The following is a 141,086-nucleotide window of genomic DNA, read 5'->3' as shown; positions in this document are numbered from 1 at the left end:
CCCTCGGCTCCTCTGTCATCATGGCTGTGGATTATGGCAGCTGAATCTGAAAGTGAAACTGACATGACCCATACTCAGAATTCGTGCTCTGCATTTAACCCATCCAAAGTGCACACACACACACCGTGAACACACACCTGGAGCAGTGGGGATCATTTATGCTGCGGTGCTTGGGGAGCAGTTAGGGGCTCAGTGCCTTACTCAAGGGCACCTCAGTCGTGGTATTGAAGGTGTAGAGAAACTCACAACCTTTCAATTACAAGTCAAACTCTCTAACCATTAGCACACAACTTCCTCATCTGGGAAATCTGAGTGATCCTGTCTGTCAAAAAGATTTACAAAACAGGAAAGCCCCAAAACTCCCCATTTCCAGAAAACCTGCAGAGAGTTTTGATCTGACAGAATAGGTTGTTTGCACAAGAAGTCACTGCTGTGGCACGAAATGCAGCTGGAGGGCATGAAGTGTTTTTTCTCCATAGGAATCACTAGGAGAAACTGAAAATGCCTGTTTTGCATTGTTTATGGATGCTCAAATCGGTCAAACCAAGAAGAGATGAAAAGCTTTTATTGTGTACCAAAAGTTGCCCAGCAGACCAATCACAACACACGCTGGCCCAGCTGACCTATCAAAGCACACGCTGGCCCAGGTGACCAATCACAGCACACGCTGGCCCAGCTGATCAATCAGAGCACACACCGGCCCAGCTGACCAGGAACTTTTTGAGCTGTTCATGCCAGACTGGGGAGAGATGTATTGTAATAATGTGAAATATGAGAAAAAGAATGTTTTTCAAACAACCTAGTATAAGAGCCTGTTCTGGTACAACCCCAAAACAAAACAAGCCCTTGAAAAAGAGCATATAAGACCCCTTTAAGAAAATATGACTGTCTGTAAAAGGAAATTATTAAATGAGTTTTTAAATGATTATTTAATTCACATGGGTTTGAATCAGATTGGTTCAGATGGCCATTTTACCCCAGATGGTTAATCTAACCCCCTGACTCGAGCCGGGTCAACTTACCCCAAACCACACTGAGTCATGCGAACACTTTTATAAGAAGCCATATTTTTAGAGCCCTTTGTCATAGATACATTCTGATCATTTCACTGTACTTCTGCATCATTTCATTTATCTTGAGGAGCACATTAAAATAGTCAAAGTGTGCCAACAACAGCAAATGTTGTGTTATCTATATAAGATCTGATCAGGTAGTAATTTGATTAGACATTCTAAATCTAAGAACATGGATATTGTGTAACACTTTTAGAAGGAGGAGTTATTACCGGCAAAAACAAGCAAATTACAAACGAATTACTAATTCAGCGGATCATCCACTGAGTGTAATGTGGATTGTAATGCATCTACCTGTTAATGAACGAGTTTCAGGGACTGTGGTCTCTCTCCAGAGAGCGGCACACAGATTGACTGATGCTGCTAAGCGAGAAACAAGGAGAGGATCGGTGGAATCGTGTCCTGTGTCCCAAACTGAAGTGTGTGGACTCATATGTGGAGCATACATGTCAACATCTGGACACCGAAATCCGGGAGACTCCGGGGGGATTTGGGGACGGGACTCGACAGATGGGGGTTGGGTTTGGGGCGGGGCAGAGCACATAAAAAACACATAAGTAAATACATAATAAGAATTATTGTGATAATGAGACTTCTTCATGTTTCTTTTTTATTTATCTGTATTATAACATTTTATTTTACATAAAAGGAAACACTTTGGTGCATGTAGAACATGTAACAAAAATGTAATGTACTTGAAGTACATGGAAACACCATATTAAATACATGAAGTACAGTACTTCCTGTATTTAACATGAAGGTGTTTCCTAGTGTTTCTGAAATCCAAAATTATAATTGTATGTAGCAGAATTTGCTGCTATAAGTCCCCCTCTGATAGGGACTGTACTTGTGTGCAGGTTTTGTGTAGTTGATTTTGCATCACAAGAGAGCACAGAGTGTGCTATTATTCATGCTCATTCGATTTTCTGTCACAATCTTTCTGACCATGCTAAAGGTTCTCTCTGAGGATTCATTACTATGTGGAATGCAAAGTAGTGCCTTCATCAGACTAGCCAACTGACTAAACCTGGTCTCAGTCGCACTTTTCCCTACAAGGCCCCAGAATCTGTTCAATCTCTCTTCCTGGATTAACTCCTTGCTGTCTGTGACCTGGTAGTCTGTGAACTCCTCTCTCAGTTTATCTGGATCAAGCCTCAGTTGTGGAAACATGCAACCTAGCCTTGTCATTGTGTGGCATGGACAGATTTCCACGTTGGAAATTCAAACACATTATCAGCTAGGTTAAATACTTCATAGTTAAATGTACAGAGATAATATTTTTACAATAATAAGATAATTTGAGGGGGTAGGTAAATCACAAACAAGAGAGGCTGGGGCTAACACCTTCAGGTCTAAGTCTAAGGGAAAGACCTTCAGCATCTTCCCAATGACTTCCACATAGAAAGCCCTCGCTGTTCTAAGAGCACAATTATGACAGAATCACATATTAACAAGAAATCATAAAAAGAAGACAAATGAAGCACACAGGCATTATTATTGCTGAAGTTATAACTTACTGATATATTTTGGTCATTAACACGGAGGTAGGTCCTTCATTTTCAAGGAATGCTCTGGCCTCAGCCCCAATGAAGAGATCCTCATTCGCCAGTGGGTGTTCATGTCCATATGATACTTTACTGATTGGAATATCCACAATTAATCTATCTATGTAGCCCAAGTATCTCTTGACCAGTCTTGTCATCTCACGGTGTAGCTTATGGATCATCACTCCCTCTTCCTATTGGGCAAACATGGGTAAAAGCAAATAAGACAAACATTTTTTATGTATATATAATGCTTGGTGTTCACCATTCATTCTACTTACCTGGAAGGCAGTGTTGAATGCAACCAATGGCTTAAGAGCGGCACTCAGAAACAGAAAATAGAACTTGATCTCAGGATGATTGTATAGTAGCCTTTTAGGTTCCTGATTTTAGCACTCCTCTCATCCTCATGACTACTCAAGTAAGCCCGCAGAGCAGCCCATTGATTGAGCACTCTTTCTATGCATGTGTGGAGGCCAAGCCATCGTGTACTGCAGTATCTGAGATGATTTAGCTTGTCTGTCTCTGTGAACTCCACAAACTCTTTATACACCTCACTTCTCTTGGCACTACAGGAAACACAAGCAACAAAACTAAGCACAAGATGATTTACATGAATAGTGGATAAACTGAGTCGCTATACCCTAATTTTACCAAGAACAGACTGACAAAATGGTTTTTTTTTATACTGACCTTTTATGGAAGTGGCTATACACATACCACCCAGTAAATCCTCCACTGGGGCCTTGATGGGCTTCATGCCACAGCCTGTGACAAGTTAAGCAAGGTGGCATATGCAACCCACATCCTGAACATAAGGTTGACTAGCTCTTAGTTTGGTGATGACTGAATGGTTCTTTCCATTCATCACGCTGCAGTTGTCAGAGTTGAAGGCCACCAGTATCCCATGGGATTCCTCCATTTCTCTCATAAATCAGACAAATAATTTTTTTTAAGCATTCATGCCATTGAATTCAAACGAACCTTAAGTGGGGTGGTGTTGGCGCAGTGGATAAGACACATGCCTTTGGTGTGAGAGACCAGGGTTTGAATCCACTGTGAGACACCAATGTGTCCCTGAGCAAGACACTTAACCCCTAGTTGCTCCAGAGGCATGCGACCTTTGACATATACAGCAAAAAGTGTTCAAGTCTATGCAAACGCAGCACTAAGATCCAATAAAACTAATAGAGAGATACACCCACGATCAGATGATAAGAGCAGATCATTCAGATCATTAATAACTACAATCATATCTCAAAGATACTAAAATAACACTGAGCCAAATGAAGACATTTTAAAGGCATTGTTTGCGGCATCCAATCGCCACATAGTGTCATGATCTTGTTTCTTTCTCTGTCTTCCTCTGCTGGTAACTCTTCTCCTTTTCCCATCACTCTCCGTTTCTTTACTAACAGCTGTTTCCACTTCCCACTAGGCTTATTTCCCTCCACCTGTTTCTCATCCTGTCTCATTATCTTGGCTACTTCTATTCACTCTCTTTCCTGTCTCATTGTCAGATTGTTTGATGTCACTGATGTGTATTTACTATTGGCGTCTTCACGTTAGTTCAGTCCTGTCCTGTCCTGTCCTGTCTTGTCGAAACGGGGTTTGGGTAGTAGTTTATCTACCACTGCTGGAGTTACACTGTGCTTACCATTTGCACCCACAGAACCTTACCTGCTGAAAGCTGCTCTGCGAGCACCGACCGCCGGCCCCTTCGTGAGTCTCATAAGCCTCCGCCTCACCAGTCTGCTGGTCACCCCTGCCACAAAGGTCTTCTCAGTTCATTTGTGCTACCCAGTATACGGGTCATCTTCTGTTAGTCTTTTGCTTCCTTGCTTTTGTTGGTATACCTGTGGCCAGACTTTGTTTCATTAAAAGACATTCATCATTGCACTCGCATTTGAGTTCTCTCTCTTATCCATTATCATCACACATAGAGGCTAGGTAGTGGGTTTGTGACTCGTTCACACTCGGTCATTCTCATCAAAGGAAAACTTACGATCTTAACGTGCTTTCGATTTTATTAAAGCATATATTACAAGATCAGACCAATGCGATATGGTCAACAGAAAGTTGGCTCCCGCTCCATGCCCTTTCCAACCTGCCAAACAATCCGACAAAGGAAATAATAAAGAAAACGGAAGTGATCACCTGTGCCAACGTGACCATGAATAGCCAATAAAGAATAACAAACAATGAATGCTCTTACATTCTGGCCCCATGATTATTACAAAAAAGAAAGATAATAAACATAATAAGCAATTAACAACAACAAATCATCCATGTATCCTAATGATCTAGAAGCTCTAACACCCAATCATCTGCTTCTCCTTAAAACTCAACCCTTTTATCTGGAATAGTATCAACCATCGTTGAAAACAAGTACAACATCTCCCACTTGAAAATTTCTTCTTTTTACAAGCCATTTCTGCCGTTCCTGTAGCTGAGGTAAATATCCCTTTAGCCTTCCTTCCTTTCCTTCCTTTCCTTTCTCCAAAACAGGTCGGCCATGTACTGTACTTGTCGCCATCTACGACACACATATATGTCCTCCTTCTGAAATAACCCAGGGGGTAAGGATGGTTGAGTTTTAAGTTGAAGCAGATGATTGGGTGTTAGAGCTTCTAGATCATTAGGATACATGGATGATCTGGTTATAGGACGGCCATTGAGAATTGACTCTACTTCACATAAAAGTGTATGAAGACCCTCTTCATCTATACTCTGCCCTCTCAAGTTTGAATTTATAATCTTCCTCACTTATCGAATCATCCTCTCCCAAACACCTCCGTGATGGGATGCTGTAGGAGGATTAAATATCCGTTTGATACTCTTCTGAATTAGAACATGACTGATCTCATCATGATTCCAGTTTTTTATGGCTTCTGTCAATTCTCGTTCTGCTCCAACAAAGTTGGTTCTCTGATACTTGACCACGTCGTGCCATGAACCGTCTTAAAGCATGAATGAAGGAATCTGTATCCAACGATGCAACCACTTCAATGTGTATGGCTCTTATTGACAAACAAGTGAAAATGACTCCATATCACTTCACAATACTTCGTCCACGTTTTATCTCAAATGAGCCGAAACAATCAACTCCAACTTGAGTAAATGGTGGTTCATCTGGTGATACTCTACTTGCTCCTGGTATCCAATATCGTTGACGTAGCCTAGCCAACATGTAATTTTGTCCACTGTGTCCAACCTCATTGTGAATATGCCTTAGGAGTAGCTCAGAAATATGCCGATCCTTTGACAGTATCATTGGATGCCTTGATTCTTTGAAGCTTATTCATGAGACCTTCTGTACAGAATGTTGACGAACTGCCTAGATCTAGGAAGGCATAAGTTTCCACAATCTTAGTTCCATTCTTTAACACATACCGGAAGAATGGACAAAGCACAAACATCCTCACCGGCCCCAGTTAGACCACTTGACTGAATCGAGATCAAAGCATTACCCACTGCTTGCTTTGGCTCCTCAGCTCTGTCTTGCCGGAAGACATGAAGAACACTAGGGTGGTTTAAGCCACACAATCTGCATATAATTCGCTTCTTACAATCTCTACTAATATGGCCTGTGCATAAACAGCCAAAACAGATTCCTTTTCTCTTCAGAAAGTCTCTCTTTTCTTTATGTTTTTTTTTTTGGTAAGCACAGTACAGGAATTCAAGAAATGTTCTTCGCCACAACAAAGACATGATACACCTTTATTAGTTTTCCCAATGTTTTCCATCTCTGTTACAGTGACAGTAGTGGTGAAACTACTTCCCTTAGGCTTAGAACGAATCAAGCTTCGACCATCTAGAGGAGCCTCAACAATATTTCCAAACACAGGATGAGTAGAATTTTTACTTTATTTTCTACAAAATCCACGATGTCTTTAAATATTGCTGGTTCATTATGGTTTTCCTGCAAATCACACACTACTGTTCTCCATTTTTCTCTGAGCTTAAAAGGCAATTTAGAAAGAATAATTTGCATGTTAGTTACCAAGTTTAACTCTTTCATATAACGAACATCCTCCATAGCATTACAGCAAGCTCTAAGGAAAAGAAGATTCCAAAGCCTTTGAGTCCTCAGGACTTATAGACTTCCAAGAGAGCACTTTGTCCATGTATGCTGAAGATATTTTTACTTCATTTCCAAAGTGTTCCTTAAGTATGGCCTTGGCTTTCAAATAACCCTGCTTAGAAGCCATATGTTGACAACTTCTGATGAGTTCTTTTGGTTGACCTCGAGTATACTGCTCAAGAAAATAGAAACAGTCACCATAATTGTTTGCTCTTTTTTCCACAACCTCCTCAAATTATTGTATGAAGCATTGATATTGCAAAGGATCTCCATCAAAGGATACAATATCTCTGTGAGGAAGTAATGAAATATTGTGCTGTTGTACCAACATAGTAGTGATTTCATTTTGTTTTTCCATAAGACGCAATATATTTCCTTGTTTTCCAAAAAACAGGTGCATCGCTAATATGGTTACGGGGTAGCTGCGCATTAATTGATGCAGTTGATTGTAATTGTGTTATGCACCTTGGTTGTAGCATGGGGTAAAGCTGAGAATTACTCTCCTTATTTCTTGCACCTCTTGTCGAATTTTTAATAGGCAATGACTTTAACTCAACATGGGTGTCAACTTGAACTGATTCAACTTCTATCGAATTGGAGATCATTCCATCATTTTCCATTCTTGATCTTCTTACTTCCAAATGTGAACTGTGTTCTGATGCAGCAGACCCGTACACATTACCTTTAGCCATAGACAAAGCTATTTTAGTTTGAAGATCAATTTTTTCCTTCTTTTATCTTAAGCGCTCCTCTTTCACAGCATGGTTCTGTTGCAGCATTTGCTGACTAGCTAATAAAGCTGCCATTTCAGCTTCAGCTTGAAGACGAGCAGATGTAGATGATCTACTAGAGCGTGAACCAGAAGAAAAGCTCCTTTTACCTGATTTTTCACTGTATGCATTTGAGATACTATCAGTTGGCTTGATGTCGTCCGCAAAGTCATCGCAAGGCAATGCATTACATTCCTTACTTTGATTCAGAATCCTTTGTGGATTTGCACATCAGAGGATGTAACAGCAGGCAATTGTTCATTTAAAAATGGATTTTCAAAAGTCTTTTTCTCTGTTGCATCTATAGTTGACTTAGGTGACACCAAACATTCGTTACTCTGTTCAGACACTGCTGCTGCGGCTGGAGCCGACAGAGTTTTCTTAAAGAATGCAAGATCATGCAACCATTTCTCCACATCTTCAATAAACCCTTTGTTGAACCGTAAAATTTAGCCATACCATTCATTTTGCTTTTGCTTTTGCTTTTGCCTTGGGCGGCAGTGGCTCAGTGGTTCATGTAGGTTGTCTACAAACTGGAAGGTTGGTGGTTCAATCCCCGGCTCCACCTGACCAAGTGTTGAAGTGTCCTTGAGCAAGACATCTAACCCCAGCTGATCCTGACGAGCTGGATGGCGCCTTGAATGGCTGACACCGCAGTCGGTGTATGAATAAATGGGTGAATGTGAGGCAACTTGTAAAGCGCTTTGGATGGCCATGGGGTCTGTTGAAAGCGCTATATAAATGCAGTTTATTTACCATTTGTTTGTTCCTCAGTGGGAAGTAAAGGCAGTTCATTTACCATTTGTTTGTTCCTCAGTGGGAAGTAAAGGAATCACACTCTCATGCAACAAAGTGACGTCATCTCTTAAAAGCTTCAGTGCTTCAAATAAAGAATAAACTTTTGATGAATTTTCATCATCTTGCATAAGCTCTTTCATTGAAGCAATCATATTTTTAATTATATTCACTTTGGATTTACGGTCCCTTTGTGAAGTGACATTCAGCCAAGTATGGTGACCCATACTCAGAATTTGTGCTCTGCATTTAACCCATCCAAAGTGCACACACACAGAGCAGTGAACACACACACACACCCGGAGCAGTGGGCAGCCATTTATGCTGCAGCACCCGGGGAGCAGTTGGGGGTTCAATGCCTTGCTCAAGGGCATCTATGTCATGGTATTAAGGGTGGAGAGAGCACTGTACATGCACTCACCTCACCCACAATTCCTGCCGGCCCGGGACTCGAACTCACCACCTTTCGGTTGCCAGTCCGACTCTCTAACCATTAGGCCACGACTTCCCTCTTTCGTTCCCTTTGTAACGATTCAATCTTCAACTCCCAAGCCTTAGCATACACTCCCTTTTACTCTCCATAACCGCATCAGCCTCATCTTCATCCATTTTTTCCATCAAACTTCAGCGGCACATAAAATTTCACAATGATCCATTTAAATCACATGCAATAAACTGCGCATATCCCAGCGCTGCATATAACACACTCCAAACTCCGTATGTCCGATAGACCTCAATTGATCCGAGCATAAGCAGCGCTACACAGCCAGCACAACCAACATAGCGTCTCCAATAGAAAAGCCAGCAAGCAGATAAATAATAATCTTATTCACATACCATTCCTGTGCTGCGTCTCGTGTCCGTTGCCTCTTACAATCCACAACTGCATTCCAATGCAGTGCATGAATGAAATATCTTTAAACAAGCGCCATTTCTGTTGACTAATGTTTGCGGCATCCAATCGCCACATAGAGGCTAGGTAGCGGGTTTGCTCCTTGCCCTTTCCAACCTGCCAAACAATCCGACAAAGGAAATAATAAAGAAAACTGAAGTGATCACCTGTGCCCACGTGACCGTGAATAGCCAATAAAGAATAACAAACAATTAATGCTCTTACAGACATTATCATATCAGATCGTGCAGAAAGTATTGGACAGATATTGGAAGTGGCTTGATAAGTTTATTGATAAGTTTATAACATTTTGTAACCTATTCAATTGAATCTATTCTATATCTATTTTGGCTCCTGCGATGGGTAGGGGGGCATCACATCCCTGTGCGTTAAATCATACCCTATTTATTGCATCAAAGTTTGTTAATACTTTACTATATTTATGGGGTGGATAATTTTATCAGTTGTTTATTATTCATGCAACCATACATATTGCTGTTATCGTTTTTATTTATAACTATTATATAGCTGAAAACGTTGTCTAGTGCTCTTATGAATGTTTATAGCATGATTTGTGGAAGTTTCTAATTCTGTTTTGTCTCTTGTTTTTTCCTTTCTAAAAAATCCTACAGCTGATTCTAGTTTTGTGGACCTGCACACACACAGCTCACTATAATTACACAGGTCATATATATATATATATATATTGTGACGAGTCAGCTGCCTCCTCCATGATTGTCACCGGCACCCCGTCCTAAATTGCCACCCTTCACTAGGCTCCCGACTGGAGTGGGTGTGTGAGAGGAGGGGCGCTGGACGAGTCAGGGCTGGCGGCGTGTGATGGGGCACACCTGAAGGAAATGGAGCCTCATCACCGCCGCTGTTTAAAAACCCAACGCACCTCTCCTTGGGAGTCCGGTCTCTTCCCCTTGCATGCACACTGGTGTCCTCGTGGGTCCAGGAAGGGTGCGTTGAGGGACTCCCGCGCCACTAGAGACGTGAGCTGCCGGACCCACGATCCGGATGAGAACCGCACCCGTTTACACGGCCGACGTGCCAGGATGCTGGGCCGTCCATCCCCTGCCAGCGCCGCGGCCAACGAGAGTGATGCGGCCACTAGAGGAAGCCGCCGACCCTCACGCCCCGGACCGAAGAGGGGAGCGCGGGCGGCCGCCGGACTCCGCCCCTTACGTGGACCCTTCTTCCATGAACACTGCCCGACCCACACGAACCCCGTAGCACGACGAGGACACCAGGTTCCCTGTTTATTTTGGACACTCTTCCCCTTTGGCCACTTTTATCCCGTTTTATTTGATTTTCTGTTAATAAAAGCCTTTCCGAGGCCTGACGCCATGCCCACTGTGTCTGTCTTGTGCTCCTCCCGTCACAGTGGTGGAGAATGCAGGCAAGGCGGAGCCTAGACAGCAGAGTTGGGGAAACATCTGGTGACGTCACTCCCTCTCGCTTGCAAACGTTCGTGAGAAACCCGGACTGGGACGGAGGAGAACCAGGGACAGCCTCCCAGCCACAAAAGGGGTAAATGACTTCTCTGTTATTGTCATTTTACCCTGTGGTTGGTTGAGGCTGTCACTAAAACCCGGTTTCTCTGTCCCTATTCCGGCGCGCTGCGAGAGGGAGGACCGCCCGGAGAGGAATTCCCGCCCACTCCGACCGTGTGGAGCCTGGTTGAGGATGGTAGCACTCCCGTGTGGGCGGCGGCCTGATGACGGGGATGTCGCTTGGGAGGGGGAATGTGACGAGTCAGCTGCCTCCTCCCTGATTGTCACCAGCACCCCGTCCTAAATCGCTGCCCTTCACCAGGCTCCCGACTGGAGTGGGTGTGTGAGAGGAGGGGAGCTGGACGAGTCAGGGCTGGCAGCGTGTGATGGGGCACACCTGAAGGAAATGGAGCCTCATCACCGCCACTGTTTAAAAACCCAACGCGCCTCTCCTCGGGAGACCGGTCTCTTCCCCATGCATGCTGCCGGACCCGTGATCCGGATGAGAAACGCACCCGTTTACACAGCCGACGGGCCAGGATGCCGGGCCGTCCATCCCCTGCCAGCGCCGCGGCCAACAAAGAGTGATGCGCCCCGGACCGAAGAGGGGAGCGCGTGCGACCGCCGGACTCCGCCCCTTACCTGGACCCTTCCTCCATGAACACTGCCCAACCTACACAAACCCCGCAGCACGACGAGGACACCAGGTTCCTGTTTATTATGGACACTCTTCCCCTTTGGCCACTTTTATCCTCTGTTTTATTTGATTTTCTGTTAATAAAAGCCTCTCCGAGGCCTGACGCCACGCACACTGTGTCTGTCTTGTGCTCCTCCTGTCACAATATATATATATATATATATATATATATATATATAAATACTGTTATGATGCATTTTTAGTCCCTTTTTTGTAGCTCAGCAGCATTTGAACAAAAGAACAATTCACTAAAGCTTCTGTAAAGTATAAATAAAACGTAAAAAGTAAAAATACTTTCATTACCAACTATTCCTTTAAAATATTTATTTGATGGTGAATGTTTATTTAATGCACAATATTTAATCTTTAAAATTCACTAAATTGCGATATGAATATGACCATTCGGAACATGACATTTCTAGAATATCTTATAATTACAAGTTGAATGCATATCAGTGCCTCCACAAAATTCTAATCATGTGGATTTGCTTTAAAATCTGATTTTTAGAGTTGAGAGCATGTCAGTGATAAAATATATTGTGTAAATATTTACAGTAAATCTGTTAAAACTAATAAATTGAACATGAAAAAAAAGTTGCATGTACAAAATAGCACAGTATTGTACAATTACCACTGAATATATAACGATTCAATGTACAGAACCTTTGTAAAATATATTAAAATGTTAAAAAGCAAAAATCACCAATCCATGTTCTTTATTTTTTTAAAAAGAAGAAACTTTCTGAAGTAAATTCAACACACCTGATATTGTCATGACTTCCCAATTCCCAACCCATAAATATGAACTTCCTGGGAAGGCTTCAATGCACTTTTTTACTGTCATGTCTGCTTATCCTCTTTGACTACACACAACTCTTATAATTACTAATTTTTTAAACATAGAATGCCTTGCAAAAGTCCAGCTCATATGTGACCCTGGATGACAAAACCAGTCATAACCAGGTCACGCATAATATGAAAACTGAATAAATGATCTTTCCATTGATGTATGGTTTGTTAGGAGGACAATATTTGTCAGAGATACAACTAAAAAAGTACAAATTGTGAGTAAAAAAGGAATGGAATAATTTACAAATCTCATAAATGTATTTTTTATTCACAATAGAATATAGATAACATATCAAATGTTGAGAGTGAGACATTTTGAAATGTCATGCCAAATATTGGCTCATTTTGGATTTCATAAGAGCTGCACAATAAAAGTTGGGACAGGTAGCAATAAGAGGCAGGAAAAGTTAAATGTACATATAAGGAACAGCTGGAGGACCAATTTGTAACTTATTAGGACAATTGGGAACATGATTGGGTATAAAAAGAGAGTGACAGTGTCTCTCAGAAGTCAAGATGGCAGAGGATCACCAATTCCCCCAATGCTGTGGCAAAAAATAGTGGAGTAATATCAGAAAGGAGTTTCTCAGAGAAAAATTGCAATGAGTTTGAAGTTACCATCATCTACAGTTCATAATATCATCCAAAGATTCAGAGAATCTGGAACAATCTCTGTGCGTAAGGATCAAGGCCGGAAAACCATACTGGATGCCTGTGATCTTCGGGCCCTTAGACAGCACTGCATCACATACAGGAATGATACTGTAATGGAAATCCCAACATGGGCTCAGGAATACTTCCATCCGGACTAAAGAGGACAAGGACAACCCAAGTTGTTATCAGCGCTCAGTTCAGAAGCCTGCATCTCTGATGGTATGGGGTTGCATGAGTGCGTGTGGCATGGGCAGCTTACACATCTGGAAAGGCTCCATCAATGCTGAAAGGTATATATCTAAGTTCTAGAACAACATATGCTCCCATCCAGACGTCGTCTCTTTCAGGGAAGACCTTGCATTTTCCAACATGACAATGCCAGACCACATATTGCATCAATTACAACATTATGGCTGCGTAGAAGAAGCAGGGCTTGAAAAAAAAATTAAAAAAATTAAATCGGTTCACTCCGAGCAGAATCGATATTTTAACGTTTCTGTTCCTGCGTTCCTGATATTCTGAGTTCTGATATTATTACCATTCCGAAACTGCTTCAGGTGGAAGAAATACCGGATAATAACGTTATTATTTAGAAACTATATTATGTGTCTATAATTTGCATAATAATAATGTAACGCACGTCGTTTCTATATGCAGGCTTTACAGTTCTTACCGTGTACTAGCTCGTTGGCTTTGTTGGAAATTAGGGCACCGACAGGGAGCTCAGCAGATCATAACACTTGATTTATTAAACAATATAGAGGTGTACATCAGGAATTAGCCACATTTGATTACACAGTGTGCGTCATCTCTCTCTCTCTACCTCTCATAACTGCGCGCAGACTATTCTCTCCCGCGATTCTAATCGCAGGTCTCTGTTCTCATGATATTGCCTTTAGATCTTATTTAAAATTATAGAACATTAATTATAAACTTAAATTGCACTCCCTACAATAATAGTAATGTAATAATAATAAAGTACAGTGTTTTCTGTACTCAAAAAGAAAAAGAAAAAATAGAGATATAACGTTAGTTTATAACCCGCCGCGGTTAGTCACAACCAAAGCATCATCTTTTCTAGATTTTGGCAAAATGTAGACTACTAAAAATAAATAAATAAATCTATCAACACTTTAAAGACATCAAAGTTTTGTTTGCACAAAGTTTACACTTGTATAAGATTGCGTTTTGAAAGTGAAAATAAAATACTTAAGACGCAACTCAAGCTGCATCTAATTAGCCCTAATACTTTCCGAAATAATGAAGGCTAAAATGCCTGCAGTCTAAAGCAAAGTGTTTACAAACATTATAAAAACAGCTATTAGTTTTTCTCCGAAACAAAACAAGTTTAGGCTATAAAAACATAAATCCAAAAACAAATTAATTTAAGCTGAAGCTGATGCCTACATCTTTCATTCGGCACAAAGTATCTGGATGCTAAAATATCATTTATTATATAGTGTTTGTACTTTCATCGACATACATCATCCTTCAATTTGGCTTTATTAACACAGTGAGGCGCGGTCACGCTGAACACAACATGTTGTACAACGGAGCAGTGTACCTTTTTATTTTTCTTTAACTGTAGCTATTTTATTTTGTTAATGTACATGCTTTAAAATAGCAAAATGATGTTGTGTCAGAGCGATGGTCATACCAAAGCTTATTGGTTATACAGAAGCAAGCCATTATTCAAAGCTCTCAAGCTTTTGCAAAATAATTAAAACTGTAAAACTTTTGCAAAATAAAGAAAACTTCTGCATATACCGTAGGCTACTACTGGAATTCATGATTCGTTGACAGCAGATTTCAAATATTCAATGGAACGATAAAATAACGTTATTAACCAGTTAATGGCCATTTCAAATTTTCAATTCTGTTCAGAACTATAAAGCTTGATTTCGTTTCTATTTGTGGTTCTGTTCCTGCAGTGGCGCCGGACTGGGGGTAAAACCAGTACTGATTACCAGGGCCCCAAAGGAAGAGAGGGCCCTTGAAAAGTCTGAAAATCTGGGGGGGGGGGTGCATTAGGACGGCCCGGGATCTTGTGCAGCGCCCCTGTGTTCCTGTAGAACTGCAGGGTTCTCTACTCCAGATGGGGATTTAACCCGATGGGACCCTGCGGCTCATTCAGCAGGCTGAAGGTACAGATGTTCCCAGGTAAAAGTAAAGTGTACTTGAACGTACTAAAAATACCTCAATGCAAGAAAGTACATTTGTAGTACATTCTTATTATTTTGTGCTAAACAAAAATTGTTATACACTATAAATACATTAATTAAAACTATATTTATTCTTCAGTAGTACTTCCGTGAAATCGAAAAAGTATACTACATACCACTGATATTTAAATCGATTTTTAGTGCATTTAAAAAAAAGTACACTACTGCAAAAAATATATAGAGGACTTTTGTAAGCGTGCTTTGAATTATTTATATAAATTATAAAAAATAGTTCATTGTTAGTACACTTTTGTATAATTATCCTTTAATTTAAATTAAATAGTTAGTATTCAATAATAGTTAAGTACATTTTCCCAACTGTGCTACTAAAGTAGACTTAAAGGGTTAATTCACCCAAAAATGAAAATTCTGTAATTAATTTCTCACCCTCATGAGGTTCCAAACCCATTCATCTTCAGAACACAAATTAAGACAAAATATCTGTGTGGTGCGGCTGACACAGAACAACATATGCTTACACTGCGATGTACCTGAAAGAAAACGGAGTTGACATCTGATTTTCACCAGTAAGAAAAAAAGTATTTTAAAGTTTGTTGTTTTACAGAACATTACAGTTGTATATGACATGAGAATAAGCCCTGAAGTTAGAAAGTACATTTTAAGGAAAATATAATTAAATTTTCATAATGATTTTTTGTGGTCTGTGGTCTAAACAACCCTGGCCAAACGCCCCCAGATGGCATCACTTCCCACTTTGATAATTACTGTAGTTACCATGTTCTGAACATCACAGCCTATCTTTCCACCAGATGTAATCTATCTAGGTGGTTGGATAAAAATATTTATTATATCTAAATAGTACCTTAACTTGGCAACAGCAAGCTTGTTAGCTAGACAGTTAGCATCAACAAACAATATTTACTTATTTTCAGTATGGTTATGAATTAAAAATGATATCTGTCTAACTACAATATAAAAGAATATAAAAAAAGACGTTACATAGGGCTAAATGCGAATCATTTTAATAAAAATGTTAACATTACGGCATCGGGGAATATGAAGCTGCATGAGTCATTTTATTTAATCTGTGTTATTTTAATATTTTGATGTTTTTTTTTTACCTAAAATAGAGACACTGATGTTGATGTGTCTGCATTCAAGCAATTCGGTGGGCTTCAATAGATCACCCTTTACAGCAGATTTAGTTCACAAACAACTGACAGTTTTTACCTCAATTAGATTTTCAGTTACAAAAATTAATCCTAAAATTCAACATTAGTAACTTACTTTTCGCAGCATCAATGCACACAAGCTTACAAGATCTCTCGGTTCTTACTTGTGAATTCAGTTCACTGGAGACTCTAACTAAACGGTTCATTTGAATCAGTGAGTTGTTGACTCAAGGCAGTCTGCAATAGTTTCATTCTAATTTGTGAATAAATCGTTTGGTGCGATTTGAGAACCAGTTTAAACGTTTATTGAATCATTTCATTCATGAATCAGACAGTGCTTCTGCGGGTTGAAGCATGTGATATAAGGAGTCACGATATGTTTTTTTATGAAATGAAGTGAATAAAAGGTACGATCTTATGCTTTGGAATGTAGTGAAGTAAAAGTAAAAGTCACTTAAAATAAAACTATTCCAGTACAGTACAGAAGTACAGATACTTGAAAATTCTACTTAAGTACACTAACAAAGTAATGCTACTCCGTTACTGTCCACAACTGGATGTCACATGGATTATTTTACAGATCTCCTTGCTACGTTTCTGGACCTTGATCCTGTAAGGAAAAGGTTCTGTGGGAAGCTGTCTATGGGAGGGTCACTCCCACTCCTGAGAGCTGTCAGAATGCATCAAAAATATCTGAATTTGTGTTCCGAAGATGAACGGAGGTCTTACAGGTTTGAAACGACATGAGGGTGAAAAAATTTATAGTGCCTTTCACACCACAGGAACGTTTTCATAGTACCAGAAATAATTCTGGAACTACCCACTTTTGGGCGTTTTCGCACCACAGGAAATGGGTGAGATTTTAGATTTTAAAGAACCAAATTAACTCCTACTCCAACCTAGCAGGGTCTAACCAGCACAACTGGTACTAACCGTGATGTAAGTAGATTACATTGATTGGCCAGACACGTCCAAAAATGCCCTCAAGTGCCATGATTTAAAACACTGTGTTACATACCATAAACATTGTATCAACTTATTTCACAAGTATGATGAACTGTGATTAATATACAGATGCCAAAGTGCAGGCTCTTGTAGCAAATGTAGCACTGCAAGTTGTCATTGGAAATTCTTAGTCATCCTTTCCGTTCTTTCAATCGATTTACGTATATGTCAACATTCCATTTACATTATTGTGAAACCTGCGAGATACAACAAAAACACAGGTCCGATCACAGTGTCCTCCATCCTCCTGTTGTTAATGTTGTTCTTCTTTACCTAGTTGTGTCACGTACGGGAACACAGGAGACGGAAGATCCAAGTGCAGTGTGGGTTTTATTGGGTAATCCAAATCAGAGTCAAAAACAAGCCGGGGTCGTAACCAAACATCAATCCAAACAGAAACAAACAGGAACAAGAACAGGAACTCGAAAACTAGGAATGCGAGGGAACTAGGTGACGGAAAGTAAGGACTCCATGCAGACAAACAGAAAAGGACTGGTTAATATAGGGAGGTTAATGACTAACAAGTGAAGACACCTGAGTGCAATTAACAGGAGTGCAATTACTGTGATGAAGGGACAAGGCTAGTGGGAATAGTAGTGCCTACGGTGAGGTGCCTATGGGGAAGTGAGACCACTAGTGGACACCCAGGGAAACAGAGACCAGACAGCGTGACAAGTTGTTGTTGTTGTAACGTTGTCGAACATTGTGCACAAATGACATCGCTGTCGACTGGCTTGCATCACATCCTAGTACACACTGTCGTTTCGAATGCAACCCTTTAAATGATACTGGGAAATAGTTCGCGCAAGATCGTACCAGTACTTTAGTACTGTACATTTATTTCTGGAACTAAAGCTGGGCAAGAGGCCCTAATGACAGAATTAAAATTTTTGGGTGAACTGTCCCTTTAACATAAACACACTAATTAATTGAAGTGGTTCAAAAATAATTTAATAAAGACTTCTCCTTTTGTCATCTTTTATTTGTTTATTAACCCGACTGGGAGGGCTCTCGCAGCATCCGATGGGAGATCAGGACTCAGGAAATCAAACGGGTAAGCATTGCCAGGTGGGGGGAAAAGATGTGAAGTTAGCTGAGAGAGCTCGGACAGCATTCGGCGGGAGGTCAAGACTCATGGCATCAGACGGCTGAGCCTCGACATTGGTCGAACGGAAAAGGTGAGGTTGCCTGGCTGGGAGGTTCTCGTGGCATATGACATCAGAGGGGATGCCTCGCCAAACGTAGGATGGAAAAGATAAAGGATGGGAAGACCATAGGATGGAAATGTAAGATTGCTGGGCCAGGCTTGCAGCGTCTGATGGGAATTTGATAATTGCAGTGTCAGATGGCTAAGCCTCGCTGGCAGTCGGATGGATCTTTTATCTGCTGCTTGGAGAGGCCTTTTTGGGCTGCTTATGTTGCTGCCCTGATGCAAAAACAGTGCCTAGAGACATTTTTGTGAGTGACATGTTTTTTGGAGTTGTCTAAGAATTGTGATTTGTTGGGGGTATTTAGTCTGAGAATTATCGAGGATAGGGATAATCACATTTTTATGATTATATCGATTATTCTGCATTTATTCATTTCACAAAGTTATGAATGTATAAATTCACATGGAAACTCTTTAGATATTAAAGTGTTATATATTGCTGCCTTATGAAACAGAAATAACACAGTAACCAATAATACAGCACAAAATAATAATAAAGACAAACAAAAGTACATCTGTCCAATTGGAATTAAAAAGGTGACCTCTGCTCTGTAAACATCCATGTCAGTATTTCCCTTTTGAAAATAACTAATGAACACATGAATGATCACAAAAGTATTTAGAGTTTTAGTTTGTAGATTTTTTACATTTCTTTTGGACCTGAGGAAGAGAACTGGAAAAATGGTGAAAAAAAAAATCTTATTGGTTTTTGATGTATAATAGTTTAAAAGGGATAATAAATAACAGTGTTAATGAAGTATTATTAATATAACATATTAATATATTAACTTTATCTCACAGGGGAAACTATTAAGCTGAACTATCATTGTAATCAAATGTCATTTTAATAATTTTTATAATAATTCATAGGATTTTACGTGTGGCCTGAGAAAATCATTTCTATTATTATGGTTTGTGAGATTGGAAATCATGCTGCGCACACATACCAAACATTCAGGAGGACTCAAACTTGTTGTGGACCCTGCCACATGACTTTTATTTATAAAAAAGCTTAGATACTGAATTGCTATATTATATTCATCAGCAACAAGGGGGTAAAATCACTATTTAAGTAACTAAACTCATGTTTGTATAGAGACGCATGGGTGCAGGATCACACACACACACACACACACTTCTCTCTCTCTGAAATGCCCCCTCCATATGACAATGCGAGCATGGCTATGATTGATAAGTAATCATTGAGTTTGCGTCACTTATGTGGGGAAGGCTGAACAAATGATCTCTGCGAACTGACTGAATGCAATAGTGAACTCAGAAAAAGAATGTAGTCGTCGATGAATGGAGACTTGGGTTTTTTAAAGTGACTGAGAAATCCCACCAGTCTATTTTACAGTTTGAGGGAAAGAAATGAAAAAAGATTGACATCCACACCTGCTAATATTTGCACTCGGTTCTGAGCCACTTGGGGAGGTTCTGAGGCAATGGCGTATGGTGGGGCGGGAATTGGTGTAGTGGCGAAGAGCAAGTATTGTGATTTCACTTGGAGGAAAGAGCTGAAGGGAACTTGGGGCAGTGTTGTGTTTGACAGTGCAGCCAAGCGCTTGCTTGGGCTGTTGGCCCAGAACTGGCAGTGGCTGGCGGCGGGGCTGTGATTAACAGTGGAGGCAACCTAGCTATTGCTAGCATCTTTGGGGTTTAGAGTTGGGGTAGACTCGGGAGAGAAGTTAGTTGTAGATTTGTGTACAAGTCATATAATTCTGCTTTGTTTAAAGGCTGGAAATCGGATTTGGTCAGCCCTTGCCTCAGACTCAACATGCTCCACTTCCCTATGGGCGGATTCGTTGTCCTGGCCGAGCGGTAGGAGGACACTGTGGAGTCAGCTGGGGTTCTCGCCGGAGGTGGTGAGGGTAGGCCTAGGCATCTTGGGTTGCGAATGGCTGCTCGAGCCATACAGCGCCCGCGAGATGGGGCCTGGGGCTCGATTGCGGTGCTACACAGGGGAGGAATAGTCCTAGGGCTGGCTGGTTGTGGTGATGTGACCTGAGGAGAGTCTGTATCATATCGTAGAGGGGGTTTGTCTTTGAGACACAGTAGCAGACGCGCAAACCAAAATGCTGATAATGGATAGAAGTCAGCTGTATTTATACATATTGGTGTTGATTAACTGAAGTGCGCTCCACTTGTGTTAATTAGGCTAAGTAGTGATGCGCTCCTCCCGAAATTTGTTAATAAAACATAATGTAGTGAAAATATATGAAGAGATTATATCACTTCTCACTGTTACAGATTTATCATGCAGCTCATGGCATTATGTGTAGAATCTCTCGTCAGTCTATTCTGCTTCATCAACACAGTTTCACTGATCCAGGCCAAAGAATAAACAATCCACTATTAAACCCAAACCCAGGATAGAGCGGCTGAGTGAATGTGGTCTGGACTGTGTGGATGAGGCTCATTGTGTCAGAGATGCTGTAGAAGGACAGAGTTCCTGCACTGTGATCCACAAACACTCCTATTTTACTGCTGATGGACTCTAGAGGGAGAACAGTCTCTTTGTTATTGTGTATTAATGAGTAACTGTCAGGAGAACAGATCAAACACCAGGATTGATCATTAGATCCAAATAAACATTCATTACCCCGTCCCTTCCTGCTGATGCTCTTATATGACACTGATAAACGCAAATAATCTCCACTCCACTGCAGCTCCCAGTAACAGCGTCCACACACACTCTCTCTACACAACACCTGCTGAAAATAATCAAATCTGTCAGGATGATCAGGATAGAACTGAACTGTTTTAGTGGTAGTAATCACTCTGTTGCTCTCAGACAGACTGAGGTATTTATTCACTGTGTTCAGATCCAGAGTGAGCTGATGGGAATCTGATGGAGATAAAACACATACAAATCAGAAATTATGACTCTGTTTGATCTTTTCATGTATCTGAACTCTTCATGTTCAGTGTATCATCAGTGTCTCAGTACAGATGAACAGATATCTGTGAACATCATCATCTACATCATCAGTTATAAAACTCTTCTTTCACCATCTACAGGAAAAACATGAACACACTCAGTGAGTTTTGCTGGTTTTCATACTGACTTACATTGTAGGAAGTCCTCCCTGGTTCTGGGAACAATGTTGGTGAATGTGACTGTGGAAATCAACAAACATGAACAGTGTGATTCTCATGATCATGTATCTCTTCCAAAGACAATTCTTATATGAAGTTCTCCCTGATATGAGATGTTGATGGACTAGTTTCTAAGAGTAGATAAATCTCCAGGACTTTACCTCTGTCTGAGATCTTCTTGAGCTCCTCTTTGCAGAAATTCTCCAGTTTGTCTCTCAGCTGATGGACAGATTTTCTTAGACCATCAAAAGAGACGAGAGAACTGAAGATATCATCATTTACGGCTGTAGATTCCGGAGGTGCTGAGAGAGACTGGAAACTCTAGAGAAAGCAGAAATCAAACTCATCAGCTCCACACTTCACTCAGTAACCTGCAGGAACATCAGATATGTCTTCACTGATCTTTAGGCCCAATCCCACAGCTGTTCCCCTTTTGCCAACCCCTCCATTTTGCGCGTTCACGTGAAGGGGTAGGGATGTCTCGATTCTCTTTTGGTTGGTGGGGCAGGGGAAGGGCTAGACAGCCATTCAAACAAAGATTTTTCGGGACCACACTTCAAACAAAGGGGTATGAAATAACTTGGCAACATGGCTGCCTAATCGAATAAAAAGACACATAAATGTAAGCTTTTTTTGCAATAATAAAGATGTTGTCCCACTTTATATTAAGTGTCCCTGATATCTGTGTACTTGCATAGTAACTTAATGTGTACATAGTATGTAACCACAGTGTAAGTACACATTGGAACATAGTATCTATAGCTGTAATGTTTGTGTAACTACACATATGTAAAAACAAACGGAATGGTATGGGTAAGTACAAATGTGTAAGGAAACATTAGTAACAACACTTTTTGGTAATGGAAGTACAAATATGTAACAGGACTAACAGCACTTTCTGATATTGGTATTACTGGTATTACAGTCGTGCACCAACTCCAACTCGAGATCCAACTCCTCCCACTTTACATACACCTAAATCTATCCATCTCCACCCCCTGGATCCTATTCCCACCCCTAAACCGACCCATCTCCACCCTCTGGATCCTATTCCCACCCCTAAACCTACCCATCTCCACCCTCTGGATCCTATTCCCACCCCTAAACCTACCCATCTCCACCCTCTGGATCCTATTCCCACCCCTAAACCTACCCATCTCCACCCTCTGGATCCTATTCCCACCCCTAAACCTACCCATCTCCACCCTCTGGATCCTTTTCCCACCCCTAAACCTACCCATCTCCACCCTCTGGATCCTATTCCCACCCCTAAACCTACCCATCTCCACCCTCTGGATCCTATTCCCACCCCTAAACCTACCCATCTCCACCCCCTGGATCCTATTCCCACCCCTAAACCTACCCATCTCCACCCCTGGATCAAATGGTTCCAATTACTCTTATATTGTTGGTACAAAATGGAGTTATCTGATTTCTGTTACACAAGTACATAGTGAAGTGAAAAATAGTTGTAACCAATGTCCTGTTACACATTTCTACTTACACAAATTATCCTTAGGGTTGTTACATGTGTGTAGTTAAAGAAATATCGTAGTTGTAGATACTATGTACCAATGTGTACCTAATATTTGTTAATGACATATCATTTTAGACTGCACGTTAGAACCACAACATATGTTATGTCTGATCAGGGTGATAACCACTGTAGACATTGAGGGGGCTTAGTCCCCCCAATAATTAGAAATTGCTAAACCCTTTTCTAAAATATTGCCAATGAGAGAGAGAGAGAGAGAGAGAGAGAGAGAGAGAAAGAGAGAGAGAAAGAGAGAGAGACTTTTACTTTGACTGTTAAAACACTTTAATACCAATAAAGCTCAAAATAAAACATATAATATCACAAACAACATAAAACAGATCACATCACCAATCAAATTATATAATTCCCTCTTCACAAAATATAAATAAACCTTCATTTACTCACCATTTAAATTCAAATTCAAGTAAATTACCTATTTCAAATGACACAAATTCTTCCTATTTTCAATCTTCTCCAGATTAAAAAAAGAAAGATGTTAGAGCATCCATGTTGTTAAAAGATAGAAACTTAGTATGGACAAGTGCCTCTTGGGCCCTTTCTTCTAGAAGATTCCGTAAAAGAAACCTTTTCTGTTCCAACATTTCAGCGGCATCAGCACCATCTTCCTCAACATCAATGTGAAGAAAGTCCTGTTCAAACTGTCTCATCTTACTGCCTAGAATGCTTTTATTGAAGGCAGTATAATTCTGACAAAAAAGTTTAACTTGCACCTTGCCAAAAAAAACTTGCTCTCCTAAAAAAGTGTAAAAGAGTTCACAAAATTGTGATCTTGTAAAAGTTTGCTACTACATTTATAAATAAAGTACTTAGTAGTGCTCTGTGCAGTGGCAACCTCAACAGACATATACAAGTGATCAGATAAGGGAGTAGGAGAAATACAACCATTAAGAAATTTAGCTCTGACATTTTTCTGCACATAAATTATATCAAGCCTGGCTCCAGATACCATATTAGAATTAACTTAAACCCAAGTATACAGTTTAGTTTGGGGGAAAGTTTCTCTCCAAGTATCCACAAGGTTATGATAATTTATCAATGTTTTAAGTACATCTGCAGATTGACTGTGGGGCTCCTCATGGTTCCTATCTAATGTGTGATCTATGCTACAATTAAAATCCCCAGCCAAAACAATAATCCTATCTTGAGAAATGTCACTAAGAGCAACTATAAGTTTTCTGAAAAAATTAATTCGTTCTGAACCATTATTGGGAGCATAAATATTTAAAAGTGAAAAGCCATGAATAGTAACATCAACACACATTCGACCCGGAACTAATTCAAAAACACTTAATGGTAATCCTTTATATTCAGGCCTGAGAGGGATCGCAACACCGCTACTGACATTACAACCATGACTCAGAATGACCTGTCCCTTCCAATCACTTTGCCATTTTACTTGATTTTCCAAATCTGAGTGGGTCTCTTGAAGAAAGACTATACTAGACTTCTTTATCATAACATAGTCAAATATGTTTTGGTCTGTCAAGCTCATCAAATGTAGCCTTCCTCATAGACACAGTACAAGAAACCAAAAACAACTTTAGATCAGGGGAAAACCGCTCAATATTAGGCTTACGAACCCTTCAGTTTTGTCAAGAAAGCTACTGATCTGCTGAACTGAATATAATAATTTATTCCTACCTTCAGACACATGTACCGCATCCGTCTCGTCATCTTCAGCACACAAATCTTCGCAGTCTCTATCAAAATCCTCATTCTGTGACTTTGAATCCACCACCTCTTGCGAAGCTGTATCTTTTGGAGTTTCTTCATTGCTGAAAGTTTCAATCTCAGTTACAGCAGAGCTTGCCTGCTTTCCTTGTTCAGGGGTAACAGCCTCAAGCAAAGGCTCTGGATGCACCTGTTCATCGCTCACCCCCGGCTGTATAGCCTCGGTAGCTTCAGGTACATCCGCTGGATCATTGCTCACGTTAGCCGACACCGGTCTCTACTCGGTGCAGCTTGCACCATGGCCTGCGAGAGTTGAAGCGGCACCGCGTCCTCAGTAGTATCAGTCTCTCTTGCCCTATTACTCTCCACATCGACCGCCAATTCCCCATTAACAGCATTACAATTTGGGCAAGTCTGTCTGAAATGCCCTAAATCGCCGCAAATAAAACATTTAATAGATTCTGAACTGATAAAGATGGTGTAATCTTTATTCTCAATTGTAAACTTCACCGACAAATTTAGAGGCTCACTCTGAGTGTTCATAATCATGAAAACTTGATGCCGAAAAGACACTACATGCTTTAATTCCGGATTTTTACATCCAAGCGAAATCAACTCAATCGGACCTACTAATTTACTGAATCTCCTTAATATTTCCTCCAACTTTTCATTTTTTACATACGGAGGCACGTTCTACAAAATGATCTTCTTTGATGGGCTTTGACAGAGGCAAAACGGGCACAAACATATCCCTAATTATTAATCCACTCTCAACCAACCCATCTGCCATTTGGCTTTCACTTAGAAAAATAACTATGGTCTTATTCATACGAGAAGCGGACCTGATGTTAACGCTGCCAACTACCGCACTCATGGCCATCAGACAATCTTCCACATTTACAGCCATGCCTGATGGTCAGAAGCGAGAAATCACCCGCGTTTGTCTCCATTCTTGCACTCGCTGACCGAAGTCAACTTAAACAACTCTACCGCCAAAAGCAAAAAAATTTAGAAAAATTATCCACTCAAACTCAGAGCCACTCACACCCACGCCAAACTCCATCCACTCGCTCCCAGCATGCAACGTGCACAGAGAGAGAGAGAGAGAGAGAGATGTGCATCTGTGTGTTTCTCTTTTAGAGTGAGTCTACTTAAAAACAGAGATTTTATCCTGTCGTTTCTGGAAAATATAATGTAGCGATTCAGTATTTAAATTGTATTTAATAAAAGTTGTGGGGCATCACTGACAAGTTTCTATTCTCCTGGATGTGTGAGCTGCGCGATTTCTGATATGTGTTTGTGTGTAATACAGAACGATAATTAATGCACACCAGAATATGTGTGTATTGTAGGAGCTAGACTACATATGATGATTTGTGATGCCATAGTAGTGTTGTCCCAATCCATAGGGGAATATTTTCACACCTACCCCTTGATATTCTGTATCAAGGGACAAGGGGAAGGGGTAGGCAGAGGCGGTAAGGGAAAGGGTATAAAAAAGATTTGGGATTGGGCCTTAGTATCTCAATCCAGCATTTTCACAGCATCAACATTCTCATATTCATTAAATAACAACATAGTTACAGATTGTAGTATTTGCCACTTACTCTCTACTGTATGTGAACTTTCTAGGAATCCATTTGGATGATAAAACATCTGCGATTGTAGTGGGACGTATATAGCCCACTGTAATTAGATTAATGTGCGTGGGGTAGTGTGAGTCCAATCACAGGCTGGGTAGTGCCGTATAAAAGAGAACCTGTAGTCACTCTTGTGTGTGTGTGTGTTTGCCGGTTTGGTGTCGCGTCATTGCCCGTGGGACCGCCCCTCTTTCTCCTAGCGCTTCTGCTTTCAGGTAGGCACTGTTTTGAACTAGGTGGTTAACACTGACGTGGGATTTTGTGTAAATTGTTTTATTCACTACTTCAGGATTCTTCGCGGCCGTTGGCAGCTCCGGCTCTCCTGTTACATGCCTTTACTTCAGTCCCGTGTTTCATGATACTTTGAGGTAGCCTTATGTGTGTGCGTTGGCTGATCAGTCAGTACACGGGTAACGTTATGCAACTGGTGGTAATGACTATGTGATTTAGAGTTGCGGGGATCGTTCGCTGTATGAGCCTTAAGTGGCGGCTGCTCTTCTTCGCCTGCCTCTCTGGCATTCCCGTGCTTCGGAGGGATGTTGTGTCCCGTGTCCTCTATACGCCGAGTTTGTGAATGAAAGGTATGTGGAACGCCCACTTTGTACAGCGCTCCTTATTTATATATTGTAAATTGCTGATGTTTTTATTCTTAGGACGAATATAGATGTTCTGTGACGCCTGGTGAGCAACGCTGACTTGACGCTGCTGCTTTAAATATAAGTTAGCCCACGTTCCTTACAACAACTCTCTCTCCAACACACGTGTGTGTGCGTGTATGTGTGTGCGCACTGCGCAGCCTAACGTGACGCCCGTTCTCCAGTATTAACCACTCTAAACGATGCGTGTCTTCCACACTATGTACATTCAAATTTTGCAGTATTTTCATTTATAATGGTTTGTGTGTATTGAGTGATTTGATTTGTTTATTTTGAGTGTTTTGCAGTGTTGTATTTATTTTGATTCGTGCGTTCCTTCAAGAGGTGCTGGTAGAAGGTCAGTGAGAGTAATACCCAATGCCAGCACCAAATTTAGTTTTTTTCATATTTTCATTTTCTGTAGTATTTTCTTGTTTGTTGATCTAAATGTTTATTATTTGTGCATGTTTGAGTGAGCGTGTTTATTGAGACCATAAATACTTTTACACTCTTATTACAGGAGCTGAGGCTTTGGGGGCAGACCACTAGTAGGCCCGTACGTGGTGGTAGAGAGCTCATTACAGAGTGCTGTGTGATTATTTCTTGAGTTTATTGCAGTGTGGGTGCTGTTACTTGTACACGGGGTGTGGAGACTGATATTGAAGCCTTGGGCGTGTGTCTGCCATCAAGCCTCGGCCTCCTTTGGATTATGGTCTCCTTTGCATGTGTCTGTTGATGATTCTCAGCTTTTATATATTTTACAAATGATTGTATTTAAATAAAAACTTTTGTATTAGTGGTATCCACGTCTCTAGCCCATTCTGCCCCCCCCCCACACTTGGATCGTCGCCCCGACGATCCTCACATCGCGGCTACTTAATCCCACGGTCTGAAGAGGCCAGTTATACCTTGTATTTGCTGAAGAGAGACGCCACTTCTCTCACTCACTGCCCGGGGAAGGTGATATCGGTTTGGGTGCAGCCCTGCAGTTGTACGTCTCGTTCTAGGCACCCCAACCTCAACAGCCTCGGGAAGGCCCCCAAGCTGGGGCCCAGGGGAAGTGGCCCTACCTCCCTCTGGACCCAGGTGTCCTGGCCCAATAACAGGACCCGGTTCCAGAGTATACACCCACTCCTGTGGACCAGGTTCCATCCCCGGCGCCAGCGCTGTTGGTTCTGAGTCAGCAGCAGAACGATCCCGCTCCTGTATCACAGCCACCAAATCCACCTCATCCTCATCTTCAACCAATGAGGGTGTGTCCACAACTGGGTCATGCAAGGGGCTACCATGGTCTACCCCCACAGTGTCCTTACCGACTCTGCTCTTTATCAGTGAACGGTGCACGTTCCTGGTCTTGGAAAGGTCATCTACAGGCGCAATCGTGTATACTACACCACCCTCTTTGGGTGCCCTTGTCACTTGATAAACCACCGGGCTCCACAGGTCCTGGATTTTATGACGGCCCCTTACCCCATAATCACGGAGGTACACCAGCTGACCCTCCACCAGTGGTTCATCTCGGACCTGCTGATCGTGGTGGGCCTTGCGCCTGTCGGCCATTACCTGCAACCGTTCCCGTGCACCGGCGAAGGCTACCTGCAGCTTGGTTTGATGCTCCACGACCCAGTCATGCACACTACCCTCTCTTGGCTGGGGGTCCCTACCCAACAGGAAATCCACGGGTAATCGCGGCTCTTGACCGAACATCAAGAAATGTGGCGATTCTCCAGTGGCCTGATGGGGAGTGCTATTATAGCTGAACACAACCTGGGGGAGACAAGTGCGATTAAAACGTTCACACTGACCGTTTCCAGCCGGATGATACGGGGTTGTACGAGACTTCTCCACACCATATAAGTCACACAGCTGGTGGATCAGTGAGGATTCAAAATTTCGACCCTGGTCAGAATGGAGACGGCCCAGAACACCGAACCGATAAAACCATTCTGTCACCAGGACTTGGGCCACCGTCTCGGCTCTCTGATCCCTGGTTGAAACGGCCAAGGTATACTTACTAAAAACGTCGGTCATAACCAAGACGTTCTCAATACCAGAGCGTGTGGGCTCCAAAACAGTGAAATCCACCGCAAGGATGTCATTTGGCCTAGATGACAGTAGCCGCCCCATAAACCCCTGAGCCAGTGGTCGGGTGTCCTTGGCTGCCTGGCACCGATCACATTCTTGACACCAACTTGCCACATCAGCGGATAATCCCGGCCAATAGCACCTCTGTCTCACCAACTCAAGGGTGCGCTCTCTGCCCTGATGTCCGTGTTGCTGATGTAACAGTCTTAGCACCTCGGACTTCAGGGCCGCGGGCAATACTAATTGCAACATCTCTTCCTTACCCTCAGGGCAGTGAACCCGGCGATGAAGTATACCATCTTGCTCAACCAGACGGTCCCATTGCTTGAGCAATGTTAGGGCTGCCCTGGAAAGTCGACGCCGTTCATCCGACCGTGGGCGTGTACCTCGCCTCCAGAATGGCAACACCTCCTGAATAACAGAATCAACTGCCTGCAACGAACCCAACTCGCCAACAGAGTACCCAGGAAGTGTAGACACAACACATTGGGTCACTACTTGAGCTGGATCTGACCTGACCAATGACCGCAGTGACTCAGGGATTTCCAAGCCTGGAGCCAACCCATCCAACACACCTGGGTCCGAAAGGTCCCGCCGGGATAGTGCATCTGCATTTCTATTACTCTTACCTGAACGATACTTAATGTCAAAATCAAAAGCCGCCAGTTGAGAGGCCCAACGCTGCTCGGTTGCACCAAGCTTTGCGGAGGCCAGGTGGCTAAGGGGGTTATTATCTGTAAATACCATACACTTACTACCCAACAAGTACTCGCGGAATTTCTCGGTCATGGCCCACTTGAGCGCAACAAACTCCAGCTTCATAGAGCTATAGTTGGACAGGTTGCGCTCAGTGGGCCGTAGACTACAGCTGGCATATGCCACCGGTCTCACCTTACCTTCATATTCCTGGGAGAGGACAGCCCCCAGACCTTGGTAGCTAGCGTCCACCTCCAAAATGAAGGGCTTGGAAAAATCTGCATATGCAAGGACTGGAGTGGTTGTAAGCTTCTCTTTTAACCCCTCAAAGCTCACCTGACACCCTTCACTCCAGGCGTTCTCAAAGTTCCTTGCTGTCTGCTTACCCTTTAAACCGGCAAACTCCCCGACCAGCTTATGCAGAGGGGCCGCCAACTTGGCAAACCCCTCTACAAACCGCCGGTAATAACTGGAGAACCCCAGGAAGGACCGCAACTCTGTTACACTAGAGGGACAGGGCCACCGGGCTACAGCCTCTATCTTACCTGGGTCAGTTGCTACTCCCCTAGAGGAAATAACATGACCCAAATAGTTCACCTCCTGCTTGAGAAAAGCACACTTCCCCAGCTTAGCCTTTAAGCCTTCTCGCTCCAGCCAGTCTAAAACTACCTCCAACCTCTCTAAATGTTGAGCAATAGAGGTGGAGAACACCACAATATCGTCCAGATATAGAAGTAACGACTGGCACTGCTGGTCTCCGAATATCCTCTCCATAAGTCGCTGGAAGGTTGAGGGGGCATTGCACAAACCAAATGGCATACGGTTCCATTCGAACAAGCCAAATGGTGTGCAAAAAGCGGTCTTAGGCTTGTCCCCCTCTGTGACCGGGACCTGGTTGTACCCACTAGCTAAATCCATAGTAGAGAACCAACAGGCCCCGGTCAACGCATCCAGCGACTCATCAATACGGGGTAAGGGAAATGCGTCTCGTCTAGTCTTGGCATTTAACTGACGATAGTCCACGCACAGACGAAGACTACCGTCCTTTTTTTTACCAACACAATTGGAGAGGCATACGGGCTACAACTCTCCCTGATTACCTGAGACTCCAACAGCTGATTAATGTGGGATCTAACAACCTCATACTCTGAAGGAGGTACACGGCGATGTCGCTGCCGTACGGGGATGTCATCTAACAGTGGGATATCATGCGAGATAAGACTGGTACAACCCAAATAACCATCGTGCTCAGAAAACACTGTCTGATACTTATTAAGCAAGGTCCTAACCTTGTCCTGTTCTGACTCTGGCAATGCGGAACAAATTCAATGCTGCAATCTGCTCCGAAACAGTGGAACGGGCCACTTGAGTACCTTGGGAATAGGCGCTAACTGTAATGGGTCTAACTACAGTTATACCCGTAGGTAAACTGACAACATGTACTCTAACCAGGGTACCCAGTACTCGGCGGCGGAAAAGCAGGACATCGGAAGTGCCTATATTGATCACCGGCACATAAACTGAGCCTCCAATCACTCTCACTAAGGCGGGGGAAGCTAACAGCCCCTCAGGCAACCCCGATTCAGAGGGCTCAAACAGCACTGTACTAGCTAGCTGTTCTGCACAAGTTGCCGCAACAAACTTAATGGTACCGCCGGTAACGCGACATGCCCGGGGACCCCGCACCCTTACCCTAGTCATGTCGACGGATGCCCGCTCGCTGCCTTGGTGGCTTGAAGTTGTAAGGCTTGAAGAACTGAAAGTGGTGCACTAGAAACAGGAGGGAAATTAAACAAAGCAGGGCCATGGTGTCCAAAGAGCTCCTGGTAGCATCGCCCGAGTACGTTCATCCCCAACACACCAGGGACTCGAGAGCGCAAGCCACCAGGAGGATCCCTGACCACCAGCACCCCACATCGTGTCACCATCCTACCACAGAGCTCGACGTCCAACTCCATATAACCAATATACGGGATGGAAAGACCGTTGGCGGCCCTCAGCTGCAACCATGAACATGACCTCAACTGCTCTTGACCCCGCGACTCAAAATACTTAACCAAACAACTTTCCGTAATGGTTGATACCATCGAACCCGTATCGATTAGACAAGGGACTAACACACCCCCAATTGAAACATCCAAATGTGGACAAGGGGACATTAAATTTGGACTAGAATCAAACGTCTTACCGTCGGAGCCAAACTTTTCCCCAACCGAGCTGTGACTCTTCCGCACGGTGGGAATTAGTTTCCCGACGCATCAGATCGAAGTTGCCTACCCTTCCCAACGGCCGGATCAGCGCGAGAACGCAACGGCGATCTGGACGTAACACGTTCCCCCTCGCATTCCCGTGCAAAGTGTCCTGGCTTTTGACACCGCCTACAGATAACGGGCCCACCACGGAAAGGCTGGTTGCGAGAATTGGGGCCCTGCAACCGGGCAAAACTCTGGGTGAGCTGATTTAACTGCTCCTGTTGTAACTTTAACATTTCTCTCAGCTCTCTCATTTCGGAGTTTCTAGGCGAGCTATTACCTCCTTGCACTTCGTACTGAAACCCGTGTGCCACAGGGACGGAAAGACTTCGACCCCTTGCCCCCCCCCCGGCATTCCCTCCCGCTCCCATCGGATTGCTTCCCCTCACACTTCTAAGAGCGTGGAGTGGGGCTGGCGGCGAACTAACTGTTTCAGTTCACGGCGAAGGGAAACGTCGCACACATATTCTACAAATTGATCTCTCAATAGAATTTCCGCATTTGACATGACAGTAGGGGACTTCTGCTTGACTTTTTCTAGGAGACCCATCAGGGCCAGGGAAAATTCCAGCAAAGTTTCCCCATCCCGCTGTCTCCTAGAGAAAAAGGCCTCCTGTAGGGCAACATAAGACTGGGAGCAACCGTACAGCTCTTGCAAAATTAAATAAATTTTCTCGGGGTCTGCACGCTCAGCTACAGGGCGATGCCGAATCTCGTCACTCGCCTCTCCTGCTAGATGATCAAACAGAAAAAACGCTTGATCAGCCACAGACAGATGACGTGTTCTTATACAGGCTTTCGCCTCCTCTATCCAATCATTTATGCCGATACCCGGCCTACCGTCAAATATTGGACATTTTCGATCCCTTGGGATAAACACAAGCCGCTCAGTTAATGTGGCACTACCACTTACTGGTTGATCAGCAGAGGGCACTGAAGATTCCCTAGAAGGGCCAGCTATTGGACTCGAAGGGGCAGCTCGGCTCTGATCTTGACGCAATTTCTCATTATCTGCCCTAAGCTGAGCAACTAGATCCCTCAATTCCCGCATTTCCTCCTCCATTTATATAATTATTATTATTTTTTTTTAATGAGACTTACCAGAGCAACCTCTGTAAGTAAATGACACAGAGACGGAAAAATCACTGTTGAACCGCTCCAAATCCTCTGAAATGACGCTGCTGCTTTGTCTTCAACACTAAACTTAAACAAAAAGAAAGAAAAACAAAAAAAAAAAAAAAAACTCATACACAATCACACAGTGTACACGTTCACACAATTACAATAAGCATCCACGTCTTCAGCCCAAGAGAAACTAACCCTGCCGACTACGTCAGGATGTAGCGAGACCTTGGCCCTTCACACTTGGGGTAAATATAGAAACACTGCCTCTAGCGTCACATGACTACGCCACCCTATTTAATAGGGAACTATAGATGTTACTAAGAATTGGTAAAAGATACACAGGAACATAATTAGCAAGAATGGGCTAGAGACGTGGATACCAATAAGAAAAAAGTTTTTATTTAAATACAATCATTTGTAAAATATATAAAAGCTGAGAATCATCAACAGACACATGCAAAGGAGACCATAATCCAAAGGAGGCCGAGACTTGATGGCAGACACATGCCCAAGGCTTCAATATCACTCTCCACACCCCGTGTACAAGTAACAGCACCCACACTGCAATAAACTCAAGAAATAATCACACAGCACTCTGTAATGAGCTCTCTACCACCTCGTACGGGCCTACTAGTGGTCTGCCCCCAAAGCCTCAGCTCCTGTAATAAGAGTGTAAAAGTATTTATGGTCTCAATAAACACGCTCACTCAAACATGCACAAATAATAAACATTTAGATCAACAAACAAGAAAATACTACAGAAAATGAAAATATGAAAAAAAACAAAATTTGCTGCTGGCATTGGGTATTACTCTCACTGACCTTCTACCAGCACCTCTTGAAGGAACGCACGAATCAAAATAAATACAACAATGCAAAACACTCAAAATAAACAAATCAAATCACTCAATACACACAAACCATTATAAATGAAAATACTGCAAAATTTGAATGTACATAGTGTGGAAGACACGCATCGTTTAGAGTGGTTAATACTGGAGAACGGGCGTCACGTTAGGCTGCGCAGTGCACACACACATACACGCACACACACGTGTGTTGGAGAGAGAGTTGTTGTAAGGAACGTGGGCTAACTTATATTTAAAGCAGCAGCGTCAAGTCAGCGTTGCTCACCAGGCGTCACAGAACATCTATTCGTCCTAAGAATAAAAACATCAGCAATTTACAATATATAAAGTAAGGAGCGCTGTACAAAGTGGGCGTTCCACATACCTTTCATTCACAAACTCGGCGTATAGAGGACACGGGACACAACATCCCTCCGATGCACGGGAATGCCAGAGAGGCAGGCGAAGAAGAGCAGCCGCCACTTAAGGCTCATACAGCGAACGATCCCCGCAACTCTAAATCACATAGTCATTACCACCAGTTGCATAACGTTACCCGTGTACTGACTGATCAGCCAACGCACACACATAAGGCTACCTCAAAGTAACACGGGACTGCAGTAAAAGCATGTAACAGGAGAGCCGGAGCTGCCAACGGCCGCGAAGAATCCTGAAGTAGTGAATAAAACAATTTACACACAATCCCACGTCAGTGTTCACCACCTAGTTCAAAACAGTGCCTACCTGAAAGCGGAAGCGCTAGGAGAAAGAGGGGCGGTCCCACGGGCAATGACGCGACACCAAACCGGCAAACACACACACAAAAGAGTGACTACAGGTTCTCTTTTATACGGCACTACCCAGCCTGTGATTGGACTCGCACTACCCCACGCACATTAATCTAATTACAGTGGGCTATATACGTCCCTCTACACTAAGAACATAAATGTCCATCTAATAACTCAAGCACATCAATTGAGTTTTATTGTAGAGTTGAGTAGATTTGTTCAGGAAAAACAGCTCAAAGGTATGATAAGATCGACCATTATTGATATCTTTCACTCAGGTCCACTCAGACACTGTTCTTGTAGATCTGTGTTACCTGCAGGAACTGGATGTGATCCTGTGTGTGTGAAAGGTGCTCCAGCTCAGCGTCTCTCCTCCTCAGATCATTGATCTCCTGCTCCAGTCGCTTCAGTCGTCCTTCAGCTCGACTCACTGCAGTCTTTTCCTGATCTCTGATCAGTCGTATCAGCTCAGAGCGGCTTCTCTCAATGGAGCGGATGAGCTCAGTAAAGATCCTCTCACTGTCCTCCACTGCTGTCTGTGCAGAGCGCTGTTAGGACACACAGTGATTCAGCTTCAGTGAGTCTGAACTGAGACGGAGACAAACTTCTCTTCTTCTCCAGACTCACCTTATGAGACTCCACAGTCTCTCTCAGCTGCTGGAGATCTTTCTCTCTCTGCTGGATTCTCTGCTGGAGCGTCTTCTGTGTCTCCTTCAGCTGCTTCTGCAGGACAAACAGATGATAGTCAATCTCAAAGAAAACGGTTCTAGATTAAAACTCCAGAAGAATTTATCTAACATTTACCACCATCATACATTAATTAACATGAAGGTTAAGGCCTATTTCACACAGTAAGTGTAATTTTACACTTTCATAAAAGTGAAACTGACACCGATGTAGAGCTTCACACCGACTTCTCTGTTCGGTGTAATTAAGCTGAAGCTTTAGAAAGAAAATAAATGACTAAAGTGAAGCTAAAAATGGCTAAAAGCTGTTGTTCATTTCTGCTGTTTTGAACAGTATGAATGTTGTATGCTGTTAATATGGTGCTGGTATAAACACAAATGAAACGAGTGTCAGCAATATTTCATCAGTGTCTAGTGTTAAATACCTGTTTCTCTGTCCTCTGTGCTGCAGCTGATACAGTGTAGTGGTTTTTATGTTCATCCATCGTACACAGCACACATATAAACTTCTGATCACTGTGACAGAAAACCTCAAGAAGCTTCTCGTGTTTCTGGCAGAACATCTCCTGCAGTCGTCCAGTGGCTTCAATCAAACTGTGTCTCTTTCCTTTAAACCAATTCTCATGTTGTTCGAGGTGATTCTGACAGTAAGACTCCAGACACATCAGACACGACTTGACGGCTTTGTATTTTCTTCCAGTACAGACGTCACACTGAACATCTCCAGCTCCAGCAGGAACCACACTTTGAAGTTTAGTCTTCTTCAGTTTCTCCATCATTTCAGCAAACACCACGTTCTTAAATAAAGCAGGTCTTGGACTGAAGGTCTGTCTGCACTGAGGACAGCTGTAGACTCTCTTCTCATCCTCTTCATCCCAGCAGTCTGTAATGCAGCTCATACAGTAACTGTGTCCACACTGGATGGTCACTGGATCCTTCAGGAGATCCAGACACACTGAACACAAGAACTCATCCTGAGAAAATCTGGCTTCTGCCATTTTACTGCAGAAATACAGAGTCGCAAACACACAGCAGCTCAGCTACACTTTCACTTTCTCTTTCCCTGAATTCCTGTTTCCTGGTTCTGTGTTTGAGAGACGTGTGCAAAACAGCTTCCTCATTCCTGAGTTTAGTTGCGACACATCTCTTAACACACACACACACACACACACACACACATTTACTGTTATAACCTGGGCTCAGGGAAGCAACACACAAATGACACAAAATCTCTGCTCAAAATAAGGTTTATTAGATTACAAAAGGAAAAAAAGGTGACTGTGATGAACAGGAAAAGAGAGAGAATGAGCTTGTGTCCAGCAGGGACGGTTCTAGGATTTCATCCTTTTCATACAAACATAAATAAAATAATAAATAAATAATACAAAAAAAAACCTATTTTACAGTGCTTATGAAAACTGTATTACTGTATGGATAATTACCTACGTTAAGAGCAGTGAGTGATTTTTTTTTTTTTTTTTCATTAAAATTATAAGACTAATAGGCTATAAGAAATGCTTGGATCCATTATTCTAACACACATCCAATATTTTCTTAACTCTCTATGTTTATTTAAGATGTAACTGACTGTGTTTACTTTCAGTGTGTGCTTCATTCAGATGTACCACATTGAGATCTCTCTCATGCCATCTTGCCCTTGAAAGCGAGGATAATAAACTTTGTTGAGGAGGCTTTCAGCATCCTACCTTCTGTAGTTTGTCTCCATAACCCTACAGGTTCCCGGTTTTCTCCTCTGCCGTAGTTCTCCCTCATGCGGTCTTGTTAGCGTTATCCGGGTCATCTGTGCCTTGTTTTCTCCAGTGTATTTAAATTGTGTATTTTTATCTTGATTCCTCACTCGGGTTTTGAGTCTGTGCCTTGTGTTTCCTGCCTGGTCTCACTAAAGCCTCCCTAGCTACCCCAAGTAAGGTATCCTGAGCTTCTTTCTTTAGTTGTAATTGTTCGTTGGTTTTGTGTTCTCTCCTCATGGAGTTTTTATTTTCTCATGTAGTTTTTCCATTGTTTTTGCTGTAGTTAATACCTCAATCCGAGAAGAACTTTTGATGTATTTCCTTGCAAAGACGTTTAAAAATAAATCTACATTTCCTAGGAAACTGCCTTAAGTGTTTTGTTTGGGTCCAACATTACCATTCCCGTGGCTCAGTGGTAGATAGCGCCATGAAGCTGTTCTTAGTCATCAGGAGGAGCTAATGAGCAAACACTCTCAACTCCTGGCCGATGTGATGGGTATCATCCGCCAGCTCTTTGAACTGCTCCCAGCAGCTTCACTTTCCTCTGCTTCACCCCCAAGTAGCAACAGGTCTACTTTAGTTGCAGAGCCTTGATTACCACCTCCTAAGCCCTTTGCTGGGGATCCTAGTTCCTGCCAGGGTTTCCTCACCCTATGCTCCCTGATCTTTGAGCTCCAGCCCTCAAGTTTTCCCACAGACCACTCCAAGATTGCTTACATATTTATCCCTCTCTCAAACACTGCTTACTCTTAATCAAGGCTCCCACAGCACCGCAGATTTTGCCATCAAGTTTCGGTCCATCGTGGCAGAAAGCTGATGGAATGATGAGGTGATGATGATATGCTTTCAGGGAGGGCTGTCTGAGCCCCTTCCCGATGAATTAGCCACTTACTGAGAGAGTGGAGGGTGGCTCGCCGCAAGGCATCTCAGTCCCAAGTTCCTGTGAGCAGGTCTGTGTCTCCAGTTCATATTCCTGCGGCCAGGGCTTACACAGCTCTTGAACAGCCCCATGATTACCCGGAGGACATGCATTTGGGTCATTCCAGGGTTTCTCCCTCATGCAACATTCCCTCTACTGCCACTTTTGCTACACTTGTTCTGAGCTCTCTGTAAACAGTTCTCCCTGCCCAGCTACAGGATGGCTGTGATGGAGAAAATTAGAGCTCCTCCTACTAATGCCATCCTAGCTGTTCCAGTCACTTCGTTCTGAGAAGGTCACCAGCATCTGATCCAGGCCATGATCAGTTCTGGCACTGCAGGCGACTTCCTGGCTCTGTCCTTGGCTATCTTGGGATCCCTACCCAACTTCTTCCAAATCCCTTGGTAGTTACAGCATTGAATGGCAAACTGTTCCAGAGTAACAGAGGCCACTCAGTCCCTTTGACTTGCCACCCATCAACACCAGCAGGAGGAGACTATCTGATTGACTCCTCCCGAACATCCTGTTATCCTGGGCCACCCCTGGCTGCGCAGACATAATCACTGGATCGACTATTCCGCTGACACTATTCTGAGCTGGGGTTCCACTTGCCATATCTCCTGCCTGAATCCCTCAGCCCCTAGTTCAGAATTTCAAGAATCTGTCGACCTGTCTGGAGTCCCCAGTTCCTATAATTAGTTAAAGGCAGTGTTCAGCAAGTCCCGGGCCACCTCCTTACCACCTCACCACCCCTACGACTGTGCCATTGAACTATTCCCTGTATCCTGCCCTCCCAGGGGTAGGATCTTCTTCTTGTCCTCCCCCAAGCACACATCAATGGATACCTACATTAAGGAATCCCTGGAAGCTGGGATAATCGTGCCTAGACTTCCCCGGCTGGGGCAGACTTCTTCTTTGTTGGGAAATTAGGCCATGTATTGATTACCGTGGTCTCAACAAATGTACGGTTCGGAATCGATACACTGTTTCTTTCATGGCCACTGCTTTCAAGCTACTACAAGGGCCTTCCATTTTTAATTAATTATATTTATGTAACACTTACCATCTCATGCGTATCCAACATGGGGACGAATTGAAGACGGCATTCAACACCCCCACAGGCCAATATGAATAATTGTCATTTACTTACACTCTTTTAGAGTAAAACACAAATTAAGATATTTCATAATGAAACCTGAAAGCTTTCCTTCCCTCCGGTGACAGTCCATGTAACCAAAAGTTAGAAGATTCTGAAAGGTCATGAAGGTCGGTTGCGACAGTTGCACTGCTCCATCTGCGTCTGGTGTAGACACAGTGAAAGTCTTATGAGTTTGGAACAACATGGTGAGTAAACCACAGATTTTTCATTTTTTCACATCCAAATCTCAAGTCTCTGTGTCCATCTATAGAAACAAAAAAGAAGAAGAAAAAAATATATTTTTTTCAGCCAAGAAGGGCTGCTTTTCCTTTACTTGCAGAGTTCATCACTTTTTCCAAAGTGTGTTTTTTTCCTGCTATGAGAAAAATAATTGAAATTAGATATAGTATGCAAACAAATGTCTGAGATCAATATCTTAAATAACAAGAGCACAAATAGTTTTCAATCATCTCTTACACTTCATAATAATTATATTAAAGAACCTTACCTCAAACATGTATGTGTTGCTTTGTAATTGGCCTGGTATTGGGTGGTGTTGTTCTGTAATATAACTGTACAGATGGAAAAATCTCTCAGACATAATTGATAAAGTACAGCAGATATAAACTGGCCTTAAGAAAAATCAGCACTTACAGTGGTCCTGTGACTCGATTACATCTCCAAACTGTTGGGAAAAGTCGTTATAAACATCTTTCCTAAAAAAAGACAATGATAGACATCACCATCTGGATTAAAGGGAAATTAAAGCTTACACAAGCAAACAGTAATAAAAATTGACATTTCGAGCAAGCAACAGGAGTCAGGACCAGTAAATACAACAGAACAAAGATACAAATAAGCTTAGCATAATGAGAAATACTAATGAATAATCTAACCAAGTGTTTAAAAAAAATCTCTTTACGTTATTTAACAGATGTATTTTTATTTTGCTGGTTGATTAATGACAGGGACAGCAGGAAAGCTGCTTTAACTTTAAAACCGAATACATGGATCCAATATATTGACTTAAATCTAATTTACTCCCAAAATCTTACATTCTTTTAAGTCATAAGTCACTGTGTTATGTTAAAGCTCGTTAAGACAGACATTTTCAACATACTGTATTTTGTGTATATATTCGACTATTTAAATGGCAGAAGACAATGCTGACACGCGGGTCTCGTGCGAGTGCTTCGGGTGCAGGAGCACAGAAAACCATTGTGCGATTAACGATTTCAGTTCTGTTTAACTGCTAATGGCACTTTTAAAATATCAAGCTCTTCATTTTTCATTGATCCATGCTTTTTTGATCACTCTAACGTGTCAGTAACTTTAAGCAATGCGCCCAATGAAAGATGCGCAGGTGTACATGTACATATGACAAAACACACTCATTAAACAGTTAACTTAGTCAAAATCATCATATAACGTTACATGTTTATCATCTGTTGTAACAGTACATTAAAGCTTATTTGTATAATTACTCACCGATATTGTGGAACTGTGTGTCAGCTGCAGTCTGCAGATCAGAAAATTCTCGATGACGTCAGTGCTCACATGGTTTTCACAGAATGCAAACTTATTGCTTTGATCTGTAGCAAATAGTTTAAATGAAACCAACAAAACTTAGATTTATTGCCAATTAAGTAAATCATTTACTTAAGCTCAATAACAAGACAGATATTTAAATAATTTAAGTCGGATCAAGTATAAAGTGTGCTTTAAAGTAATGACAAGGTGGTTGCAATTCTTTCAGTGAACTCTCCTGATACACAGGAGAAGCCTTTGGCATCGAATATTCCAAGGTCTAGAACTGTCACACCCCTTTTGTCACGGCAGGGATCCAATGAGGCACGGAGATAGAACCAATTGCAGATAAGTCTTTATTCAAGGGTTAATCCAAAAGAATAACAGTCCAGGCAGGGGTCGAAACCAAAACATCCATCCAAACATAAACAGAACAAGAACAAAAACAAGAAGACAATGTACGGGCAAGACAGATTGACGGACATGAATTCACAATGACTCCGTGACACATACTAAGACAGACCGGGTTATATACACAAGGAGAGACAAATGCTAATGGGAAACTGACAGGGTGTGATGATAGGTAATTAGTGACAGCTGGGTGCAATAATTAAGCAGGGACTTGAGGAATGTGATTAATGAAGTGAAAGACACCGTGGGAAAAGAGGACATCTAGTGGACACCCAGGGAACACAACCCAGACACTGTGACAGTACCCCCCCTCTACGGAGCGGCTCCCAGACGCTCCACGACAAGACACAACACAGAGACAAGGAGGGAGGCGGACAGGTGGAGGCTCAGGGGGAGGGACGGAGGGCCAGAAAGGAAACATAGGAAACAGACACCAGAAGTGTAAACACAAAACAGGGAGACCAGGAGGGAAGAGGACCGGAGGAGGTCCAGGGGGTGGGACAGAGGGCCAGGCTAACAGAGGGGAACCGACAGAAAACACAACAGAAAACGAAAAACCTAAGTCCATGAAGGACTTCACGTGGCGCCCACCAGGGCGGAACAGAAGACCACCACAACCGTGTGGTCAAGGCGGAAACCCTCCAGGGCGGAGCAGAAGACCACCACAACCGTGTGGTCAGGGCGGAGGCCCCCCAGGGCGGAGCAGAAGACCACCACACCCCTGTGGTCAAGGCGGAAGCCCTCCAGGGCGGGGCAGACGACCACCACAACCCTGTGGTCAAGGCGGAAGCCCCCCAGGGTGGAGCAGAAGACCACCACCCCCCTGTGGTCAAGGCGGAAGCCCCCCAGGGCGGAGCAGAAGACCACCACAACCTTGTGGTCAAGGCCAGAGCAGAAGCCCACCACTTCCGTGCGGCCGGATCAACGGGAGGACGAGACTCTGGTAATTCCATGGTGTCTCTACTGGACTCCAGAAGATCGGTGCTGACCTGGCTCTGCTCATGAAGATTATTGGTGACTTGCATCTGTTCATGAAGGTCCCCGGTGACTTGACTCAGTCCTTGAAGATCACCGGTGACTTGACTTGACTCTGGAGTATCAGCGGTGACTAGCCCTGACTCTGGAGGATCAGCGGTGACTAGCCCTGACTCAGGACGATCAGCGGTGACTAGCCCTGACTCTGGAGGATCAGCGGTGACTAGCCCTGACTCTGGAGGATCAGCGGTGACTAGCCCTGACTCCGGAGAGTTCACTGGCACCTGACTCGACTCTGGAGAGTTCACTGGCACCTGACTCGACTCTGGAGAATTCACTGGCACCTGACTCGACTCTGGAGAGTTCAATGGCACCTGACTCGACTCTGGAGAGTTCACTGGCACCTGACTTGACTCTGGAGAGTTCACTGGCACCTGACTCGACTCTGGAGAGTTCACTGGCACCTGACTCAACTCTGGAGAGTACATTGGTACCTGACTCGACTCTGGAGAGTTCACTGGCACCTGACTCGACTCTGGAGGGTTCACTGGCACCTGACTCGACTCTGGAGGGTTCACTGGCACCTGACTCGACTCTGGAGGGTTCACTGGTACCTGACTCGACTCTGGAGGGTCAACTGGCACCTGACTCGACTCTGGAGGGTCAACTGGCACCTGACTCGACTCTGGAGGGTCAACTGGAACCTGACTCGACTCTGGAGGGTCAACTGGAACCTGACTCGACTCCGGAGGGTCAGCTGAGACTCTCATCCTGTGCAGCGGTGCAGGGCAAGCAGCCATCTTGGGCCATGACTCTGGACAGGCGGCCATCTTGTACTGTGGTGCTGGGCTGGCGGCCATCTGGGGTTGTGGCGCTGAACCGGTGGCCAATGTGGGCATTGGCGCTGGGCTGGCGGCCATCCTGTACTGGGGCGCTGGACCGGTGGCCAATTTGGGCATTGGCGCTGGGTTAGCGGCCATCTTGTGCTGTGGCGCTGGACTGACGGCCATGTTGGGCTGTGGCGCTGGAACGGTGGCCAATTTGGGCATTGGCGCTGGGTTAGCGGCCATCTTGTGCTGTGGCGCTTGGCTAGTAGCCATCCTGGGCAGTGGTGCTGGACTGACAGCCATCTTGGGTTGTGACGCTTGGCTGGTTGCCATCCTGGGCAGTGGTGCTGGGCTGACGACCACCCCGCCGGAAGAGACAGGAGTGGCTGGGGCATCCCACAGAAGCCGATGCTGCAAATAGTACACAAACTCCCAGAACTCCAAAGTTTCTAAATGCGCCATCTCCTCCTGAGAAACTGGATCATCCAGCCCGCTGTTAAAATAATCTTTAAGGGCTGCGTCATTGTATCCCATGCCCTCGGCCAGGGACCAGAACACCTGTGCCAGGGCACCCACCTCATTGCCCTCTTGGCGGAGGGCGATCAACTTCAGATACTTCGCCCTCCGCTCCGCCATCCTGGCTGGGGAGCGGGAAAAAGACATACCGCTGGTTCCTTGCATGACGGAGTCGTTCTGTTACGGCAGGGATCCAATAAGGCACGGAGATAGAACCAATTGCAGATAAGTCTTTATTCAAGGGTTAATCCAAAAGAATAACAGTCCAGGCAGGGGTCGAAACCAAAACATCCTTCCAAACATAAACAGAACAAGAACAAAAACAAGAAGACAAGGCACGGGCAAGACAGATTGACGGACATGAATTCACAACGACTCCGTGACACATACTAAGACAGACCGGGTTATATACACAAGGAGAGACAAATGCTAATGGGAAACTGACAGGGTGTGATCATAGGTAATTAGTGACAGCTGGGTGCAATAATTAAGCAGGGACGTGAGGAATGTGATTAATGAAGTGAGAGACACCGTGGGAAAAGAGGACATCTAGTGGACACCCAGGGAACACAACCCAGACACTGTGACACCTTTAGTGGGAACTGGAAAGGGTGGTGCAAGAGGTTCTAGTCCATGAGCCTGTCGTAACTCAATCTGCCCAGGCCCAGGTCTTTTCAGTATATAATATATATATATATATATATTATTCTTGATTTTTCAAACTATTAACACTTTGCATTTTCAAATTCTGACTTTACTGTCTGACCAGAAATGTAGAATTTTCTGTTTCAGCTGTTTGATCATGCTGCTATTCATTGAAAACAGCACAGCCATTCACTGTGCCTGTCAGGATAGTACTCGGGAGACAGAGGTGGTTAAATTCAACACAAAGTCTTTATTGAGATAAGGGTTCATGAGAGGTAAGTTGAGGGTAATTTCTGGTGCGGGTTCTGTGGAGTTCATTTCTGTGAAAGCCAGGTGAGTTCGTTAAAAGTCGAGAAGTCAAAGCCACACAATAAATGAATATCAATACTTGTCTCTTCTTCTTGCAGTGGAAGATCAATGCTCAGAGAATTACATGGGCACTCAGGAGATATCGAGGTTCGTAGGAGAATTCAGATCACGGATAATGCCATGAGTGTTCTGGAGACAGGTGAACAAAGACACACAGGTTAGCTTCTCAAAAGGTAAGTATATGTTACTACTGGTGATTCTTCGAAGACGAGGTGAGCTGGAGACAAGATCATGAGGTCGATTCCTGTTGGAGGCTTGACAGTGAAATGGTGCATGGGTAAGTGTTATACAGTGCCATGGTGATGGAGATCAGGTGCTGGTGATTAGTACTCAGGGGAGTGTGAGCATTGATGATTGGCTGGGACTGGGTCTGCCTGGTCCCTGACACTAACCCCCCCTCCAGGGTCCGCGCCAGTGGGCCTTACTCTCCCGCGTCGTGGAGGTCTGCCTCGGGGTCTCGGAGCGGGTTTCTCTGGATGCTGGGTGTGAAACTCTGTGAGCAGACTTGGGTCAAGAATATCTTGGCGAGGCACCCAACACCTCTCCTCTGGTCCGTAATCTTCCCAGTCAATCAAGTACTCTAACCGTCCTCCACGATGCCGGGAGTCCAGGATCTCCTTAACTGTGTAGATGGGTTCAGCATCGATGGGCGGCAATGGTGGTTCGTCGTCAGGGACCGGGTCTGCAGAGGGAACAGAAACAGGTAAGTGATGGGGTTTCAACAAGGAGACGTGAAAGGTAGGGTGGATCCGGTTCTGAGCAGGAAGTTGGAGTCCATAGGTGACGGGGTTAATCTGTCGTTCAATCGGGAAAGGTCCTATGTACTTCGGGCTTAATTTTCTACAAGGTTGTTGCAACGGGATGTCCCAGGTGGACAACCATACCAGTTGGCCAGGCTGGTAGGTAGGGTTTTCCTTACGGTGAGCATCAGCGAAACGTTGATGGCGATTGACAGCTTGTTGAAGGTGGCGGTGTGCTTGATTCCAGACACGTTCACTGTCACGGAACCAGGCGTTCACTGCAAGAACGTTAGAGGGCTGTCCAACCCCTTGGAAAGAGGGGAGGTTGGTAACCAAGAATGCATTGAAATGGAGTTAAATTAGTCTATGTTTGTCAGAGGGAATCCTGTTCCATAGGTTTTGGTTTCGGAGTCCACTGGAGTATCTTGGGTTTACCTTTTAGTAATGATGTCAATGGGGTGTTGATCATACTGTACTGGTCGATGAACCGACGATAGAAGTTTGCGAAGCCCAAGAACCTCTGGGTAAGTTCTTTTATTGACTTGGGCATAGGCCAGGAAATGATAGCTTCTGTCTTACGGTCATCCAACTTTACCCCTCTTGCACTGATTTGATAGTCTAGGAACTCCACGGAGGTCTGGTGAAAGACACATTTCTCTGCTTTTACAAACAAGGAGAATTCTAAGAGTTGATGGAGCACTTGGGCAACGTGCTGCGGATGTTCCTTTTCTTTGGGAGAGTAAATGAGTATGTCGTCGATGTAAACAAGGGTGAACCGGTTCAGGAACACTCGAAGGACCTCATCCATGAAACTCTGAAATACAGAAGGAGCGTTAACAAGACCATATGGCTTCACCAGGTATTCGTAGTGCCCAGCTGGGGTGATGAACGCCGTTTTACATTCGTCTCCCTCTCGTATTCTGATCAGATTGTACGCACTCCTGAGATCTAACTTGGTGAAGATGCGAGCGTCACGGAGTTGTTCTAGGAAAGATGGAATCAAGGGAAGTGGGTAGCTAAATTTCACAGTTATTTTGTTTAAGGCCCTGTAATCTATGCAAGGTCGTAACCCATCATATTTCTTAAGTACAAAGAAAAAGCTGGCTGCAGCTGGTGAGGTAGATGATCTAATGTACCCCTGTTTCAAGGTCTCTTCAACATACTCATGCATAGCCGTCTGTTCTGGGATGGACAGGGAGTATATTCTGCCCTTAGGAATGGGCTCTCCAGGTATGAGGTCTATAGCGCAATCCCATAGCATGAAGGGACACTGGTAGATAAATTTTTCTTTGGGCTTTCAATAGATGTGGGGTTAATCACCATGGAATCAGGTTTGTCACAAGGAGAATGTACATGATTTAATTTAATGGGATCGCAGCCCCAGCTTAGAATCTCTCCGGTGGCCCAGTCTAGTGAGGGTTGGTGCTGGATCAACCACAGACGTCCCAAGATTATATCGGCCTGGCTGTTCTCAAGAATAAATGGGGTGAAAGACTTGTGATGGGTATTCTGCTCACTGAGAGTGACGGGTGCGATTTGTGAGATCACATACCCTTGGTTGATCATCTCGCCTGTAACTGCATAGATGGAGTATTGTTTCTGGGTTCTGGTCTTTCTGAGGTCGTGGGCTTTGGCGAGTTTCCCCGAGATGAAGTTGCTGGCCGATCCGGAGTCCAGAATGGCCGTGGCTGAAACGACGAGATCTCTAATTCTCAGAGTTACACAGATAGTTAATGGGGTGGACACAGAGGGTTTAAGAAGGACTGAACTCACCATTAGACGCAGGGGACGAGATGGGCAAGTGCGTATGAAGTGATTTTCATTTCCACAGTAAAGGCATAATCTGTTTTCTCGTCTGCGATTTCGTTCTGCAGATGTCAGTCTCTTGATTTTCACCTCCATCTGTTCTGGCTTTGATTCAGGAATTTTTTCAAAAGTGGGCTGAGGGTTAACAGGAGTTGGGGCATGTTTTTCTTGATAACATGATTTGGATCTTAAGTGATTTCTCTAACCCCATATTGTCATCGTAGATGGCGAGCTGTAGCCGTAGTGCAGGATTCAGCACTTCTCGGTACACCGTCAGCAGTGGTGGACGAAGTACACAAATCAAGTATTGAGTAAAAGTATAGATACTTATAGTAAAATATTACTCCAGTAAAAGTAAAAGTACTCCTTTTTCAATTTTACTCAAGTGAAAATACAAAAGTACTACATTTTTTATGTACTTAAGTAAAAAAGTACTGAAAGATAGATGTTTGCAATTTTATATAGGCTACTTAATTTAATTTTATATTAGCACATATTTTTTAACATATTTTTTAGCACATATCATACTGCTCAAAATACCTGGGATTTTTTCCAAAATAAACATTATATGGAGTCAAGATATATTTTTGTTGTGTATAAGGACTACGTTGACTAGAGTAATGTTCACTGTGAAGCTTACACTGTGATTTACCCGAGAGAAAGCAGAGTTGACCATCTGATTTTCACCAGTAAGAAAAAAGTATTTTAAAGTTTGTTGTTTTACAGAACATCACAGTTATATATGACATGATAATAAGGCCTGAAGTTAGGAAGAACATTTTAAGGAAAATATAATTATATTTTCATAATGATTTTTTCCTTCTCAAATCTTGTCTGTGGTGTAAAAACACCCATGGCCAAACGTGGTGCATCTCTTCCCCTCTTTGATAATTACTGTAGTTACCATGTTCTGAACATCACATCCTTTCTTTTTTCCCCCCAGATGTAATCTATATATATATATATATTTAGGTTGTTGAATAAAAATATTTGGACATTATTTATAAAATATTACCTCAAGTTAGCACCAGCAAGCTTGTTAGCTAGACAGTTAGCATCAGCTAATAATATTTACTTATTTTCAGTATGGTTATGAATAAACATTCATGTCTGTCTACTCGTCTAGTTAATCCAAACAATATAACGTTACTGTTGATAAACAATATAAAAACAGACGTCACATAGGACATGGTAGCATTTTAATAAAACTGTTAATATTACTGCAGTGGGGAATTTGAACATGCACGAGTTATTTTATTTAATCTGTGTTAGTTTAATGGTTAAGTTTTTTTTGTTTTTTTTTTTCCTAAAACACAGAGACGCTGATTGATGTGTCTGCATCGTCTGCACTCGAGCATTTCAGTGGGCTTAAATAGATCATTTTTTACAGCGGATATAATTAATCAATAATTAATCCTAAATTTCGACATTAATAACTTCATACATAACTGCAACATCAGACGTATGCGTGCTCACAGGATCTCTCGGTTCTTACTGACTCGCACTAAATGATTCATTTGAATCAGTGAGTGGTCGACTCCAGAACAGCTCTAATCGGATAATTTTAAAGCGTAAAAGAATCGTTTGGTGCGATTTGCGATCCGATTTAAAAGTTTATTTTGAAAAGACTCATGTTCATGATGAATCAGACACCGCTTCTGCATGTCGGAGCACGTGATATATTATAGGGAGTAACGATATGTTTTATGAAATGTAGTGAAGTTAAAAGTACGATCTTATGCTTTGGAATGTAATGAAGTAAAAGTAAAAGTTAGGGTTCGGAATTTAAGAGAATATTCACACACTGATTTCTTTCCTTGACGTAAATACAATAATTGTTCAGTGACTGAGGAATCTCCCACTGGACGGTCAAACATTTCTTTGAAATGGTTAATGAAATTCTGAAACGATGAAGTGACCTCTGTTTCCTGGAACCATAGTGCTTCAGCCCATCTCAGCGCAGCCCCGGATAACTGCTGAATAATGAATGCGATGAGCGATTGTGTTCGCGAGGTACACCAGTGTGGGAGCGGGGTTTGCAGAAGTGCCGTCCTCGGGTTGTGTCGCATTCATCGGTGTTGGTCAGGCCTTCTGTCAAGATAGTACTCGGGAGACAGAATTGTTGAATTCAACACAAAGTCTTTATTGAGATAAGGGTTCGTGAGAGGTAAGTTGAGGGTAATTTCTGGTGCGGGTTCTGTGGAGTTCGTTTCTGTGAAAGCCAGGTGAGTTTGTTAAGTGTCGAGATGTCAAAGCCACACAATACATGAATATCAATACTTGTCTCTTCTTCTTGCAGTGGAAGATCAATGCTCAGAGAATTACATGGGCACTCAGGAGATATCGAGGTTCGTAGGAGAATTCAGATCATGGATAATGCCATGAGCGTTCTGGAGACAGGAGAACAAAGACACACAGGTTAGCTTCTCAAAAGGTAAGTATACATTACTGCTGGTGATTCTTCGCAGACGAGGTGAGCTGGAGAGAAGATCGTGAGGTTGATTCCTGTTGGAGGCTTGAAGGTGAACTGGTGCATTGGTGAGTGTTATATAGTGCCATGGTGATGGGGATGAGGTGGTGGTGATTAGTACTCAGGGGAGTGTAAGCGTTGATGATTGGCTGGGACCGGGTCTGCCTGGTCCCTGACAGTGCCATTCGGCGTGTGCAGCAGTCCACTTTGGCATATTTTTGCTCATTATGATTTTTTTCTGTCAATTCTGAAACAAGCGTGAACTACAAAGCCTATTTTACATAATGAATAATAGTTAAGCTTCAAACGGGCAACATCACAAATATGGAAACGTTTGGATTTGTCCCGAATGAGGGAGCCCAAACTTACTTTGTTTCGCCTTAAATTATTATAAATGTATTTTTGTTTGTTTGTTTATGGCTAAGCCTATATTATTATCTACTGCAATTATATTTATCCATTAGAATTATACATTTTTAATTCTTGTTCTGTTCTGATAAATTTGTTAAATTTAAAGGATTTGTTGTAAAGTGAGGGGAACTAAACATATCCTGTTGGTACTGTGACACGTGTCCCGGGCGCTCATCAGCGTCTCCCTGGCAAAGGCGCAGACACACCTGCGCCTACTCATCACGTCTGAGCGGCCACACCATCAGCCGCTGCCCTTTTAAACCCTGTAAGCAGCCACAGAGGTGAGAGATGTCTCCAAGAGAATGGCTAACATTGACTTATCCTTTTGCCCTAGACAGCAGCGTGTGACCGCCAGCCCCAACGCCACAGGAGAGCACGGACCCACACTGCACTAGAGCACTACCAAGACAGGACGCCGAGTACCGAACACCCAAACCACCTCACAGCACCGCCAGTTCTCACACGGATTCTTTAATAAATCCACCCTTCAGGGAATTTACCCTCCTCCACGTGTCGTGTCCTACTTCACCACGTCAAACTGGTGGAGAATGCGGGCAAGTCAGTGAAGTGGGCACCAACGATTGGGCTTGCATCATTGCGCTCCTGCTCACGGGAGAGACTCAGCGTGCGTACTTCACCCCCCTCGGAGCTAAGCACCTCCTATGAGGACCTACGAAAGGAGATCCGGGGACGAATGGGGTTTTCACCAATCAGCGCCTCCCAACTGTTCCACGAGTTGACCTTCGACCCATGACAGCCAGCTCGGGCCCAAGCGGCTAGCCTCTGCCGTATGGCTCAACACTGGTTACTGGCCGGGTGTCCCACTGTACACCAGGTAGCTGAGTGCGTCATGGTTGACCGCCTCCTACGTGCCCTTCCCCGCCCACTACGCTAGGCCACCGGGATGCGGAACCCTGCCAACGTAGATGAACTTGTTGAGGCCATAGAGCTGGCGGAGGCCACCCAACACCGGGAGATAGGGGAGAGAGCGCCGCCGTTTCCCCGAAGGGTGAGAACGCACCACGAGCTGAGGTGAAGTTGAACGGACGGCGATTCCTCGTCCTTCTGGACTCCGGCAGCGTGGTCAGCCTTGTCAGGACCTCCATACTACCTCCACGGGCCAGCGCCAAGACCATGATCCCCATAACCTGTGTGCACGGCGACACCAGGGAGGTGCTGGTCCGGCGAGTCACCGTCACTGCAGCGGACGGCGCTTGGCCAATAGACGTTGGGCTTGTTATAGACCTCCCCGAACCGGTCCACTTGGGAAGAGACTGGCCAGGGTTCGACCGCCTCCTCGCCGCCGTCACCCAGCCCGCCAGCCCGGCCGGGAACCGCCCCTCCAGGAAGCCCCGCAGGAAGGCCCCGCGACATCCTGTGCTGCTTGCCTCCGACAGTCCCAGAGACGGTGAGTTATCCCGCCCTCACCCTAACCTCTACTATGATCTGTTTCAGCAGTTGACCGGGGCAGGGGGTTTCTCTAGGGACCAGCACGAGGACGTATGCCTCAGACATTGCTGGGCCCAGGTGAGGGTCAACGAGGGGAAGGAACTTCAGCCTGCACCCCACTCAACACCACATTTTATTGTGGAAAATAGCCTGCTTTACTGTGTCGTCCAGCGGCGGGGGGAGGAGAAGACCCTGCTGGTGGTTCCACACAGCAAAACGGAGGCAGTCAAGTCAAGTCAATCACCTTTATTTATATAGCGCTTTAAACAAAATACATTGCGTCAAAGCAACTGAACAACATTCATTAGGAAAACAGTGTGTCAATAATGCAAAATGATAGTTAAAGACAGTTCATCATTGAATTCAGTGATGTCATCTCTGTTCAGTTAAATAGTGTCTGTGCATTTATTTGCAATCAAGTCAACGATATCGCTGTAGATGAAGTAACCCCAACTAAGCAAGCCATAGGCGACAGCAGCAAGGAACCGAAACTCCATCGGTTACAGAATGGAGAAAAAACCTTGGGAGAAACCAGGCTCAGTTGGGGGGCCAGTTCTCCTCTGACCAGACGAAACCAGTAGTTCAATTCCAGGCTGCAGCAAAGTCAGATTGTGCAGAAGAATCATCCGTTTCCTGTGGTCTTGTCCTGGTGGTCCTCTGAGACAAGGTCTTTACAGGGGATCTGTATCTGGGGGTTGTCCTGGTCTCCGCTGTCTTTCAGGGCAATAGAGGTCCTTCTAGGTGCTGATCCACCATCTGGTCTAGATACGTACTGGATCCAGGTGACTGCAGTGACCCTCTAATCTGGATACAAACTGGATCTGGTGGCTACGGTGACCTCGGAATAAGAGAGAAACAGACAAATATTAGCATAGATGCCATTCTTCTAATGATGTAGCAAGTACATAGGGTGTTATGGGAATTGTTTCCGGTTCCGGTTTACCTAATTAATGAAGCCTAAAAATCCTTTAACAGATTTGGATGTTAAAAGCATATTAGTATGTTATGTGTAAGCCAGGTTAAAGAGATGTGTCTTTAATCTAGATTTAAACTGCAAGATTGTGTCTGCCTCCCGAACAATGTTAGGTAGGTTATTCCAGAGTTTAGGCGCCAAATAGGTAAAGGATCTGCCGCCCGCAGTTGATTTTGATATTCTAGGTATTATCAAATTGCCTGAGTTTTGAGAACATAGAGGACGTAGAGGATTATAATGTAAAATGAGCTCATTCAAATACTGAGGTGCAAAACCATTCAGGGCTTTATAAGTAATAAGCAATATTTTAAAATCTATATGATGTTTGATAGGGAGCCAGTGCAGTGTTGACAGGACCGGGCTAATAAGGTCATACTTCCTGGTTCTAGTAAGAACTCTTGATGCTGCATTTTGGACTAGCTGTAGTTTGTTTACTAAGTGTGCAGAACAACCACCCAATAAAGCATTACAATAATATAACCTTGAGGTCATAAATGCAGGGATTAACATTTCTGCATTTGACATTGAGAGCATAGGCCGTAATTTAGATATATTTTTGAGATGGAAAAATGCAGTTTTACAAATGCTTGAAACAAGGCTTTCTAAGGAAAGATTGCGATCAAATAGCACACCTAGGTTCCTAACTGAAGACGAAGAATTGACAGAGCAACCATCAAGTCTTAGACAGTGTTCTAGGTTATTACAAGCGGAGTTTTTAGGTCTTATAATTAACACCTCGGTTTTTTCAGAATTTAGCAGTAAGAAATTACTCGTCATCCAGATTTTTATATCGACTATGCGTTCCATTAGTTTTTCAAATCGGTGTGTTTCACTGGGCCGCAAAGAAATATAGAGCTCAGTATCATCAGCATAACAGTGAAAGCTAACACCATGTTTCCTGATGATATCTCCGAAGGGTAACATATAAAGCGTGTAGAGTAGCGGCCCTAGTACTGAGCCTTGAGGTACTCCATACTGCACTTGTGATCGATATGTTACATCTTCATTCACTGCTACGAACTGATGGCGGTCATATAAGTACGATTTAAACCATGCTAATGCACTTCCATTGATGCCAACAAAGTATTCAAGTCTATGCAAAAAAATGTTGTGGTCAATTGTGTCAAACGCTGCACTGAGATCCAATAAAACTAATAGAGAGATACACCCATGATCAGATGATAAGAGCAGATCATTTGTAACTCTAAGGAGAGCAGTCTCAGTACTATGATACGGTCTAAATCCTGACTGGAAATCCTCACATAAACCATTTTTCTCTAAGAAGGAATATAATTGTGAGGATACCACCTTTTCTAGTATCTTGGACAGAAAAGGGAGATTCGAGATTGGTCTATAATTAACTAGTTCTTTGGGGTCAAGTTGTGGTTTTTTTATGAGGCTTAAAATCAGCCAGTTTGAAGGTTTTGGGGACATATCCTAATGACAATGAGGAATTAATAATAGTCAGAAGAAGATCTATGACTTCTGGTTTAGGAGCTTAGATGGTATAGGGTCTAACATACATGTTGTTGGTTTAGATGATTTAACAAGTTTATACAATTCTTCCTCACCTATAGTAGAGAATGAGTGGAACTGTTCCTCAAGGGGTCTATAGTGCACTGTCTGATGTGATACTGTAGCTGACGGCTGAATGATTGCAATTTTATCTCTAATAGTATCGATTTTAGAAGTAAAGTAGTTCATAAAGTCATTACTGCTGTGGTGTTGGGAAATGTCAACACTTGTTGAGGCTTTATTTTTCATTAATTTAGCCACTGTCTTTAATAAATACCTTTAAAATAATGTAATCATCAGGTTTTAGCCAGGTTTCTGTCAAACAGAGTACATCTTTATTATGATCAGTGATCATATTATTTACAAAAAGTGTTTTCGTAGAAAGGGATCTGATATTCAATAAGCCAAGCTTTATCATTTGTTTATCCATATTGCATCTGTCTTTTATTTGTTCAACCTCAATTAAATTGTTAATCTTAACTTGGTTTGGACGTTTTTTGCATTTTCTAGTTCAGGGAACAGACACAGTCTCTATAGTGTGATATCTAGGTGAAAAAGTCTCTATGTGCTGAGAATTAACTGACCTCTGTGACGGGAGGCAGCTAGCAGACGGTCGGTTTAGCCAGTCTGTCTGCTTCTTGACCTGGGCCCTAGTTAGTCAAGTATAAACTCTAAGCCTATTTGCCATATTTCTAGAGAAAAGAGTGGCGCCACCCCAGGAGGGATGAAGACCATCTCTTTTCAACAGGTCAGGTGTGCCCCAAAAGCTTGTCCAATTGTCTATGAAACCTATGTTATTCTTTGGGCACCACTTAGACATCCAGCCATTGAGTGATGACGATCTGCTATGCATCTCATCACCACGGTAAGCAGGGAGGGGACCAGAGCATATTACAGTGTCTGACATCGTGCTTGCAAGTTCACACACCTCTTTAATGTTATTTTTAGTGATCTCCGATTGGCGAAGTCGAACATCATTAGCGCCGGCATGAATAACAATCTTACTGTATTTACGTTTAGCATTAGCTGGCACTTTTAAATTTGCCAAGATGTCAGGCGCTCTGGCTCCCGGTAAACGTTTGACTATAGTGGCTGGTGTCTCTATATTCACGTTCCGTACAATAGAATCACCAATAACTAGAGCACTTTCATCAGGTTTCTCAGTGGGTGCATCACTGAGTGGGGAGAACCTGTTTAATGTTTTGATCAGAACAGAAGAGCACTGTTTTGACCCACGACTACGCTGCCTCACCGTCACCCAGTTGCCCTGGTTCGAATGAAAATGCTAATGACAAGCTAACGAGTGCTAAAGCTTTGCAGGTGTACTGCACTCACGGATATAAAAAGTGAACGATCAAAGTTAATCTGATAAGATTGATCGATAATTTCAGAAATATGGTGTGAATTAAGTTATATTTTATCACTTTAAAAAACAGAGAGTGATAGTAAGATAAAGATTCTAGAGAAAAAATAAAATTAAAACAGCTACACGGAGCTACGATTAGCTACAGAAGGCCAACAGGAAGTAGAGAAAACACTGTCCAACAGTCCGATGGCAGGTCACCTCGGAGCCCAAAACACCGTACAGCGCCTCCGTGATCGCTTCCACTGGCCGGGCCTCGAGGCCGAGGTCCGTTGATTCTGCCAGGCCTGTCCAACGTGCCAGCGGACATCACCTCGAACCCCTCCCCCCAGCCCGCTAATACCGCTACCCATCATAGAGGTGCCCTTCGAGCGGATTGGGATGGATTTGGTCGTGCCACTGCCGAAGTGCACCCGGGGGCACGAATACATCCTGGTTGTCGTGGACTACGCCACTCGGTACCCTGAGGCTATCCCCCTCCGGAAGGCGACAACCAAGGCCATAGCCCAGGAGCTCTTCCTCCTTTTCAACCGGGTCGGCACCCCATCACAGATCCTGACTGACCAGGGTACCCCCTTCATGTCCCGGATGATGGCGGATGTCTGCAAGCTACTGAAGGTACAACAGCTCCACACCACGGTGTACCAACCCCAGACCGACGGGCTCGTCAAGCGTTTCAACCAAACCTTGAAGCAGATGCTGCGCCGAGTGGCAGCTGAAGACAAAAGGGACTGGGACCAGATACTCCCCTACGTGCTCTTCGGCATTCAGGAAATCCCTTAAGCCTCCACGGGCTTCACCCCCTTCAAACTGCTCTTCGGCTGACATCCCCGCGGACTGCTTGACGTGGCCTGAGAGGCCTGGGCACAACAACCGGCGGTACACCGAATCACCATCGAGCATGTGCATGAAATGAGGGAACAGATTGATAAAGTGATGCCCATTGTCCGGGAACATATGGTGAGAGCACAACAAGCGCAGCAACGGCATTACAACAGGGCAGCCCAACCACGGGTGTTCCAGCGGGGAGACCACGTCCATCATGCCATCGAGGAGGAGGTACAGGAGATGCTGAGGTTAGGGGTGATTGAACCATCGCGCAGCACGTGGTCCAGCCCCATCGTTATGGTCGCGAAGCCCGACGGCACCCTCCGCTTCTGTAACGACTTCCGCCGCCTGAATGAGGTCTCCGAGTTCGACTGCTATCCGATGCCCCATGTCGATGAGCTGCTGGACCGGTTGGGAAGGGCCCGGTTCATATCCACTCTCGACCTTACCAAGGGCTACTGGCAAGTCCCACTGACGGAACAGGCAAAACCTAAGACGGCCTTCTCCACCCCAAGCGGCCACTGGCAATACCGGGTCTTTCCCTTCGGCCTCCACGGGGCCCCAGCCACCTTCCAACGGCTCATGGACGTCCTCCTTCGGCCGCACCAGGCCTATGCGGCGGCCTACCTTGACGACGTCGTGATCCACTCTGAGACCTGGGAGGACCATCTGGAGTGGCTGCGGAGGGTGCTCACAGAGCTGCGCCAGGCCGGCCTGACTGCCAACCCCCGGAAGTGTCATCTGGCCCTAGCCGAAGCCAAATATTTGGGATATCAGGTGGGCCGCGGCCTGAATTATATTATATTATCGCTGCTTCATCCCTAACTTCTCTAACTTCTTGTCGCAGGGCCATGACGGTGAGGAACACCCGGTGATGTTCCTCAGTTGAAAGCTGACCTGCCACCGTAGAGAGGGAAGCGTTGGCCGTCAAGTGGGCAGTCCTGGAGCTCTGATATTACCTCCTCGGCCGCCACTTCACCCTCCTCACGGACCACGCTCCCCTGCAGTGGATGGCCCGGGCAAAGGAGACCAACGCTAGGGTGACGCGGTGGTTCCTGGCACTCCAGGAATTTAACTTCACCCTACAACATCGGGCGGGGTCGGCCAACGCCAACGCCAACGCCGACGGACTCACCCGCCTGTGGTCAGCTTTCGCAGGTCTGTCAGGCTCCACTCCCCACCCTCCCCCGATCTCCCCACTGCACCAGGGGTATAGGACGACGCTTGTGTGTGACACGTGTCCCGGGCGCTCATCAGCATCGCCCTGGCAATGGCGCAGACACACCTGCGCCTACTCATCACGGGCTGAGCGGCCACACCTGCGTGTCATCAGCCACTGCCCTTTTAAACCCTGCAAGCAGCCACAGAGGTGAGAGATGTCTCCAAGAGACATTCTCAGAGGTCATTCTCCTTTCGCCCTAGACAGCAGCCTGTGACTGCCAACCCCAACGCCACAGGAGAGCACAGACCCACACTGCACTATTGCACTACCAAGACAGGATGCCGAGCACCGAACACCCAAACCACCTCACAGCACCGCCAGTTCTCACACGGATTCTTTAATAAATCCACCCTTCGGGGAATTTACCCTCCTCCACGTGACGTGTCCTACCTCACCCCGCCACAGTACATTATAACATTATTAGGCTTGCCGTTATTATTTCTAAAATCCAACTTATACATGACTTATATTTTTTTTCCTCTCCCAAAAGTAATTTATTTTAAGCAAAAGAAAATTATAAATTATATTATAAAAATCATATATAAAAATACAAATTATATTGTTAGTTTTATGCTAACATGATATCAAGGTCTTCGGATACTATATTAGATACAAGTTAATTTATACTATTTAACATGCACTGTGACATTTTACCATTTCAACTTATAAACTTCTTAAAAAGTCAGTTTAATAGTATTGAAATTCAAGTTGAATCTAGCATAAAAAAGGTTTTAATTGCTTAAAATATTTATATGATTTAATAATATGTTATCATGACTTTTTCATTATTTTTATGAGCTGTATTTGTAAGAAAGGCTGCAGATAACTGAGCAATCACATATGCGCAACTCCGGTGCAGACAGATGTGCTTAAACACAACCAGAGTGCATGCAATAAGCAGTGAGCAAGCGTCAGTTATGGGCAGAACTGTGCAAGAAAGAAAATGAATGCAACACGTGGGTGTCATGAGTCCGGACCTGGTGTTCCTCCCTCTCACCACCAGAGGGCGCCACTTCCATTCCCCCGGACTCATTACCTTCACTCCGCACAGCTGTGTCACCCACTCACACACTTACACGCACGCCTGGTCAAATTGGACACACCTGTCACATACTCACACACACAGCGGTTCCTCTTTTTTTCAATGAGTATATATTCTTCACCGTCACATCACTCTATCTAGCTGGATTGATGTTATTTGTTAATTCCATAAGGTTAATTGTGTGCTGCGTGTCTGCTGCTTCTGCATGTGTCCCTGTGAATCGTTTCTGTTTTGTTTCTACCTTGTTGGCCTTTTTTGTTCTCATTAAAAGAATATTTCCCTGCATTTGGACCCAGACCCTGTTTCTTCCATGGCGCCGTCTCTACCGCGCCGTGACAGTGGGGCTGTGCAGATGAGAGTATTCATGCCATTCATGGATAGAATATTGTTATACTGTGTGCATTGACGCCATATAAACCACACACACACGCATATATTATAAAGCCAACTGCAAGATTGTTTGCCCAAGCCTACTCAACTGTTCATTAAATAACCTTAATTCAGCAATTGGTCTAGGTTCCTATGTCCTGACCGGCACCCAAGAGTGATTACCACACAAAATAAGACTTGGAAATAGAACTTAATATACAGTCCTTCTAAGTCTCACTAACATTGGTCCTAAGTGTAGCCATAAGTGTTGATGTGAAAGCCATGCTCCACTAGGTCCGCCTGCTCCCTGAAGATCGCCCCCTTCTAAGATTTGTCTGGAGAGACATGGAAAGAGACCAAATTCCATCTGTGTTTGAGTGGCAGGTTTTACCTTTTGGTATGACGTGTAGTGCGTACTGTGCAACTTACGCCATGCAGCACCATGTAATCAGTCCCAGCCACCCAGAGGATGATGGTTTTCCATTGAGAAATGCCTCTTTGTTGATAATTGTCTGATAATATTACGAATTGCACCTAAACGACTGCACTCAATGCCCAGACTGGAGCTCTGTGCTTCCCTCATAGGAGCCTAACACAGTAGTTGGCAGGGTAAGCTCTCGTTCTAACAATCAGCCTAACCCTAGCCCTAACCCTACCCTCTGGACCGACTCAACCACGGCCTTGTCCTGGTTAAACTCTAAGTCATGTCGATTTAAGGTTTTTATTGGCACTTGAGTGGAAGAAATTCAGGGCTCACTGATTGACTTTCATTTTTATGTTGACTCAGCGAAAAACCCTGCTGATGACCCCACCAGAGGTTAGAAGTTAGAAAAACTAGCTGTGCCTAACTGATGGAGCCATCGGCCACCCTTTCTTCTTCAAAGCCCAGACAAATGGCTGACCCCACCAACAACAGTAATAGACGAGTGTCAAACAGAACTTCACAAGTCTATATTCTGTGTAGTCACTACAACCATACCTGACAAGTACCAGACGTGCATCTGTACACCACTTGGAGGGATCTTTTAGAGGAAACCGTACAGAAGCTTCAAGGGGCGGCAAGTAACAGCAGAGCTCTTAGCACTGATGACCACAGTACAGCCGAGATTCTTATTGTATGAAGGGCACAACAGGATAGTTTCACAGAGAAGTTCAGCCTACTACGAAATGGGAAAAATATTTAAAAAGTAATAGCCATCTACTAACACTGTATCCAGAGCTGGACAAGACAGATGAACTTATTAAGGTTGGTGGCAGATTGAGATGATCTGAAGACTTAGACCCAGTTGCTGTGCATCCCATTATTTTGGATAACCACCATCCCACGACTAAGCTTTTGATCCAAGAATACGATTCTTAACTCAGCCACTCCGGCCCTGAGAGACTCTTAGCAGAGATCTGCCGCAAGTTTTGGATCTTATGAGGTCTAGAGGCAATTCGACGATATCAGCATACCGGCACATATTGTAGACGTTGGAATTAAAGCCCTCAAATTCCAAAGATGGCAGACTAGCACACCTACGCCTTTATAAGCCAGCATTTTACTTGATGGGGATGGACTGTTTTAGGCCCTTTCTAGTCAAGTTGGGCAGGCACACCGAGAAGAGGTGGGGAATCATATTTAAATGCCTTACAACCAGATGTGTACATCTAGTGATCCTCACCAGTATGAATGCAGACTCCTTCTTAATGGTCTTGAGGAGGTTCATCGCCAAAAGAGGGACACCAGCTGAGTTGTTCTCCAACCAGGAACAAATATCCGGGGAGGAGAAAGAGAGATATGAGAGGCTCTTGCGGAACTGTCCCCAAAACTCCAAACATAAGATAAATTTTCACTTCAACACACCTGGGGCACCCCACTTTGGCGGAACGTGGGAAAGGGAAATTCGCTCTGTGAAAACAGCACTTTACAGAGTAGTAGAGCTCAAGCTAGTACTACTAGTAGTAGTCAAGCTGTCACAGAGGAAGTGCTAAACACTGTTCTCCTGGAAGTAGAAGGCATGGTTCAGTTCACGAACTACATTGTGTGCACTTTGTTGATTATAATGAGAGAACTTGAGTTTAAATGTGAGGACGTTTTATTAATCAGTCTATTAACAATCAGTCCAGTTTCTTGTTTTAATTAGGCCTAAATAATGGGAGCAAAATTATACAGTGCCTCACGATGACATGGGATGACGGGCTATGGTGGAGACGAGGGAGCTAGGTGCCAAGACAGAGCCGATGGGTCGAAGGACCGAGGTGGAGTCCAGGGCTTGGAGGCTGGAGGTGGAGACAGGGGATCCTCACGCCAAGGCAGAGCTGGAGACTGGAAGTCCCGCTGCGAATCATCGCGCCCAGATGCCGCTGATTGAGGGTGAGCTGTGGAACTGACCGGCACCAGCAGAGATGGGGTTGAGGAACTGGCTGGTTTGAGAGGAGGTGGGAGAGGAAGGCTGGGATGGAACACAGATGGACTTGGGCTGGGCAGAACCAGTGGAGACGCAGAAGATTCAGGGCTGGGTGGAACCAGCGGCGATGCAGGGGAATTGGGTAATGCCTCACCAAACCAATCAATTAAATCCGTCTGGAAAACATCTATAAATTCCTCAAAATATAATCCAGAAACCAGATGCAGCTCACCTTCAGTGACGGAAAGGTGGGCGGAGCTTCCCTACAAGCCCCCGATCTCCACCAAAACTCCCTTGGGGACTTACGATGTTGCCAGCTCATGCGCTTGGTCAGTCCATGATGAAGGCTGAGGCTCCATGGCAATGATCAGCTTAGTCGCGGTGGGCTCAGGCTGTCCATCTGCAGTGGGCTCAGGCAGTAGCTCCGTGGAGCGAGATGACGGCTGGCTGGTCTCTGGGTCGGGAGTGAGGCTGGAGATATCCTCCTCAGTGGGGCATACGGTGAACGGGGATCTGTTATTCACCAGCACCCACTCCACGAAGGCAGCGAAATCCTCTCTGGGACCATTCACTGGTAGGTGGGCCTTACACCGCTCGCTCAGGCCGTAATAATAAAAAGTACAGAGCGAGCGGTCTGGGAAGTGGGTAAGGCACACCAGATCGAGAAAGTTCCTGGTGTGGTCCTCCAGCGAACGGTCTGACTGCTCCAGGCATAGGAGCAGTTAAACTTACTTTTGGTCCGCTATTCTGTAACACACGTTGGTGTGCAAAGTAAAGCGCATGATGAAGAAAATATATAAATAGCTCTTTTAATGATTCACAGGAGTGGAAAGGGCACATCCAAACACAAATCCAAATCCTGGTTTCCTCACATGAATAGCGGACAAAACAGAACTGAACAGACAGGGTTTAAAAAGGCATGGAAAGTAATCACAGGAATGGAAACAGGTTGGGCGTAATCAATTAACAAAACAAGGAACAGAACATGACCAAATAAGGAGAACTCAAAAGGAACAGAAGTCTATAACTGTAACATAGTCCTAATATGTGGGAATATTTACATTTTGCATATAAATCCATGTATGTCACCTTTATGTCAATGTCATACGGACGAAACCAGTAGACAGAAACGCCTTATATTGGCGTAGTAGCCCCTGCTCTTATAACGGAGGTAGATCAACATATTATTTGAAGTATTTAAAAGATGGCGAGATGGCGCCGCACATGGCTGCTTCAGTGCTTGGCTCTCCAGTGTTTGTACTGTTTTTGTTCGTTTTTCCTGTTTTTTTGTTTAACAAACACGATCAGTTTCACCAGGGATGAACTGCTGAACATTCGGCAGAACACACCACATGATATTTTTCCGGATTTCTATTATACAGACGTTTTACTGAACATTGTTATCGGAGGAGCAGCGGCGCTGATCAAGCGCTTCAGGACGCGCAGACGGGGAAAGCGAGCGGGAGCGCTCGTCAGACTCAGGAAGCGCGGATTTCGAACGCCGTTGCCTAGCATCCATCTCGCAAATCTCCGCTCTCTACCCAACAAAACGGGCAAACTCCTTCTGCTCTCTCGGACAAATAAGGATTTCTCTCACTCTGCTGCTCTGTGTTTCACGGAAACCTGGCTGAATGACGCCATACCGGACATCGCTCTCCATCTGCCGGGCTTTCAGCTGTTTAGAGCGGATCGCGACGCAGAATCAACGGGGAAATCGCGCGGCGGCGGGACATGCTTTTACATCAATGAACGGTGGTGTACAGATGTAACTGTGTTAAAGAAGATGTGCTGTCCTGATCTAGAAACGCAGTTTATCAACTGCAAGCCGTTCTATTCGCTGCGGGAGTTTCACTCGCTCATTCTGGTTAGTGTTTACATCCCTCCGCAAGCGCATGTGAGCTCAGCTTTACAGAAACTCGCTGATCAGATCACAGACACAGAACAACAACACCCGGACTCTGTTTTAATCATTCTTGGGGACTTTAATAAAGCCAATCTCTCCCGTGAACTGCCAAAATACAGACAGCATGTTACCTGTCCCACCAGAGACAGTAATATACTGGATCACTGTTACACCACAATAAAGGATGCATATCACTCTGTTCCACGAGCAGCTTTGGGACGTTCTGATCACTGTCTGGTTCATCTTATACCGACCTACAAGCAGAAACTTAAATCTGCTAAACCTGTAGTAAAGACTGTGAAGAGGTGGACCAGTGAAACAAAGCAGGATTTACAATCTTGTTTTGACATCACAGACTGGAGCGTTTTTGAAGCTGCTACCACCGATCTGGACGAACTCACAGAGACTGTAACATCTTATATTAGTTTCTGTGAGGATATATGCATTCCTACCAGGACTTATTTAACATTCAACAATGATAAGCCATGGTTTACAGTAAAACTCAGACACCTTTGTCAGGCCAAAGAGGATGCCTACAGAAATGGGGACAGGGTCTTGTACAATCAGGCCAGGAACACACTGAACAAAGAGATTAGAGCGGCTAAAAAGACCTACGCTAAAAAGTTGGAAGACCAGTTTACTTCCAACGACTCTACTTCAGTTTGGAGAGGACTGAGAGCCATCACAAACTACAAGACACCATCCCCTTGCACTGAGGCTAATCAACGACTTGCTAACGACCTGAATGAGTTTTATTGTAGATTTGAAACCCCCAACACCCACTCTGACCATCTCCCTACACAACCATTAACACCTCCTGCAATCCCCCTCTCCATACCTCCTGCTCTTCAAATCTGTGAAGATGATGTGCGCCAGGTCTTCAAGAAAAACAAAAGAAGAAAAGCACCTGGCCCAGATGGCGTTACACCAGCCTGTCTGAAAATCTGTGCTGACCAGCTGGCCCCCATCTTTTCACAGATCTTCAACAGATCTCTGGAGTTGTGTGAAGTGCCTTCCTGCTTCAAACGCTCCACCATAATCCCCATTCCAAAGAAACCCAAGATAACAGGACTTAACGACTACAGACCTGTGGCTCTAACGTCTGTCGTCATGAAGTCGTTTGAAAAACTGGTTCTGGCTCATCTGAAGGACATCACTGGACCCTTACTGGACCCCCTGCAGTTTGCGTACCGAGCAAACAGGTCCGTGGATGACGCAATCAACATGGCATTGCACTTCATCCTGCAACATCTGGACAAAACAGGGACTTATGTGAGGATCCTGTTTGTGGACTTTAGTTCGGCTTTGAACACCATCATCCCAACAACCCTCTAGACCAAACTGACCCAGCTCTCTGTTCCTAGCTCTGTCTGTCAGTGGATCACCAGCTTTCTGACAGATAGGCAACAGTTAGTGAGACTGGGGAAATTCATGTCAAACAGCTGCTCCACCAACACTGGTGCCCCTCAGGGATGTGTTCTCTCCCCTCTGCTCTTCTCCCTGTACACCAACGACTGCACCTCTAAAGACCCCTCTGTCAAGCTCCTGAAGTTTGCAGACGACACTACAGTCATCGGCCTCATCCAGGACGGTGACGAGTCTGCTTACAGACAGGAGGTTGAGCAGCTGGCTGTCTGGTGCAGTCTTAACAACCTGGAGCTGAACACGCTCAAAACAGTGGAGATGACTGTGGACTTTAGGAGAAACCCCCCTGCACTTTCCCCACTCACCATCATGAACAGCACTGTGACTGCAGTGGAGTCATTCAGATTCCTGGGAACCACCATCTCTCAGGACTTGAAGTGGGACAATCACATTGGCTCCATTGTGAAAAAAGCCCAACAAAGGTTGTACTTCCTTCGCCAGCTGAGGAAGTTTAACCTGCCACCGGAGCTGCTGAAACAGTTCTACTCAGCCGTCATTGAGTCAGTCCTGTGTACTTCAATTACTGTCTGGTTTGGTTCAGCTACAAAATCAGATATCAAAGACTACAGAGAACTGTTCGGACTGCTGAAAGGATTATTGGTGCTCCCCTCTCCACCCTTCAAGAACTGTATACATCCAGAGTGAGAAAAAGGACTCAGAAAATCACTCTGGATCCCTCACATCCAAGTCACCCCATCTTTGAACTTTTGCCATCTGGCCGGCACCTCAGAGTCGCAAATACAAGAACAGCAAGGCACAAGAATAGTTTCTTCCCCCAGGCAATCTACCTCATGAACAGTTAAATGTTTCCCACTTTAACTTATGCTTATGCAAAAATGTGCAATATCCTTATATTTATTTGTTACCCCTCCATCCTAGAACATTCCTGCATCTCACTCAATCATATTCCATTATCATTTATAGCACAATTGTTTATACACTTATTTATTTGCCAATTTGTAATTCTCCTGTAAAATTTTTTTTTTTTTTTTTGTCTGTGTGTTGTTGTCTCTGTTTACTGGAAGCTTATGTCACTAAAACAAATTCCTTGTATGCGCAAGCATACTTGGCAATAAAGCTCTTTCTGATTCTGATTCTTCTAAAAGTTGAAATATATGACAGCAAACACGTTGTTTTGAATTATTATTTGATGAAGACTTTTATGTTGCTTCGCCGAGCGGGCGCGGCGTGTGACGTCATGCGCTCAGACTGCAGCTGAAGGGAGATTTGTGTTTGCGGTTTGAGGTGTATAAATAGTTACAAAACATTCTAAAGTAGTTTCCTGTAATTCACAAATGTTTTGCAGAATTGCTGAAAGCATTCGGAGTAACGTATATGCATATATTATCTTAATATATATATATATATATATATATATATATATCATCATCATCGCCATAATATGATATAGTAATGCTGTTTGTAAATGCTATTGGTCTCGTAATTAGCGCATCGTTTATGACAGTAAAGCGCATCCAAGCATCAGGAACAGGGGTTTATTTTACATCGGTGCTTCATAACGTTCAAGTATCCCCATAATCTCAGATGTGACACAGTCTGGCTTCCAAACAGGCAGGAAAACACCCAGGTTTAACATCTGCATTAGATTATTGTTAAGATGGAGTTTGTTAAAGAGAAGAGAGAAGACATAAGTGGTGAAGAAGACACATGCGGAGAGGAAGAGGAAGAATATAAGCAGAGAGGTTGGTGATCATTTTTTATTCTAAAGTAATGACTGCTGACAGATAACAAATTCTCACACATTTAGAAATTCTCACTCACTTTGTGAAATTAAACACTACATTTTAGTAAAAAATTATATGCAGAATCTCAACTAACAGAGGGTTTTTATTTATTTATTTATTTTTCAAAATGTTTTGGTATGGTTCCCTCTACATTGTGAGTAAATCACTCGCATATGCGACTAAATCTTCCTTCTGGCGACAAAATGATGTCTAATATTAGCCAATGACTAATGAATTCTCAGATTTTACTCGCTAGTGTGTGAGTAGGAGGCTAAGTATAAGTTTAGCACAGATATATTTTCACTCTCAAACACCCTGACTCTGACTGAGCGCTTCAGTTTCACTCTCCGTCAGGCGATCTGTGATATTTCTCAGTTCATCTCAATGGATCCGCAGAACACCTGTATTTGACGTACCGTAAACTCTAGTGTGAAGACGCACAAATCGCCGTTGCTTTCTCCTCACACACCCCAGATAGCACATGTATGTCTGGAAGATGTATTTTAAAGATCTCTTGATCTGGAAAGCATCTGCTGTCTACAAACATCTGACAGACGTCTTTCAGATGTCAGTTTTACATACATTCACAATCATACACATCTTAAAGACATCTAATGGACATCTATTTGACATCTAAAAGGAAACGTCCTATAGACGTATACGTATTGCAGATGAGCAAACGCTCTAAAAAATACATCTTGCAGATGTAAATACACACGTCAAATAGACTTCTCCGAGATGTACATGTGCTTTCAGGGACAGAGACTGAGAGAGAGAGAATTGACTCGCTTCATTTAAACAATATTCTTTGTTGTATTTTCCTGTCAAAATAACAGCGTTCCTATGGAAGTCTAAAGCTTTCAACAGCTGGGTTTTCCGGTAGTGGGTGGAGTTAATGCTCAAACGGCAATCCCATTGGCTGGCGCTCACCTATTATCGTCCCTGTTTTGAATTCAGCGAATCAGTTTCAGCGAACGCACAAAACCTGATTAATATTCATGAATCAAGCAGCTCTTTAATCCTTAGTAATCCATATTGTGTTTATAGTTCTTATTATTAGAATTCATATCATTATTATTCTATATTTTTGTTCGTTGTTTCCCATTTTTTTCATTGAATGACAGAAAAAACAACCACCTCTCAAGTTAACATGTTCAGTTAAAATTACTAATATGCATTCAAACATGGTTATCAAATTTACTTCTAATTACTTAAGTTATATTAAATAATACTTAGATTATTATAAAGCTTGATTGACTGATGTTAAAAATGTATTGAATTGTATTGAAAAACTGCGCCATTTTACATATATCAATCAGTCTGGCAAGTAAACTAAAATATTTACTAGCCAATGGCGATTCAATTGCCAAGGTGTCTGTAGAGGGTTGGATTCTTTAAATGTCACAAGCAAACATTGTTCAAGTAACATTAATAGAATATTCGTTATAAGTCCTCTTTCATCATCTCGTGTTCGAGATCCTATGGGAAGGGCATCTGCGCCTGACCTCTGAAGAAACATCCAACTGCTCCAAGTCTGGCTGTACAGACAGGAGCGCGTGCCCAATGGGATGGTTCACCCAAATATGAAAATTCAGTCATTAATTTATCACCCTCATATTGTTTCAAACACATAAGACTTTCATTAATCTTTAGAACACAAATTAATTCCAGAAACGTAGCAAGGAAATCTGTAAATTAATCCATGTGACATCAGTGGTTCATTCACAACTATACATAGATACGATAATACTTCTTGTGCAAATAAAAATGACTTTATTCAACAATTTGTCACATCACCCTCACCCATTTTGGAGAACATCTCAGCTTCGTCATGCCGATATGCTGTTTCAGTTCGGGTCAAACCACAACAATGTATGACGCAGTTGAGATATTCTCCAAAATGGTTCCAGATTCCATCTGAATAAATCATAATTTGGATTCTCCAGATGAACAAAGATCTTATGGTTTTGAAATGACATGAGGGTGAGTACCTAATGTTGGAATTTTCATACTAGTTTGAACTAACCCATTAACCGAACACATAAAGCTTCTGCACGCGCTACCTTTCCTTAGATGACATTAATTTCTTGCGACCTCTGGAAAATTGCTTGCAGCTCGTTTTGTCGTTTTTACCAGGTTAGCTGTTTTATCTTGCAAGCTGCCCACGCTTGCATTTGTTGCTAGGCTACCTGCCTCTTACATCGCCCGTTTCCTTAACTTCATCTTCTCTCTGCTACTAATGGCGCTTTCAAAATTGAATCTGGCTAACCCCGTGGATAACCAGTCACGAGTGGCGACGAGGGATCCCCATCCCTTTTGCGTGGTTTGCATGGGTCTTAAACATGCCCAAGAAGCAATTGGTTTTCCCGGAGAACTGTAGCCATAGCTTAGTGCTCCCTTAAGAAGCTCCTTTGTCAGAGGCTTAAGGTGGCCACTACTCTTTACAGCATCGACTTGGCATTCTCTGACTCGGATGGGGTAGAAGGTGATGCCTGCGCAATCACAAGGGGGATATTTTGTCTGTAGATCCCCATTTCATCATCGGGCTGCCCAGCTCTGGGGATGAGGATGATGTGGGACTTGTCGATGCCTTGGGTGACAAGGAGCCCCTCATGCTAATGATCCCACTGCCCTGCCCCAATTGTCCTCCTTGAGTTATGGGAGCAAGCGGCTGCTCACCTCAATATTGAATTGCCAGTGCTTCAGAACGCGTCAAGGCAAGGTTTATTTATATAGCACATTTCATACACAATGGTAATTCAAAGTGCTTTAAATATAAGATAAATGAGAAAATAAATTAAAATAATCACAAAGATATAATCACAACAATATAACAAGGAATGTACAATTTCTTTAATTATTTAAAATTGTCAGACCAAGACAGGGACGTGTCCTTGGACCACCTCCCGGCCCTAGAAAGCAGTTTCTTTCCGTCCTCCCGGCATGTGCTAAACCTATGAAGCACTACTGGAGAAGACATGGTGAATCTCGGTATGGGTGACCCCCTAGCCATCGAGCCCTCTATCGCCAGACACCTTAACCTCTTCTGCCCCACCCAAGCCTGTTTTACCTGGCAAGATGGACCGTTTCTCTGCATTCATTCATTCATCAGGCCTTGTATAAAGCCTCGACTTTAGATATCTCAACTTTTCCTCCCTGCTAGGAGATAGCTGATAATGCCCGCCAGGCTGTCCAGGCGTGCAGCCACTCGATGTGTCTCTCGGTGGTCGGAGAGCACAAGGTCAATCTTTCTGTTCTCCCAGACAGCGAGAAACAGCACATCTCTGGAGTGCCGGTTGAGCCTGGCCAGCCTGCCAATGCAGCAAAGCTTTGACAATAAGAAAAAGGAGGACTAGGTTTTCACATTTGTCTTCCTAGGATGTCTGCGTCGTGTCAGACACCTTCTGTGCGGCCTCCTAACCCTACTGCTACTGGACGCCATCCCCATAATGCAGGCAGGACTCATAGTCCCTACGGTAAGCTACTGGTGCAGCAGATTGAGCCACCACCAACTAAACCCGGGGGGGAATATGTCCTTTGCTGTGGCCTTAGCCAAAAATCCTCAATCCTTCTGAATCTAAACGCAAGCAATCGGACTAATGCATGGCCACAAGGGGCTTTGAGTCCAAGTTCATGGGTGACCAGCCCTCTGAACACCAGTTCTGCACCTCTTATACCCCTGTTCAAAAAACTGAGAATATTTGTCAACGGGGTCAGCCCAGTCAGAGTTGGCACAGGCTTTGAGAATAGCAGGTCTCAGGATTCTGACATACTTAGACGACTGGCTGATTATAGCCAATTCAAGAAATAATCAATTCGAGAAAGTAATGAAGAACACTGTTTGTGTGCACTCTTACATCACAGCTCTCGGATTCTGAATGAATGTGAGCAAGAACAATTTCACTCCAGCCCAGAATGTTATATTTTTCGGTCTGGAGCTGAATTCCATTGCAATGCGAGTGCTGTCGCAAGAGCGCATTCTCTCTTTCATGAATTACCTCTCACAGTTTAGGGGAGGAGCATTATCGCACATGTCTCAGACTACAGGGTCATATGGTTTTGGCTGTCTATGTCCTGCCTCTGTTCATGCATGGCAATCATGTAAGGAACAGGTGGCACTGTTGTTACGGGTGACCCATGTCCCAGGTATTCTGAACAGGGGCACAGACCTTTTTTCAAGATGGAACCCACTCTATGTAGAATGGCACAACCATTCTCAGATAGTAGATCTGCTATTGATGAGGTTTGGTTGGGCAGTTGGCGATCTCTTCACCCCCTCGATTTGGACGCGTTGGCTCACCCATAGTCCAATGCGCTGTTGTATGCTTTTCCTCCGCTCTGCCTAATAACCCCTACCCTGGTCAGGGTGGAAGAACAGAGCTTGACTCTGATTTTGAGAGCGCCCAGTTAGCCCAAATCTCCATGGCTGGCAGGGATATTTTCTCTTCTTTATGCACAGCTTTGGCTCCTCCCATTATAGGCGGACCTCCTGTCTCAAGTGAATATGGAAATCTACCATCCGCACCCAGACAGTGTGGCTTTCTGTGCCTGGCCTGTGAGAGGGTGAATTTAAACACATTGTCCCCCCCCCCCACATGTTGTTGCTAACATGCAGAACGCTAGAGCCTCAAGTGGCATGTGTTTCAGGAGTGGGGTAAGGGGCGCCAGCTGATATCATATCAGTGCTCAGTTGTTGTTGTTGGTTTTTTTTTTTTTTAACCTTATCAATGGTGGTAAATATTTTTCCACAATTAAGGTCTACTTAGCAGCTATTGCTGCATGTCATGTTGGATTTGATGGCACTACGATGGGACAAAACCCCCTTATTCATAGATTTTTGAAGGGCTCCCGCCGTTCTCTTCAAGTCACTAAAAAAGCAATTCCAGGATGGGACCTCTCGATGGTGCTGGAGGCTTTGTGTCAACAAAAGAGTTTTACACCCACCCACCCCCCGAATCACGGGGAATCCCATTTCTAATCAACACCTCTTTCATTGGCTCATTGAAGCCATCTCTCTGGCATATGAATCTAAGGGAGTGCAGCCTCCAGAAGGCCTAAAAGCACATTCCACTAGGTGGATGGTGGCCTCCTGGACTCTATTTAAAATGGGTTACCTTACAGAACATTTGTGCCGCTGCAGGCTTGGATGTCTCCACATACATTTGTCAGATACTACTGGCTTGGTGTTACCCATACCGTGGTAGCTCACGCTGTCGTAGGCGTGGGCTTATCCTAGCCTTGTGCCTTTAGGCCTGCTACACGTTTTAAGCTTGGGTTGGCCAGACTGGCTTATTCATGTCATTCAGCCGGTCATTTGTACACTCCCCTGACAACATATTATATACTCATATACAACCCGAATTCCGGAAAAGTTTTTAAAATTTTAATAAAATGAAAACTAAAAGACTTTCAAATCACATGAGCCAATATTTTATTCACAATAGAACATATATAACATAGCAAATGTTTAAACTGAGAAAGTTTACAATTTTATGCACAAAATGAGCTCATTTCAATTTTGATTTCTGCTACAGGTCTCAAAATAGTTGGGACGGGGGCATGTTTACCATGGTGTAGCATCTCCTTTTCTTTTCAAAACAGTTTGAAGACGTCTGGGCATTGAGGCTATGAGTTGCTGGAGTTTTTGCTGTTGGAATTTGGTCCCATTCTTGCCTTATATAGATTTCCAGCTGCTGAAGAGTTCGTGGTCGTCTTTGACATATTTTTCGTTTAATGATGCGCCAAATGTTCTCTATAGGTGAAAGATCTGGACTGCAGGCAGGCCAGGTTAGCACCCGGACTCTTCTACGACGAAGCCATGCTGTTGTTATAGCAGCAGTATGTAGTTTTGCATTGTCCTGCTGAAATAAACAAGGCCTTCCCTGAAATAGACGTTGTTTGGAGGGAAGCATATGTTGCTCTAAAACCTTTATATACCTTTCAGCATTCACAGAGCCTTCCAAAACATGCAAGCTGCCCATACCGTATGCACTTATGCACCCCCATACCATCAGAGATGCTGGCTTTTGAACTGAACGCTGATAACATGCTGGAAGGTCTCCCTCCTCTTTAGCCCGGAGGACACGGCGTCCGTGATTTCCAACAAGAATGTCATATTTGGACTCGTCTGACCATAAAACACTATTCCACTTTGAAATAGTCCATTTTAAATGAGCCTTGGCCCACAGGACACGACGGCTCTTCTGGACCATGTTCACATATGGCTTCCTTTTTGCATGATAGAGCTTTAGTTGGCATCTGCTGATGGCACGGCGGATTGTGTTTACCGACAGTGGTTTCTGAAAGTATTCCTGGGCCCATTTAGTAATGTCATTGACAAAATCATGCCGATGAGTGATGCAGTGTCGTCTGAGAGCCCGAAGACCACGGGCATCCAATAAAGGTCTCCGGCCTTGTCCCTTACGCACAGAGATTTCTCCAGTTTCTCTGAATCTTTTGATGATGTTATGCACTGTAGATGATGAGATTTGCAAAGCCTTTGCAATTTGACGTTGAGGAACATTGTTTTTAAAGTTTTCCACAATTTTTTTACGCAGTCTTTCACAGATTGGAGAGCCTCTGCCCATCTTTACTTCTGAGAGACTCTGCTTCTCTAAGACAAAGCTTTTATAGCTAATCATGTTACAGACCTGATATCAATTAACTTAATTAATCACTAGATGTTCTCCCTGCTGAATCTTTTCAAAACTGCTTGCTTTTTTAGCCATTTGTTGCCCCCGTGCCAACTTTTTTGAGACCTGTAGCAGGCATTAAATTTTAAATGAGCTAATTAAGTGGATAAAAGTGTACAATTTCTCAGTTTAAACATTTGCTATGTTATCTATGTTCTATTGTGAATAAAATATTGGCTCATGTGATTTGAAAGTCTTTTAGTTTTCATTTTATTAAAATTTAAAAAACGTCCCAACTTTTCCGGAATTCGGGTTGTATGTATATGCTATTGTATATTATCTTTATATATGCTTCCAGCATATGTGTGTTGTCAGGTTTTGTATGCATTTTACCACTTATTGCATGCTCACTTTGTGAGGGGTCTGTTACTTTGTGACGTATCAAGCCCACCTTCCAGGTGACTGTCCTCTGGCTTGCAGGGCCTTGCTGTGAGTGTATTGGGCAACACGGGAGCTGTCCATCTCTCCCATAGGTGGATCTCAAACACAAGATGATATAAGAGCACAATAGGTTACTGTTCGTAACCCTGTACCTGACATTGGGCACATGCTCCTGTCTGTCAGGCCAGACTTGGTGCAATTGGATGTTTCTGCAGAAGTCAGGCTTTGGATGCCCTTTGCATAGGTGTATTTCTCCACTCGATCACTTCAGAACATCAAGAGAACATTCAAATGTAACGTTCCCATAAAGCGATAATTCATCCAAAAATTACAATTCTGTCATTATTTGTTCTCCCACACGTTGTTCCGAACTTCTTTCAGCTGTTGAAAACGAATACATTTTAAAGAATGTTGCCTACTTAACAGGTGATGGTATGGTAGTCACTGACTTTCATAGTAGTTTTTTCCATACTATAGCAATTAATGTCCACCGTTTGGTTATCAACATTCTTCCAAATACCTACTTTTGTGTTTAGCAGAGGAAAGAAACTGATAAAAGTTCTGAAGAAGTGGACGTTTTATTTAATAAAATACTAATTAAAAAAATAATTTTTACTTTTAGAAATGGATGTTTTAAACGTTCATTTTCATAACTCACTGGGAACATGCTTAGAATGTAATTTTTGGCGGGGATTCATCTAAATGTAAATAAAAACTATATTAGCTATATATATATACACCAGATCAGATGGCATTTTTAGATTACATTTCACTTTGTCTTTCCTGAATTGATCTAGACAATTTAACATGTTATAGGCCTGATGGAAGTGAAAGAGGAACGTCAAGAGATAAATGAAGTGGAGGAGAAAGATCAGCAGGAGGAACCTCAGCAGTTCATAAATGCAAAACAGTCTTGTAGTTGTTCACAGAACGATAATAATCAATCACAAGAAACATCTCAAAGAACAGAAGCCAAAAACCTGTTCACCTGCTCTCAGTGTGGAAAGAGTTTCACACGTAAGGGACACCTGAGGATCCACACGATCATCCACACAGGTGAGAGACCATACACCTGTCCTCAGTGCTCCAAGAGCTTCACCTGCAAAGGAAGCCTAAAGGATCACTTCAAGATCCACTCTGGGGAAAAGCCTTTTACCTGTCCTCAGTGCGGATGGAGTTTTGCACGTCAAGAAGATCTTAAGAGGCACATAAGGATTCACACCGGAGAGAAACCATTCCCATGCTCTCAGTGTGGAAAAAGCTTCACTAGTTCAGGAGATCTGAAGAGACACTTAAGAATTCACTCCGGAGAGAAGCCTTTCTCCTGTCCTCAGTGCACAAAGAGCTTCAGGCAGAAGGAAGGACTGAAGGAACACATGAAAATACACTCTGGAGAGAAACTTTTCACATGCATGTTGTGCGGGAAGAGTTTCACACATCAGCGGAGCTTAAAAAGACACATGAAGGTCCATTCAGGAGAGAAGTTACACCAGTGTCCTGAATGCGGCAGGAGGTTTTCAGAGGCCTGCAATCTCAAAACTCACCTGCTCTCTCACACCGGAGAAAGACCCTTTCACTGTCAGCGCTGCGACAAGAGGTTTTTCCTGGCCGTGCACCTCAAAACACACATGAGGATCCACGAGGACGAGCGGCGATACGTGTGTTCATTCTGCGGGAAGAGCTTTCTGTGGCTTAATGGGTTTAAAGACCATCAGAAAACTCATATGGGCGAGAAACCCTACGAGTGTCTGGACTGTGGAAGTACTTTCACTAGAGCCGGTGAACTGAAAGTGCATGAACGGGTCCACACTGGAGAGAAACCCTACAAGTGTTCCCACTGTGAGAAGAGCTTCACTCAGTCAGGAGCGCTAAAAATTCATGAGAGGGTTCACACCGGAGAGAAACCGTACCTCTGTCCTTCCTGCGGGAAGACGTTCAGCCGATATGGAAATCTAGGGAAGCATTTAAAAAAGGCTTGTCCAAAGCTGAGACAGTGAGGAGGTTCAGCTCCAGGTGTAGCTCATCCGTGTGAATTAAACACTGATGGGAGAGTTTGGCTTGCATTGTGAACAAATAGCCTGTTAGCTGTAACTTGACAATCAACTAACAATAGTAAAACAAATTATATTAAAAACAAGCAAGCAAGCATTTGAAAAGTAACGCAAAAGTAATATAATGTATTACTTTCCATAAAAAATAACTAACTTTGTTTTTAGGGAGTAATGCAATACTGTAATGCATTACTTTTAAAAGTAACTTTATCCAACACTGGTGAGGAGACTACGGGACAGTGTGTCCTCCAAACAAGCATTTTTAGAACCTTAGAAGAATATTAAGAAAGTATGTGGGATTCTGTGAATGCTACAGAAATTTTAGGGATTGCTCTTGTATTATAAAATAGCACCTTTTTTTTTTGCACGTGGTAGCATTTGTCAAACAATGCCAATATGTCTCTTTATTTATTTTATCTTACATCTTAAAAATTAAATGTTGTCTATCATAGTTCTTCAGATCTTTGGGGAACTGAAAAGACTTTGACTGAGATTATTTAAAAAGAAACTAGACCAGTCGACAGCTGTTATTATGTGTTTGTGGAGGAAATTAGGTGATTTCTGTATTGCTACTTTGTTTTAATTTGCAAACATCATGAAATTATTCCACAAATGCTTACAGTATAGTTAGTTAATATGTACTTTCAGACGCCTTAAGAAAGATTCACATTCAGCCAATTTCATCACATCCATGGTCTTCATGGTCAAAAGTGACCAGACATCTGAAATTTTACTTTTTTTCATCCGTAAAATCAAATCTAATATGCAAAGACTAGTTTTTGTCAAGAATTATATATTTTTTTTGTTTTAAATGTTGATATGAAGGTTTTTTGTTGTCGTTTTTTTTTTTTTCATTTTTATTGCTACATTCAAACCTGAACACAGAAAGCACTTTGTTACACACAATATTAAAATTCTAAACAAATGTAAGAAAAATGAACAGGAATGCTTTATCAAAGCTTAATCCTGATTTTAACCTCTTATTTCAGTTCTCAGACTCATTTGGCTTTATGGTTCTAGACTAGTCATACCAGTTTAAGTATAATCCTGTATGTGTGTGTCTGTGAGTGTGTGTAAGTGTGTGTAAGTGTGTGTGCGTCTGTGTGTGTGTGTGTGTGTGTGCGTCTGTGTGTGTGTGTGTGTGTGTGTGTGTGTGTGTTTGCGTCTGTGTGTGTGTGTGTGTGTGTGTGTACAAGTGTGTGTCTGAGAGTGTGTGAGTTGGTGTGTTGATTTTGGACTCTAGATGTTTTAGATTTTAACCCCTTCATTGCTGTGCATTTTTTCTGTATTGTGGGGGATTTCTGGATTGTACACTTAAAAATGTTCTGTATTTTATTTTTTATTTTTTTCATTTCCCATTCATTTCCTATGGTTGGTCATTTTTGACCAAAGACCACAGTTTAACTATTTGTTTACGTCCATTTAGCTCATTCCAACCATGCCCTCAATATTTTTGTGTTCACATACAAAGTGCCATAAAAGTTACCAAGTGACGTACCATTCTGGTGAAGACAACAGCAGATGCACTTTTTCACTGGAGGAAGTGTTATTATGGATTATAGACTTCTGTTTTAGCTGAATTAAACAGTCTGAAGTTTAAAAAAGACTGCAGATTTGGCAGGTTTGTCAGAGATTTGATGTGCTGCTATCACTAAATGTGTACATAAATGCACAATATAAGACTTCAATTTTAAAAGTATTATTTTCTTTCGCTGAAAAAAGTAAATGAGATATGCTTTCACTGCTTTATCGTTCAGCAACAGGCCCGTGCAGATTAACATTATTATGAAGACAGCATTACTGATTTTTATTTTTAAACGTTAAAAAATAGGTATTTTTTAAAGTTTCTTCTTGTTTATGTGAATGTTATAAGAACATTCTATTCTACCTTTTTGATAACTTTACTAAAACGTTACATTTTAATCTTTAAAACATTTTAATATGTCAACATTAGAGAAACCTCATTTTGTAAATGTTATGATAACCTATTGTTGTTTCTGAACAGTTCGGACACGTTCTGTGCGCATACAAGACGTGTCGAGAACACTTTAATACTGCTTTAAGAACATTCCCTAAACTTTAATACTGAACACAGGGGAACTGGGCAGTGACGTCATCAGGGCTGCGCCAGGCTGCAGAGAATCCATCGAGCAGAGGTTTGTGTTTTTAAACTGAATAATAAGCGTTTAAGATGTGTGAAACGACCAGGAAACGGGGACAGATGGATCCGTGTTTTACACAAGTGTATTCCAGCGACATTGTTATTCTCGATCATTAGATCTGATAGATTAATGTCGGATATAAATGGCAATCGTGAAGTATATTGTTAGGTAAATATTGCAACGTATATGGTGAAATGCGGGACCGATTGATATATTTCGCCTTTTGTGTTCTTTCATCGTGACGAAGACAGAGAAAATCTGCTTCTGATAATCTACTATTATCTGCCCACTGCTGCCAAGATGGAGTTTATTAAAGAGAAGAGTGATGCAGAAACATGTGGAGAGAAAGATGAAGAAACTGAGGAACAGAGAGGTGGGTGACCATTCTTGAGTCTTCTTTAATAATAAATATCCTAGCATTAAAATAACAAAGCTTGGACAGCCAAAATGCCATAAAAATTATACAAATCTCAATTATAGTTATAATAAGGGCTGTCAAACGATTACAATTTTAAGAGATTATAATCTAATTCACTACATAGTGTGTGATTTAATTAATTATACATGAATTATGGCTAGGAAATTACAGCTCGAAATATTATTATTATTGTGTTCGGTGAGAAAAGCATTGAATAGACAATACTACAATTTAGTTTTAGAAATAAATATTTTGATTCAACACTGCATAAGTAACTAAAACACATGGGCCAGTCTTAACGTGTGAGTCATTGAGTCATTCACTCGACTGATTTGTTCCGATGGATGATTCATTCAGAAACTAAGCAAGCGACTTGCTCAGTTTGGAAATATCTTACTTTTTCTCGTAGAAAGCTATTCTAAAACTAGTAATAGTAGTATATTAGTAAGCTTTTTTTTGACTCAGCAGCTGTCTTTGTGAATCAGTGACTCGCTTGATTCGTTTGAAGCTACAGATTGATTCAGTAACAGTGGATCTGCAGTGACAATTTCATTTGAGCAGAAAACACTATATTGTGTCTGAAATATAAGCTAACATGATAGGTTTATCAGCAAGTGCATCAACAAAAGGTGACCTCCAGGTCTGGGTGGGTGGTGTGCGTTAAATGTGTTAATGCATTATTTTTCTTAAGATTAATCGTACCAAATTAACATGTTAAAATGAAAGCCCTAGTTATTAACGATATATCTCATAAGATCTGATGGACATTTTTAACGCATCAAATATCACTCTATTTGAGATGTTTTCTGTATGTGTTGCACTCGTTGTTTTTGTTTATTTTAGACCTGACAGAAGAGAAAGATGAAAGTCAAGAACAGAAAGAGGTGACGGAGAAGCAGCAGAGTCAGGAAAAGTCTTCTAGTTCCTCAGACACTGAAGAGAACGTTTCACAAAAAAGAGCAGACGCTAAAGGCTCGTTCTCCTGCTCTCAGTGTGGAAAGAGCTTCACTCGTAAAGGACACCTGGAGGTTCACATGGTGATCCACACGGGAGAGAGACCATACACCTGTCCTCAGTGCGCCAAGAGCTTCACCTGCAAAGGAAGCCTGAAGGATCACTTCAAGATCCACACCGGAGAGAGACCTTTCAGCTGTCCTCAGTGTGGAAAGAGCTTCACTAACTCAGGAGGACTGAAGAGGCATGTTCGGATTCACACTGGAGAGAGGCCTTTCACGTGCCGTCAGTGTGCGAAGAGCTTCCCGAGCTCAGGAGAGCTGAAGAGACACATACGGATTCACTCGCGAGAGAGACCTTACAGCTGCCCTCAGTGCGGAAAGAGCTACAAACAGAAGGAGGTTCTGAGGGAACACGCCAAGATCCACTCGGGAGAGAAGCCTTTCACGTGCATGCTGTGCAGGAAGAGCTTCACACAACAGAGCACGCTCAAAGTTCACATGAAGGTCCATTCAGGAGAGAAGTTACACCAGTGTCCTGAATGCGGCAGGAGGTTTTCAGAGGCCTGCAATCTCAAAACTCACCTGCTCTCTCACACCGGAGAAAGACCCTTTCACTGTCAGCGCTGAGAAAAGAAGTTTTTCCTGGCCGTGCACCTCAAAACACACATGAGGATCCACGAGGACGAGCGGCGATACGTGTGTTCATTCTGCGGGAAGAGCTTTCTGTGGCTGCACGGGTTTAAAGACCATCAGAAAACTCATATGGGCGAGAAACCCTACGAGTGTCTGGACTGTGGGAAGACCTTCGCTAGAGCCGCCGAGCTGAAAGTGCATGAACGCATCCACACTGGAGAGAAACCCTACAAGTGTTCCCACTGTGAGAAGAGCTTCACTCAGTCATCAGGACTGAAAGTGCACGAGAGAGTTCACACCGGAGAGAAACCGTACCTCTGTCCTTCCTGCGGGAAGACATTCAGCCGATACGGGAGTCTGGGAAAACATTTAAAAAAGGCTTGTCCAAAGCTGAAGAAGTGAGCAAGATTCAACACTTCTGGATTTTTACCCCAACAAAAGACCACATGTGTCCCTGCAGCACAGAAGCAGTCATCAGTGGCACAGACGTATATTTGTAGAAATAGACGACAATACATTGAATGGGTCAGTTATACATTTGTCTTTTATCCCCAAAATCATTAGGATATTAAGTAAAGATCATGTTCCATGAAGATGTTTAGTAAATTTCCTACTGTAAATATATCAAAATGTAATTTTTGATCAGTAATATGCATTGCTAAGAACTTCATTTGAACAACTTTAAAGATATTTTCTCAATATTTAGATTTTCAGAGTCCAAGTCGTAATTACCACGTCTGGTGCGCTCAAGTCACTTTAGTCTGAACATGATGGCAAATTAAATTTCTACATACTTTATTTATTTTTTACGCTAGTAGGGGAGTAACGTAGTAAACATTGACCGGCTGCATATCATATTGAGCTGATGAAACTGATTTACACTAAATAGTGGTCTTTGGCTGCTGCTTTGCATCCGACATGTTTTTCCCCAACACGGAAACTCTGGGCTTAAAGATAATTTAGTTTCCCACTCGTAATAACCCCTTTGTGATGGCATTCATGTGCGTTCAACTCATAAATACGATCTTTCCGACATAACTTGAATGCAACATTACAGTATTCACATTTCTTTGCATGTGGTAGCACTTCTCAAACTGTACAAACATCAGTGTGTTTGCCTTTCTGATGTCTTTAAAATGTAATTTAGTTAAATGTAGCTCTTCAGTACTGAAAATGATTTCACAGTATACTCTGTTTTTATTGCAAAAATCAATCAAGCTTAAATGTGTGCTAGTTTATGCTCGATTAGGTTACGTTACTCATGTGAATAAATCACTTAATGGACTGATGAACACATCGGCTGTGTAGTTCTAGTGATTCTGACCTTGTAGAAAGGTATCAGCTAGATAAAGTAGCATGCAGTGAGCAGAAAGAGCAAATCTGGTTCTAATGAACAGTTTTTGTAACATTGTGTCTTACAGCTTTATTGTAATACTGTTTATTCCTGCTTTGATGGAAACATTGTATGTTGTTGTTTATGTGTGCTGGACTGAAGCAACACTACGAACTGTGCCTTATATTCCTCCTCACTCCACCAGATGAAGCTTCAAGCCTGAAACTGAAGGAGAAACTCGGACATGAAAACATCTTTTGTCTTGTGTTTGCAGAGCCTGAACATTCTCACTGTTATTGTATTTACATTCATGCCTTCAGTTACTCTTCTGCATTAATTTTTTCTGGCCCGTCTTGCTTCAGTGGCTTGTGTTTCTAAATGCTGCCTGTCTTCTAACCTTTGCTCTTAATTGTTTGTGTTAAAATATCTAACAGTCCCTTTATTAAAAGGAAGAATATGAATTCCAAACGTGTGGGGACTTTCGATTTTTGGTGTTTGTGCCTAGATGCACATTGATTTGAGTCTTAAATAGTGTGTGTGTGTGTGTGTGTGTTTAGGTGTGTGTTTAGGTGTGTGTTTAGATCTGATATTCTTCATCGCATCTGATCATATGGTTCAAATTATGTTAACAACAATATATTGACTTTGAAGCACTAATCTGTTATTAAAAATAAGAATTACTGCTAGGGCTGGAAGAAATACCTTGCTTAGCCCTACAAACAAACAATAAATAAACAACATAAAAATATATCGTTTTCAGTGGCGTATTCTACATTGATAACCGGATCATTCCTGTTATACAGTGACTTTTATGTATCAATTATTTATTTAATCATATTTTCTCTAAAATGAGTCACATCTTTATGAGATATGGCTTAAATTGTATATTTCGGTCTTCTTTTTCACTTAAACAGAGATGATAGAAATTATAAATACTATTTTGTATTTTACACATCTTTTTATTGATACATGCATTAAAATTTATGATGTCCTCAGTGCAAAGTAATAAACTGTTTCTCCTATCAAAAAAACAAAAAACTTACTCAAAATTCTCCACCCTGTTAGATCCCAACCAATGTTACCGCATACCAGGAATGACCCAACCATAATTTCAATATTCTACATTTATTCTTTATTTATTTGTGTATTCATTCCTTTGTTATTCATTTATTTTTATTTTTATTCGTTTTTAATAGTTTGTTTTAATTTAACAAACAACATGACACGCTAAAAAAGGCGCAACGGTCAATGACGTACCTAATTTATTTATTTTTATTTTTAGAAAAGAAACGTTTTATTTATGTATTACAAATGAGCAAACTACAAAAATGAACATTTTAGATAAAAACGTTCACGTCAGGGCGGACCTTTATTTTGATATTGTGACGCCGTGCGTGCTGCGTCATACGGCTCGGGCTGCAGTTCGCGGAAGGAGGAGTGATTTGTATTGAAGGAGCGCATCTGCATTGGTCGAGTATAAAACTGCACGAAACTTTTGACGTGTTTTAAAGATGCACAAGATGTTAAATATTGTTCTGAGGTAGCAGTGTGAATGAATGTTGTCTACTGAATGTAGTATTTTGCAGCTTTGTGTCGAGCGCCAACGGTTTCTCGTAAATGGCGCCAAAACTGATGTTATTTTCTGTGAGTACAGCATTAAATCCACACATAAGAAAAACATGAAAATGTCTATCAGTGATGTATTAAAAAATAATACACGTGATGAAGTCTGGTTTCCAAACAAGCAGGAGAAACTCCAGGTTTGACAGTCGAGATAGACTGCGGTGAAGATGGAGTTTGTTAAAGAGGAGAGTGATGCAGAAACATGTGGAGAGAAAGAGGAAGAAACTGATGAACAGAGAGGTGGGTGATCATTCTTGCATCTTCATTAGTATCCACTGACAGAGAAAGAGTTGAGTTTGCTGGCTATCGAGGTTGTGTTTTGGTCACTTGACAGCTGGAAATGGATGGGTTGTTTTTCCAATAGTTAGGAACTGTCACATAACACGGTTAAATAAAACAGAAACATATATGATGCACAAAACCTGATGGCACTAACATGAATGTGGCTTAACTTAAAGGGACCTTTCACCCCAAAAAAAGAAAATTCTGCCATTCTTTACTTGCCCACAAATTGTTCAACACCTGTATGCATGTATTTATTTTGTTTATCATAAAAGAAGATATTTAAAAAATTTTTGCTGCTGGTCCCCATTGACTTCCATATGTAAGGTTTTGGGGACCAGTAGATATTTGGTTACCCACAGTATACAAAATATCTTCTTTAAACACATGAAATGGTTCAAAACAAACATTTAATCTTTGACAGTCCATTTCATTGACTTATAACTATCTTGTGCTTATTTTAGATCTGGTGGAAGTGAAAGAGGAAAGTGAAGAACTGAATGAAGGGGAGGAGAAACGGCAGAATCAGGAACCTCAGTGTTTCATAAGTGGAGAGAAATCTCTTAGTTTGTCTCAGAGTGAAAGTAATTCCTCGCCAGAGACAACAGAGCCCAATAATTCTTTCATGTGTCCTCAGTGTGGAAAGAGCTTTACTTGTAAAAGAGATCTTAAGAGGCACATAAGGATTCACACCGGAGAGAAACCGTTCCTTTGCTCTCAGTGCGAAAAGAGTTTCGCAAATTCAGGAGATCTGAAGAGACACTTAAGAATTCACTCCGGAGAGAAGCCTTTCTCCTGTCCTCAGTGCACAAAGAGCTTCACGCAGAAGGAAGGACTGAAGGAACACATGAAAATACACTCTGGAGAGAAACCTTTCACATGCATGTTGTGCGGGAAGAGTTTCACACATCAAAACAGCTTAAAAAGACACATGAAGGTCCATTCAGGAGAGAAGTTACACCAGTGTCCTGAATGCGGCAGGAGGTTTTCAGAGGCCTGCAATCTCAAAACTCACCTGCTCTCTCACACCGGAGAAAGACCCTTTCACTGTCAGCGCTGCGAAAAGAAGTTTTTCCTGGCCGTGCACCTCAAAACACACATGAGGATCCACGAGGACGAGCGGCGATACGTGTGTTCATTCTGCGGGAAGAGCTTTCTGTGGCTTAATGGGTTTAAAGACCATCAGAAAATACATACTGGGGAGAAACCCTACGAGTGTCTGGACTGTGGAAGTACTTTCACTAGAGCCGGTGAACTGAAAGTGCATGAACGGGTCCACACTGGAGAGAAACCATACAAGTGTTCCCACTGTGAGAAGAGCTTCACAGTTTCAGGAGCCCTTAAAGTGCATGAGAGGGTTCACACCGGAGAGAAACCGTACCTCTGTCCTTCCTGCGGGAAGACGTTCAGCCGATATGGAAATCTAGGGAAGCATTTAAAAAAGGCTTGTCCAAAGCTGAGACAGTGAGGAGGTTCAGCTCCAGGTGTAGCTCATCCGTGTGAATTAAACACTGATGGGAGAGTTTGAACATACAGCATATGTTTGCTATGACTTGCCAATCAACTAACATTATCATTATAAAAGTATTGAAAAAACCTAATACATTTACATGCACAAACCTGAGAATCGGAATATCAACTATTTTACAATCTAGGAATACTTCACCTTAAAAAATATATATATATATATATATATTGTCAGAATGAGAGTGCAAGCGTCTGATAAAAACATCACAAAAATCCACAGCACTCCAGTCCATCAGTGAACATCTGGAGAAGACAAAAGATGAAAAACATCCAGCATTAAGACATTTTTAACTAAAATGAGTCAATAATCCATAATAACACTTCATCCAGTGAAAAAGTGCATTTCCTGTTGTCTCTCACATCAAAATCCAGCAGTATTTTTGTTTGTTTGTAGCTGTTTTAGCTAATAATAATTTTGCACTGACTACCAATAGCTGCTCGCGTAAATTTCAAGGTATTAATGTTTGCCAGCAGACCAACCACTGGCTCTGCAACCATATACAGGCCTCCAGACAAACAAATCAACTAAGAAAAAAGTTATATTTTAGGTGCCACAGAATAAATGTTTTATTTTTTTACACTTTAACATTTCAGTCATACTGTCATGTGTTTGTGTCTCACTTCTTTATCAGCATTTCAATCCATCTTGTAGATGTCCTGGGAACTACAGGTTCACTTAAACTGGGAACTAAACATCTTTTCCAGCCTCCAGTCACAAAAACCTTTTTATTACACAGAATCTGTGCAGATATCACTGACCATAATGTCAGCATCACTTGGCCATTGAGTGTAGTTTGGGTACTCCTCAGTGCAGCCTATAAATGATGTCATATGTCTTTGAAACATCCAGGATGTTTTTCTTCATTAGTAACTTTCAATTTTATAGGAGACCTTGAATTTTATTTTTAGCTACTTGCATTCTCTTATCATGTAGTATAAAATATAAATATGCAAAACAGCGCATATATTTAGCAAAATGCTCCTCTTACAGTACAGTGTACACGCGTCGTAGCCAAGTTTATTAGATCCATGTGGCACAGTGTGACATGCTTATAGGATTGCTAAAATAGTGCAGTGTATCTCTGGCTTTAGTCACGGTTTGGAGCCCTGCATTTACCCAAATTCTGACTTCAGACTTAAGTGCTTCTAGAAGATTGTGTTCTGCAAGTGATTGTCGCATTATTGTTCATCCCAAAGAGGCACAGACTTTAACATGAACAGTTCCCTCCTGGTGGAATGACCTGCCTAACTCAATCTGATCAGCTAAATTCTTCGCCATCTTCAAGAAACGGCTAAAGAGACAGTACACCTCACACTAGCACACCCCATTCTATTTATATTTTACCTGCTTTTTTATTTATTAAAAACAAACCTTGACCGTCAAACACTAGCATTCTCTGTTCTATCTACTCTTGGTACTGTGTTGGACTAACTGGCACTTGTCACAGCACTTATGTATTATTGCTCTTATGTTGGACTGATTGCTTCTGTTGTCCTCAATTGTAAGTCGCTTTGAATAAAAATGTCTGCTAGATGACTACATGTAATGTAAATGGTGCTTAACAGTCTAGATTACTTTTTTACTGAAGGATGAGTTTTGTATTATGGACTGATATTTTAGTTTTAAAAAAAGTCTTGATAAATTGATGGACTGGAGCGCTGTGGATTATTGTGGTGTCTTTATCAGCTGTTTGGACTCTCATTCTGACGGCACCCATTCACTGCAGAGCATCCATTGATGAGACACTGGTGCAATGCTATATTTCTACAAATCTGATGAAGAAACAAACACATCCTGATCTTGTATAACCTGAGGGTGAAAACATTTTCAGCTAATTTCCATTTTTAGGTGAACTATTTCTTTGAAAAAATAAATAAAACCCATACAGCGGTGATCAGAAAGTGTCACTTGACTGATTGATGATTCACTATGGAATTAGGAATGTGATTCCTTCTGTAGTCTATCTATAATACTGGTTTCAGAACTTCAAGTTCTTAAAAAAGCATAATAGTGATGAGTAGAGGCCCTCATAAAGGTAATGTGTGACAAAATTGGTTTTAAAAGTTTAACCAGTTGAGGTTACGTGTAAAGCGGTACCTGTGCCTGTACCACAACACATATGCACACTCTGTATGTGAAATAAAACCAGGCACAGACTGTGTGGACATAGGACTGTGTTTTCCCCAAAGACCAAAACTCAAGAACTGGATTTAAAATATCATCAGAGAAAAAACAAAGTGTGTCTGTAGTACTTTATCATTATGCCTTCTAAATAAAAGATTCAATTCTCAATTGGTAAAGTCATAGCGTCACTGCAGATGCCCCAGTTTCCAACAGTTGGCAGTGTCCGGACTCATGATTGCATGTGTGTATAGACTGGACCAACCTGACATATACTCTATTAATGCTGTTAACGATAAGAAACACCACAGTCCATGTCTGATTTTGTTGCTGATTTGAAATATGTGATTTAAATGTGAGGTTGGGAATCACACTGATGTAGATGGGACTTATTTTTATGAAATAGCTGCATGAGGACATCGCAAATGACTGTAAACACACATTCTAATCATGATCAGTATGATGAAGCACAAATGGCTGATTAACTTTTTAAGCACAATCACAGTCACAAATATTGGATCAAATACAGTGTATAACACTAAATATGTAACAGTACCAGCCTGGGGAGGTTTGCGTGACTAGATAATATGCATAAAAATCCAAGGCTTTGGCTTTATTTTGGATGTTGTAACTTTTAGAATGAAAAAAGTTAAGTCTGATTCAGATGAAAGATCATTTGTTTGATCAACCAATAAATGAATATGCATATCCCTTATCTGCTGGCCATTTTAATTTAATATGCATTACCTTACACAGAACATTCATGTATTTATTATTTTAAAAACACTGGGAATACATTTATAATAAAAATTTTTTTTGATGATTGTTGCATTAATACTTAACAGATAGCTCCGCAATTTTTTGAAATGATATGATAAATTATACATAGCCTGCACCTGTTGTGAAGAGAAGTGGGTTTATTTTGCAAGATGATTTTTCACTTGAGTTCTCTTTTCTTTCTGTTTTTCCTCGAAGTTCTCTAGATGTTCATCAATGTGGCTTTGTGTAAAATATATATGTTTTATACTTTGCCTAAAAACCTGTTCTCCCTGCGGCGGCGCTAAAGCGCCAAAAAAGCGTTTGCTAACCGACGCTAAAACTCAAGAAGAAGAAGAATCAGGGTTTTGCTAGCTTACGTTAGCGTCTAACGCTTTATTTATAATATACCCTGTCTCAAAATGTCGTACATCTAGTGCTGACTATAAATATGCGTGTCTGGCCCAAAGTGCGGTGAATATTGCATTAATCCGGAGTCAGACCGCGATGAAGACTCGTTTCCAAACAGGCCAAAACCACTCCAGCTTCGTCATCTGAGGACTTCATCACATTCTGCTGTAAATATGGAGTTTATAAAAGAGGAGAGGGAAGAAATTAGGATCCCCGAGCCGTGCAGAGTGAAAGATGAGCAAACAGAGGAACCTGGAGGTTTGATTCCTCTTTATTGACTGATTACCGTGACAAACATGCGGTGGCTGTGAAATAACAGATGACATAAATAAGGGGAAATAAATGTTATATTCCTGTAGTTCTACTGTATTTAAGTATAGTGCCAGATTCCATGGCAATAGTGTCTGAATGTCATTCTTGCTGTAGTTCTGAAGCAGTGTGACTTTCTTTGTTTTGATTTGACTCGCTCGTGTTTACATAATATTCCATTTTCAAGCTTTAAAAGAGACGCAAAGACAACATAAACGACTTCAGTTTGAGTGTAACAATACGTATTTTCGTGAAAAACAACAACAACCGAAGTGTAGTTTATTTACTATGGAATGATATTGCGGACATTATTCAAAAGGCATTGCAAATTGTATTTGCAATTGCGTTTTCAATTTGTGGACGCATAAAATGTGACATAATCCAAACGCAAATGTAAATCGCGCATTACCGTTTTCATTTTCGGTTAAGTGAACGCACAGTGTCTGCCAAATTTAAAATGGAAATGCAAAGTCCGTTTGCTATTGTGTTTTCCATATCTTACGAGCTATGAGCCTGTCATATTTAAATAGCAATATTAATTACCACATTTGCCTTTTCACTCTCTCTGCACTGTGCATGTAAACTGCCAAAACTCAAATGGAATCGCAATACCTTTTTCATTTGAATTTCCAATGTCTACATGGAAACCTGTCAATCAAGTGACAGGGGTGGGGCCGTTTTATTGGGCGTGTTTGCATTGGGAAGTGACGATCGTACTAAAATGTACCATGTTTTTACTAGGGTAAATATGAGTTAACGATAGTGTTTATAATTTAGCCACAAATGTACAGTTGTCTGAGACGTTATGAAATGTTCTTTAATATCATGAACCATAAAATGTAGTCAGTGTTCTGCTATTGTTTATTTTCATAATAGGTAAACACAGGCCACAAGTTAAGATGGTCACAGATCTGGTGCTGATTCAGTGTAGCTTGGTAGCTCAGTGGTTAGTGACTGTCATCTCTGATGGCATGCCGTCTTTTAGCGCATGTTCGAAACCCGGGCCAACACAGACGTTCTTTATTTTTTTGTTTATCCTACTAACTTCAGCCGCCAAACGGGCGATCATACAGTGAGGAAAATTGCAGTAGTCAAGGCGAGCTGACATGTTATCAAGTACGCTGCTGTTTGCAGAATTACCGGACCTGCGTCCTCGCAGACATCACACTCCCGAGTCGAATGCACAAAGTCTGAACTACTGAGGATGCAAGTCCGAAATCAGCGGCTGAAGTTAGTAGGATAAACAAAAAAATAAAGAACGTCTGTGTTGGCCCGGGTTTCGAACACGCGCTAAAAGATGGTATGCTATTAGAGATGACAGTCACTAACCACTCAGCTACCAAGCTACACTGAATCAGCACCAGATCTGTGACCGTCTTAACTTGTGGCCTGTGTTTACCTATTATGAAAATAAACAATAGCAGAACACTGACTACATTTTATGGTTCATGATATTAAAGAACATTTCATAACGTCTCAGACAACTGTACATTTGTGGCTACTGTGGCTCAATTATAAACACTATCGTTAACTCATATTTACCCTAGTAAAAACATGGTACATTTTAGTACGATCGTCACTTCCCAATGCAAACACGCCCAATAAAATGGCCCCACCCCTGTCACTTGATTGACAGGTTTCCATGTAGACGTTCAAATGCAATGGAAAATTCAAATGCAAAAGGTATTGCGATTCCATTTGAGTTTTGGCAGTTTACATGCACAGTGCAGAGAGAGTGAAAAGGCAAATGTGGTAATTAATATTGCTATTTAAATATGACAGGCTCATAGCTCGTAAGATATGGAAAACACAATTGCAAACGGACTTTGCATTTCCATTTTAAATTTGGCAGACACTGTGCGTTCACTTAATCGAAAATGAAAACGGTAATGCGCGATTTGCATTTGCGTTTGGATTATGTCACATTTTATGCGTCCACAAATTGAAAACGCAATTGCAAATACAATTTGCAATGCCTTTTGAATAATGTCCGCAATATCATTCCATAATTTACCGACAGTCTTAAGCTATGAAAAACAATTGCATGTTATTTATTTACTTTTTCTCAATCAGCAGAATTTATGGTTTGACGTTGACAGCATAATAATTGGGTTGAATATCGGAAGAATAGTTTAACCATATATATATAGCAACTTCCATTATTTATTCTGTATTATTTGACCTGTAACGCTGTGTAAGTCATAACATTTCCATCATTTGGGGATTGTTTTGCATTTGTTGCATTGTCATAGCCACAATGTTGTAAAATTGTAAGACCTGATGGTTCTCCATTCATACCCACGTCTAAAAATGACTTGAAACATGTCACATTTTTATTTTGATGGGCTCATGAACTGTCTTTGTTTTTTATGTGGTATTGTTCTCTGATGTCTACTTATAATTTTATCAAGATTTGTGCATCAAAAAGCATAATATTGAAGTAATGGGTTATTTTCTTTCCTGTTTTATCCCCCTTCATCAGAACGCTCTGTTTGAATAGATGTGGAGGATTGTAGACTCGGAAGTAAATGCTGACTGATGTGATTAGCTAACAGTTTTGTGTTTGACAGCCTACATTCCTCACAGATGGACACTGCTGGGATTTGGGTCAAAAACACATAAATAACTCTATAGCTATCAAACGATCTGTAGTAACAGAAAAAGCAACAGTGATCGCATAATGAAAACAGTTACTCAGAAATGTGTGACCTTACTGTCGGATCCAATATAGTTGGATAAACAAGCAGCGAGGTAGAATCTGTGGGCGGGGCTAAACAGGCAGCGATGTAGAACCTGTGGGCGGGGATTAACAGGCAGCGTGGTCGAATCTGTGGGCGGGGATTAACAGGCAGCGTGGTCGAATCTGTGGGCGGGGATTAAAAGGCAGCGTGGTAGAATCTGTGGGCGGGGATTAACAGGCAGCGTGGTCGAATCTGTGGGCGGGGATTAAAAGGCAGCGTGGTAGAATCTGTGGGCGGGGATTAAAAGGCAGCGAGGTAGAATCTGTGGGCGGGGATTAACAGGCAGTGAGGTAGAATCTGTGGGCGGGGATTAACAGGCAGCGATGTAGAACCTGTGGGCGGGGATAATCAGGCAGCGAGGTAGAATCTGTGGGCGGGGATTAACAGGCAGCGATGTAGAACCTGTGGGCGGGGATAATCAGGCAGCGAGGTAGAACCTGTGGGCGGGGATAATCAGGCAGCGAGGTAGAACCTGTGGGCGGGGATAATCAGGCAGCGAGGTAGAACCTGTGGGCGGGGCTAAACAGGCAGCGAGGTAGAATCTGTGGGCGGGGATTAACAGGCAGCGATGTAGAACCTGTGGGCGGGGATAATCAGGCACCGAGGTTGAATCTGTGGGCGGGGCTAAACAGGCAGCGATGTAGAACCTGTGGGCGGGGATAATCAGGCAGCGAGGTAGAACCTGTGGGCGGGGATTAACAGGCAGCGATGTAGAACCTGTGGGCGGGGATAATCAGGCAGCGAGGTAGAACCTGTGGGCGGGGATTAACAGGCAGCGTGGTCGAATCTGTGGGCGGGGATTAAAAGGCAGCGTGGTCGAATCTGTGGGCGGGGATTAAAAGGCAGCGTGGTAGAATCTGTGGGCGGGGATTAAAAGGCAGCGAGGTAGAATCTGTGGGCGGGGATTAACAGGCAGCGAGGTAGAATCTGTGGGCGGGGATTAACAGGCAGCGAGGTAGAATCTGTGGGCGGGGATTAACAGGCAGTGAGGTAGAATCTGTGGGCGGGCATTAACAGGCAGCGTGGTATAATCTGTGGGCGGGGATTAATAGGCAGCGTGGTATAATCTGTGGGCGGGGATTAACAGGCAGCAAGGTATAATCTGTGGGCGGGGATTAACAGGCAGCAAGGTAGAATCTGTGGGCGGGGATTAACAGGCAGCGAGGTAGAATCTGTGGGCGGGGATTAACAGGCAGTGTGGTAGAATCTGTGGGTGGGGATTAATAGGCAGCGTGGTATAATCTGTGGGCGGGGATTAACAGGCAGCGTGGTATAATCTGTGGGCGGGGATTAATAGGCAGCGTGGTATAATCTGTGGGCGGGGATTAACAGGCAGCGTGGTATAATCTGTGGGCGGGGATTAACAGGCAGCAAGGTAGAATCTGTGGGCGGGGATTAACAGGCAGCGAGGTAGAATCTGTGGGCGGGGATTAACAGGCAGCGAGGTAGAATCTGTGGGCGGGGATTAACAGGCAGCGTGGTAGAATCTGTGGGTGGGGATTAACAGGCAGCGTGGTATAATCTGTGGGCGGGGATTAACAGGCAGCGTGGTAGAATCTGTGGGTGGGGATTAACAGGCAGCGTGGTAGAATCTGTGGGTGGGGATTAACAGGCAGCGTGGTAGAATCTGTGGGTGGGGATTAACAGGCAGCAAGGTAGAATCTGTGGGCGGGGATTAACAGGCAGCGAGGTAGAATCTGTGGGCGGGGATAATCAGGCAGCGAGGTAGAATCTGTGGCCGGGGATAAACAGGCAGCGAGGTTGAATCTGTGGGCTTGGATAAAATGGCAGCGAGGTTGAATCTGTGGCCGGGGATAATCAGACAGCGAGGTAGAATCTGTGGCCGGGGATAAACAGGCAGTGAGGTTGAATCTGTGGCCAGGAATAAACAGGCAGCGAGGTAGAATCTGTGGCCGGGGATAAACAGGCAGCGAGGTTGAATCTGTGGCCAGGAATAAACAGGCAGCGACGTAGAATCTGTGGCCGGGGATACACTGGCAGCGAGGTTGAATCTGTGGCCGGGGATAAACAGGCAGCGAGGTAGAATCTGTGGGCGGGGATAAACAGGCAGCGAGGTTGAATCTGTGGCCGGGGATAAACAGGCAGCGAGGTTGAATCTGTGGCCGGGGATAAACAGGCAGTGAGGTTGAATCTGTGGCCGGGGATAAACAGGCAGCGAGGTAGAACCTGTGGGCGGGGATAATCAGGCAGCGAGGTAGAACCTGTGGGCGGGGCTAAACAGGCAGCGAGGTAGAATCTGTGGGCGGGGATTAACAGGCAGCGATGTAGAACCTGTGGGCGGGGATTAACAGGCAGCGTGGTCGAATCTGTGGGCGGGGATTAAAAGGCAGCGTGGTAGAATCTGTGGGCGGGGATTAAAAGGCAGCGAGGTAGAATCTGTGGGCGGGGATTAACAGGCAGCGAGGTAGAATCTGTGGGCGGGCATTAACAGGCAGTGAGGTAGAATCTGTGGGCGGGCATTAACAGGCAGCGTGGTATAATCTGTGGGCGGGGATTAATAGGCAGCGTGGTATAATCTGTGGGCGGGGATTAACAGGCAGCAAGGTATAATCTGTGGGCGGGGATTAACAGGCAGCAAGGTAGAATCTGTGGGCGGGGATTAACAGGCAGCGAGGTAGAATCTGTGGGCGGGGATTAACAGGCAGCGTGGTAGAATCTGTGGGTGGGGATTAATAGGCAGCGTGGTATAATCTGTGGGCGGGGATTAACAGGCAGCGTGGTATAATCTGTGGGCGGGGATTAATAGGCAGCGTGGTATAATCTGTGGGCGGGGATTAACAGGCAGCAAGGTAGAATCTGTGGGCGGGGATTAACAGGCAGCGAGGTAGAATCTGTGGGCGGGATTAACAGGCAGCGAGGTAGAATCTGTGGGCGGGGATTAACAGGCAGCGTGGTAGAATCTGTGGGCGGGGATTAACAGGCAGCGTGGTATAATCTGTGGGCGGGGATTAACAGGCAGCGTGGTAGAATCTGTGGGTGGGGATTAACAGGCAGCGTGGTAGAATCTGTGGGTGGGGATTAACAGGCAGCGAGGTAGAATCTGTGGGCGGGGATTAACAGGCAGCGAGGTAGAATCTGTGGGCGGGGATTAACAGGCAGCGAGGTAGAATCTGTGGGCGGGGATAATCAGGCAACGAGGTAGAATCTGTGGCCGGGGATAAACAGGCAGCGAGGTTGAATCTGTGGGCTTGGATAAAATGGCAGCGAGGTTGAATCTGTGGCCGGGGATAATCAGACAGCGAGGTAGAATCTGTGGCCGGGGATAAACAGGCAGTGAGGTTGAATCTGTGGCCAGGAATAAACAGGCAGCGAGGTAGAATCTGTGGCCGGGGATAAACAGGCAGCGAGGTTGAATCTGTGGCCAGGAATAAACAGGCAGCGACGTAGAATCTGTGGCCGGGGATACACTGGCAGCGAGGTTGAATCTGTGGCCGGGGATAAACAGGCAGCGAGGTAGAATCTGTGGGCGGGGATAAACAGGCAGCGAGGTTGAATCTGTGGCCGGGGATAAACAGGCAGCGAGGTTGAATCTGTGGCCGGGGATAAACAGGCAGCGAGGTTGAATCTGTGGCCGGGGATAAACAGGCAGCGAGGTTGAATCTGTGGCCGGGGATAAACAGGCAGCGAGGTAGAATCTTTGGGCGGGGATAAACAGGCAGCGAGGTAGAATCTGTGGGTGGGGATAAACAGGCAGCGAGGTTGAATCTGTGGCCGGGGATAAACAGGCAGCGAGGTTGAATCTGTGGCCGGGGATAAATAGGCAGCGAGGTTGAATCTGTGGCCGGGGATAAACAGGCAGCGAGGTAGAATCTTTGGGAGGGGATAAACAGGCAGCGAGGTAGAATCTTTGGGAGGGGATAAACAGGCAGCGAGGTAGAATCTGTGGGAGGGGATAAACAGGCAGCGAGGTAGAATCTGTGGCCGGGGCTAAACAGGCAGCGAGGTTGAATTGGTGGGAGGGGCTAAACAGACAGTGATGTCAATCTTCTTATGCGGAGTTGGTTCTTATCCACACTGTTACAACATAGTCTTACATTCCAGAAGATTTTGTTTTGGCAGACTGGGTTCAATATAAGCTGTTCTTAGATTAACAACAAAGATTTATTACATTTCTTAATAATAAGTGTAAACAATCTGTAAAAAAAGGTGTGTATTTTGAGGGTCTTAAAGCATTTTCAAAGTTTCATTTCCTTACTAAGAACAAGGGTTTATTTATTTATATTTGTTAATTAGAAACCTTTTATGTACCGCTTCCAGGTCAATGCAGAAGTGTAAATTTAATTTCCATTACCTTGACAATCATCAGTCTGTGATAATTTTTTTTTTATCATGTTTACTTCAGGCCCGATGCAAGTGAAAGAGGAGAGCGAAGAGGAGAATGAGGATGATTATCATCAGCTGGAGGATCCCCAGCGTCTCCTCAGCGGACAGAAGATATTGAGCTGCTCTGAAACTGGGAAAGGCTTGTCTCACAAGAGAGCTCAGAAAACAGCCGGCTTTTTCTTCACCTGCCTCGAGTGCAAAAAGAGCTTTGAGTCCAAAGAGCACCTGATGGATCACTTCAGGATTCACTCTGGAGAAAGCTGCACAGAGCCCGAAACCAACCTGACACAGAAAGCGGCTCCGGGAACGGTTTGCAAACTGCCCTTCACTTGCTTTCAGTGCCAGAAGAGTTTTGCATGTAAAGAGCACCTGATGGATCACTACAGGATCCACACGGTGGACAGACCGTTCCCCTGCGATCAGTGCGACAAGAGCTTCATTCACAAGCAGAGCCTGAAGAATCACCTGAGAGTTCACACAGGCTTGAGGCCACACGTGTGCCATCTGTGTGGCAAGAGCTACATCCACAAAGACAACCTGACGGATCACATCCGGATCCACACCGGAGAGAAGCCTTTCGCATGTGATCAGTGCGGAAAGAGCTTCACACACAAGGGAAGCCTCCTGCATCACATGAAGATCCACACCGGACTCAAGCCCTTCACCTGCCGCCAGTGCGGACGCCACTTCACTCACAAAGGAAACCTGAAGATTCATATACGCATTCACTCTGGAGAAAGACCCTTCACCTGCCCTCAGTGCGGCAAGAGCTTTATCTATCACGGGAACCTGGTGGGTCACATGAAGAAACACTCTGGAGAGAAACTGTACCACTGCACTCAGTGCGGCAAGAGCTTCGTCGAGGCTCGGCATCTGCAGAAACACGTGAAAACACACGCCACCGAACGACCCTTCCTGTGCTCTCAGTGCGGACGCGGCTTCTTATGGCACCACAACTTCAAAGAGCACCAGAAGATCCACACTGGAGAGAAGCCGCACGTGTGCTTCGACTGCGGCAAGGCCTTCACCAGACTCATATACCTGAAGCGGCACCAGAGGATCCACACCGGAGAGAAGCCGTACAAGTGCGCTCGCTGCGGGGTGTGCTTCACCGTCTTGGACTCGCTCAAAGCACACGAGCGAGTGCACACCGGAGAGAAACCGTACGAGTGCCCGAAGTGTGGGAAGTGCTTCGGACGGCTGAGTACACTACTGACTCATAAGAAGAAGCACTGCCCCAAACTGACGAAGTGAAAATCACTATTCTTGCAGGGATGCTTCATAAATGTTATTTAAATAACATTATATTTGCATTAATATCCTTTGAGAAAAAGTTCATTAAAAATTTAAAATCCAAGATTAGAATAAATTTGTTTCTTCATCAGATTTGTAGAAATATAACATTGCATCAGTGTCTCATCAGTGGATGTATAATCAATAATCCACAAGTAATCCACAGCACTTCAGTTCATCAGTTAACATCTGGAGAAGACAAAAGATGAAACAAATCCAGCATAAGACGCTTTTAATACATAGTCTATATTGCATAATAACACTTCCTCCAGTGAAAAAGTGCATCTCCTGTTGTCTCTCACATCAAAATTACTTGTTTGGATTTGCTTCAGCTTTTGTCTTCTTGAGATGTTAACTGATTGACTGGAGGGCTTTGGATTACTTGTGAATTATTGTGATGTTTTTATCAGCTGTTTGGACTCTCATTCTGATGGCATCCATTCACTGCAGAGCATCCATTGATCAGACACTGATGCAATGCTACAAATCTGATGAAGAAACAAACTCATCCTGATCTTGGATGGCCATGGGATGGTTTCATTTACTTAATCATGTTTGTTGTAAGGTGATGCATGAAAAGAAAAAAAGTGTTGGAAGCTTTAATAGTGAGTTTCCCAAAAAACCTGGAACCTTTCTTCCAGACTTCTAGACTTTCTTCTGATGAACACAAGATAAGATGTTTAGCCGAATGTCCAGAGTGTTTTTACTATAACAGGACCTGAGGCTGTGAAGCTCCAAACGAGAGCCACAGAAACACTGTAGAAGAGTTAAGAACAGAAATATACTGTTATGGCCAAAAATATCTGCACCCTTGGTAAATATGATCAAAGGCTGTGAAAATTCATCTGCATTGTTAATCCTTTTGATCTTTTATTTTAAAAAAAATCACAAAAATGTATCCTATATATAAGGATAATAAGAATATAAAATGTGGGGAAATATCATTATGAAATGTTTTTCTCTAATACACATTGGCCACAATTATCGGCACCCTTTTATTAAATACTTTTTGAAACCTCCATTTGCCAGTTTAACAGGTCTTAATGTTCTCCTATAATTCCTGATGAGGTTAGAGAACACCTGACAAGAAATCAGAGACAAATACTTCATCCAGAAGAACTCTCCTTCTCACCGCACTTTAGGACGATATAGACACACGTCCTCTTCCAGACAGTTTTGTAACATTTTATGTTGATTGGAAATTCTTAATTATTGCCCTGATGGTTGAAATGGGAATTTTCACTGCTCTAGCTCTTTTCTTAAAGCCACTTCACTAATTTGTGTAGCTCAATTGTCTTTGGCTGCACATCAGAAATATTATTTGGTTTTACTCATTTAAATGGATGATTAATGGAGTTTGGGCTTTGTTTTCCCTCCTCTTTATATTTCTGTGAAACAGGAAGCCATGGCTGGATAATTTCATGTTTCTAATCATACTGGAGAGCTCAAAATTGTGAATATGAATGGGAATATACTTCAGAGATATTTTACTCATAAAAAATTCTAGGGGTGCCAATAATTGTGTTCGAGTATTTGAGAAAAACCTTTATTTCATAATGTACCCCCCCCCCCCCATTTTAAATTCTTATTATCCTATGTAAGGATATATTTTTGTGATTTTTTTTTTTTTAATTAAAGATCAAAAGGATTAACAATGAAGATGAATTTTACAGCCTTCTTTGATCATATTCACCAAGGGTGCCGATATTTTTGGCCATGACTGTAAGTTATTATTTCGATGCTGTAAGCCTCAAATCTCTCAGCTAATCTCTGTCCTTCTGAATATGCTGTGCTTGGCATCAGTGATGTCAGTGTCGTTGGTTCTCACGTCTATCATTAATTAAGGCACAGCTGGTGTTTTTAAAAATAGAATGAATGATTTCTATTCCTCTAATCAACTCTACACTGAAATAAGGTTATTACAGGCGCACTGGTGTTCATACTCTCTGCAAAAATCAGTCAAGACCCATGTGTTTATGATTGAATAGAGTACATTAATTACATAATTTAGTTGTCTCATAACTAAGGCCGCAAGTGTGTAGTGTGCAAACTGTACATGATGAAATTAACAAATAAAAAAGGAGCAAAATGTGTCAAGTGTGCCCTGCCTCAAACAGACTTCAGTGCATTTATTATCTCAATGTTTTTGTGGAGATGGAATGGAAATCACAGTTTTTCCAGGTTTTTCATGAGGGTGGAATCATGGGTCAGTACAGCAATCCAAGCATCAAGTTACAAGCATGCTATCTTCAACTTTATATCTTATCTTGAAACTTATATTTGATCTAACAACTGAACATGACGTTTGTTGATAGAACCACGTTTTCAGATTAGATTAATAATTGAAAATTGAAAAAATTAACATAAAAATTAACAGAGAACATAACTGTGGTCCACTCAGCAGCAGTCCAGTCCTTTCTGAAGCGAGACGCTTCTGACGCTGTCTGTTGTTCAAGAGTGTCTTGACGCCAGGAGTGCGACAGCTGAAACCCATGTCTTGCATACGTCTGTGTGTAGTGGTTCTTGAAGCACTGACTCCAGCTGCAGTCCACTCTTTGTGAATCTCCCCCACATTTTGAATGGGTTTTGTTTCACAATCCTCTCCAGCAAGGCCGGCTTTGCCGACAGGCTACACAGGCGGCCGCCTGGGGCGCCATCTGCTGGACGGGGTGCAAAATTGCAGAATTTAAAAAAAAAGTTAATTAAATGTATGTATCGTATAATGAAAGCTGCGCACACGCTGTACACTTTTACACTGCTTGTATTTGTCCATTTCTTTTACTAGATTTACAATCCTAAAAAACGACTGAGTCACTCTGACAGGCAGCTGTCAAACTCAGCTGCTCAGCAACCGGGAGTGGCGCGAAAACATCTGACAGCTGGGGTAAAGGTTGGGGGCTCTCTCGCCTTGGGCACCAAATAACCTAGAGCCGGCCCTGCTCTCCAGGGTGCGGTTATCCCTATTGCTTGTACACTTGTTTCTACCACATCTGTTCCTTCCCTTCTCCTCTCTATTAATGTGCTTGGACACAGAGCTCTGTGAACAGCCAGCCTCTTTAGCAATGACCTTTTGTGTCTTGCCCTCCTTGTGCAGGGTGTTAATGGTCATCTTTTGGACAACTGTCAGGTCAGCAGTCTTCCCCATGATTGTGTATCCTACAGAACTAGACTGAGAGACCATTTAAAGGCTTTGCAGGTGTTTTGAGTTAATTAGCTGATTAGAGTGTGGCACCAGGTGTCTTCAATATTGAACCTTTTCACAATTTTCTAATTTTCTGAGATACTGAATTTGGGATTTTCCTTAGTTGTCAGTTATAATCATCAAAATCAAGAGAAATAAACATTTGAAATATATCAGTCTGTGTGTAATGAATGAATATAATATACAAGTTTCACTTTTTTAATGGAATTAGTTAAATCAAGTTTTTGATAATATTCTAATTATATAACCAGCACCTGTATACTTTTGTTTTATTGGTTGCTTGACTGTTAATATAGGTTATTATAAAAATACAGGTATTTTTAATTAAACTTGTTTAACTTGTTTTCCCTTTGAATTACTTTAAATTTTCTGAACCCATTGACAAATATTTTTATTTTTAAAGCTTAAACTCATTTATTATTATTATCATTTTCAAGAAAACAAGACTTATCTTCTTATTTTGTTTATTAATTACGTGTATCTTGTTTTAAGAAGGACTAGATATTTGTACTGGAAAACAATATTTAAGTTAAAGGTTAAAAGGCAATACGTCCTAGTTTGGTGTTCACATCAAATTAAATTCACAAATCTGATTTTATACACACAAAGCATATTAAATGCAAGGGTCTACTTTTGTCTTAACTTATGAAAATAAAATATCAAAATATGGGTATAAAGCAATAATTATCTTCTAATTAAAGATCACCGCAGATTCTGAATACTAATGAACTCATTTTAAATCTTTACCACGATCCTTCAAACACTTGTGTTTTACTCATTTTTCAGCAAGACATTTTTTTTAAAATAATGTTTAGAATTAGATGTCATTAAAGTCTCTGTTGGTGTCAGGTGTTCCTTTACTTTTGTCCATATATTACTTACTTACCGGACTTACTTAGACTTACATGTCCAGAATTTCCAAAAAACGGAAATGCTTATTTTAGACATTATTTAAAATGTGATGTTAATTCTGTAGATGATTTCCATTCCTCTACTGTGGCGAGAAGTTGAGCAGGGAACCGATATCTATTTATCCCAAAATATCTTTCTTAATGTCTCAAGGAGCACAACACACTTTGGTCTTATAAGCAAAATCCCCATAGGACTAAAGATTCAGGTTTAATAGATCTTAAATTCAGTTTGTCCAGGAATAGAAGCCATCACACAAAGGAGGAAAGCTGAACTAGACAACAGAAAATATTCACAATTTATGATCCTATCACTGATAAACAACAATGTCCTTCTTGAAAGAGATCAGCTTGATGGTGGAGAATATCGCTGTAAAGTACATTACTGTGAAATACATCTCGGCGAGATTCACACAAACATAATCTGTTATCTCTTACATGAAGGTTTAGTTGATGTTTGGGGAAATCTGATGTGTAACATTATATTAGATCCATGCATTACAGTAGGTTTTAATATAGATCTGTCTCAATGTTAATCAAACATTAAAAGAAAAGACAGAATCACTCGCTGCTCTTCATAAAAATACTGTGTATTAGCATCTTTGTTCTTATTTTTAATAGCAAAGATAAAATAAAAATAGCTATATTATTATTAATATTAAGAAAAAAGCTGGAGGAAAATATGCAACGTTTCTTGGTGATTTTACTTTTTTCTGACACTGTAAGTTATAGGCAGATGGTAACATGGAAAGATTGTGTGACATGCTCTTCATTTCTGAAGAACTTCTCTTTACAGTTTGACTTTACTGACATTTTTATTCACATTCACCTTTTCATATTATAATTAGATAACCAACTGAGTCCTATCTTGAATCTCATTTTTTAACCAATAGTCTGGTTTTATGGTTAAAGAAGGAAACATATGATTCATTTTGTGACTCGTCTGATTTTTATGTCAATGATTTTAGGACGAGAGAAGAAACTATAACGAGGTTCTTGATTTGTCTTCTGCAGATCTGCACAGAGGAATAAAACCCATCACCTTTGTTCGTCATGTGTGTAGAAGCTTTATTTTAAATCACAGAACCGGAATTACACATTGAAATAAATAATTGGGGTGATGTTGGCGCAGTGGATAAGACACATGCCTGTGGTGTGAGAGACCCAGGTTTGAATCCACTGTGAGACACCAATGTGTCCCTGAGCAAGACACTTAACTCCTAGTTGCTCCAGAGGCGTGCGACCTCTGACATATACAGCAATTGTAAGTCGCTTTGGATAAAAGCCTCAGCTAAATGTAATAATTAAAATGTGAAATATACATATATATTTTTGGCAAATTATTAATAATAATTATTATTATTATTAATATGATTAACTTAATAACTGATTTTAACTAACACAAACATGTGTCCCTGCAGCACAGAAGCAGTCATCAGTAGCACAGGGATATGTGGAGCAATAGACAATACATTACACTGTATGAGTCACAATTATACATTTCTCTTTTATGCAAAAAATCATTAGGATAGTAAGTAAAGATCATGTTCCATTAAGATATTTTGTAAATTTCCTACTGTAAATATATCAAGACCTAATGTTTGATTAGTAATATGCATTGCTAAGAACTTCATTTGAACAACTTTAAAGATGATTTTCTCAATATTTAGATTTTTTTGCTCCCTCAGATTCCAGGTTTTTAAATATCGTCCTCCTAACAAACCACACATCAAATAAATTCAAATATTTGACCCTTATGTCTGGTTTTGTGCTCCAGGGTCAAATGTAGGATGTGAAGAGCACAGAAACACAGAGTCACTCAGCAGGATTCACACACACTGATCTTTCTGTCTATGTGAGGATTTATTACATTTATTCTGATGTTATTTCACTGAGAGAAGTAAAGCTGCAGTATTAATGCCATGAAGAGAAAAGAAGAGATTGAGTAATAACACGGTTACTGATTTATCATGCAGCTCAAAGCATTATGGGTAGAATCTCTCATCAGTCTATTCTGATTCATCAACACAGTTTCACTGATGATCCAGGCCAAAGAAAAAACAATCCACTATTAAACCTAAACCCAGGATAGAGCGGCTGAGTGAATGTGGTCTGGACTGTGTGGATGAGGCTCATTGTGTCAGAGACGCTGTAGAAGGACAGAGTTCCTGCTCTGTGATCCACAAACACTCCTATTTTACTGCTGATGGACTTCACAGAGAGATCAGTCTGTATATTATTGTGTCTGAATGAGTATCTGGAGGAAGAGCAGAACAAACTCCAGGACTGATCATTAGATCCAAACCTACACTCATAACCCCGTCCCTTCCTGCTGATGCTCTTATATGACACTGATATACACACACCATCACCACTCCACTCAATCTCCCAGTAACAGCGTCCACACACACTCTCTCTACACAACACCTGACACACATCAAATCTGTCTGGATGATCAGGATACGGCTGATCTGTGTTAGTGTATGTAATCACTCTGTTGTTCTCAGACAGACAGAGGTGTTTATGTGCTGTGTTCGGATCCAGAGTGAGCTGATGGGAATCTGATGGAGATAAAACACATCAGAATCAGGAATTATGAATCTGTTTGATCTTTTCATGTTCAGTGTATCATCAGTGTCTCAGTACAGATGAACAGATATCTGTGCACATCATCATTTACATCATCAGTTATAAAACTCTTCTTTCTCCTTCTACAGGAAGAACATGAAAACAATCAGAGAGTTTTTCTGCTGGTTTTCTTACTGACTTACATTGTAGGAAGTCGTTCCTGGTCCAGAGATCAATGTTGGTGAATGTGACTGTGGAAATCAACAGAAATGAACACTGTGATTCTCATGATCCTGTATCTATTCCTAACACATTTCTAATATGATGTTCTCCGTGATATGAGATGATGATGGACTGGTTTCTGAGAGCAGATGAATCTCCAGGACTTTACCTCTGTCTGAGATCTTCTTGAGCTGCTCTTTGCAGAAATCCTCCAGTTTGTCTCTCAGCTGATGGACAGATTCTCTCAGAGCATCAGAAGAGAAGAGAGAACTGAAGAGATCATCATTTACGTCTGTAGATTCAGGAAGTGCTGAGAGAGACTGGAAACTCTACAGAAAACAGAAACCAAACTCATCAGCTCCACACTGGGACGCAGCTTACACAAGTGAAAGAAAAGCTCTGACATGAGACCCATTTGAGCAAGATTTCCAGAGCTGACAGCCATTCATCTCTTTCAGAAGAAGATGATCAGATGAGAGTCTGGCTGATGATTATATTATAAGACACTCATGAAATGTTTCTCTGTGAGCAGAGCCGGATTATCCATAAGGGCACCAACCATTCACAACAACTAGGGGGGCACCTGACACAAGCTTTAAAATATTTTTCGTAAATTGTTTTATTATTAACTTGAAATTCTTGAAAGACCATACACTCAAAAAAATGGATTTGTGGCACTGTTCGTTTTACACAGATATGTTTTGTTAAAACAACACAAGTATATTTAGTTTTCCGCCAAAACACAATTGTATTGTGCTTAATCAACTTAAACTGTTTCATTTTCAATTTTACTTAATTATCAATCGTTAAACTAACGTAAAGTGTTTAATTTTGTAATTAAAAAAAAAACGGAAGTGACGATTTCCAACGCATTTGATGACGGTGCGAAGGAGAGCAAGAGGTACCAGTCAGGTAAGAAAATCTAAAGTTTTTCTTGTGTTAAGTCAAAGTCTTTAATTTCTCTTAGAGTTTCTGTTTTGGGGTGCTTTTGTTTTGCAGTCTAGTATTGTGTAATCGGTTTACTGCACCATTAATAGATGATTTTGAGCGGTTGGGAGATGTGAAAGCACAAGACTCTCTGTAAGGTATTGACTTGAGTATATATATATATTAGGGGTGTAACGGTTCACAAAATTCACGGTTCGGTTCGATACGATACACTGGTGTCACGGTTCGGTACGGTTCGGTACGTTTTAGATACAGCAAAAAGAAAAAATTGGCAGATAAATTTCCTTGATTTTTAAAAAATGTTTTTTTTTTTTTACATTGAACAATGATGGAGCTATTCTTTACCCATCTTCTATGGTGTTTTCTTAGCAGCATACTGTATAAAAAAAAAAATGAAAATGTTATATTATTGTAGTAGTTATGAACAAATACAAAGATGTAACTTTTTATATGGAACTCTATAACTCTTTATATTGAGTGTGTTTTTACTCAATTGGTTCTCTATAGGGCTTATGTTTTTTGGAACAAAGCAGGAATTACGGTCCGTCTGAAATGGGCTCGTGAAGGAATATTGTAACGGGGCTCAATTACATTAAGCATGTTCTTAAAACCTATGTTTTCCACTACAGAGTAAGCCGCTCGCTATAGTTTTGTTGCGTGTATGTTTCTCCTTTTTTCCGTCTTTTCCCAGATACTGACACACTAAGGTGATGTCGGTGTAAATGAGTTGACATGTTTCAAGTATTCCCGCTGGTGTTTTTTTTTTTTTTTTTATTCCCGCTGGTTTACCCTAGATGCGACATATCGTTGTTGTTTTTATCCTCCACTCTCTTGCCATCACCATTATAGCTTACAGGGAATACAAAGTGCACCCAAACACCAGACCTGTTGGTTATTGGAGGATCTTCTATTTCTGGTCTGTTAAACGCATTGGCCATTTTGCAACGAGCCTTCAGCGCGTACTGAGTGAGCGAGCGCCTGACTGAGTAGCCTAACATAAACTTATAAGTTGGTGTTTTTTTTCTTCTTCAGGGGTGTCAGGGGCATTGCCTGTTCCGTCGTTTTGGGTTATTGGGCTACCTTGTTGAACGCATATCATTATATTTCACAATTTCTTTTATTTTCCAAATATAATTAATTAGTCCAACGAACCGTTAGGTCCATAATGCGTACCGCGTACCGAACCGAAAGCCTCGTACCGAACGGTTCAATACGAATACGCGTATCGTTACACCCCTACTATATATATATATATACACTTGGGCTGAAACCATGGGCGTAGGTTTGGTCTCAGCTTTGGTGGGGACAACCCCATACCCAGAGGTGGAAAGAGTACAAAAATATTCTACTCAAGTAAAAGTACCATTACATTAATGAAATTTTACTTAAGTACAAGTAAAAGTACCAGTCTAAAAATCAACTCAAGTAAAAGTAAAAAGTAGCTCATTTAAAATTTACTCAGAGTAAAAATTACTTAGTTACATTTTAACAGTGGGAGGGAGTCAAAAATGGGACAGACCAAGGGTGTCAAACTCAGTTCCTGGAGGGCCACAGTACTGCACAGTTTAGATTTAACCCTAATTAAACACACCTGATCCAGCTAATCTAATCATTTAGGTTTATTTGAAAACTACATGATATGTGTGCTGGAGCAGGGTTAGGGCTACGGCCCTCCAGGAACTGAGTCTGACAGCCCTGGGATAGGTCTATTAATCTCAAACTAGTGGTTTTTAATTAAAGGAATCAGTTATTTAGAATAATAAAACATTTGGGCTGTTACCAGGCAAATCAGTATCAACAAACTCATCTTTTAATGCAGAGGAAATGCAGAAGATTCATTGGAAGTGGCATTTAGATGTATTACACTGTTTAGTGCAGGACAGGAATGCATTTAACCTGCAGTTACAAATGCATGAATAATATTTTGATATACAAGACATAAAATGTTGAATACTCATTTGAAATGATAAGAAATTAATTATTTTAAAAATAATCAAAAGATACTTTAAATGTGAAATTAAAATGGCCAGTATGTGTCAGCAAGTCACTGTTAATAAGTGAGTCATTGCGATTGAACCGAATCATTTAAACGTTTGATTCATTCAGAAACGAAACACTGTCACGTTGCTCAGAGACGCAAAACTGTGCTTTGGTGGCTGTGTTTGGAATTATTTTCTTGTTATATATATATGTATGTATGTATATATTCATGATGATTTTTGGAGGAAAAGACGGCCTTTGTGTGATTTTGATTTAATATATGAAATTATATAAATATGTGAATTTTCTGCCCCTATATCTTCAATTTTGTGATCATTCTAAATGCATTTTAGGAGACTGAATCACACAGTGAAAGAACGCACTATAAATGCGCGCACATCATTACAACAAAAATATGATATTATCGCAGACGATATATATAGCACACTCCTCACCACGGTCTTTTTAGATAATTTGTGCAAAACCTCTTGCTAAAATGTCAAAGCTTCATTTTAACCACCAATGCAACGATGCAATTATTTAGCTTACCTCTACATTCTTGCGAAGGGTTGATGTCTTGTCGAGATTTTATAAACTGCTAGTTTGGTCTTCCTAAGCAAGCACAGCATACACAGCATAATAGAGCATACATATGGCCAGGGGTTCACTTCATTTCCTTCGAGTTCAACTTCAGAATATGACGGGGTTTCGTTTTCAGCGGTGTCTGCACCACTAACGCCTGTTTTGTCCGTCTGCATCTTTCTTGTGATTTTAGCGCCAGTTTGCCCTCCTGCCCATTATTTACTGACGTAGTTTCCAGTGAGCGATTTATTTATTTTTTTTCTCAGTAATTAATGTGTTTTAAAATGTAGCGAAGTACAATACTTTAAACAAAATATACTTAAGTAAAAGTAAAATTACAGATTTAAAAAATTACTTTAAAAAGTATTAGTACACAAAAAAGCTACTCAATTACAGTAACGCGAGTAAATGTAATTCGTTACTTTCCACCTCTGACCATACCCCCCCCCCCCCCCCCCCCCCCGGAATTATTTTGTTTTAAGATACCAGTGATTTAATGGTGATATACTTTTTTATATCAGACTGTTGGCAATACAGAATATCACAATACAGAAGTGAATCTACTTCATCTCATTATATTGTATCCTGACCCCGATATAGCATCCTGTATACTGTCCCTAAAGAGCTACTGTATAATCTCAAAAATGCACTCTCAAAAAATTATAAATAAAACCTGAGTCTGTGTAATGCTGAACAACCAAACGTTTTATTAACATAAATTATTATGTACATTAGTATTTACACTAACAAAAAAAATACTCTGCCACGATGAAACAAATCTAAAAAAATAAATATAACAAACTTTTTCTATTATAAACACTATAACGTTACCCTCCAGTACACGGTTACCATATGGTTTATTAACAAACAAACATAATTTACTATGTATGTTAGTAGCCTATTTATACTTACAAAAAAAACACTGTTGCAAGAGTTAGACTTTGAGAACTTTTGGAGCATAATCCAGATCCACCGTTTATGTCGACTGCAAGATTCTATGTTAAGGTACAGGCTAACTGACATTCAGTTACTTGCTAATGTAGTATTCTATCATCTTGGGTAACACATACTATCACCAGTTAATACTATTTTCCACAGTATAATCTGCATTTGAAAGCCTGGTCAGTCACTTCTGCTAGTTTATTTGTGTGGCTAGCTAGTTATTTTGCCTACTTACACTCTGACTCTGCTTTATGAAAAAGCTACTTATGTACCCTTTCTTCTTCTTGGGTGGCATCTACAAAGTACAAAAAAGGGCAAAAAAAACTCAATAATATTTTTTTTTTTACTCGGGCCTTTGTATGTGGCAGAGAGACAGCCCGGGTAACTTACCGTCGGCATCGTCAACATGCGCGCGCACTAGTAATGTGTCGTTCTTGAACGATTCGTTCATTTTGAACGAATCTTTAATGTGACTCGGGAAGAACGAGTCGTCTCGGGGAGTGATTCGTTCAGTCGCGCATGCGCATTATTCTATAGGTTCTGTTCTAGTAGTAGTGATTCACCATACATGTCTATGGATTCACCTGTCAGTCAATGCAGTCTGAGCCGGAAAGAGAATTGATTAGTTCATAGTTCGGGTCTATCGGGTTTTTGACTCGTTCCTTAATCACGTGACAGCCACATACGCTAAACCCAATGCAATATGAGCCGGAAAGAGAATTGATTAGTTCATAGTTCGGGGGTGCTTCTCAATAACCCTACTCGTCTCCTCGCTCCTCCGTCCTCCATCGGAGTTGGCCAAGATGGCGCCTTAAGCGTTTGTAAAGGAAAACCGCTTGATTTTTGGATGGATATTTGATATAAAGCGACTACTTTAATATTACACCTATAGTCATATTGTGTTGGCTGTTACCTTTTAGACATATTTTATGTGTTTAAATGGCAACTACAGATAGGAAAAGGGATAGAAATCAGACAAAGTCAAAGTCGGGGACGACAGTCATGTCAGATAGGCCTACCGTTAACTTTCTGGAGGAAAACTTTCACGATTATATATCTTCTGACGAAGTATTTCCCCCTCTGCCCATTACTCCCAGCAAATCACCTGCACCAAAGAAAGGTAAATCGGTGAATTCACCCACCTCAGCTGCTGCAATGGAGACTTCTGACATAGTTCAACAGCTCTCGCAGCTCATTAACTCTAGATCCGATGGGTTGGAAAAACTGATCTCTGATAATACTCTGCAAATTGAGGGGCTCAAGAAAACGATCGACTTTGCGTGCGCTGAGATAAAGGACATTAAGCATAATTCTGCAGTCCTTGAGAAACGTATCTGTAATGATGAGGCGCGCCTGGATTCAGTTGAATCGCGTGTGGCAGAATTGGAGAGTTATTCACGAAGAAGGAATCTTCATTTACTTGGGGTACCTGAGGCGGACAAACAAGACGTGCGACAAGAAGTTATCAGTATATGTCAATCGGCCCTGCCTACAGAGAAGACCAGACTCCCCAATCTCATTGACACAGTGCATCGTTTGGGTCAGAAGAAGAGAAATGAGCTGTCCAACGTTGACAAACCCAGAGGAATAATCATCCAGTTTACATTAAGGTGGATTCGTGATTCTCTGTGGAAAGCGGCGAAAAAATCTGAGTACCTGAAAAGTCAGAGTCTGCGATTTGCTGAAGATCTTTCGAAGGTGGATAGAGCACGTCGTCTCAAGCTGTGGCCAGCAGTACACGAAGCCCGTCTCCAAGGGAAAACTGCTTATTTTGTTGGCGGAAGAGCTTTTGTTGCAGGGACTGAAATTAATCTAACATGATGGCTAAGGTTGGGAATTTTTATTTTTGCAAACTGTAGGATAACTTTATTTTGTTGATATGAGCCGTCCTGGGATCCGTTAATTTTTTGTTGATTTTGGACTAACGCTAACTGGAAGTCTCCTTGTTTTTTAACACTATTTTGTCGTAATATTTTGAAAGTGAAAAGTGAAAGTGACATGACATTCAGCCAAGTATGGTGACCCATACTCAGAATTTGTGCTCTGCATTTAACCCATCCGAAGTGCACACACACAGAGCAGTGAACACACACACTGTGAGCACACACCCGGAGCAGTGTTCATCATTTATGCTGCGGCGCCCGGGGAGCAGTTGGGGGTTCGATGCCTTGCTCAAGGGCACCTAAGTCGTGGTATTGAAGGTGGAGAGAGAACTGTACATGCACTCCCCCCACCCACAATTCCTGCCGGCCCGGGACTCGAACTCACAACCTTTCGATTGGGAGTCCGACTCTCTGACCATTAGGCCACGACTTCCCCAAATTCCCCATATTTTGCCAAAATTTGGACGAGGACTCTGGCCAACCCTATTGCTAATTTTGGGTTGTTGCGCTTGAAGCCAACAAAGGATTTAGACTTTTGTTTTCAAATGAAGATTTGGTAAAAACATTTGTTGTACTTATTGAATCCTGAATCGCCTTTACAACAGTCTAAACGCGGGTTTTCCTTCCGTTCGTTCTTGCAAACGCGTTTTTTGTGTGGATTGCGTTTACCTTTATTCTCATTCTGTCATTGTCTATAGTTACGCTAAATGCCAGGGGGTTAAGAGATCGTATTAAACGGAAAGCTTTGTTTTTATTTGTTAAGCAACACAAGACTGATTTTTGTTTTTTTCAAGAATCTCATTCGATTACTGATGATGTACGTTTTTGGAGAACACAGTGGGGAAGCGACATCTGGTGTGCTCATGGAGACGAGCGCTCTACTGGCGTTGTTACACTAAAGAACAGATTCACCGGGGAAGTTTTGCATACAGATCGTGATGGGTCAGGTCATTTTGTGTGTCAAATCATAAAAGTTCACGGTACTATATTGTTAATTGCAAATGTTTATGGTTATAATTCCAAAAATGAAAATGACAGTTTGCTTGAAACCTTAGAAGAATATATTCTCAAAGGGCTGTCACAATTCCCAGATTTTACTTTGGTAGTAGGGGGTGATTTTAATATTGTTTTGGATGGATTACTTGATTGTTTTCCTACAAGAACATCTTATACTCAGAATGAAAATCTTAAACGTTTTATGGAGAAATTTAATTTGGTTGATATATGGAGGTTGACGTTTCCTGATTTATCACTGTACACTTGGAGTAACAAAGCTTGCAACAGACAATCTCGTATTGATTACTGGCTGGTATCTGCAAATCTAGGTTCTTCGGATATTTATGTTAATGTGATTCCTTCACCATTTAGTGACCATAAAGCTGTCATTATTTCTATTAACCTCAAAAACTCTTCATATTCTGTGGGTAGAAGTTTATTTTGGAAACTTAATAATTCATTGCTGCAGTTTGATAATATTAAGATAGATGTTAAAAATATAATTTTAAATCACTGGTACAAAGCACTTTCAGAAAAGAAATTCTGCAGTAATTGGGAGCTCCTCAAATTTGAGACTGCCAAGTACCTAAGAAAACAGGGAAGCTTAAAGGCAAAAGAGAGACGTATTCATGAGGCTAATATTATATCAAAATTAGCTGATCTCTCCTCATTATCATGTTCAAATGAAGATGAACAAGCGGAGTTAGCAACCCTACAATTAGAATTGGACAAATTATACAAAAATAAGGCAGACGGAGCTTTCATTAGGTCACGGAAGCAGTGGATGGAAAAGGGAGAACAAAACTCTGCATATTTTTTTGGTTTAGAGAAATGTCACTTTAAAAATAACTCAGTTGAACAACTTAAAATAGATGGGGTTGTAACAGATGATCATGCTAAAATATCACAATTTTGTACAGAATTTGATAGTACATTATATTCATCCAAATTTTCTGAGCAATCTGCTTCTGAATTTTTTAACTCTATATCTGGACTCGGTTGTGAGACCATCGACCCTCTGCAAAAAGAACTTTGTGAAAGCTCAATTACTATTGAAGAGGTCTTATATTTCACATATTAAGATTAATAAATCTCCTGGGGTTGATGGCTTCACAGCCGAGTTCTACCAAACGTTTTCTGATCTTATCGCTCCCTTTCTTAAAGAAGTTTATATGGAAAGTATAGAAAATCAAGTTCTTCCACTTACATTAACTCAAGGATTAATAACATTGATTCCAAAATCAAAAAAAGATCTGTTGCTTTTGGACAATTGGAGACCTATTTCACTATTGAACAATGATTATAAGATTTTTGCCCTGATCTTTGCAAATACTTAGTACTTGGGGATTGTTATCACGAAGGATCAGAAATCTAGGTGTAAGATTAATTTTGAATCTATTCTTCAGAAGACTAAGGCAAAACTGAATCATTGGCTTTTGAGGGATTTATCCCTAAAAGGTAGAGTTTTGTTGTGTAAAGCAGAGGGACTGTCAAGATTAGTTTATGCAGCCACTTCACTTAGTGTCTCTAAGGAAATGTGTAAAGATGTTGATACTGCATTGTTTAATTTTCTGTGGAGAAATAAAACGCATTACATTAGAAAATCTACAGTAATGAATACATATGAATCAGGAGGATTGAACTTTCTTGATTTCTGCACTCTAAATAATAGCTTTAAAATTAACTGGATCAGACATTTCACTCTAAATCCAAATTCTCTGTGGAATTTTATACCTAATTTTGTTTTTTCCAAACTAGGAGGTCTTAGATTTCTCTTGATTTGCAGTTACAAAATTGATCAAGTTCCTTTAAGCTTATCCTGCTTTCATAAACAAATGTTGCTGGCTTGGTCTCTATTATATAAGCATAACTTTTCTCCCCATAGGTACCTGATTTGGAACAATTACAATATTTTATATAAAAATAAATCTTTATTTTTTGAAAATTGGTTTTCAGCAGGCATAATACGAGTCAGTCAATTATTAAATCAAGAAGGCATGTTACTCACTTATTCTGAGTTTTTAGCTGTCCATGGAATTCCTGTAACACCAAAGGATTTTTCCATTGTCATGGATGCAATTCCGACAGGAGTTTTGACATTATTCAGAGCTAATACCCAGAACAGTATTACACCCCCCTCTACCTTTGATTTATTTGATACTCATATTGGAAAACTTTGTTTTGGCCCTAGAAATATTAATGTTAACAAAACTGTTCGTTCCTTGCTTCAAGAAGATATAGTTTCTTCTCCTAACTGTATATTTTATTGGAACAGATTAGTTAAAGGTTTAATATGGAAGGACATTTGGACCTTGCCAAACTAATACATATTGGTAAATAAAGTCAAGGAAGTATCTTTTAAAATTTTACATAGATATTACCCAGTAAATAATTTTCTTGTTAAATTTAAAAATGACATTGATTTGAATTGTTCTTTTTGTAATATGAGTACTGAAACTTTGTTTCATTTTTTTTGGCATTGCTATTATGTTAAAATATTTTGGAAAGATCTCACTAGATTTATAATTGATAACATTGACCCCACTTTTGTTTTGTGCTTAGAAAACGTTTTATTTGGTTTTACTAATACCCCTTCAAATAAAACCAAAGAGTATTACATTATAAATTTAATTTTAATTTTTGCGAAATTTCACATCCATAAATGTAAGTACAGTAAAACCAATCCTTTATTTTTGGTTCTTGAAAAAGAAATTCAAATTTATGTGAACACGATTTTTTATTCACGTAATAAGAAAGCAATTAAGACAGTTTCCATTTGCAAATCCTTCAATATATTTATGTAATGTTTAGCCCACCCCCTGGCTATATGTGTATTTTGAATGCTTATTCTTTCTTTATATTATGTTTGTGTTATATATTTTCAGATGTATTGTTGGTGCTGTAACTGTACTTTGACTGTGTTTTTTGAAGTTTAATAAAAAAAAAATAATAATAAAAATCCTCCGTCCTCCATCCTATGACCCGGAAACCGATCGAACACAGCCATCTTGAAGGACATCTCAATTCTCTAATTGCACCACGAGGAGACGAGGATCGAGGAGGGAGGAGGCTTCATGAGGAGAGATGAGCGAGGATACACAGGTGTATCCTATGCGGAAGTATTTTATCGACTTAACGTGACGCACGTATAAATTCTCCTCCCCCTTCACATCTGTTGTAACAATTTTTATGTATATTTTACCTTTTCACTTAAAATAAACCATGCATGTCATATATTTCAAACAGGGCATCTTGCTTTATTAATATTTATTATGAATGTCTTAATTAACAAACTTTAACAACATAAGGGCAGATCCCTTTAATTACAGCTGATGACACTTTGAAGTAACGCTGAAGGGAGCGAGGATAAATCATTTCACTTGATTCAAGTCCTCCATCCTCACGTCTTTTCCTTGCGTCCTTCCCTCGCATCCTGAAAGGGCGGAGCTAAGACACGAGGAAAGGAAACGAGGATGCACAAATATGAATTGAGAAGCACCCAAGGTCTATCGGGTCGGGTCGAGTCATTCCTTAATCACGTGACAGCCCCATACGCTAAAACCATAGACAGTAAAAGAATGCAGGAGAGAGAATTGATTAGTTCATCTTTCGGTACTTCGGGTTGTTCGTTCTTTTGTCCCGTGATGTGACAACATTGGCTAGAGTAATTATTAAATCAGATAAACCATACTTTTGTAACATATGACACTTTATAAACATTAAAAAACACTGTGTACATACTTTTGAATTGTTGTTTATTGTTTATTTTTGTGCCATTAAAGCTTTGTAACAAAGAGGACAACTATTCCAAAATAAATCAAAATAATAAAAAAGTATAATAAAGATAAAATTAAAAGATAATAAAGCCACAGGGTCTAATAACCTTAACAAATGAACTTTAAAAGTACAATATAAAAAAAGAAAGAAAAAAAAAGAAAAACTAAATATTGTACTACAAGCTTTGCTTTTTTTATATAAAATTTAAAATGAATACGTTTTAAAATAACTAACACTTTTGTGCCAAAATAAAAACTTTATATCAAAGAGGATAACTATTCCCCAAATAATTTTAAACCATTAAAATAAAAATAAATGAAAATGAAGAGATACTAAAGCTACGGAGCCTTATAACAATAACAAATGACCTTTAAAATCACAACAACAACAAAAATATTGCACAACAAGCTAGTCTTTTTCTAAATAAATAAAAATAAATAAGCTTTAAAATAAATAACACACTGTGGCTATATTTTTAGGACTTGCTTTAAGGCATGTTTGCATTAATAAAAACAAGCTCCCTGACCTTGGATGGGCTGAGTCTGTTTCTTCTCTCTGAGATAATCTGCCCAGTTTTAGAAAAAACTCTTTCAGATGGCACAGATGTGGCCACAATGCAAAGTCTTGTCTTTGTGACTTCAGAAAGGCTTTTGTATACTGGTGAACATCTCCTCCACCAGGCCAGAGGGGCTGATGTGCGGGGTAAGAGTGGCTCTGCAAGGTAGGCCTGCACCTTTATAGCATCTGAGGTCTTAGAAGAGGGAGCAGAAGGCCTCAAGCTTGCTACCCTCTCGTCAAAGTCTTCCCAAAACATGGCCCCTGCACTGGATCTGAAGTATCCTCCTCACTCTGAGCTGGGTTAAAACTGTTAAAGCTGAAGTTATCATAACCTTAATGTTTTAAACTAACATTAATAATTCAAATTCAAAATGTTATTTGCTTTTAATATGTCATTATGTCCTTTTTTGAGCAATCTTCTTATACATATATTACACCAATATGTCAAGTCTGCCTAGGAAAAGCAATTATTATACTAGCAAACTCAAAATTGGAGTAAAAATGAACAAACTAGTATAAATACTTTTTATTGTAAACTTGAATTATTATTTTATTATATAGCCTAGTGTTTATTTACCGATAGACAGTCAAAAAGAAAAATTAATCAATATTTTATTTATAACAGGGTTTTATTTATTTATAAAATAATAACAAACCACAGATCCTCAACAAACAGTAACAAAAACACAGTGACAGAAAATGTCAGAAATAGCGTATGGGGCTGTCACGTGATTAAGGAACGAGTCAAACTCGACCCGAGACCCGAAAGACTCATGAGATGAACTAATCAATTCTCTTTCCGGCTCAAGACTGCGTTAGTTTTGCGTATGGGGCTGTCACGTGATTAAGGAATGACTTAAACCCGAGGACTCTTGTCAGATAAGAGGTGAGGTGAGCTAATCACAGACTGAAGACCCAGGTAAAGAATGATTTTTTTTTTCTGTATCTTATAGCATTTTAGTTTTGTATTGTTTTTAGTGTGATCAACGTTTGCGTACGTACTAGATGTGTTGGGGAAGTAACATATAACATTTTCATTACATTTTGCTAAAATGAACGAAATGACTCGAAAAAAAGATTCGTTCATTTTGCTGAACGAGACTCAAAAGTCCGAGTCGGTAAAATGATCCGAACTAGAGTTGTGACGTTCGCGAACGAACCGATTCTTTTGAACGGCTCATAAACATGAACGATGGGAGCCGAGTCGCGGCTGGAGGGGAGCCGTTCTTTCTGTCGTTCTTTTTTCCTATGCGTGTTTCACACAGATGCACACAAATGAGCTCCTCCGCGAGACAGAACAGTTATGGGGGGAGGGGCACACCCAGCGCAGGCCAACCCTTTATAGCGTGATGATATTAGTTATTAGTTGTGCATGTTCATTGCAGCCCACTTTGTTATTGTTCATTGACTTGAAGGGGCTGATGTCCTATTTGCAAAGTTTACAGTAGTAATAGTATGTAGTATGATGACATTTACATTTTATTTATTCTAATTTTATCTACTTTGTTTTCTATCAAAATGTTCTTGTGTGATAACAATGTTCTTGTGTGAAAGTGTTTGTAGTAAAAGCTGTTTTGCACAGAAATTCATTGCAGCCGGCTTTGTTTTTGATGTTTATTTGAGTAGGTATTGTATGAATAACATAAGTCAACGTAGCTTTACACACACACACACACACACACACACACACACACACACACACACACACACACACACACACACACATTTTGTACTAAAGGTAAATCCAAAATAGTGATGTCACTGTCTAAGCAGAGGGATTTGTGCAACCCTATGGAATATAGTCCACAGAATAATTCAAACTCAGATATTGGTGTGTGATATCTGAGTTTTAATTATTTGACTACAAATCTCACCTCATCATTCCTCCCAGTGATTATTTCCAGGATAAACTGAGATGCCCCCAAGCTGGCTTCTTAAAACTGACTAAATATTTAAAAAGAGCCAAAAGAGCCGTTCTTTTGAACGGCTCTTTGAAAGGAACGGATCGCGAAGATCCGGATCCCCTCAAAGAGCCATAAATCCCATCACTAATCCGAACTTCCCATCACTAGCGCGCACACACACACCACCACCCGCTCGCTGCTAGTGCAAGCACAAAAGTAGTCCCGGCCCGCGCGTGTAGCCTGTCAGATACCCCGCCGCGAATCAAATTATGGCGTTTCTTGTGCTGTCGTCATTCTGGCCATTAAAATCGATCCAAATAGCAGTTCAAAGGAGTTTGCTAAATATTGGTGGGGACAAATTTGTCATCTCAAAATATTGATAGGGACTAGTACCTAGCGTCCCCCCCTAAACCTACGCCCATGGCTGAAACAATTAGTCGATATTATCGACAACGTCGACGATAAAAAAAAAAATTGTCGGCAAATGTTTTTGAGTAACGTTAGTTGTTTGATCTCGTATGCCTAATGTGAAAGCCTCCAATAATGCAGTTTGACCAGTGTAGCGCTGTAGCCCAAGATTGTAATACACTCTCCTGATTCAATTCAAAAGAAGAAGATAGCACTTCAGTTTGAGCAAACCGAGCCGATCCGAACCTTGGATGAATATGTAAATATATACTGCACGCCTTCCTCTCAATAACTGCATAAACACAACAAAAACTGACCGCGCTGTAAAAGCAGCTCTTAAGAACATATTTGATTACAGCGGTGTGGATGTTTGCACGAACTCTGAGGTTCTCCAGGCACTCCAGTAAAGAAATGTCCAGTCACGTTTATTTATATAACAGTCCTTATGCAATAGATAGCTTTTCAATATTAAACATGAAAATACAGAGTCAGTGTCGCTAGAATTATAACTTTATTTCCTGTTATAAAGCAGCTCTCCAGTGTGAAGCTAGCTAATCATACATTTATTTTATAATGTGGGAAATATTTCGTTAAAGTTTTAGTTCTGCGCTAGATCAAACCAAACTGTTTTAAATATCATAACCCAAATAAGGTATTTTAAGAGAGATTGTATTTATTAGTAAAATGTGTATGATATGTACACTATTCATTTTAAAATAATTAAACAATTAAAAATATAGATGTAACAAAACTCACAAACAAGCAGAAAAAGAAAATAAAGAATTCCGAAAGTGCAGTATGCGTTGCGAAAGCTAAAAAAATACCAGCAATTTTACGCGCCTGTAAGACCCAGTGACGTCGAAAGCGATCTCTTATGCTGCGTTCACACCAAACGCGAATAGAGCGTCTGGAGGTCTCATTCGCCTCATTCGCGCTTCTAGTTACAGGAGAATCTGAGTTATGATATAGCAAGCTGACAGTGACCGGCTTCTGTGGTGGAGAATTGCGCAGCTGTACCTGAGTGTCCCTGGGACATCAGTTTGTTTGCTGTTTGTTATTCTGCACGATACGTCATGCCAATAAATAAGAAATATTGCTGCCTTGTGCGTTTCCAGCGCTCTCTTTACGTTCGTCTGTTTTTTGACGTTGAAAAAGGAAATTTTTTTTTTGACATGGAAAATCGATTTTACAATCGATTCAATGAACACTTATGTCTTAAAAATCGAAAAAAAAATTCACAAAAATGACAGCCCTATTAATTACTCACCCTCATGTAGATGTAGTCTGAGCACGCGGACGCACTTCCGGAAAAATCGGCCGAAAAAAAGGCCAAAGACCGGCCGATTACCAATCGCGTATTTTAAGCAAAAACCGCCCGGTTTCCGATTGATGGCGGGTCAATCGGTGCATCCCTAATATTTTTATGAAAATGCGAGAGATTTCTGAACCTCCATAAAGGCTGCAATGCAACTGAAATGTTCCCAGAGTCATAGTAAGGACATCAGTAAAACAGTTCACGTGACATCAATGCTTCAACCACACTTTTACAAAGCTACTTTTTTTAGCTATTTTATTCAACAATTCTTCTCCAAATCACATATGCCGCCATTATGGAGAGTAACAATATATATATCATTGCTCCTTTTTGTTGTTTTTGATTGCTTCCACTGTCCTCATCTGTAAGTCGCTTTGGATAAAAGTGTCTGCTAAATGAATAAATGTAAATGTAAAGTAAATGTAACAAGAGGCATGAACATTGCTTTCCTCTGCGTGTAATCAAGGCTCAGCGCATGCGTGTTCGAGGTCAGCAGCACCATGCGCATGCATTATTTACGTGCTGTTGATAATGGTGGAAGATGCGATTTGGAGAAGAATTGTTGAATAAAGTCGCTGTTTTGGTTTTGTTTGCACAAAAAAGTATTCTTGTAGCTTTGTAAAATTATGGTTGAACCACTGATGTCACATGGACTGTTTTACTAATGTCTTTACTATGTTTCTGGGTCTGGGAACATTCCAGTTCTGTTGCTTACCGTGCAGGGTCCAGATGTGTGTAGCATTTTCTGCTTGCCTGTATTTCCCATAAGGAGATGAATGACTGACTTTTTTTTCATGTAATTTAAGAAAAAAAAAACAAAGGTTAAATTTAGTTGTTTTCATCTTCAGACTAATGAAATTGAAGTATCCAAATGAAGACCCTAGCAGTATGGAGTATATGGTGAGTTCAAGGTTAATAAATGATTTGTTTAAGTTAATACACAAGAATTTGAGTTCTCCATCCTTTTAAATACTTCTAGGATACAGACGTTGGCAGCAATCAGGAGGTGATCCAGAAGACTCGTGGGAATCTATTTGAAGCTGCATCATTGAAGACAGTCCAGCAGAAGTTGGAGTTTTAAAGGATAAAGTTCTTCAGGACCTAGCAGTTTACAGTCTGCAAAACCATGTTTCTGGGACTGATATATGGACTGAACTTGAGCAACCCTCCTGAACTCAGGTACACATTTGGAGGACTGAAGAAGTTATTTCTGGAGCCAGTTCCTGTTCCTGGAATAAGCTTTGATTGGTTACCCATGAATGCCAATTAGAAAATGAGTAGTTTGATATTTCTGCTATTTTGTGTAATTGTTTTGTAATTCTGTAATGTGGTTTAAACTGTATTTACTGTAACTGTGTGTCATTATTTATTGCTTAACAAATACACTTTGATCATTTGTGACATCTTGTCTTTTGACTCATTACAAGACAAATCACACAAAAAATGCTTTGTTGAAGTGAGTGACTTTAAATAGAAAATATTTAGTTAAAGTAACTAGAACTAATTGTGTGGAACCACTGTCCATAATTGAAATGAGTAATTTGAAACAAACCTCCTTATGTTGATAGAGTGAAACAAAATTGGCTAGATTGTAATAAACCATAACATGTTGAGTTAACTTAACCGGTTTAAGTTGAAGCAAAGTGAATAAATTGATTTGGTTGGACATTACTATTTCACATAGATTCTACCTCATTCAGTTGTGTTGTCACAACACAAGGAGTTTGCATAGATTCAACAAATTCCATTAATGTTATCAAAACACAATTTGGTTGTGTGGAACCACTGTCCATAATTGACTTAAGTAAGTTTAAAGAGTAATTTTTTTGAGTGTACATAACTCGTTTATGAACACTAACTTATCAAAAATAAAAACAATAATAAATTATAAATAAATAAAGATTACATGACCACTATCAGTCCCCCCCTTCCGTCCCCAATCTGTCAGAGTTGAGTTGGTCCACAACAAGTACGCGCAAATGTGTCATTTTTTAACGGCTACAGAAAATGAATCAAAATGGACAGACGTCAATTGAGTGGTTTTGCAAAAAGAAAGTTAAAGACAGACAAGGACGCTAGACGTTTAGCTACAATTCAAAATGTTCCAGGGATCGAAAGTTTTTTTTTTTAAACGAGTGAAGAATGAGCTCAGGACGACAATGACACAGAAGCGATTGACTGCACTCTCCCTGTTTACCATTGAAGTTAAAGTTATAACATTACCGTCTCCAGCCGCGAGAGGGCGCTCTGTGCTGCTCAGTAGAGACCTGCAGACCCGTGGGACCCAGCCCAACCGAGTGCGGCGCGGGACTATATTTGACTTAGACATGTCTATGATATTTGATGGGTGAATGCAGATGCGGGCGACAAGATATTATTGTGTGCGGGTTGCGGGAAAATACAGTTATTTGCGGGACTCCTGCAAAGTGGAAATATCTATCAAAATAAGATTACTAGAAACAAAAACAAAATATTTATAATTAACTAAACCGAAATAAAATGGACTTTGCAGAATGGGAGGATGCTGATGAAACCATGGACAGCGACGTGTAATTCCATTCCGAAATAGCGAGAGATCCAGTGGTGGAAAAGGCGGAGCAGAGACGGATTAATCTGAAGCCCTCGTCAGTGAACGACATGCTATTACTGCACGGGCACATTAAGAAGCCTACTATTATTTATTTTTGTTAATTCAGTTTATTTTTATTTATTTATTTATTTAGTGTATTTTATTTATAAAATTGGTCTATTTTCGTTTTGAGGAATTTTTTTTTTTTTTATGTTTGAAGGAATTGCTAAAAGCAAAGAAGGCATTCTTAAGCAGTAGGCCCTAGGCTAATTTTCCTTTGAACATGAAAAAAATCCAGGTTTATTATTATTATATAATATAATATATATATAGTATAGCCTAATTATTATAGGTCTGTTTTTTATTTACATTTCTTACCTTTTTACTGTATTTCTATGTTCTAAGTTCCTTGTTCATGTTCGTCCATTTAATTAAACGCAAATAAAATGAAACATTTGTTTCTTTTTTTTAATTTATATTGAACAGGGGAGCAATTGAAAAAATAAGAGAGCAGCAGAATATGCAATTTATATAAAAAATAATAATAATAATAATAATAAACGTATAGGTACATTTACCTGCGGGATTTTGCAGGCGGCAGCGGGACGAAACTTGATTGTTTGCGGGCGGCAGTGGAAGAAAATAACTTATATTTTTGAGGGAGCGGGACAAAATCTTGCGGGACGGAAAAATCCATCCCGCGCAGTTCTCTACTCCTCAGTGCTCCTGTAGTCTACATGTCACGGCAGGGATCCAATGAGGCACGGAGATAGAACCAATTGCGAGTAAGTCTTTTATTAAGGGCAATCCAAAAGGGTCTAGGCAGTCTAGGCAGAGGTCGATACCAAACAAAACCAAACCAAACATAAACAAACAAGGACACAAGGCAAGAGCACGACAAGATGACGGACATGAATTAACAACGACTCCGTGACACATACTAAGACAGACCGGGTTATATACACAAAAGGATAATGGGGAAACAGGAGACAGGTGGGGAACAATCAATTAACTAAACAAGGAGGAAGGTGACCAAATAAGGAGACAGGAAGTGATAATATGATAAACACCGTGGGAACTGAGGACACCTAGTGGAACCCCAGGGAAAACAACCCAGACACTGTGACAGTACCCCCCTTCTACGGAGCGGCTCCCAGACGCTCCAAGACAGACACAAAACAGAGACCAGGAGGGAGGTGGACAGGTGGAGGCTCAGGGGGAGGGACGGAGGGCCAGAAAAGAAAAACATGGGGAACAGGCACCAGAATGTAAACACAACACAGAAAGACCAGGAGGGAGGAGGACAGGAGGAGGTTCAGGGGGAGGGACGGAGGGCCAGACTAACAGAAAGGAACAGGGACAGACATTAACACAAAAACCAAAGGAAAAAACAACATGAAGCCCCCCAGGGCGGAGCAGAAGACCACCACACCCTTGTGGTCAAGGCCAGAGCCCTCCAGGGCAGAGCGGAAGACCACCACAACCGTGTAGTCAGGGCAAGCGCCCCCCAGGGCGGAGCGGAAGACCACCATGTCCGTGTGGTCAGAGCGGAAGCCCCCCAGGGCGGAGCAGAAGACCACCATATCCGTGTGGTCAGAGCGGAAGCCCCCCAGGGCAGAGCAGAAGACCACCACAACCTTGTGGTCGAGGCCAGAGTTCCCCAGGGCGGAGCAGAAGACCCCCACCACCATGTGGTCAGGGCGGAAGGCCCCCAGGACGGAGCAGAAGACCACCACCCCCCTGTGGTCAAAGCGGAAGCCCTCCAGGGCGGAGCAGAAGACCACCACATCCCTGTGGTCGATGCACAAAGCCCCCAGGGCGGATCAGAAGCCCACCACTTCCGTGCGGCCGGATCAACGGGAGGACGAGACTCTGGTAATTCCATGGTGTCTCTACTGGACTCCAGAAGATCGGTGCTGGCCTGACACTGCTCATGAAGATCATTGGTGACTTGCATTTGCTCATGAAGATCAATGGTGACTTGCCTTTGTTCATGAAGATCAGAGGTGACTTGCCTTTGTTCATGAAGATCAGAGGTGACTTGACTCAGTCCTTGAAGATCACCGGTGACTTGACTCAGTCCTTGAAGATCACCGGTGACTTGACTCAGCTCTGAAAGGTCAAAGGTGACTTGACTTGACTCTGAAAGGTCAACGGTGACTAGCCCTGACTCTGGAGCATCAGCGGTGACTAGCCCTGACTCTGGAGGGTTAACAGTGACTAGCCTTGACTCGGGAGGGTCATCTGGAACCCGACTCGACTCTGGAGGGTCATCAATGACTAGCCCTGACTCTGGAAGGTCATTGGTGACTAGCCCTGACTCTGGAAGGTCATCGGTGGCTAGCCCTGGCTCTGGAAGGTCATCGGTGACTAGCCCTGACTCTGGAGGGTCATCGGTGACTAGCCCTGACTCTGGAGGGTCATCGGTGACTAGCCCTGACTCTGGAAGGTCACCGGTGATAAGCCCTGACTCTGGAAGGTCATCGGTGATAAGCCCTGACTCTGGAAGGTCATCGGTGATAAGCCCTAACTCTGGAGAGTTCCCTGGCACCTAACTCGACTCTGGAGGATCAGCGGTGACTAGCCCTGACTCTGGAGGATCAGCGGTGACTAGCCCTGACTCTGGAGGATCAGCGGTGACTGGCACCTGACTCGACTCCGGAGGGTCCACTGGCACCTGACTCGACTCCGGAGGGTCCACTGGCACCTGACTCGACTCCGGAGGGTCCACTGGCACCTGACTCGACTCCGGAGGGTCCACTGGCACCTGACTCGACTCCGGAGGGTCCACTGGCACCTGACTCGACTCCGGAGGGTCCACGGGCACCTGACTCGACTCCGGAGGGTCCACGGGCACCTGACTGCGGCACCTGACTCGACTCCGGAGGGTCCACGGGCACCTGACTCGACTCTGAAGGGTCCACGGGCACCTGACTCGACTCTGGAGGGTCCACGGGCACCTGACTCGACTCTGGAGGGTCAGCTGAGACTCTCATCCTGTGCAGCGGCGCTGGGCAAGCAGCCATCTTGGGCCATGACTCTGGACAGGAGGCCATCTTGTACTGTGGTGCTGGGCTGGCGGCCATCTGGGGTTGTGGTGCTGGACTGTCGGCCATCTTGTACTGTGGCGCTGGACCGGTGGCCAATTTGGGCATTGGCGCTGGGCTAGCGGCCATCTTGTGCTGTGGCGCTAGGCTGACGGCCATCTTGGGCTGTGGCACTGAACCGTTGGCCAAAGTGGGCATTGGCGCTGGGCTGGCGGCCATCTTGTACTGTGGCGCTGGACTGGTGGCCAATTTGGGCATTGGCGCTGGGTTGGCGGCCATCTTGGGCTGTGGCGCTGGAACGGTGGCCAATTTGGGCATTGGCGCTGGGTTAGCGGCCATCTTGTGCTGTGGCGCTTGGCTGGTAGCCATCCTGGGCAGTGATGCTGGACTGGTGGCCATCTTGGATGGTGGCGCTTGGCTGGTAGCCATCCTGGGCAGTGGTGCTGGACTGGCGGCCATCTTGGGTTGTGGCGCTGGAACGGTGGCCAATTTGGGCATTGGCGCTGGGTTAGCGGCCATCTTGTGCTGTGGCGCTTGGCTGGTTGCCATCCTGGGCAGTGGTGCTGGGCTGACGACCACCCCGCCGGAAGAGACAGAAGTGGCTGGGGCATCCCACCGAAGCCGATGCTGCAGGTAGCGCACGAATTCCCAGAATTCCAGTGTCTCTAACTGTGCCATCTCCTCCTGAGACACTGGATCATCCAGCCCGCCATTGAAATAGTCCTTGAGGGCCGCATCATTGTAGCCCATGCCCTCGGCCAGGGACCAGAACACCTGAGCCAGGGCACCCACTTCATTTCCCTCTTGGCGGAGGGCGATCAACCGAAGATACTTGGCTCGCCGCTCTGCCATCTTGGCTGGGGAACGGAAAGACGACATACCGCTGGTTCCTAGAAGGACGGAGTCGTTCTGTCACGGCAGGGATCCAATGAGGCACGGAGATAGAACCAATTGCGAGTAAGTCTTTTATTAAGGGCAATCCAAAAGGGTAAACAGTCTAGGCAGAGGTCGATACCAAACAAAACCAAACCAAACATAAACAAACAAGGACACAAGGCAAGAGCACGACAAGATGACGGACATGAATTAACAACGACTCCGTGACACATACTAAGACAGACCGGGTTATATACACAAAAGGATAATGGGGAAACAGGAGACAGGTGGGGAACAATCAATTAACTAAACAAGGAGGAAAGTGACCAAATAAGGAGACAGGAAGTGATAATATGATAAACACCGTGGGAACTGAGGACACCTAGTGGAACCCCAGGGAACACAACCCAGACACTGTGACACTACACTGAAAACATAGAGCGCCCTCTCGCGACTGTACACGGTAATGTTGGTTCTAAATAAATGCGACTTATAGTCCAGTGCGACTTATATATGTTTTTTTCCTCATCATGACGTCTTTTTGGATTGATGCCATTTATACTTAGGTGCGACTTATAGTCCGAAAAATACGGCAGTTGGACAAGTTAATAAGTTAAAAGTCCACTCAGACACGGTTCTTGTAGATCTGTGTTACCTGCAGGAACTGGATGTGATCCTGTGTGTGTGAAAGCTGCTCCAGCTCAGCATCTCTCCTCCTCAGATCATTGATCTCCTGCTCCAGTCGCTTCAGTCGTCCTTCAGCTCGACTCACTGCAGTCTTTTCCTGATCTCTGATCAGTCGTATCAGCTCAGAGCGGCTTCTCTCAATGGAGCGGATGAGCTCAGTAAAGATCCTCTCACTGTCCTCCACTGCTGTCTGTGCAGAGCGCTGTTAGGACACACAGTGATTCAGCTTCAGTGAGTCTGAACTGAGACGGAGACAAACTTCTCTTCTTCTCCAGACTCACCTTATGAGACTCCACAGTCTCTCTCAGCTGCTGGAGATCTTTCTCTCTCTGCTGGATTCTCTGCTGGAGCGTCTTCTGTGTCTCCTTCAGCTGCTTCTGCAGGACAAACAGATGATCGTCAATCTCACAGAAAACTACTGGCTCTAAATCATCATGAGAACAGATCAATCCAGGAAAGGTAGGGTGAGGCATTTTAAAGGTTAATCATCTGAACTGATAATCAATGGCTGTAGGTTCAAACTCCAGAATTGATGATTGATCATTTACTACCATCTTTCATGAATTATCTATCATGTGTGATTAAGGCCTGTTTCACACTATAAGAGTATATTATGAAAGTGAATCTGAGAGATGTAGAGCTTCACACTGACTTCTGTGTTCTGAGTAATTAAGCTGCAGCTTTAGACAGAAAATACTGAAGTGAAGCTATAAAGGGCTAAAATGACCTGGATTCAGTCAGTTTTACTGAACAGAAAGTGTTTGTGTGCAGCTGTTGTTCATTTCTGCTGTTTTGAACAGTATGAATGCTGTAAGCTGTTAATATGGTGCTGATATAAACACATATGAAACGAGTGTCAGCAATATTTCATCAGTGTTTAGTGTTAAATACCTGTTTCTCTGTCCTCTGTGCTGCAGCTGATACAGTGTTGTGGTTTTTATGTTCATCCATCGTACACATCACACATATACACTTCTGATCAGTGCGACAGAAAACCTCAAGAAGCTTCTCGTGTTTCTGGCAGATCATCTCCTGTAGTCGTCCAGTGGCTTCAATCAAACTGTGTCTCTTTCCTTTAAACCAATTCTCATGTTGCTCGAGGTGATTCTGACAGTAAGAGTTCAGACACATCAGACACGACTTGACGGCTTTGTATTTTCTTCCAGTACAGACGTCACACTGAACATCTCCAGCTCCAGCAGGAACCACACTTTGAAGTTTAGTCTTCTTCAGTTTCTCCATCATTTCAGCAAACACCACGTTCTTAAATAAAGCAGGTCTTGGACTGAAGGTCTGTCTGCACTGAGGGCAGCTGTAGACTCTCTTCTCATCCTCTTCATCCCAGCAGTCTGTAATGCAGCTCATACAGTAACTGTGTCCACACTGGATGGTCACTGGATCCTTCAGGAGATCCAGACACACTGAACACAAGAACTCATCCTGAGAAAATCTGGCTTCTGCCATTTTACTGCAAAAATACAGAGTCACTAACACACAGCAGTTCAGCTACACTTTCACTTTCTCTTTCCCCGAACTCATGTGATTCCTGTTTCCTGGTTCTGTGTTTGAGTGATGTGTGTAAAACAGGTGTGTCTGAGTCTGTTAAAACAGGTCTCTCATTCCTGAGATTAGTTTTCACACGCCTGACAAACAAACACACAGATAAACACTCAAGCCAGCTAGTTGTATACAAGTAGTGTTTTGGGGACAAATGTTTTTCCTTTCAAATGTCTCTATCTAACACATTAATGATGCAAAGGAAAAACATATAAGGTTAAAACATGATTTACTGTATTATATGATAACTATATAATTTCTTTTGCTCCCTTTGCTGAAAGTTTTAGTGAAAATTGTAATTGCTTTTGTTATGATTACATTATTAATCAGTGACACTGATAAACTGGTAAAACATTTCAAAGCATCAAATGAATTGCCTCAGGTTTCATGAGATCTGTAAACAGAAAACCAAACAAGCCTAATAGAAGTGTAATCATAAGCAGTTTGTGCAATAACAGGGGTTATGAGAAGAACTTTTCCAATGGGACAGTTAATAACAACTCAATGATTAAAGTTAAACCTTAACTGTGGAAGTTGAAAGTTCAAAACCAAAAGTAGCTGTTTTTAAAGACTTATCTGGAAAGACAAATATGTTCAAATCCAGCTGTCAGTCGCTGATTTAAAATAGTGCACATAGTAAAATACATGTCAATGTAGTGAGGTCCATGAAATAATAGAAAATAGAGATAGCATGCACTTTTAACACTTGCTGAGACAAGAGGTAATTCAACCAAAGTCAATGGTCAAGTGCCCAACTAACATGAACACTAATCACCATAATGATAACATACTTTAGCAACCTTAGTACATTTACCAAATGAAAGAAATAAAGCCAAACTGGCTTGCAATAAGAGAAAATGGTGATTCTGTTTTTGCAGTTGTTTAATCATCCTCTGGTGAGATACTGATCTAAGGATGTTGCTGTAAGTAGTTTATAGTATTTTAGTTTAAGTAGTAAGTAGTTTTTTTTATGTATTTCTGCTCACCTCTTCACTTTTTTCTGTTCTTGTCTTTCATCTTATTCTCAGTGTTTCCGCTTGTTAACTGTAGGTGTCATCACTAATGCTCAGTCATCACTTGAAGAGTGAATTTACAACTGGTGCAGTGTTAAAGGTCCCATGACATGAAAATTTCACTTTATGAGGTTTTTTAACATTAATATGAGTTTCCCTAGCCTGTCTATGGTCCCCCAGTGGCTAGTAATTTGAGAAGGGTCTGGCTGCAGACTTGCACTTGCACTCTCAGACACTTGTGCTTCTGCTAGCGACGTCACTTGCATTATTTATTTTTTTATTTTGTTCTATTTATTGATAACTTTTTGTTTGAATCTCTCAACATTTTACAACAGTAGACAGGTAGTCAAGACAAGAAAAAATAAACTAAATTACAATGTCACTTGCAATCGCCACTTGCACTCTCCGCTACCTGTGACGTCACTTGCAATCAACACAAATCTTGTGTGTTGCCAATGGAGACAAGACGCTGTGGTGGTGATTAAACGATTAAAACTATATTAGTAGGCCTACTACTATAACGTATAGGGTCCTACAAGAAAAAGACAAGACCGGCAAATCCGTGGCCACAGAACAGCAGAATATGAACGCAATGCACAAAGTGTTTTGTTAAGCGTTTTCCTCCTGTAGAAAAAACTAACACTTAATATGGCATAATGTATTAAGATACATTAAGTTCAATTAAAAGCCCAAATTCGATATATAGTTATTATTTAATGTACTACAAGACAAGCAGATGGCTATGAACACAATGCGCAAACTTTGTCCTCCCATACAGTAAAACGCCTAATGTTACGTCCTGTGACGTAGACTTGCCGTTGTATTGTGCTGGTGAATGTGTTCACTTTTTCTTTTATCTCTCTCTCTCTCTTTCATGCAGCACTCCAAATCATCTGCAGCTGATCTTAATTAGCAGGAGCGTGGCTTTTCTGCTGGCAGCGTTTATAAAGCAGCAAAGAGACTGTGATCGAGAGGAATCCCTCTCCATCTATCCCAGACCGAGTTGTGTGAACTGTTGTTGAAAAGAGAACTTATGTGGTGAAACCTGTTGTCTGAGTACAAGCATTTAGACTGTGTGAGTTTGAATGTTTAAACCGTGTAGGGAGACGGGCGCCAATTTATTTGGATTATCCATCTCTAAACTTTTCTCCTGTTTATGTATTGTTAGTCAGGGAGAGAGGTAAGATGACTGTCTTTATTTTTCTTTTCTTTTGTTAGGTAATTTATCTGGGTTTAAACTTTAGAAATCCCTTGTTTTGTTTGTTATTTTGGCCTGGCCCTCTCCTGACGATTTGGTTATTTAAACTTGTTTTGTTTGTTTGTTGATCATTTGTTTGCTTTATAAATATTTGGATACTTTTTATTTAAATAAAAGAAACGTTTAGTAAGCGTATTTTTCTTCAGTTTTCTTTTGTTTGTGTGAATCAAAAGGGTGTTGTGTAGCCTTCTGGATCTAGCTCCGTGAGAGGTATTTAGAACTGGGATAGATGGAAAGGAGTTTTCTCACATTTATATATTTGTTACAACACTTGTTACTCCCCTTGAAACCCCTTAGACCAAAAAAAAGGGGGAACGTAACAGTTGGGGGCTCGTCCATTGCATTGTATTATCTGTCTTTTTTTTTTTTTTCTTCAAAGTACTACTAATTTTTCCCCGTGACAATTGGCTCGTCCTTACTAATATTGTGGATTTGTTACTTGGTTTCAAGCAATTCTACTTTTGTGAGTACTATTTTTTTTCTTTTCTTGATTGCTGGCTGTTTTCTTCTTTGGGTGAAAGAGGAAAGTGTGTTAGGGGATTTTAAAATGGAATTTGATCTGGTCTCGTTTACTCTTGCGCCATCTATTGAAGTCTTTAATCGCTGTAGAAAGAAAGATCTTATTCAGATAGCAGAATTTTTTAACATCGTCATTATCAAAGAAGCTACCAAACAAGTCATTAAAGAAGAGTTGTATGACAAATTGGTAAGCGATGGAATCTTGCCGAGACCGAGTGATAATAGTGAGGTGGTAGAAAAACTTGAAGCCACAGCAATTAAAGAGGTGGGTAGTTTAGGTCAACCTGAAACTGAGGCTGTTGCTTTTCAAGACCCTAGGTTAACACTGAGGTTAAAGGAGTTAGAGCTGGAAATAAAGAAGCAAGAGTGTGAAGCTCAGATGATTAAATTGAGAACCGTTGAAGCAGAGACTGAAAGGGATATTAAGTTGCAAAAGTTGGCTTTAGAAGCTCAGCGTGCTGCTCTACAACCAACCCCTTTTCTGCGTACCAGCACTTCAATTTCCTCTCCTTCATTGACAGCAACTAGTTCTTTGTCTCAGGGGGATAGCCATGTGTCTACTACAGTTCCGTTTGACCCCAGTAGATATATTAAACTAGTACCACCGTTCAGAGAAGCGGAAGTAGATTCCTATTTTGTCACATTTGAGCGAGTTGCAGGAAAGTTAGGCTGGCCAAAAGAGATGTGGGCCCTATTATTGCAATGTAGCCTCAGTGGAAAAGCACAGGAGGTCTGTTCTGCTCTGCCAATCGAATCTTCTCTCGACTATGATCTAATTAAGGCAGCTGTTTTACGTGCATATGAACTTGTCCCTGAAGCATACCGGCAAAAGTTTCGGAGACATGGGAAAACAGCCAGGCAGTCTTACGTCGAGTTTGCAAGGGAGAAAAAAATCCTCTTTGATAAGTGGTGTCTTTCTAGCAAGGTAACAACTCTGGAACAGTTGAAAGAGTTAATCATGCTAGAAGACTTTAAGAATGGTGTGCCAGAGAACGTGGTGGTTCATTTGAATGAACAAAAAGTTGCTTGCTTGTCTAACGCTGCCGTTTTGGCTGATGAGTTTGTATTAACTCATCGTACTGTTTTTGCTGCAGCACGGCAGCCAAAATTTGCCATGCCATATGCAGTCGATACGCTGAATGCAATGCCTCATGTAACCCGCCCTGCTAGAATTGAAAATTTCATGAAAGATGGTCGTAAATTTAAACCTGCAAATAGTGAAAGACGAGAATGTTTTTACTGTCTAAGCCCTGAACATTTGATTGCGGACTGTCACCAGTGGAAGCAGAAGGGTTTGAAAACTAAAAGTGTAGCACTTGCTCAGACCTTACAAAAATTAAGCCCAGCTGATGTAGAAAGTTACCAGCCATTTCTCCTAGAAGGCATGGTTTCTATATTTCCTGATGCGGAGTTTAAGCCAGTAGTTATGCTTAGAGATACTGGAGCTTCGCAATCCTTCATTCTCGAGCATAGTTTACCATTTTCTGCTGACACGTACACAGGATGTGATGTGTTGGTGCGAGGTATTGAGATGTGTTGTGCTAATGTACCTTTGCATACGGTTCACTTAAAGTCAGGTCTTGTCAGTGGAGCTGTTAGGCTGGGTGTCCGCAAACAGTTACCGGTAGAAGGTATTGACTTAATCATTGGGAATGATTTAGCAGGTGGCGAAGTTTTTCCCTCTCCAATTGTGTCATATACGCCAAGTGTCAAGGAGCAGTCTAATCTTGTTACCTTGTATCCTTCAGCATTCCCTGCATGCGCAGTGACCCGTGCACAAGCACAAAAATTCAAAGAGGTGGTGGATCTTGCTGATTCCTTTCTTGTCCCTGACATTACCCCATGTGAGTATACGCTGACTACAGAGTCTGAGATTACGCCTGATCCCAGTTCGGAGTTAAAAATTCCCTTAAAAGTGAGTCGAGAACATTTGATAGCAGCACAGAGAGAGGACCCAACGCTGGCTAAGTGTGTTAAAGCTACAGATCTCAGGCAAATGCCTAATTCTGGGGTAATGTATTTCTGGGATCATGGACTGCTGATGCGTAGATGGAAACCAGATGAAGATGATGAGAACTGTCAGTTGGTGCAGCAAATAGTTTTGCCTTCTGGCTATCGAACACATGTATTAAAGCTGGCTCATGAACATGTAATGTCCGGTCATCTAGGTGTAACAAAGACCTATTATAGAGTTTCAAGATACTTTTACTGGCCTGGTATAAAGTCTGCTGTATCTACCTTTTGTAAAACTTGCAAAGTTTGCCAACTTGCAGGAAAACCAAACCAACAAGTTCCTGTTGCTCCTCTTACGCCAATCCCTGTGATGTGTGAGCCATTTGAACGACTGATCATCGATTGTGTGGGCCCATTACCCAAGTCCAAGGCAGGACATCAATACATGTTGACTATTATGTGTGCTGCAACACGCTTTCCTGAAGCAGTTCCATTACGCAACCTGAAAGCCAAAGCAGTTGTGAAAGAGCTGATCAAGTTCTGCTCCACTTTCGGTCTCCCAAAAGTAATCCAGACAGACCGGGGTACAAATTTTACATCAAGAATGTTTGAACAGATTCTGAAGGAGCTTGACATAAATCATCAATTATCTAGTGCTTACCACCCAGAGTCACAAGGTGCGATTGAGAGGTTCCATCAAACTCTTAAAACAATGCTGCGCAGCTACTGTGTTGAGACTGGAAAAGATTGGGATGAGGGTCTCCCATTTCTTCTGTTCGCCGTGAGAGAGACGGTACAAGAGTCTCTAGGATATAGTCCAGCTGAACTTGTCTTCGGTCATGTGGTGCGTGGACCATTAAAATTGTTGAGCGAGCAGCTGTTGACTGAACACCCAACACCAGTAGCTATCCCTGACTATGTCCAGTCGCTCCGCCAGAGACTTCAGAGTGTTCGTGAAGTGGCAGTAAAACACCTTGAAACAGCACAAGGCAAGATGAAAGCACGTTTTGACCAGAAGTCTGTTAAAAGATCTTTCCAGCCTGGTGATTCGGTTCTAGCTTTGCTACCCACTCCTGGTTCTGTGTTTCAGGCGAAGTTTAGTGGTCCCTACATTGTCAAGAAGAAAGTGAGTGACACAAATTACGTCATTGATACACCTGACCGTAGACGTAAAAGCCGTTTGTGCCACATCAACATGCTGAAAAGGTATGTGACTGCACAATATGAAAGTGAAATAAAATGTGATAAACCTACAGATAAAATGAACTGTGAGACGGCAAAAGTGCCAACAGTCACTGCTGCTTTGGTTACTAACTATACCATGGAAGAAGACGGATTGTGTAGCAGAGAAGTGCAAATTTCTTCCACACGGTTACAGAACTCTGCTATTCTACATAACCTCAAGAGTTACCATGCTCATCTTGGTGAAAGTCAAGCTAAGGAATTGACTGATTTACTGCATAAATACCCTAATCTGTTCTCAGATGTACCTGGTAAAACTGCAATGTGTTCCCATGACATTGATGTTGGAAATGCATCCCCGATCAAACAGCATCCTTATAGAGTCAATCCCCAAAAGCGTAACATAATGAAGGCTGAAGTGGAGTATATGCTGCAGAATGGATTCGCTGTGCCTAGTCAAAGTCCCTGGAGTTCGCCCTGCCTCCTTGTGCCAAAACCGGACTCCACCTATCGCTTCTGCACTGACTTCCGTAAAGTCAATACCATAACTAAAGCTGATTCCTTCCCGCTTCCTAGAATGGAAGATTGTGTAGACCGGGTGGGTAGTGCAACGTTTGTAACGAAGCTAGACCTCCTGAAAGGATACTGGCAGGTGCCTTTAACTCCACGTGCATCAGAAATCTCAGCTTTTGTCACTCCAGACAATTTTCTACAGTATTCAGTCTTAGCTTTTGGGATGCGAAATGCTCCCGCCACATTCCAACGTTTAATGAATAATGTGTTGGCAGGTGTGAAAAACTGTGAAGTGTATTTGGATGACGTGGTTGTCCATTCACATACCTGGACGGAACATCTTTCTACCCTTGAGAATGTTTTTCAGTGTTTTGCTGATGCCTCATTGACCTTGAACCTTGCCAAATGCGAGTTTGCAAAAGCAATGATCAGCTACTTGGGTAAGCAAGTGGGGCAGGGAATGGTGAAGCCTGTCGAGGCTAAAGTTGCAGCTATCCTAGAGTACAAGATTCCTTCTAACAAACGTGAATTGCGCAGGTTCCTTGGGATGTGTGGGTATTATCGTGCTTTCTGCCCAAACTTTTCCTCCATTGTCTCACCACTAACTGATCTGCTAAGTACTACAAAGAGGTTCATCTGGACACCCAGTTGTGAGTATGCTTTTAATGCAGCAAAAGACTTACTCTGTAGTGCTCCGATACTCAAAGCCCCTAAATTTGATGCCCCGTTTATGCTAGAAGTTGATGCCTCTGCTACAGGAGCTGGTGCGGTCCTGTTGCAGGAAGACAGTTTCGGTATAGAGCATCCGGTTTCATTCTTTTCTAAGAAGTTCTCAAAGTGTCAGCAGAACTATAGTGTTATTGAGAAGGAGGCGCTATCAATGTTGATGGCACTACAGCACTTTGAAGTGTACCTAGGTGGTAGTGTTGAGCCAATAGTAGTGTACACTGACCATAACCCGTTAATTTTTCTTGAGCGCATGTCCAATGCAAGTCAACGGCTTATGCGATGGTCTCTCACAGTACAAGAGTTTAATCTTGACATCCGTTATAAAAAAGGTTCCGAAAATGTTGTTGCGGATGCGTTGTCTAGGTCATAAATGGTTTAATTTGTGACTATTACTTTTTTTTTTCTCCAGTAATGTGAGTGAATTGGTGTCTTGTTTATTATATAACTGACTATTGTAATTTATAATCTTAACGGTGGGGGTGTTACGTCCTGTGACGTAGACTTGCCGTTGTATTGTGCTGGTGAATGTGTTCACTTTTTCTTTTATCTCTCTCTCTCTCTTTCATGCAGCACTCCAAATCATCTGCAGCTGATCTTAATTAGCAGGAGCGTGGCTTTTCTGCTGGCAGCGTTTATAAAGCAGCAAAGAGACTGTGATCGAGAGGAATCCCTCTCCATCTATCCCAGACCGAGTTGTGTGAACTGTTGTTGAAAAGAGAACTTATGTGGTGAAACCTGTTGTCTGAGTACAAGCATTTAGACTGTGTGAGTTTGAATGTTTAAACCGTGTAGGGAGACGGGCGCCAATTTATTTGGATTATCCATCTCTAAACTTTTCTCCTGTTTATGTATTGTTAGTCAGGGAGAGAGGTAAGATGACTGTCTTTATTTTTCTTTTCTTTTGTTAGGTAATTTATCTGGGTTTAAACTTTAGAAATCCCTTGTTTTGTTTGTTATTTTGGCCTGGCCCTCTCCTGACGATTTGGTTATTTAAACTTGTTTTGTTTGTTTGTTGATCATTTGTTTGCTTTATAAATATTTGGATACTTTTTATTTAAATAAAAGAAACGTTTAGTAAGCGTATTTTTCTTCAGTTTTCTTTTGTTTGTGTGAATCAAAAGGGTGTTGTGTAGCCTTCTGGATCTAACTCCGTGAGAGGTATTTAGAACTGGGATAGATGGAAAGGAGTTTTCTCACATTTATATATTTGTTACAACACTTGTTACTCCCCTTGAAACCCCTTAGACCAAAAAAAAGGGGGAACGTAACAGGCCTAAAAACAGACTACGATGATAAAGACAATTCAGTAGGCCTAGCCTATATGTCGTGTTGTTGACTCAACATATATACAGACCAGCAAATATGAACGTGCATTATGAAAGGCATTAAGTGATTTTAAAAGGATCAACTCCGTACAGGCAATCAGACGAGTACAGAACGCAATGCGCTAAATTGTACATTAAACGTTTTCCTCCTATAGAAAATCATTATAAATAAAACACAATGTAGCTTAATGGACAAAGACGGTGAAATAAACGAGTTGTAGAAAGTTTATTCTGGAAAAATGATTAACGCAAAACTTTTCGTGTTGCGTTTATTCTGGGCTCACCTGCGTGCCTGTACATATTAGTTATGTATTTTAATAATGTAGAAAAGCATATTGAGTTTGGCCTTTATCATCTTAGTCCATTATGCCACATTTTGCGGTATGTGAGGAAAATACTATATGCATATTCATTAAAATAATGAACTTTATATTTAATTTGATATTTTAATAGCATCTTAATACAGTAAGCCATGTTAAGTGTTTATGTTTTTCTACGGGAGGAAAATGCTTATTGAGAGGCTTTGCGCAGGCATTCATATTCTGCTGTTCTGTGGCCACGGATTTGCCGGTCTTGTCTTTTTCTTGTAGGACCCTATACGTTATAGTACTAAATTAGTTTTAATCATTTAATCACCACCACAGCGTCTTGTCTCCATTGGCAACACGCACGATTTGTGTTGATTGCAAGTGTCGCAGGTAGCAGAGAGCGCAAGTAGCGATTGCAAGTGACATTGTAATTTAGTTTCTTTTTTCTTGTCTTCGCCACCTGGCTACTGTTATAAAATGTTGGGAAATTCAAACAAAAAGTAATAAAAAATTCAACTAAATAAAAAATAAAGACTCTTTGTTTTTTTGTGTTTTCTGACACAAGCTGCTCCATAGAGGGGGGGCAATGTCCCAGTGTCTGGTCTGTGTATCCCTGGGTGTCCACTAGAGGTCTCACTTCCCCTTATCGTCACCCCACTTTAGTACTGCCTTTTATTCAAGCCCTTATCTGGACTAATCACATTGTTTGCACCTGTCCATATATACACTTTTATATATATTTGTTTGTTTCTGTCATTGTCATGGGGTCCTTTATGTCACCCTGCTTTTTCGTGTTCCCTGTTGTTTGTCGTGTTGCATGTTTTTGGACTGCTTTTCAGGATGTTGACATTTTGCCTGACTGGATTATGATTTTTGGATTACCCTAAATAAACTGCATTTGAATCTACCTGTTTGTGTGTGCGAATCGTGACACAGGAGAGTACCAATAATCCTTTCAGCAGTCCAAACCGTTCTCTGTAGTCTTCTGATGTCTGATTATGTAGCTGAACCAAACCGGACAGTTATTGAAGTGCACAGTACAAACTCAATGATGGCTGAGTAGAACTGTTTCAGCAGCTCCTGTGGCAGGTTAAACTTCCTCAGCTGGCGAAGGAAGTACAATCTTTGTTTGTTCACTGATTTGAATTGCAGGGGGAAGAGGGGGATTGCAGGGGGTGTTAACTGTTGTGTAGAGAGAACGGGTGTGGGAAGTTTCACATCTACATTTACATTTATTCATTTAGCTGACGCTTTTATTTAAACTTACAATTGCTGTATATGTCAGAGGTCGCACGCCTCTGGAGCAACTAGGGGTTAAGTGTCTTGCTCAGGGACACATTGGTGTCTCACAGTGGATTCAAACCTGGGTCTCTCACACCAAAGGCATGTGTCTTATCAACTGTGCTAACACCACCCCAATATAAAACATCTACAATAAAACTCATTTAGGTCGATAGCAAGTTGTTGATTAGCCTAAGGGGGATGGTGTCTAGTAATTTGTGATGGATCTCAGTCCTTTCCACACTGAAGTTGAGTCATTGGAAGTGAATTGATCTTCCAAGTTTTTAGCGTAGGTCTTTTTAGCCGCTCTAATCTCTTTATTCAGTTTGTTCCCGGCCTGCTTGTACAAGACTCTGTCCCCATTTCTGTAGGCATCCTCTTTGGCCTGACGAAGATGTCTGAATTTTACTGTATACCATGGCTTATCATTGTTGAATTGTAAATAAGTCCTGGTAGGTATGCACATATCTTCACAGAAAGTAATATAGGAATTTACAGTCTCTGTGAGTTTGTCCAGATCAGTGGTAACAGCTTCAAAAACACAGTGAGGTCCAAACAGGCTTTTAAAGCCCAATCTGTTTCGTTGGTCCATCTATTTACAGTCTTTACTACAGATTTAGCAGATTTAAGTTTTTGCCTGTAGGTCGGTATAAGATGAACCAAACAGTGATCAGACAGCCCCAAAGCTGCTCGTGGAACAGAGTGATATGCATCCTTTATTGAAGTGTAACAGTGATCCAATATATTACTGTCTCTGGTGGGACATTGTGACGAGTGGGGCGGGGCCGAGGGACGTGGGAGCTAGGCCGGTGTAGCACATCTCCAATCACTCCACCGGCCTCGCTCCCACGTCCCTCGGCCCCGCCCCACTCGTCACAGACATGTAACATGCTGTCTGTATTTTGGCAGTTCATGGGAAAGACTGGCTTTATTAAATGGTTAGATTCCCATTGATTATACCTGATTAGTTCACATATTGACCAATAAAAATCTTCTTCACTGATCAACTTAAAACACCTGCAAAGGTTTCCTGAGCCTTCAAAATGGTCTCTCAGGTTGGTTCACTAGGCTACACAATCATGGGGAAGACTGCTGATCTGAGAGATGTCCAGAAGACAATCATGGACACCCTTCACAAGGAGGGGAAGCCACAAACATTCATTGACAAAGACTCTGGCTGTTCACAGAGTGCTGTATCCAAGCATGTTAACAGAAAGTTGAGTGGAAGGAAAAAGGGTGGAAGAAAAAAAGAACAGCAGCCTTATGAGGATTGTCAAGCGAAATCGATTCAAGAATTTGAGTGCACTTCACAAGGAATGGACTGAGGCTGGGGTCAAGGCATCAAGAGCCACCACACACAAATGTTTCAAGAGATTTTCTGAACCACAGACAACATCAGAGGCGTCCTACCTGGGCTAAGGAGAAGAAGAACTGGACTGTTTTGTATTTCATTTGGAAACCAAGGTCCTAGAGTCTGGAGGAAGGGTGGAGAAGCTCATAGCCCAAGTTGCTCCACAGTCTGTGATGATTCGGGGTGCAATGTCATCTGCTGTCGTTGCTCCATTGTGTTTTTTTAAAACCAAAGTCACTGCACCCGTTTACCAAGAAATCTTGGAGCACTTCATGCTTCCTTCTGCTGACCAGCTTTTTGAAGATGCTGATTTAATTTTCCAGCAGAATTTGGCACCTACCCACACTGCCAAGAGCATCAAAGGTTGGTTAAATGACCATGTGTTGGTGTACTTGACTGGCCAGCAAACTCACCAGACCTGAACCCCAGAGATAATCTATAAACTATTGACAAGAGGAAGATGAGGAAGATGAGAAACAAGAGATCAAACAATGCAGATGAGCTGAAGGCCACTGTCAAAGAAACCTGGGCTTCCAGACCACCTCAGCAGTGCCACAAACTGATCACCTCCATGCCACGCTAAATTGAGGCAGTAATTAAAGCAAAAGGAGCCCCTACCAAGTATTGAGTACATGTACAGTAAATGAACATACTTTCCAGAAGGCCAACAATTCACTAAAAATGTTTTTTATTGGTCTTATGAAGTATTCTAATTTGTTGAGATTGTTGTGAATTGGTGGGTTTGTTAAATGTGAGAAACGATTTAGACTACTTCAGTCTGTGTACATTGAATTTATTTAATACACAAGTTTCACAATTTGAGTGGAATTACTGAAATACATCAACTTTTACACGACATTCTAATTTACTGAGATAGACCTGTATTACATGTAACAAATGTTGTATTTTTTTTTTTTTTGTGCAAAATCAAGATTGGATTTTGTGATCTTATCCAAAATTCAGATTTCTTTTTATTTCTTTTGAACAAACAATTTTCGAGTTTTGATCCAATCCGATGGGCAAAATCCAATCAGATAACTTTAGAACAACTAGCCCCAGGGTGACATTCACATAAAGGATTACTCATACAAACTAACACACTTTAACTATGTGTTAAATGTGTCTTTGTGCCAGTACTAATCACAAACTCATGCTTTCCCTTGTTCGTTAGTTTGTTGATGTAATACCTTTTATATATCTGAAAAAGAAATGATCCTCATAAGATCAGAGTTTCCCAAGACTCCATGTTTTGTGTATCTGCCTGTAAACAAAACGAGGCTAGCTGAACATATACTTGTTTAATGAGTGATACTTAGCCTGTATTTTAAAATCTGGTGATTTTTTTTTAAACTGGTGGTGGTGCAATAGACTGTAAAAATTACAGACAATGCATCTCCTCTTCCATCCACTGTATTTGTATAAAAATGTGCCAGAATTTTTATTTGTTATTATTATTATTGCAAGAAAGAAAGAACAACAAGAAATATCACTGCACCTTGGAAAACAGAAAAAATAAAAAATAAAATAACTCCTCAATCAATAAGAAAGATATCATCAAAAGCCTTAAGAAACATATTATTCTTATTGTTATCAGTGAGTTTAAGAGATTTAACAATGAGCTAAATCTCAGCAAGGAAGACATCAAATCAAGGTAACATATTGAGATATTTGTTTTTGTGAATATTTTTTTATTATTATTATTTTTGTAATGCATCACAAAGAAATGAACAGCAGAATCAATAGCATGGTCGCTGCCAGAAAAATATAGAAATCAATATCTCAGCAAAAAATAAAATAAAATCCTAAAAGAAGATAAATGAAAAGCTTAGTTCTCCCAAAGAGATTTAATCTGTTTGCAGTGGTAGGATAAATGAAGTAAAGTTTCTTCCTCAACTCTGCAGAATACACACATAAGTTCTAGAGATAAAAAAAAGCAAACCAGCGTTTCTTTCTTTGGACAGACATTATGCAATGTATCTCTCTTATTTTATTATAAATGCAGAGTTTTTCCGCGAGTAACCATACTTTATTCCAATGAATATTATAAAGAAATTGGTCCATAGAAATGTATCCTGCACTACCAGTGAGATGTTTAATGCTTTTAATTGGGTTTTTTCTGCTCATAGAGCCTGCATTTATTTGATCAGTTTATATATACATTTGTAATATAATGTATATACAATATAATGTAATATAGCTAAAACATAGCCTTTGATGTTTATTTGAAATGTGTTATTTTTCCGTAACGTTAGCGGCAGCAGTGTGTTTTGATCGTCACGTGCTGATCGCGTTGGTTATCAAGCGTCTCTACGTCACGCGTGCTGACGTTATCTGGCTGTGTGTGGACAGGTAAGTGGTTCACCTGGCGCTCTGAATGCTAGTCTGTGGCTGTGTCTGATCGAGCGGTGTGTGTCGCAGACAGCAGTGATGGTGAGTGTCGTGCAGGGCTGGA

At 42.1% G+C, this 141,086-nt stretch overlaps 7 protein-coding genes and 1 pseudogene across 14 annotated transcripts in view; 5 read left to right on the top strand and 3 right to left on the bottom strand.

Moving 5' to 3' along the window:
- Nucleotides 1-2,243, bottom strand: part of LOC132095933 (C-C chemokine receptor type 2-like) — a 9,047-nt gene extending 6,804 nt beyond the window's left edge. The window contains exon 1 of the mRNA XM_059501021.1: nt 2,117-2,243. Within this exon, the coding sequence (XP_059357004.1) occupies nt 2,117-2,243 (127 nt within the window). The remainder of the gene's footprint in view (nt 1-2,116) is intronic.
- A 17,148-nt stretch (nt 2,244-19,391) lies between these two features.
- LOC132096899 (tripartite motif-containing protein 16-like) lies at nt 19,392-127,072 on the bottom strand. Its single transcript, XM_059502580.1, has 7 exons — nt 127,030-127,072; nt 35,936-36,567; nt 35,452-35,547; nt 35,139-35,372; nt 21,688-21,847; nt 21,500-21,547; nt 19,392-21,275 (listed from the first exon to the last, which is right to left on the bottom strand). Exons 2-7 carry the CDS (start codon nt 36,506-36,508, stop codon nt 20,737-20,739), a joined length of 1,650 nt encoding a protein of 549 aa, XP_059358563.1. The 5' UTR covers nt 36,509-36,567; nt 127,030-127,072; the 3' UTR covers nt 19,392-20,736.
- LOC132096904 (gastrula zinc finger protein XlCGF57.1-like) lies at nt 65,674-75,988 on the top strand. Of its 2 annotated transcripts, XM_059502586.1 has the most exons (3): nt 65,674-65,723; nt 66,071-66,197; nt 74,129-75,988. In XM_059502586.1, exons 2-3 carry the CDS (start codon nt 66,113-66,115, stop codon nt 75,307-75,309), a joined length of 1,266 nt encoding a protein of 421 aa, XP_059358569.1. In that variant the 5' UTR covers nt 65,674-65,723; nt 66,071-66,112; the 3' UTR covers nt 75,310-75,988. The 2 variants fall into 2 exon arrangements, with proteins under 2 accessions (XP_059358569.1, XP_059358568.1); XM_059502585.1 differs by lacking the exon at nt 65,674-65,723 and having other exon boundaries at nt 65,905-66,197.
- LOC132096914 (zinc finger protein 595-like) lies at nt 78,834-80,018 on the top strand (annotated as a pseudogene).
- On the top strand, nt 82,279-84,823 carry LOC132096906 (gastrula zinc finger protein XlCGF8.2DB-like). Of its 7 annotated transcripts, none has more exons than XM_059502591.1 (4): nt 82,289-82,339; nt 82,452-82,509; nt 82,594-82,728; nt 83,235-84,823. In XM_059502591.1, exons 3-4 carry the CDS (start codon nt 82,656-82,658, stop codon nt 84,236-84,238), a joined length of 1,077 nt encoding a protein of 358 aa, XP_059358574.1. In that variant the 5' UTR covers nt 82,289-82,339; nt 82,452-82,509; nt 82,594-82,655; the 3' UTR covers nt 84,239-84,823. The 7 variants fall into 7 exon arrangements, with proteins under 7 accessions (XP_059358576.1, XP_059358572.1, XP_059358573.1 ...); XM_059502592.1 differs by having other exon boundaries at nt 82,322-82,339; nt 82,614-82,728; XM_059502593.1 differs by lacking the exon at nt 82,452-82,509 and having other exon boundaries at nt 82,279-82,405; nt 82,614-82,728.
- LOC132096902 (gastrula zinc finger protein XlCGF26.1-like) lies at nt 87,509-96,512 on the top strand. The gene is made up of 2 exons (XM_059502583.1): nt 87,509-87,844; nt 95,000-96,512. The coding sequence occupies exons 1-2, from the start codon at nt 87,760-87,762 to the stop codon at nt 96,232-96,234; spliced, it is 1,320 nt and encodes a 439-aa protein (XP_059358566.1). The 5' UTR covers nt 87,509-87,759; the 3' UTR covers nt 96,235-96,512.
- On the bottom strand, nt 101,881-127,169 carry LOC132096898 (tripartite motif-containing protein 16-like). Its single transcript, XM_059502579.1, has 6 exons — nt 126,537-127,169; nt 125,927-126,022; nt 125,614-125,847; nt 103,343-103,502; nt 103,155-103,202; nt 101,881-102,944 (listed from the first exon to the last, which is right to left on the bottom strand). The coding sequence occupies exons 1-6, from the start codon at nt 127,107-127,109 to the stop codon at nt 102,406-102,408; spliced, it is 1,650 nt and encodes a 549-aa protein (XP_059358562.1). The 5' UTR covers nt 127,110-127,169; the 3' UTR covers nt 101,881-102,405.
- A 13,826-nt stretch (nt 127,170-140,995) lies between these two features.
- The window catches only part of mov10l1 (Mov10 like RISC complex RNA helicase 1), a 34,006-nt gene continuing 33,915 nt past the window's right edge, over nt 140,996-141,086 (top strand). The window contains exon 1 of the mRNA XM_059502600.1: nt 140,996-141,086. This exon is cut by the window's right edge and continues 75 nt beyond it. Coding sequence (XP_059358583.1) covers nt 141,062-141,086 — 25 coding nt within the window. The 5' untranslated portion in view covers nt 140,996-141,061.

This window comes from Carassius carassius, chromosome 20 (assembly GCF_963082965.1).
Source record: "Carassius carassius chromosome 20, fCarCar2.1, whole genome shotgun sequence".
In the NCBI taxonomy this organism is placed as follows: Eukaryota; Metazoa; Chordata; class Actinopteri; order Cypriniformes; family Cyprinidae; genus Carassius; species Carassius carassius.
Note: the sequence above shows the minus strand (reverse complement) of the source record. Positions and strands in the feature narration are given on the sequence as shown.

Coding starts and splice junctions, on each gene's coding strand:
- LOC132096899 (XM_059502580.1), bottom strand. CDS start 36,508: ATGGCAGAAGCCAGATTTTCTCAGGATGAGTTCTTGTGTTCAGTGTGT. Junction 21,848..35,138: donor ATCACATCCAGTTCCTGCAG/GTAACACAGATC, acceptor TGCTTTCTCTAG/AGTTTCCAGTCTCTCTCAGC. Junction 21,548..21,687: donor CAAGAAGATCTCAGACAGAG/GTAAAGTCCTGG, acceptor TGATTTCCACAG/TCACATTCACCAACATTGTT.
- LOC132096904 (XM_059502586.1), top strand. CDS start 66,113: ATGGAGTTTGTTAAAGAGAAGAGAGAAGACATAAGTGGTGAAGAAGAC. Junction 66,198..74,128: donor GGAAGAATATAAGCAGAGAG/GTTGGTGATCAT, acceptor AACATGTTATAG/GCCTGATGGAAGTGAAAGAG.
- LOC132096906 (XM_059502593.1), top strand. CDS start 82,656: ATGGAGTTTGTTAAAGAGGAGAGTGATGCAGAAACATGTGGAGAGAAA. Junction 82,729..83,234: donor AGAAACTGATGAACAGAGAG/GTGGGTGATCAT, acceptor TGCTTATTTTAG/ATCTGGTGGAAGTGAAAGAG.
- LOC132096902 (XM_059502583.1), top strand. CDS start 87,760: ATGGAGTTTATAAAAGAGGAGAGGGAAGAAATTAGGATCCCCGAGCCG. Junction 87,845..94,999: donor GCAAACAGAGGAACCTGGAG/GTTTGATTCCTC, acceptor TGTTTACTTCAG/GCCCGATGCAAGTGAAAGAG.
- LOC132096898 (XM_059502579.1), bottom strand. CDS start 127,109: ATGGCAGAAGCCAGATTTTCTCAGGATGAGTTCTTGTGTTCAGTGTGT. Junction 125,848..125,926: donor AGACTGTGGAGTCTCATAAG/GTGAGTCTGGAG, acceptor GTGTCCTAACAG/CGCTCTGCACAGACAGCAGT. Junction 102,945..103,154: donor CAGGAACGACTTCCTACAAT/GTAAGTCAGTAA, acceptor TATCTCCATCAG/ATTCCCATCAGCTCACTCTG.